Source organism: Pongo pygmaeus, chromosome 9 (assembly GCF_028885625.2).
Source record: "Pongo pygmaeus isolate AG05252 chromosome 9, NHGRI_mPonPyg2-v2.0_pri, whole genome shotgun sequence".
Taxonomy (NCBI): domain Eukaryota; kingdom Metazoa; phylum Chordata; class Mammalia; order Primates; family Hominidae; genus Pongo; species Pongo pygmaeus.
This window is the reverse complement of record NC_072382.2, coordinates 40,300,440-40,444,618: the sequence shown is the minus strand read 5'-3', so window position 1 is coordinate 40,444,618 and position 144,179 is coordinate 40,300,440. Positions and strand designations below refer to the sequence as shown.

At 38.3% G+C, this 144,179-nt stretch overlaps 2 protein-coding genes across 4 annotated transcripts; both read left to right on the top strand.

The window, feature by feature from the left end:
* The first annotated feature begins 2,784 nt into the window (after window positions 1-2,784).
* FIBIN (fin bud initiation factor homolog) lies at window positions 2,785-5,839 on the top strand. Its single transcript, XM_054441331.2, has one exon. The coding sequence runs from the start codon at window positions 3,301-3,303 to the stop codon at window positions 3,934-3,936; it is 636 nt and encodes a 211-aa protein (XP_054297306.1). The 5' UTR covers window positions 2,785-3,300; the 3' UTR covers window positions 3,937-5,839.
* Window positions 5,840-47,174: 41,335 nt separating this feature from the next.
* BBOX1 (gamma-butyrobetaine hydroxylase 1) lies at window positions 47,175-142,921 on the top strand. Of its 3 annotated transcripts, none has more exons than XM_054440335.2 (8): window positions 47,175-47,438; window positions 61,582-61,835; window positions 63,587-63,701; window positions 102,808-103,006; window positions 131,495-131,600; window positions 134,939-135,135; window positions 140,916-141,082; window positions 142,541-142,921. In XM_054440335.2, exons 2-8 carry the CDS (start codon window positions 61,617-61,619, stop codon window positions 142,699-142,701), a joined length of 1,164 nt encoding a protein of 387 aa, XP_054296310.2. In that variant the 5' UTR covers window positions 47,175-47,438; window positions 61,582-61,616; the 3' UTR covers window positions 142,702-142,921. The 3 variants fall into 3 exon arrangements, with proteins under 3 accessions (XP_054296310.2, XP_054296311.2, XP_063527114.1); XM_054440336.2 differs by having other exon boundaries at window positions 61,579-61,835; XM_063671044.1 differs by lacking the exon at window positions 134,939-135,135 and having other exon boundaries at window positions 47,184-47,438; window positions 61,579-61,835; window positions 131,495-131,605.
* Window positions 142,922-144,179: the final 1,258 nt, after the last annotated feature.

The following is a 144,179-nucleotide window of genomic DNA, read 5'->3' as shown; positions in this document are numbered from 1 at the left end:
CCTCCATATACCCAACTGGTCAACACTTATCAGCAAGGGTGGCAGTTTCTCTTGGATGTGGTTAATGAAGATAAAACCATAAGGTAGGGGGATTATTCATGGTTACTTCCCCAGAATGTACTCCCATACTGTTCCTTTCCTTAATAGAACACTAAATCACCCAGCCATGTAGTTTTGCATGATACCTTGCCTTTAGCTGCAGAACGGGGCCCTTATTGTCTTAAGCAAAGTGGTTTAATCCCAAATCTCACTACAGTAAGCCTGGTTTGAAGACATATTCATGATCCAAATCAGGCCAACCATGATGACAGAGGCTAATTTGAGGGAGCTGCATTTGAGCTACCAGGAAATTCAATCTGTCATTCCTGTTACATATGAATAAAGAAGCACATAGCCCTGGAAGACACTGGTAATCATCTTAGCACACAAACGAAAGAGACTGCCCATGCATGAATATAAGCCGAGGACATAGAACCAAGAAATAGTGAGAGAAAAACTAGGTTGGACTAGGCCTTCTCTGAATATCTAATCTTAGGCTTCCTGTAAGTTAATGCCCTTAGTTAGACTGAAGTGGACTTTTAGTTATTTGTACAAAAATGATTCCTTTCTAATACACAATACAGAGTGTGTATCTTTAGATGAAGTCATTGCAGGAAGAAAGTAAACACTCTTCACACTCTTCACCCTTCGTATGATAACTTTATATGGGTATATGTCTGACTCTTCAACCAGGGAGCAAGCTCTTTGTAGGCTGAAACTTCTTATTGCACATCTTTGTGTCTGTAGTTACCTTAATACTGCATCCTGTAAGTGGGGAGCAAGTAGTAAGTGCTTAATGTAGGTTTGCTTAATTGAATTGGTTAGTAAGTCAGAGAGAGATTGTGCAAGAAATGGAATGAATCAGAGTAAATTCCTCTTCACTTCTTTGTCCAAGCAGTCAGTATGAATCCATCTGTTGTCATTTCTGAATGTCCCAGAGAAAAAGGAATGAAGCAATGTAGCTCTTGAGTCCAACAGTCCAGTCTTTCAACTGAAGGAAGTTGTAGTTTTCTTCTGGGATAGAGTGAAAATAGGCCTTGGTCTTCCACTTGGCATAAACAGTAAGAAAACTCCTTTGGTCTATGTTTCCATGATGCTAAGTATCTGGATAAGAAGGAAAATGTGCACTCAACATGCTTCAGAAACTGTATGCATGTGATACCACATCAGCAAAATATCAAGTTACTTAACCAGACTTCTCGTTTTCTCTGCAGGATTCTGGGTTGCTTATATCCATGAAACTGATGACAATGAGTATAACTGTCCCAGAACAATGTGGCACTGTGAGTCTGAATGAAGCCAGTCCCTTATTACTTGGGGAGGGAGATAGGTATGGAACACTGGCAAGTCAACATGAATGTTTCAGTTACATTTCAAGGAAGAAGGAGAAAATACCCATGGAAACAGGAGGGCTGCCTGCTTCTGCTTTCCCATGCTTCCTCTGTTTCCTTTCTTCCACAGCCCTATTGATGTCCAACTTACATCTTATTTATTTACGTATTTTTCTTTTTTTGAGAAAAGGTCTCATTCTGTCACCCAGGCTGGAGTGCAGTGGTGCGATCTAGGCTCACAGCAACCTCCCTCTCCTGGGTTCAAGCAATACTCCTGTCTTAGCCCCCTGAGTAACTGGGATTACAGGCATGCACCACCATGTCCAGCTAATTTTTTTTTTTTGTATTTTCAGTAAAGATGGAGTTTCACCATGTTGGTCAGGCTGGTGTCGAACTTCTGACCTCAAGTGATCCACCCACCTCTGCCTCCCAAAGTGCTGGATTTACAGACGTGAGCCACCACGCCCGACCTATTTTCAAAAATTTAAGTTTTCTATTTCCCAAAATATAAGTGCCAGGAAGGCAAGGATTTGTCTTTATTTTTGTTCACAGCTGTATTCCCACTACCTAAAATAGATTTTGGCACACAGTAAATGCTCAAGAAATATTCTTTAAACAAATGAATGGCCTTTAGGATGGCCATTTGCCAATCAGTTCATAAATTAGAAATTAAAATGGCCAGGTTAAAAAAAAACATGGTATTTTTCCCCCCAAGTTAAATTAAAAGACTTTGTGACAATTAGTTCTGGCTCAACTAAAGTCTAACTGTGTGACTATAATCAATTTGCTTAACATTCTGCTCCTTCATTTCTCCATCTGGAAAATGGGCATAATAGTACCAGAAACATTCTTCAAAAGCTTTCAAAACTCTAAAAAGAGGCAACAACTATAAAAGCATTAGGTTCAAGATTCAATGCAGATGCTTAGCATTGTTTCATAAAATTAAATAAGGATCTCATTGTCCTTTAACTTACTAAGCTGGCAAAATTTCATTTTTCAGCTTCTGTTCTTATACATACTAAAGACTATACATTAAGCAACTTTCTGTATTTTCATTTCATCCAAAGTATTGCTGATATCAATTTTAATTAACCAATCACTTTCAAACAAAACTGTAATTTCTGACACTTTAAATTTGCCTTCAAAGTCACAAAGTTTTAAAGATAAAAATAGATATACTCAAAAAATCCAACCTAACTGATATTTATTGAGACACGTGAAATGGCATTTTTCCAGGGTAATCATTCCTTCTCCCTCCCAATATGTCAATAACAAACCAGGGTTTTTTTGTGGTGGAAATTCCATTTATTCTCTTCTCATTTTCTCTTTCGAGCTAAATTCTATTGTAGAGTCTTCCCTTCCAATCTTTAAAAAGCGACCCTGTACCTTTAATAGCGGAGACCTGGTGAGAGGTTCTTTTCCAAACTTGTTCCCTGGCTTCCAAGTGACGAAACCAGCTGTAATTTGAGAGCAGAGAGATCCTCAGGATATCTTTAGCCAAAGGAAAAACTCCGCATTCCCACCCAGTCCAGAAATTGAAATACTATCAGGGGGCAAGAGCCTTTCTCTCCAGCTACACACTCCATCTCCCGGGAGCAAGGGGAAACTCCGAGAGGAGGGCAACAGAGCCAGCATCTTGCCAGCGCCCCGGAGGAGGGGTTCCCCGCTACGCCTGTGCCGGAGGAGTTCCAGCCACCGAGCGAGGGGCGCAAGGGTGGGTGCATCCTGCGCTGCCGCGGCCGCGTTACCCAGACGCTGGTGTGCAGAGCCACATGAAGCCTGCTGGGGACTGGGGGCCAGGGAGCAGCAAACCGGCTGGGACTGAGGCAGACGCTGTCTCAGGGAGACGCTGACTCGCAAAGACACTCCCTTCCTTGTGCCTGGGTGAAAAGTCTCCTCTGGGGGTCCCTGGCCATCCTGAATATCCAGAATGGTGTTTCTGAAGTTCCTCTGCATGAGTTTCTTCTGCCACCTGTGTCAAGGCTACTTCGATGGCCCCCTCTACCCAGAGATGTCCAATGGGACTCTGCACCACTACTTCGTGCCCGATGGGGACTATGAGGAGAACGATGACCCCGAGAAGTGCCAGCTGCTCTTCAGGGTGAGTGACCACAGGCGCTGCTCCCAGGGGGAGGGGAGCCGGGCCGGCAGCCTGCTGAGCCTCACCCTGCGGGAGGAGTTCACCGTGCTGGGCCGCCAGGTGGAGGATGCTGGGCGCGTGCTGGAGGGCATCAGCAAAAGCATCTCCTACGACTTAGACGGGGAAGAGAGCTATGGCAAGTACCTGCGGCGGGAGTCCCACCAGATCGGGGATGCCTACTCCAACTCGGACAAATCCCTCACTGAGCTGGAGAGCAAGTTCAAGCAGGGCCAGGAACAGGACAGCCGGCAGGAGAGTAGGCTCAACGAGGACTTTCTGGGAATGCTGGTCCACACCAGGTCCCTGCTGAAGGAGACACTGGACATCTCTGTGGGGCTCAGGGACAAATACGAGCTGCTGGCCCTCACCATTAGGAGCCATGGGACCCGACTAGGTCGGCTGAAAAATGATTATCTTAAAGTATAGATGGAAGGATACAAATGCTAAAGAGAGGGAATCAAATCAGCCCGGTTTTGGAGGGTGGGGGACAGAAGATGGGGCTACATTTCCCCCATACCTACTATTTTTTTATATCCCTATTTGCACTTTGAGAATAAATCTGAGGTCATCTTTAAAAAGAGAAAAATTGGACACTTGAGTGATTTTGTTTTCAGTTTTGTTTTTGTACATTATTTATGTGATTGTTATGGAATTGTCACCTGGAAAGAACAATTTTAAGCAATATCATTTCTAGATGGGTTTCTAATTCTGCAGAGATACCTGTTTCAGCCACATCTAAAAGAGCACAGTTTACGTGGTGAGGAATTAAACTTCCCCATCCTGCAGATTATGTGGAAATACCCAAAGATAATAGTGCATAGCTCCTTTCAGCCTCTAGCCTTCACTCCTGGGCTCCAAAAGCTATCTGAGTTGCCTGTTTTTCAAATGAGGTTCAAGGTGCTGCTTTGCATGCCTGCCAACCCATGGAAGTTGTTTCTTACTTCTTCTTTTCTCTCTTATTTATTAACCATGGTCTGAGAGTTGTTTTTGTTTTATGTAACAGTATTGCCACAAAACTATAGGCAAATCGCGTTTGCAGGGAGATTTCTGGTGCCTCTGTGGGTGTGTGTAAGTTAAAGTGGCCACATTTAAGAAGGCCAAGCTTTGTAGTGGTTGCACAGTCACACTGATATGCTGATTTGCTCTTTCTCATTGTATGTCTATGCTTTGTCATCAGTGCTATAGTAAATTACAAAGAAGTAGGTAGATTGTATGAACACACCCACAAATGCCTATGATTTAGGTTACCAATGTATTCTTTCTCATTTGGGGTTTTGCTTCTGTCTGTTTATTGGAAACTTGTACTTCAAGTAGGGGGAATCCTAATTCTAATAACTCCTTAGCTAAGTTTTATTATTCAGGCAATAAACATGTTTTCATGTAATACTGGCATACTTTGTAATTTACATCTGTAACTTTCATATTTCAAAAAGGGGCCAATGCAAAAGGAGAGAGAAGGACTGGATTTAAGCCAGTTTATTTAGAGTATATGATAAAGAAGGCAGAGGAATAGCTACATATTTGGCAATTCTCCTCTCTGTAGTCACCCTAACATCCTCAGAAGAAAACAAATCTAGCCATTGCCAGAACTTTAAATTTGATCTCTGTAGGTCCGCTTAAAGACTCAAATTTTCTCGTTTCTCTCACAAATTCAATTGGAAAAGTTTCTGACAAGGCTCATACCCCGTACCCTTATGCAGAGCAAGCATTCCATCCTAAGTTATAAACTACAATGATGTTTAATTTTGAAGCCAGGTCTACATTATTTAATTAATGGCTTTAAAAGGTGGAGGTGCACTTTATTTAATGTCTTTCCCTAGCTAATTCTTACTCTCACCTTAAATATGCTTTCTTGTTGTATATATGCACAGATATATATACACACACACACGAAAATAAATAAATAAATGTTCATATTCTTCTGTTCAACAGACATTTATTTTCTCCTCTCCCTTGAATAAGAAAATAAGTTTTCCATTCCTATGAACTGTCTAATATCTTTCTATTACAGAAGGGGAAACTGAGGCTGGGAAAGGCTAAATGACTTATCCTCCATCAGTTATAACAGCCCCTGGTCTCTTAAATTTAAATACAGGACTTTCCTGAACTGATTTTTTTAAGGATACTGAAAAATGATAGAGAGTGGTCAAATGCCTGAAATTTTGCTTAACTTACTGTACTTAAAATCACTTATAACTTCTTTTTGTTACTCAGGGCCTTGTGTGTAGAAAGAAGATTAATGATCACATAAAATAGTTTCCTTCTTTATTCTGAAAAAATGAGGAAAAAATAACAACAGTGGCAAATAAAATCATATTTGGTACTAAAATGTTTGTAGTTTGAAGTCACAATCATTCATGCCTCAAAACATTTATATCACTCACTTCATAGTAATCATTTGGTAATTTATAGACTTACAAATGTCATCTCCTTGATTTTCCCAGCTGTAATGGGAGGATATTGGGCATGTGATAGTGATGGAAAACTGTTTTTCCTGTGCATGCTAATTTCAATCTATTGGTAATGCTTCCATACCATATTATGTTATCAAGGATTCAAAAGACACAGAAGTGAAGAGTGTCATCCCTAATTAGAGATATTTTCCATGGGTGCAGGAAGGGGAATGGTAACACATCTGCTACAAATTTGAAAACCCTGAAATAGATTATGTATGAGGTTCCTTCCAGTGCTAACATTCTATGATTCCTACAAAACCAGAACGAAATTATCTGGCATCCAATCACTCCACTCAAGCCTAGATGTACAGCCAGTAATCCCACAGAGTCTTATGTAAATGGCCTCAGAGGGCAAATGGGAATTTCCAGGTGGGGAGAGGAAACAATCCTGAACTGGCAGCCCGGAGAATAACATCACAAGGCTGTTCCAAACCTTCTTAGGGTGGGGAGCCAGACCTACTCACATCTTTCCTCCCCAATTCCTCATGATTCTTATTAGACCTTGTTATTCATGCAGTGACAAATTCTCTTTTCAAGTAGTGGTTCTTTTTATTTCTTAGACCACGGACTATTTTGAGAATCGAAAGAAAACTGGACACTCTCTTCTCTGCAAAATCTACTTACAAATGAATCTATACAAGTTAGGATATTAATTATTTTTATATTTGTTGACTACTTAATTTGTGCCAGGCACTGAGCTGGGTTGTGGGTCATTCTGGGATGTTATAAAGCCTTGGGGCTTCATCTGTAAATCAAGAAATTTAAAAAGCCTCTTACAGTTTTATTTGGAACAGGAGGCATTTATTATTTTTGTTGTTGTTGTTAAGTATAGCAACAATTAAAAAACAGCTAACTTTTCTGAAAAGTCAGTATTATTGGTAAGGCTCTGTGCTAAGAACTTTGTCTGGATCATTTCTCTTAATTCTAACAACAAACTGCATGAGGAAAGCATTTTATAAAATGAAGTAATACATGTCAAGCACTTAGAAGAGTACCTGAGACATAGTGAATCCTCAATAAATGTTAGTTGCTGTTATTACTGTTTTTATTATTATTATTATTTTTATTGCTCAGGCCTAGAAAGCCTAGGTACTATTTTCAAGACTAAAACTGTGTGATATCTTATATACCTTACTATGCTGTCAGTTTTAACTGATGATTCCCTAATGAGATATAAGAGCAAAATAAAAGAAGAATGTGGAGGATAGGGGATTAAAGAGGCCTCCAGTTATCCACTTTAAATGTCCTCTGCAGTTCAGATCCTTGATAATGTCTGGCAGTCAGAAGCTGGTTGGCTTCCCTGTTTATAGAATTACTTATTAATACTTTCTCTGGGAGATGCATTGTTCAGTACCACTAATTCTTCTCTCAACTGGACCACGTGAAAACATCTATATAACTATTTTGAAGTGTTCTACAGGTATCTATCTGGAGGCCGTTGATGAAAGACACCAGGCTACTTTAGCCTCTGCAATCACCAAAGCCAGGCTCCTGGAAGCTGTCAGAAGCTATAAGAAGCCAGCAGGTGTGTTATGCACAGCAGTACCAAGAAGGTGCGTCCAATAGTTCACACAACTTTCATTGCCTTTTAAACTCTCATTTACAACTCTGCTAAGGAAATGGGCTCAAAACTTCCCTGGAGGAGCCTTGAAACTTAGATTATAAACTATTTTAGTGAGTTATAAAAATGTCCATGAAACCCACTAATGATGTGAAATCACACTAAGGGGCAGTGTGGTCAAATTTCTGATGCATTTTTCAGAGGAGGATTATTAAATTATTGTTGATATTGAATGTAATATTAAATTCCATGTAAAATTGGGATGTAACATTTTATATGGAATAATAATATTGGATAGAAAATAGAAATGCTAAATATGGTTTATGAATATGTTAATATAAAAGAGAAAATAATTGGAGATGTAAGAAGATTACGTAAATAGAATACAAAAAACTGCAACAATAACTAACCAGTATAGAAAATGAGATTCTTTCAATCATCTTAGTAATTGTGGAATTAAAATGGTCCTTAGGAATACTATTTCTAAAGTCAGGATCTCGATGGATATGTCATTCATTAAATATTTTAATATGCCACTATATGAGGTACCCAGGATAATAATAGTTTATAAATATGTGAGGAAACTGACACCTAAACAAATAATTCAAGTACAGCAATGTGGGAGATTGGAGTATGTAGAAGGTTCTATGGGAGCTCAGCAAGAATCTAAATTAGAATTGTCTGGAAAATGTAGAGTAGTGTGTCTTAGTCTGATTTGTGCTGCCATAACAGAATGTCTGAGACTGGGTAATTTATAATGAACAGAAATTTATTAGCTAACATTTCTGAAGGCTGGGAAGTCCAAATCAAGGTATCAGCATCTTGTGAGAGCCTTCTTGTTATGTCATAACATGGTGGAAAGAAAGAAGGCTAGAGAGAACAAGAGAGGGCCAAACTCATTCTTTTATACTGTCACCAAACACACCCATGAGCATGGAGCCCTCACGGCCTTATAACCTCATTAAGGTCCTACTTCTTAATGCTGCTACAATGGCAATTAAATTTCAACATGAGTTTTGGAAGTCCCAAACATTCAAACCTTAGCACAGTGCAAATAAAACAAAGATTTGGCATAAACACACATTCAAGACACGCAGGATTTTTATTCTTGGTGCTAGTATTATTGTTGTTTAGCCTTTTCAATAACAATTTTCTGATTACAAAAGTCATTATCAGCCGGGCGTGGTGGCTAAAGCCTGTAATCCCAGCACCCAGGCCGAGGTGGGTGGATCACAAGGTCAGGAGTTCGAGACCAGCCTGGCCAAGATGGTGAAACCTCGCCTCTACTAAAAATACAAAAATTAGCCATGCACAGTGTCAGGCGCCTGTAATCTCAGCTACTTGGGAGGTTGAGGCAGGAGAATCACTTGAACCCAGGAGGCAGAGTTTGCAGGGAGCCGAGATCGTGCCTCTGCACTCTAGCCTGGGCGACAGAGCAAAACTCCGTCTCAAAAAAAAAAAAAAAAAAAAAGTCATTATCCGCTGAATCGCTGAATGTAATAATATAGAAAACACAGTAGCACAAGAAAAACAAAATTATTCATATTCTCAAACTCCTTCTGCCATATACTCACTATTTGCATTTTGGTATACTTCTTTCCATACTTTTCATGCATATTTATGTATATATTTTCTCTTTAGAAAAATTATTGTAATAAATACATTGTTTTGTACCAATGTCTATTTCAGATGTTAAGAATATTTGATTGCATAAATGTTTTTAAAATGCTTAGATCTATCCAAAATGTTTCAGGAGGCAGAAGTTCTAGGTTCTAGATCTTGCCTCACAATATATTGGCTGCGTAACTTTGAATGAGTCCCTGAAATGTTCTGAAATTCAGTCACTTTGTTTGCAAGATGAATATAATTATAGCTACTTTTTATTAAACAGGCACTGCTCAAAGTGTTTTCCACATATTATTTTATATAATCTGGTTAAAATTATATTCCAGGTTGATGTTATATTTTATAAATTTTTCAGATAAAGAAAATAAGACACAAAGAGCTTAAGTGTTTAAAAGTTCCTTCTCGCAGACAGTTAAATAACTACGTTTCCTGAACTAGCTAGACAGGAATGGAGTCAATATTCAAACACAATCTGACCACCTTGCTTTCCTGATAGTCCCTGAATGATGTTTTCCCTTTCTGAAGGCAGTAGACTGGACACATAATTTGCTAACTGTCTTCCTATTCTAGGATCTATGATAAATGGCCTCCAAAATGAATATTTCCCTTATATGATTTTCTTAATTGAAAAAACTCAAAACCACATTTTCTTGAAGAAACTTTTTCTTTCTCTGCTTGAATTTATGTTGGGTAAAATATAAATTCCTGATACCTGCATGTGTCACTCCATGATTCTTTGCCTAAGAGCAACTGGCTTCTTACACATTTTCCAGGCCCTTTCACATGCATTATCACATTGACTATAACAATTTTTTATAGATACTGAACTGGCATAGACAGTTTATGGTATTCACCATTTGGCAGGCTGCAGTCCAGTGTTCACAGCTAGCAAGTTCTTCTGTTATTCTGTTATACTTTACATCTGAATCCAGATATAAAACGATTTCTTAGGCCAGGCACGGTGACTCATGCCTGTAATCCCAGCACTTTGGGAGGCTGAGGTGGGCGGATCACTTGAGGTCAGGAGTTCAAGGTCAGCCTGGCCAACATGGCAAAACCCCGTCTCTACAAAAAATACAAAAATTAGCTGGGTGTGGTGGTGCAAGCCTGTAATCCCAGCTACTTGGGAAAGGTTGAGGCATGAGAATCACTTTAATTCAGAAGGCAGAGGTTGCAGTGAGCTGAGATCGTGCCACTGCACTCCAGCCTGGGCAACAGAGTGAGACTCTGTCTTAAAAAATAAATAAATAAATAAATGATTTCTTGTCCATACAGGTCTCCCAAACTAAAAAATATATACTATTAGGAAGTGCTTTGTACTCTTTTAGATAAGAATGTTTAAAAAGACCCCTCTGAGTAAGTAGGAGATATCTGAATTGAACCTTAAATCTTAGGTAGAAGCCAAGAATGTGAATGTCAGAGGAAAACTGTTCCTGGTAACAGAACAGCAACTACAAAGTCCTTCAAGCAGACACAACTTTATATGAATGAGAAAAAAAGAAGAAAAAAAAAACAGCCGAATTATAGCAGAATAAATCAGAGAAAGAATAAAATAATTTGGGTTGAGAGAACAGCTGGGGTTTGGTAACAGATGAACTGGATGGCCATAATAAGAAATTTGGATATTATCCTGACTTCAATGGAAAGGCACTGGGGTGTCTAAGCAGAGGAGTAGTATTACTTGATCTACACAAAAAGACCACTATGGAAGATTAGTCTACAGGGAGGCAAGAGTGGAAGCAGGAAGGCCACTTGGCCAGGTAGCTCCTAAGATATGCCAATTGTAGATGATGGTCTAAGGTAGTAGTGGTGAAAATGGCAGAAACTGGTGTTTATCTTACACAGATATGTCCTACTATGGCTTTTTCCCAAAAAAATCTGTGACGTTCTTCCCAACCTGCTCCTACACTGATCCAATTTTCCATGTCTAATTCCATTTATCCCCTTTTGGGTTTGATGTTAGCATTGCCTCCCTCTGATTCTTGACCACCTTCCTCTCCTGACTCTCAAAGAAATGTATGAATGGGATTTAGCTTCTCTTCCCAACTATATCAGATAATGTATAGATTCCAGATGACCTCTCTAAGTCCTAACTCTGCCCACCAGCCCAAGCCCTGTTTACCCTATTTATGGACTAGAATCGACAGATCTATAAAGGTGAAGAGTCAAGCACACGCATACCTCACATATTTTGCAATTATATATAAACATTGCATTAGAGTTTAGACATCTTCCCTTTATCAGTGATCTTTTGTCATCACTGCATCTGTACTTATTCTGCATTTTTCTTCACAAGAGCTGTATCTAAATATAAAAAATATAAGCTATATCTAAATATAAAAATGTTCTCTTGAGGATTTCCAATGTCTTCAGTATTCTACATTGCCTTGAATTTAGTAAGGTCATGCAACATTCTATTTTGACTCTAGTAAGCATCTACTTTGATGACTTGTATATTTTACCATTTCCCCCTTTTGCTTTTCCATGAAATACAGAAGATATTTTGTATGTCAACAGCTTGCTGTTTACTGAAAGGACCCTGACAGCTATGGTTAATAAGGTAAAGTCTCCGTGCTCCAGGGTTGGCAGTAATGGCTTGCATTTTCCAGTTGTGAAAAGTTTCCTCCTGCAGGCGGTTAAAGAAATGTGTTTCCTGAATGTCTTCTCTCACTTTGATCTTTTCCCAACTCTCATCCCAAGACCAAGCAAACGGGTATGCTCCACTCAACTGTCAAAATGTAAGCTTTGCTGGCAGTTCCATGAGTTGACCACTAACAATTTCCACCAGATGCTACTATAGATTAAATTATAAAGAGTGGAAAACCTAGTTAGTGAGTTTGCATTGCTCTGAGTTATATTTTTGCCTACCCTTCAAACATCCATTTTCTCCTGCCCCAGTTCCCTTCTCTCCTGTTCTCTCCTCCTTTTTTCTCTTTCCCTCTTTGCCTCCAGACAGTATAGATTTCACTGTTAGAAGCTAAAGAAGTAAAGGCAGAAACTGATTCACATTGTGCCTTTGCAACATATTAGCTGGGGAATCTGGGCAAATTGTACAACCTCTTAGAACCTCGGTTTCCTCCACATACAGTGGGGAATATGACACATGCTTTGCAGGGTTCTTGTAAGGATTTGATAAGCCAAGGCATGGAAGGGGCTTAACATAAGACTGAGAAATAATGTCACTATTCTCACACAATCTGGCAACATATAGTTAATAGAGGATCCTCTTTTAAGAAAGAATACCTTATATGTTCTTTGGTTGAAAAAGTTGTGTTTCAAATACACCTTTGGGATTCTATGTATTTTCTATAAGCCAGTCTTGACCTCCTCTTCCTTGAAGACTCCTCAGAAGCCAAATATGTGTTTGTTTCCATTCATATAAGAAAGGTTTCTATACGTGTGTTTGCACCACAAACACCCCTTCCCTATTTGGGCCAAGAAGATGAATGTTGTAGCAGGAGATAACAGAAAATTTTCTACCCTTTATTTCCAAATGTTAACAGGACCTTTACTTTATGCCTTGTGCATGGGGTTGATGCACACGAAAGTAACTTGGGAATTTCAGGATATAGACAGCAACAGTGAGAGAACTCTCAAAACTTGGCAATAGGCCACCAAGTTAGAGAAAATAACAGTATTAATTTCTAGTATTTATTGAGCCATTAACTATATATTAAATACTGGGTAGCCTGGAAAATTCCAGTTTTTAGGCCTACAAGACTGAAGGCTACACCCCAAGTGATCTCAGTATGGAAAACCTTAGGGTGACAGCACACACTTCCTTCTATAACCCCAGACTCTTAACTGTATGATTTGGTATCCCTAACTGCCAGGTCAGGAGCTTAGCAGAGCTGGTAGACTGGACTGATTCAAGCCCTGTTTAAGGTCTGGTGTACATGAGCTTCACTGAGAGTACCTGCGTACATTTGCATGAAACTTTGATGACTTGCTGAAGTGAAAAGGCAATTTGGCAATTCTCCAGCTTGCCTACTTCTCCCCATTCAACCTCTACCTGGGCTGCAAAGAGTCCTTGGCTCAATTGAACAAGTAGTCAAGATAGGATATGGTGGCCCCTCTCACACATCCCTAGAAGAAGCTTGAATTTGCACCCTTTTCGATACAAGAGGAGACAATTGACCCAGTGAACGTTGCTTATAAACTGTTCTACTATCTATAGAATGTCACCTGATGCCTGTGCCAGCCATCCTTTGTCACTGTCCTTGATCTCCAGCCCTGCCACAAGTCCCTTCTATGGCTGACAGTCTCTCTTGATCTGGCTTACCCTTCTTTATAGTTGAACCATAATTCTAGAAGGACCGCAGCATCTTCAGACTGGGAGTTGCGAATATGTAAAACGAGTTCTTCCTCAGTGATCCCAGATGCTAAATAAAACAAACTTTGGATTAAACTGAGAAAGAAATAAGAGTAAATTAGTAAGAGACGACCTTGACTTCAGGCTCAAGTTTGCCAGGATTGAGCCAGCAAGCCATGGAACAAAACTCAAGATTTCAACATTATGCTAACCTCTGTCAGATTAAAATAGTAAAAAACCATACTTGTAATTATATCTGTAGATATAGTTTTAATCATGAGAACTACACAGTCTAAGAACATTAGAGTGAGAAATAACCTTAACAAATGGAGAAGCCTAAACAGGTGAAGAAACTGATTCCAGGTCCTATAGACTCCTGGTATTAAGGTCAAGAAGTCACAGAATCACAAAGCCAGCTCATCTTATTTACCTGGTCACCAGCTGCCTGAATCCTTATAATAGAACAGCCTTGACAAGTGATTATACAGGCTGTGCTTCAATTCTTCAAATTATGGGTACTCCTTTCTCTCTGGCTGGGGTCAGGTTGGGGGTAGGGAGGTGGGTACATTCATTTGTGGTAGAGTTCTAACTCATAAAAGTTTTTTTACATTTTGAACTAAAACCCTTTTACATTTTGAACTAAAATCTTTCTCCATGTATCTTCTACCATTCAAAAACCCACAGCCCCCAATCATTCATCCCTTTTCCACATCAAATTAATCAAATATCTGGTGTTACCTTTTGCCAGCCTCAATATCCCCAGTTCCTACTACTCTTCCTTATGTAACATAAACAACAACCCAGATCTCCCAGCTCTGGTTTATTGCTAGGAAGAAAACGTGTATAGTAGTTAAAAGCATGGGCTTTGCAGAAAGACAAATCCCTAGGTTGAATTTCATTTCTACATTCATATTAATATCCAAGGACAATTTACTTAATTTATATATCTTGATATATATAAAGATATAATATATCTTTATAAATATATCTATATAAAGATATAATATGTCTTTATATAACATATCTTGGTGTAAGGAATATGGCTGTGCTTTGGTCAGGGATAGGCCGAAGTAGGATGTTTACAAACTGCATGACTCAGTGAGTTCAGAGTGCAGGTGTTTAACTTCACTTGTTATCATAGCCATGTAGCCATAACATGGGAAGGCCACCCCTTGGCCTTAAGCCACTGTTGTCTGTAAAATGTATAATTGCCCTGTGGACACTGTGTAGGCACACTGGTGCCCAGAGAAACAGAGTCAGAGCTGTCCATCTTTGCAGATGGACAGGAGGGAGCCAGGGAACTGCTAGGCTTGCCCATGCCCAAAGACAGAAAGGGTTAAGCTGCTGACTCTGAAGCAAAGGGAGAGCCAACCACGCAGCTGCAGGCATGGGGGCTGCAGGAGCCACAAAGCCAGAGCAGACAGCTGAGATAAAGAGAGAACTAGTGTAAGAAAGCTGTTGATGAGAGCTGCTGCTGAATAAAATCATCTTGCACCTGCCTATGGCCACCTGAGTGTTCTTTCTGCTCATCCAACCACTCCCTTTGGACCTCAATATGACATTTGGTATAGTTGTGAACCCGACACTTCGGTTTCTTTAATTTAAATCAGTAATGATGATACCCACTTTGAATGGTTCTTGGGGTGAGTAAATGAAATAACATATGTAAAATGCCTAGCACCTTACCTAGCATTTTGTAGAAGTTCAACATATATATTTGAATGGATAAATAAATGAACCCCTAGTTGGATGCTTTGTTTAAACTTGGCACTCATAAGTGAGTTTTGTAGAATGAAAAGCAAACCTGGAGAAGACCTTGTGTAGGGGAAAGGAGCAGAGGGAGAATGAAGGAGAAACAGCCTTAATGAGAACCCAAAGCTGCCATGGCTGACGAACTTTATATGTAAGGAAACCTCAGCCCTTTCTGTAACAAGTTCGCCAACCATCTGACAGCAGCGTGCTTCACACTCACCTGTGCTCACGAAGGGGAGAGGAGGGAAGACTCTTAAATTCAAGTCCTTTTCAACTAACTCTGAGCTTTCTCATAAAGGTCTGACCACTTGTGAATTTGAGATCTCAAAAACTAAGTTATTTGGGGAATGGGATAAATGGTACTTTATATCTTTTTTTTTCTTCTTCTTAAAAAATAGCTGAACAGACTTTCCTAACTCTTTCCCAAAAGCTTCATGTTCAGGCTGAGCTCAGCCCTGGAAGGTCTCACACTCAAGAGGAAGGCCTGAGAAAGTCATTAAAGGCAAGTGAAAACCCTGGAATGGAAATACACAGGGAAGATGGAAATTCAATTGGCTTTTCCTCTCAGGTGATCCATCTTTCAATAACAGGAAGATGAAACCAAAGCAAACTGTCTCAAGGATAACATCTCCTAAACCATTATAAACTTAAAACATAGCTTAAAGCAGGGGCTTTGGGGCACAGCTTGTCATATCTTGAATCATGGTTCCCCTCATTATATGGGCTGTTTGTGGCAAATAACTGAAACTCCGTGGGCCTCAGTTTCCTCCTCTGTAAACTGGAGATAATGTGCCTTATTTCATAGGACTTTAAAGAAGAACAAATGAGGGAGTCTAGCTTGCATACTGTCTGGCACATATGTTAAACTATTTCACTAGATGTAAAGTAATGTATATATAGCAAACAATTTTTGTCCTATTAACATGAAGGGATCAAATAATTAAAATGAGTCCACACTTTTTCTTCTCCCCATTGCCTGTTTGGCCTCTCTTTCTCTTCCTAGCTCCCTCCTGGCTCTTGGTAGAAAGGAAAGAAACTGGACAAACACATTATCCACTTCTCTTCCTGACAAAAAGTTTATCCATGAAGAAGAACCACATGCACTAGGAAAAGAGAATGACATGGAAAGGAAAGGGTAGAGGGCTGGGATGGTGCTAAGCATCCTGCGGTGCATATAACAACCCTCCATGACAAAGAGTTATCCAGTCCAAAATGTCAATAGTATCAAGGTGATGAAACACTGGGCTATAATATATAAAACATAAGGGAGTAGTGGGACAAATGAGGTGGCAGTTAGATTGAGGATCTTGGATATCTAAGCTAAAATAGCTAAGATTTCTTTCCCAAAGTAATGGGTATATTACAGGATTCAAGGCATGAAGAAAATAGAATTTTAGAATAATTTGTTTTGCAAAGTTGTGTCTAATGTGGGAACTTAGAGATACCAGAGAGTTCCAGGTAGCCTGATACAAATTCACGTTTTATATTGAATTGTGGTTATGGTGTCCCAACATCTAGTTGAAAAGTGAAAGCATCGACCATCCTGGCCAACACGGTGAAACCCCGTATCTACTAAAAATACAAAAATTAGCTGGGCATGGTGGCATACACCTGTAGTCCCAGCTACTTGGGAGGCTGAGGCAGGAGAATCACTTGAACCCGGGAGGCAGAAGTTGCAGTGAGCCGAGATCGAGCCACTGCACTCCAGCCTGGTGACAGAGCAAGACTCCATCTCAAAAAAAAAAAAAAAAAAAAGAAAGAAAAGTGAAAGCATTAATCAACAGGTTAATTTTATCTCCTTGACTTCAACAAACCAAAAGCCTGGATTTCTGGTTTTCCCATTGATTATGACTTCTGCAATTTGGCAAGACAATTAAAGTGGATGAGTGGAGTTGATTTACTCTAACTAATAGTTTGGCGTGATGTAGACAAAACATCTGGTTGGCTGGTGCTTTCATTTCTCACTTGGTGGTTTTGACATGGAGGAAACATAATCATTGTTGGATGCTAACTAGTTATCATTGTAAGCCCAGCTGTTCATAGGGTAGAACCAACAGTCCTAAAATATTGTAGGTACCTACCTTCAACCTGAAAGATTACGGCTTATAAGAAAAATGAATTCTAGAGGTAGAAATGAATAATTCAAGCATAACCTTCATTTATGTCTACTTGCCATTGTTCATGTTCAAATACCCTCTCAAATATGTCTTATATGCCTGGGAGTTTGTGTGATTCATCAAAGCATTAAGTCACGCCACATTCCCTAGACCAGGGCTGTACCTTCCTGGAGAGAGAAGCTCTTTTTTCTTCACACACAAGTTGTTGTATACTCACAAAATCATGTACCTCAAGAGAATGCATTCACCCAGAAAGTGAGTGATATGTTTTTTTATTTTCTTAAATTTATCTGCAAAGAGGAGACTCCTTGTATAAATTCATCTGAAGGAACAGTAAAAGCCAGTGAAAGCCTGGCTTCGTTTTTTCTGCACTTCTAAATCCTACACACCTTTTTAAGCCTAGTTCTTTCCACCTTCCTAAAGGCTTCCCTGGGGCTACTGCCCATGGTGAGTAACATACATGACAATTTTCGTTGGCAAAGGACTACTTGGATCACTGTGTCAAGCAGATTTTTGAGGTCGTATTAGGATCTCACAGGAAAGAGTTCTGTGATCCATTAGCAATGCCTTTCATGATCATAAGAAAGGGAGGAGGTAATATGAGAACAAAGTATTTGCTTTCTTCATCCTTTCCTAGCATTTGTTGACACTGTCATTCATTTGGTACCAATGCTAGACACTGGTGTAACAATAGTGAGCAATACTAAATATTATTCCGGCTTTCTCAGAGCTTAAAGTCTAGTGGAAAGTGTCATTAAGCAAATACTCATATATCCTCTGATGAATTAAAGATAGCCACAAATTGTGCTTCATTCAACAGAGGGTAGCATTTTCTTCCCTCTCCTTAAATCTGGATGGCCTAGTTATTTGCTTTGACCAACAGAATATGGTAAAAATGACCTGTGACAGTTTGGGACCCAAACTTTAAAAGGCCCAGCAGCTTCCACCTTTCCTACTTAGATGCTAGCCACTAAGGTATAAAGAATGCTGGGCTAGACATCTGAATGAAAGCACCCACATGAAAAGAGGTCCAAAAAAGGCAGACGCCATGTTGAACATGCTGGAGCCAAAAGGCCTCTGAGCTAAATGCAGCCACGCGAGTTAACTCAGTTTTCACAATGTGGAGCAGAAGAACCAACAAGCTAAACCAAGTCAAGTTAAAAAATTTTGAAAATTTTAAATTGTATTGTTTTAGGCCACAAAATATGAGGGTTATTTGTATGTAGCAATAGATAGCTAAAACACATAATTTCTAAAGTAGGCCTCTACCACATCCCGTTTTCATCACATTATCCTGTCTTACTTTTATTGTAATTCTTATTACTACCTAAAATTATTTTATATATTTATCTGTTGTCTGTCTTCCCCAACAAGAGAAAAACCTGGTGAGAGCAGGCACCTTGCTTCATGCTGTAACCCCTACATCCACAACAATGTCTGTCACAAAGCAGAAGCTCAGAAAATATTTACAGACTAAGCGACTAGATGGATAGTTGTAACTATGATATATGCAGCAACTGAGAAGTTAATGTTGCTAATGTTGCTATAACTATAAAAGGATTAGTCCTGGTGAGGGAGGTCAGGAAAAGGAAAAGGCTTTGATAAAATCTTCACATGTTATGTCCTGGATGGGAGTGAGAAAACATTTATTTCTAATTACTTATTAATTTACCATTCTCTTATAAGTGACATTATCACTTTATACTTTCTGTGGTAGCAGGGTGAAACTTTTTTTTCCAAATATCTTTAAAGCAACTTGCTGACAATCCAGTTGCTAACTACTTATTAATTTAGTAGGTAAGGAATCTCCTGAATTATAAGAACATTAATTTTAGAAAAACTGATCAACAAAAGAAGATGTGAAGTCTACTCTATTCCTCTGCTAGAAATCCAGATTAAAGGAAAAATATCTTCTTTCTTACGTACCTACATATTTGTAGCTTAAGTTTCCATCTGTGTTTAAATTTGGTATTTAATTAAAGCTTAGTTTTGGCTCTCTTAATAGAAAGACAGATAAATTGTTGTCATGAAAGAAATGAAAATTCATGGTTATAAAACTCTGAGATGAGTTTTAACACAAAAAAACTACCAGTTGGTATATAGAAAGATAACAAAATTCAGGTCAACAAGTAAGCACAGACTCTGGATTAATTCAGACCTTTGTTTGAATCTTTGATTCAATACTCCAAATATTGGAAAACTTATTTAACAATTTATCTTTAAAGATAGGTTCTTTCTATCCAATTTAAGAAATATTTATGGAACATTCTTTGCTAGGTTCTGAAACTATAGCAAATGGCAAGACAGAGAGCAATTGTTTTCATGGAGTTTAAAATTTAGGGGAAAAGATATCTAGAAAGTAAATTATAAGTCAGCTGAGAGTCCCCTTAAAAGATTTTGATTTAGCAAAGTTCCCTTATAAAGTAGTTGAGATGGTTTTGTGATATAAGGCATGTAAAGTCCCTGGAACTATGCTTGGCGCATCATACCTTCAACAATGTGGAATTCCCCAGCCTCTTGGCATTGAAGCAGACAGAAAGCGGACATCCCAGATGTTCCAGATCTGAAAGATTGATGAGGGAAAAAAAACCATATCTGCCTATTCCCCTTTATAATTCTAATGCTTAGGTTGAGTTAGTGAATGACTGAATTGATCCCTTTTAAAGCTTAAAAACAAGATAAACGATCTAAGCGTGCAGCTTTGTAGCACTGCCTTCTCTTTAAGGCCCAGAAGAGTGCCGCACTCACTTTTCACAGTCCCATGGTGATCAGCACAATGCCTAGTAGGGACATGGATGAAATTGGAAATCATCATTCTCAGTAAACTATTGCAAGAACAAAAAACGAAACACTGCGTATTCTCACTCATAGGTGGGAATTGAACAATGAGAACACATGGACACAGGAAGGGGAATATCACACTCTGGGGACTGTTGTGGGATGGGGGGAGGGGGGAGGGATAGCTTTAGGAGATATACCTAATGCTAAATGACGAGTTAATGGGTGGAGCACACCAGCATGGCACATGTATACATATGTAACTAACCTGCACATTGTGCACATGTACCCTAAAACTTAAAGTATAATAATAATAAAATAAAATAAAAAAATAAAAAAATTTTTTAAAAAAAGAAACTCTAGAAAGTGCAGACCAATGGGAAAACCTTGGACTTGTGGGAGAAAGAGTTCTCTCTCTACCACTTCTCGCCTGTAAATCACATAATCTCTAAGTGCCAGCATTTCCACTTGTCAAGTGGGTTCTGAAATCCTTGCTTCCCTTACAAAATAGCCAAATGAGATAATATAAGTGGAAATGTTCTCAAAACTGTAAGACATAACACAAGTATAAAGGAGTAGTATTATTAAGACACTTTCATACTTTAACCCTCTGTAGTCTGCTTTCATCTGACCGTCTCTTCACTGGGACTCTTTTCTCAAAAGTTGCTTACTGAAGTCATTTGAGACAAAGCAAGCAACAAAGTAGTTTTGTTGCCGGGGAAGGTCAGCTAGCTGGCTGCCAAGAGGCCATTTACTTCTGTGAGCTCAATAAACGCAGGCTGTGACCCTCAGTTTGGCAGCTGCAGAAACAGCCTTAGCAGTTTTACAGAGTTGATTATATTCAGGATGATGACTCATACTGATTTGGGTATATAAACCAGGGTATGTGTTAAAAAAAGGAAATAGAACTGTTAAACCATCTTTTTCTGTTGCGTATTTCCTACAGAAAAGCTACATGGAGAGCCAGTTTATCAGAAGATACCTTGGTAGGCAAAGAATTGGTTCTCTTGTAGTTAACACCGGTGATTGGAATGTTTAATGACATCGGTGTGTCTGCTTCCATGATAAGGATGTGTCTCCCTGAGAAAAATGGTTGTTTACATCATCTTATCAGGGCACTCTCTTCTCTGGCTTGTGTCTCTCTGCTTCTCCTCTGCTGGCCAGCACCTCTTCTGAAGGATACATTCTTTCTTTAGATAAAGTAATGCCTTCAGTCAGGTTCCAGTTCAGTCTTACTGGCCTGGAGGACATTCAGTCTCTTTTATGTATATTTGCCTATTTCTGGCTTACCAAACCCAAAGTGTTCAGTTTACAGTTTAACTCTCACGTGGTCATCTTACTTCCTTATTTCCTGTATTCTTAGGGGGTGCTTCATTATTGCTCCATTTATCACCAACAATAATGAACTTCTAATTCATCTCCAAATTCTATAGCCCCTTCTTGGTCTTCATTCTCCTGCATGTCTGTTCAGCATGACAACATTGATCTTGCCTACAGTAAGCAATGTCTAGAATCCTTTCTATCTTCAATAGTCCCCCTATTTCCTTTTGGAGAATTGCCTTCTCCCATTGTGTTCGACCTTGGTGGAAGGGTAGTTCCTGGCTTGTGAATGCCCATCTCTAAGTTGGGAAGGCTAGGAGACCAGATTCTGGCTCTGCCTGGACAAGCATGTAACTAGATATCAGATTCTTCTGGAACTTTGAGTGGCAGTCATTCTTATGACAGAAGAAGATTAAGTAGCAATAGTGGCAATATTACCAACATACAGAATGTGGACTCCTGCTAGAAATATTTGCTGAATGGTCCCAGTTTCATGCATTTTGGGCCTCCAGCTTGGAGTGTGTGTGTGTAATATAGATACATGGATGATGAAGAGAAGAGAAGAGAAAGAAGAGAAGACAAGAAGAAAGAAAGAAAGAAAGAAAGAAAGAAAGAAAGAAAGAAAGAAAGAAAGAAAGAAAGAAAGAAAGAAAGAAAGAAAGAAAGAAAGAGAAAGAAAGAAAGAAAGAAAGAAAGAAAAGAAAGAGAGAGAAAAAAAGCAGGCAAGCAGACACAGACAGAAAAACAGATAAATTAACAGACAGATGGATTCGTTTTTCATTCCTCTCATTCCTAAAACTCGTCTCTGTACTGCCTTTTGATTCTGTGAGGCCCTGAAATCCTGCCATTAAGTCTGTTTGCTTGAAGTAGTCAGAGGCGTTTTTATTGCTTGCTACCAAGAAGTTTTCTTGTCTCCTCAAGTAGATTGAAAGCAGAGAAAATGGCTTTTCATCATCTCCCCCAGAGCAGTGCCTCATACATAACGGGTGCTCAGTAAAGTATGCATAATTGAACAATTCCGTGTTGTATATTCAGCAACTGTAGCAGAGTTGAGTTTAATTCAAATGAACTGAGCAGAACTTGCTCCAGCCCATAGCAACTATAATACTAGAATATTTCACCACCATTCAGAAAATTGGGCTCACAAGATTAGATTTTGGAATCTTGACAGATAAGATTTCAGCAACTCCTTATTTAAACACTTCTTAGGCAAATTATGTGTTACATTCTGTTACTAGGAGCTCTGGCAAGTATCTGCAAGTGAAATAGTCAAGAGCAACTGCCTATCTTTGTAGGTGATGTGTCATCAAGAAGTGGCTATAACATGCTGCCGTATTAGCTCAAGCCTCTGGTTTAACCACAGACCCTGAATTAATAGCATCATTGGTTTGCAGATTCAGATGGAGGAATGCATGCAGAATAAGAATTGCAGTAATAGTATGAATTGGGTTTTTTCCTTCTGAAGCTACTTGGTTTCTATAATACCTCCTCTATCCAGCATTAGATCAATTCTATTTGGCAGTTGTGCAAAAGTCTGTTGAATAAAAAATGAAAGATTGCAGTTGTCTTTTGGGGAAACTCTTCCTCTGTTCAATAAGATGCATTTTCAAAAGGATACAAATAAACTTTGATTTTTAAAAAATGGTCAGTATTAATAACTCAAAAGCTTACCAAAACAAGACTATACGCTAACTTTGTCAAGTAGTATTTATACTTGTTCCTAAGAATAAACCTATCCCTGGGAAGAAACATCACTGGAAACCACTAGTTACTGCTAGCCACAGCAAATCTGGGTTTCATCAATGAGGCCACAGAACTCACTGAACACCACCTCACACTTCTACTGGGTACACATACGACACCCAGACAATACCATCTCAGCAGCCTTCTTACTCTTGACCTGGTATGTCCTTCCCCAACCTTGCAGGAGACTCAAACCTATCAATTTCTTCAAAGTGATCCTTGCATGTCCTTGATAAAAATGTCTACTGAAGGAGATGAGACATCAAGGCACCCAAGTTTCACCTTCAGTCACTGATTATGATTATGAAAGGAAGCCTTAGGGGCAATGGTATATGACCCCGTCCAAGAAAATCACCCTAAGATAATTTTTTTAAGAGAGGTAACTTAAAGCAAAACAAAACAAAGAGTTTTGACACTAAGAAGAATATAAGAAACAAAGTACAGATGTAATTCATCCTGTTCAGAGGCATAGAGGCATAAATAATTAAGTAAATAAAATAACATTAGTAATGAGAGAAACTTTCTCACCTCAGAGCAATTACCTTAGTTTGTTTGGGCTGTTCTAACAGAATATCATAGAGTAGGTTTCTTATAAGCAAGAGAAATTTATCTCTCATGGTTCTAGAGGCTAGGATGTCCAAAATCAAGGCACCAACAGATGCAGTGTCTGGTGAGGGCCTGCTTCCTGGTTCATAGATGCTATCTTCTTGCTGTGTCCTCATGTGGCAGAAGGGACAGGGGAGGTCTCTGGTATCTTTTTTATTAGGACACTAATCTCATTCATGAGGGCTCCAACCTCATGACCTAATAGCCCCTCAAAGACCCTACCTCCTAAAACCATCACACTGGTGATTAAATTTAAACGTTAATTCTGGGGACACACAAATATTCAGACCAAAGCAGTCATGATATGAAGAGTCTGTCTAAGGAAAGAAGTGATGTGGCTCATGCTATACCATGCATGATTTTAATCTGGGTAAAATGCTAAATTCAAATCTCAGAAATCATGAATGATGAAATAAAAAAGTCCTCACAAGTTAGTTATCTATATAAAAAAATTGGATTTCTTCTTGCCCCACAAAAATAAATTCTAGATTAATTAAAGACCTAAAGGTCAAAAGAAAAAGTGTTAATGGAAAATATAGGTGAATTTCTTTCGGATCTTAAGGTAGAAAAGAATTTCTTAAAGTGCAAAATGTACCAACGAAGAGAAAAATTTGGTGAATCTATGTTAAATTTAAGACCACTTGCTAATCAGAAGGCACATTAAAGGAAGTGAAAATACATGTTATGAACTGGAAGAAGATATTTTCAACACGTATAACTAATAAAAAATTAATAGCAAGAATATGTAAAAAAAATTCTTGGAAATAATAAGGACAAAAACACAATAAAAATTATTAAAATACATGAACAAGCACCTTAAGGTAAAGAAAATACATATGGTTAATACACATACAAGGAAATATTCAGTTTCAACAGATATCTGGAAAATACAAATTACAACATGACACTATTTTACACTTATTTAATTGGCTGCAACGGTATGACAATGTTTAACAATACCAAGTGTTGGAGAGAAGGTAGATGAATGGGATTGAGAGGTAAAGACAAACTTTTCAAGACCAATCCACTGTGGGCTGATCTCTGAAAAAAGGAGCTGGCCTCCTACAAAGCTCCATGAAAACCAGATTGTTTAAAAGACTTAAGACATAGTCTGTGACTATGCGAGATAACTGTGATCTACCCTGTAATAGGGTGAGCAGAGGAGATTTTCAAGCAATATTCTACTTCTTTCATTGGGTGATGGGTCTTCAAATGTTTCTGTATTGTTGAAAATAAATAACTGTAAACATATAGACAACAAAACAAGACTATTCATGAGCCAATGATGAGAGTATGCAACGACTAGAGTCAATGATTAAGCCAATCCTCTACTCCTGAGTCAAAAACAAAAAGAAAAATGTCAAAAAATTGGGATTTGAGATAAGGTATAGGAAGCACCTAAGTTAACGTAAATCCCAATGGTAATTTGTGATGCAGTGTACTGTTTATATACATTTTTAAATTTTCTGTATATTATAATGTTTTGACATCTTAAAAAATTTTTTAACTGGGGAGAGTTTGCCTCTCCTGGGCTAGCCAATTCTTAGATAGCAAAGGGCTCAGCCAGGAGCATGCCTTTTATATGCAAACTAATCAACCCAGAGGCTCTACCTGGCCCATCCTCTATCTGGGCTATACACCCCAGGAGGCAATATTCCCCCGCCTTCATCATCCCAGAGCCAGGGACCAGGCAACTAGGGACCGTCCCTATAGTTCAAAGCCTGCTGAACTGCTTCAAATTAGCCCATCCTAAACTATATACCCTGCCCTGCCTAGCCTTTCCCATGGAAACCCCAGTCAAAGCCATTGCCCTGGCCTCCACCCTGTGCCTGCCCTTCCTGCCTCCTGACCCATGTGGCTCTCTGTGGCATTCCATACCTCCTGTTTCAAGGACCTGTGAGTATTACAAATTTTATTTTCCTGTGACTTCCCTCAGGACACACCTGACTGGCCACCATATAAAAGAACACAGAACATGTAGCTATTATCACATCTATATTTCACGTAAAACAGCAGGTTCAGAGAAGATAAGAGAATCACTCAGCACTAAGTATCTAAGAAGAATTAAACATCCTATTTGGACCTAAATCTGTCTGATTATGTACTATCATTAAGCTGAGTTACAGTAACAAATAAGCCCCAGACATTCTGCGGCTTAACACAATAGATTTTTATTTCTTATTCATCTGAAGGTCCAAAGAGCATTATCTGAGTCAGTGGAGTGGCTCTCCTCTAAGTGATCATGTAAAGACCCAAACTCCTATTTTATGTCTCTACAGCTGTCCAGATTCTCATCATTGTTTGTAGGAAAGAGTATGAAAGAGTACACTGTGGTGACTTCTACAGGCCGGTTTGGAATGATACACATTATTCCTACTCTCTCTCTTTTTTTTTTTTCCACATAGGTTCTTGCTCTGTCACCCAGACTAGAGTGCAGGGACACAATCATGGCTCACTGAAGCCGTGACCTTCTGGGTCCTCCTACCTCAGCCCCCCAATTAGCTGGGGACCACAGGCATGTGCCACTATGCTTGGCTAATTTTTTCATTTTTTTGCAGAGATTGTGGGTCTTACTATATTGCCCAGGCTGGTCCCAAACTCCTGGGCTCAAGTGATCCTCCCACCTCAAGCGATCCTCCTGCCTCAGCTTCCCCAAGTGCTGGAATTACAGGCACGAGCCACTGCACCTGGCTGCTCTCATGTTATTAGAGTGAACTTAGTCACATACACCAGTGCACTTACCTGGGAGGGTGGTTCACAGAAATGCGGGAAGAGTGAATTTGAATGGACAGCTGATACTTCCACCATAGGCTCCAAATATCAAGCTCTTTCCAAACATTACAGTAGCCTTCTTATGAAGATAAATGGCAAAGGTAAAAAATGATATGGAAATATCACATGATATTGGCAAGCCATGGGTAACAAGTTCCGTGTTGCCGGAGTACATGTGCTGTCTGGACTAATGTACTGATTTTGCTAGCCTATAAAAAAACATATCTCAAGCAAAGTTGTGTAAGGTACTTCCTCATTATGCTGAAATCCATGGATGCCCACTAAACAACTGCATTATAAAAAGAACTGGTCATCCTACAATTAGTAAATATGAAGGAGAGAAGGGGATGTATTGATGTAGTGAGTATATGTGTGCTTTGGAATGAATACAGTGAAATAATGAAATATAAAAACAATCATAACATTGAAAATCAGTGTATTTTGGTTGCTGTCCTATATCACCTTTCCTGGGTCACGTTTCATTTTGGCCAGATAGTCACTGTAGTCCAAAATATTCAGGAATAATCAATATGATAGCCACATTCTTCAAAACTAGGATGCGTAAAAACACAGGGTTATTCAAACAAAATCAAAAGTTTCTGCATACAGTATGATTAAGTTTTTAAGGGACTGGCAAATATTCCTTACCCAAGCATATGCCATGCTGACCTAATCAGTTATCTCTTTCAGTTTTTAAAAATAATGATAGTAACTCTTTATAAGTACTTACTGTGTGCTAAGACCTTTATATACATTATATCATTTAACCACAATGATGTTACGAGGAAGCTATGATTCTCAGTATTAGGATAAAGGTATTGAACTTAGAGAGCTTAAACTGCCTAAGGTCACTCAGCTAGAAAGCAGCAGAATCAAGATTACAGTCCAGATATCTCCAACTCCAGCACCCTCATTCATCCCCATCATGATAAGGAGCAAGAACTCTAGCTCAGAGTCAATAATGTTAATTACAATGTGTCCAAAAAGAATTATGTTTCCTTTTTTTGGTTAGAGCATTTCTACCAGGAAGGCTACAGCTGGTACTATAAATGGTGAGTATAAGTGACATTCTTGCATCTCAGGATGGTTCCAATTTCCCACTCAGTTCTGACCCACCAGGGCACACAGTGCCAGACAGCTAGACTAATAATAGAAGAGATTAAGATGTTTTCTTAATTTAGTCCTTGTAGAAACTTGCTTATCCCTACATTCCCATCTGTTTTGGAATTTTAAGAGTATGCATTTTTAAACCAGGATGGGAGCTTTCCAGAACACTCAAATTACATCATGCAGAGATAAGAATTTCTCTAGTGGCATGGCTTCTCTTGACTGGAAACCCCAGACTTCTCTGCACTAAGTAATATGAAACTGAAATAAGACTTTTCCCATCTCCTTAGAATTGACTGTTGCGACCCAATGCTGATGACAAAGAGGTATTAAATACCCCCACATTTTAAAAACAGGAGAAAATAAAGATGGGCCAGGGTCTCCCCAAAGCTTATTTCAAAGCAGTGGAACTGGCTCTTCCAACTCTGATCATGTCTCAGCTCTTAAATCATCTTCCTCTCTCTCCCTCTACAACTTCCAGTCTAAATAAAGAGAAAGTTAGAGAGACAAAAGTGTGTGGAAGGAGGGAGTCATTGGCCTGGAGTTAAGTGCTGTACTCCTTCTCAACCCTTGCTTCCTGTGGAAGAGAGAAAGATGTCACCTAACTTCATCCCAAACCAAGTGAGAAGGGCACTCAGAGAACCACTTGAAGAGCCTGAGGGTGCCTGCACCCGTGTGGAATTGTCGTCTTATTCACTGGTTAAACCTGTGTTTAGGTAGCATGCATGCGAATCTGCCTTTTATGCCTATTTAAGAAGGGGGCAAAGGATTTGGAAAGAGAAGGCAATGTGGAAGCGGGAGCACCAGCGGTGAAGCTTAGCAAAGGTGTGCAAAATGTTCAAAGTGGCCATTGCAATAGATACTTAAACAGGAAACATCTTGCTGATAGCACATCCAAAAGGGCTGGGCACCCAGTGTGATACCAAGAGCATAAAGAGTCCACGGGGTGGACTTCCAGGAGCACAAGATGAAGGGGTTCAAGAAAGTTGAGCCAAGAAGAATCTCGTAGTAGAAAACCAGGAAGTAAGAAAACCTTGAAGGACCCTCTTTTCTGTCACAATAGAGCCAGTATGTACCTGTTTGCTGTACAAGGGCATAAGGAGTCAGTCTTAGGCATAGATTCAGAGACTGCCAAGAGACATGTGCAAGTGCCATGACCTGCTGACTTAGAGGTGCTTGTACTATTCTGTCTTCTTCAATTCTAGAAAGACCAAGTAAATGAAAAGAGAGAGCAGATCTTTCCAGGGGCCCCAGCACTGGGGCCACCCCAAGTTAGATGCAGAAGGCTGAAACATGAGCAGTAAGTTGAATATGACATCAAAGCTTTCAGTTCAACTACACTGGATTGGACTTCTTTGTACCTGAAATTTACTGGAAGCCTGTGAGATTGAAGACGTTTTAGATTACTAAATGTTGGTATTTAGATGTCATTAGATTATTTGCAAGTAGTCATTCCTTTCCTCTTGACCTCCTCCAAAAAGAGGAATTTACTTCCCTGCCCATTTATGCTGGGCTTGGTCATATGTCTCGTTTTGACCTATAGGACATTGGCAGATCCCATATAAGCAAGGACTTAAAAAGCACTGTGTGGATTGGCTGGCTCTCTAGCACTCCTGCCTTTTGCCATGAGAAGAACATGATTCAGGTCATCACTGGTTCAAGGAGAATGGGAGGCATGTGGAGCAGACATAAATCTAACTCACACACTGAAGCCAAGCTCACTTAAGAAGAGCTGGAGCCCAGCCAACTTGTGTACTTGTGAGAAATATATAGATAGATATGTTAGTTTAGCCATTTCACCATATTGATAGGCATTAGGTTGTTTACCTTTTCAAGTTTTTAACTCATAGAGTGCTGTAATAAACATCATTTTGCATATATGATTATGCATATGAAAAATTATTTCTATAAACCAGAAATCCTCACAAATGGTTAATTTTCTGTGTCAACTTACCTAGGCTAAGGGATGTTCAGATGGCTGGTAAAACATTGTTTCTGGGTGTGTCTCCAAGAGTGTTTCTAGAATAAATTAGCATTTTCGAACCTGTAGACTGAATAAAGAAGATTCACCTTCAGGAATGAGAGTGGACATCATCTGGTCCATTGTGGGTTCAAATAGAACAAAAGGGCAGAAGAAAGGCAGATTCTTTCTTTCTCTCCCCCTCTGTCTCTCTCTCCTTACTTGAGTTGGGGCATCCTTCTTCTGCTGTTCTTGGACATCAGAGTTCCTGGTTCTTGGGCCTTCAGACTCAGACTTACACCAACACCACCCCTCACTCCCTGCCACCCCAGTTCTCAGATCTTCAGCCTCAGACTGGGAGGATGTCATTGACTTCTCTGGTTCTTAGACCTTCAAAGTTGGACTGAATTATACCACTAGCTTTCCTGCTTCTCCAGGTTGCAGATTGCATATTATAGACGTCTCAACCTCCATGATTGCGTGAGCCAATTTCCATAATAAATCTCCATATATATATACATTCAGCATATTGATAGGCATTAGGTTGCTTACCTTTTCAAGTTTTTTTAACTCATAGAGTGCTGTAATAAACATCATTTTGCATACACAATTATGCATATGAAAAATTATTTCTATAAACCAGAAAACTAGAAGAGTGACTTCTGGGCCAAAATTTGGTTTTATATATATATATATATATCTGTATATTTTATTGGCTCTGTTTCTTTCAAGAACCCTGACTAATAAACTGTCTAAATCCCTTGGAAAAAATATTATAACTTTTTATGTCAACACTATTTATATTCCCACCTATTGGATATAAGAGCACCTGTTTTGCCATGCCCTTCTAAGTCTGACCTTAACACTGTTTTAAAATTTTACCAAACTGACAAGTGAAAAATAGAATCTCATTGTTTTAATATCAGCAGTTTAAAATGGTTAGGTATTCCTATGTGCACACAGGAAAAGGTTTCCACAATAAAAGCAAAATAACAAGCATAAAACTGTATGTATCATGATCTCATTTCTTATTACACATACAAATTTATACATGGCTCATGTACAAATGTGTGTGTATATGTATGTAGACATACTTTTATGTAAGTCTATATACACATTAAAAATCTGAAAAGATAGTCCCCAAATTGTTACTGTAATTATCCCTGATAAATTAGTTTGGGGACAGAGGATTGAGGAGAAAACTAATTGTGCACTTTATATATTTCTGTATTGTTTAAAATTTTATAATCATGGAGGAGGAGCCAAGATGGCCGAATAGGAACAACTCCGATCTACAGCTCCCAGCATGAGCGACGTAGAAGACGGGTGATTTCTGCATTTCTATCTGAGGTACTGGGTTCATCTCACTAGGGAGTGCCAGACAGTAGGCGCAGGACAGTGGGTGCAGCGCACCGTGCACCAGCCGAAGCAGGGTGAGGCATTGCCTCACTCTGGAACCTCAAGGGGTCAGGGAGTTTCCTTTCCTGGTCAAGGAAAGGGGTGACAGACAGCACCTGGAAAATCGGGCCACTCCCACCCGAATACTGTGCTTTTCCGACGGGCTTAGGAAATGGCGCACCAGGAGATTATATCCCGCACCTGGCTCAGAGGGTCCTACGCCCACGGAGTCTCGCTGATTGTTAGCAGAGCAGTCTGAGATCAAACTGCAAGGCGGCAGCCAGGCTAGGGGAGGGGCGCCCGCCATTGCCCATGCTCGCTTAGGTAAACAAAGCAGCCAGGAAGCTCGAACTGGGTGGAGCCCACCACAGCTCAAGGAGGCCTGCCTGCCTCTGTAGGCTCCACCTCTGGGGGCAGGGCACAGACAAACAAAAAGACAGCAGTAACCTCTGCAGACTTAAATGTCCCTGTCTGACAGCTTTGAGGAGAGCAGTGGTTCTCCCAGCACGCAGCTGGAGATCTGAGAATGGGCAGACTGCCTCCTCAAGTGGGTCCCTGACCCCTGACCCCCAAGCAGCCTAACTGGGAGGCACCACCCAGTAGGGGCAGACTGACACCTCACACGGCCGGGTACTCCTCTGAGACAAAACTTCCAGAGGAATGATCAGACAGCAGCATTTGCGGATCATGAAAATCTGCGGTTCTGCAGACATTGCTGCTGATACCCAGGCAAACAGGGTCTGGAGTGGACCTCTAGCAAACTCCAACAGACCTGCAGCTGAGGAGGGTCCTGTCTGTTAGAAGGAAAACTAACAAACAGAAAGGACATCCACACCAAAAACCCATCTGTACAACACCATCATCAAAGACCAAAAGTAGTTAAAACCACAAAGATGGGGAAAAAACAGAGCAGAAAAACTGGAAACTCTAAAAAGCAGAGTGCCTCTCCTCCTCCAAAGGAACGCAGCTCCTCACCAGCAATGGAACAAAGCTGGACGGAGAATGACTTTGATGAATTGAGAGAAGAAGGCTTCAGACGATCAAACTACTCCGAGCTACAGGAGGAAATTCAAATCAAAGGCAAAGAAGTTGAAACCTTTGAAAAAAATTTAGAAGAATGTATAACTAGAAAAACCAATACAGAGAAGTGCTTAAAGGAGCTGATGGAGCTGAAAGCCAAGGCTCGAGAACTACGTGAAGAATGCAGAAGCCTCAGGAGCCGATGCGACCAACTGGAAGAAAGGGTATCAGTGATGGAAGATGAAATGAATGAAATGAAGTGAGAAGGGAAGTTTAGAGAAAAAAGAATAAAAAGAAACGAACAAAGCCTCCAAGAAATATGAGACAATGTGAAAAGACCAAATCTGCATCTGATTGGTGTACCTGAAAGTGACAGGGAGAATGGAACCAAGTTTGAAAATACTCTGCAGGATATTATCCAGGAGAACTTCCCCAATCTAGCAAGGCAGGCCAACATTCAGATTCAGGAAATACAGAGAACACCACAAAGATACTCCTCGAGAAGAGCAACTCCAAGACACATAATTGTCAGATTCACCAAAGTTGAAATGAAGGAAAAAATGTTAAGGGCAGCCAGAGAGAAAGGTCGGGTTACCCACAAAGGGAAGCCCATCAGACTAATAGCGGATCTCTTGGCAGAAAATCTACAAGCCAGAAGAGAGTGGGGGCCAATATTCAACATTCTTCAAAAAAAGAATTTTCAACCCAGAATTTCATATCCTGCCAAACTAAGCTTCATAAGTGAAGGAGAAATAAAATCCTTTACAGACAAGCAAATACTGAGAGATTTTGTCACCACCAGGCCTGCCCTAAAAGAGCTCCTGAAGGAAGCGCTAAACATGGAAAGGCACAACCGGTACCAGCCACTGCAAAATCATGCCAAAATGTAAAGATCATTGAGGCTAGAAAGAAACTGCATCAACTAACGAGCAAAATAACCAGCTAACATCATAATGAAAGGATCAAATTCACACATAACAATATTAACTTTAAATGTAAATGGACTAAATGCTCCAATGAAAAGACACAGACTGGCAAATTGGATCAAGAGTCAAGACCCATCAGTGTGCTGTATTCAGGAAACCCATTTCGTGTGCGGAGACACACATAGGCTCAAAATAGAAAGACGGAGGAAGATCTACCAAGCAAATGGAAAACACAAAAATGCAGGGGTTGCAATCCTAGTCTCAGATAAAACAGACTTTAAACCAACAAACATCAAAAGAGACAAAGAAGGCCATTACATAATGGTAAAGGGATCAATTCAACAAGAAGAGCTAACTATCCTAAATATATATACACCCAATACAGGAGCACCCAGATTCATAAAGCAAGTCCTGAGTGACGTACAAAGAGACTTAGACTCCCACACAATAATAATGGGAGACTTTAACATCCCACTGTCAACATTAGACAGATCAACGAGACAGAAAGTTAACAAGGATACCCAGGAATTGAACTCAGCTCTGCACCAAGCGGACCTAGTAGACATCTATAGAACTCTCCACCCCAAATCAACAGAATATACATTTTTTTCAGCACCACACCACACCTATTCCAAAATTGACCACATAGTTGGAAGTAAAGCTCTCCTCAGCAAATGTAAAAGAACAGAAATTATAACAAACTGTCTCTCAGACCACAGCGCAATCAAACTAGAACTCACGATTAAGAAACTCACTCAAAACCACTCAACTACATGGAAACTGAACAACCTGCTCCTGAATGACTACTGGATACATAACGAAATGAAGGCAGAAATAAAGACGTTCTTTGAAACCAACGAGAACCAAGACACAACATACCAGAATCTCTGGGACACATTCTAAGCAGTGTGTAGAGGGAAATTTATAGCACTAAATGCCCACAAGAGAAAGGAGGAAAGATCCAAAATTGTCACCCTAACATCGCAATTAAAAGAACTAGAAAAGCAAGAGCAAACACATTCAAAAGCTAGCAGAAGGCAAGAAACAACTAAAATGAGAGCAGAACTGAAGGAAATAGAGACCAAAAAAACCCTTCAAAAAATTAATGAATCCAGGAGCTGGTTTTTTGAAAGGATCAACAAAATTGATAGACCGCTAGAAAGACTAATAAAGAAAAAAAGAGAGAAGAATCAAATACATGCAATAAAAATGATAAAGGGGATATCATCACTGATCCCACAGAAATACAAACTACCATCAGAGAATACTACAAACACCTCTATGCAAATAGACTAGAAAATCTAGAAGAAATGGATAAACTCCTGGACACATACACTCTCCCAAGACTAAACCAGGAAGAAGTTGAATCTCTGAATAGACCAATAACAGGATCTGAAATCGTGGCAATAATCAATAGCTTACCAACCAAAAAGAGTCCAGGACCAGATGGATTCGCAGCCGAATTCTACCAGAGGTACAAGGAGGAACTGATACCATTCCTTCTGGAACTATTCCAATCAATAGAAAAAGAGGGAATCCTCCCTAACTCATTTTATGAGGCCAGCATCATCCTGATACCAAAGCCGGGCAGAGACACAATAAAAAAAGAGAATTTTAGACCAATATCATTGATGAACATTGATGCAAAAATCCTCAATAAAATACTGGCAAACCGAATCCAGCAGCACATCAAAAAGCGTATCCACCATGATCATGTGGGCTTCATCCCTGGGATGCAAGGCTCGTTCAATATATGCAAATCAATAAATGTAATCCAGCATATAAACAGAACCAAAGACAAAAATCACATGATTATCTCAATAGATGCAGAAAAGGCCTTTGACAAAATTCAACAACCCTTCATGCTAAAAACTCTCAATAAGTTAGGTATTGGTGGGACGTATCTCAAAATAATAAGAGCTATCTATGACAAACCCACAGCCAATATCATACTAAATGGGCAAAAACTAGAAGCATTCCCTTTGAAAACTGGCACAAGACAGGGATGCCATCTCTCACCACTCCTATTCAACATAGTGTTGGAAGTTCTGGCCAGGGCAATTAGGCATGAGAAGGAAATAAAGGGTATTCAATTAGGAAAAGAGGAAATCAAATTGTCCCTGTTTGCAGATGACATGATTGTATATCTAGAAAACCCCATTGTCTCAGCCCAAAATCTCCTTAAGCTGATAAGCAACTTCAGCAAAGTCTCAGGATACAAAATCAATGTACAAAAATCACAAGCATTCTTATACACCAATGACAGACAAACAGAGAGCCAAATCATGAGTGAACTCCCATTCACAATTGCTTCAAAGATAATAAAATACTTAGGAATCCAACTTACAAGGGACGTGAAGGACCTCTTCAAGGAGAACTATAAACCACTGCTCAATGAAATAAAAGAGGATACAAACAAATGGAAGAACATTCCATGCTCATGGGTAGGAAGAATCAATATCGTGAAAATGGCCATACTGCCCAAGGTAATTTATAGATTCAATGCCATCCCCATCAAGCTACCAATGACTTTCTTCACAGAATTGGAAAAAACTCCTTTAAAGTTCATATGGAACCAAAAAAGAGCCCACATTGCCAAGTCAATCCTAAGCCAAAAGAACAAAGCTGGAGGCATCACGCTACCTGACTTCAAACTATACTACAAAGCTACAGTAACCAAAACAGCATGGTACTGGTACCAAAACAGATATAGATCAATGGAACAGAACAGAGCCCTCAGAAATAACGCCACATGTCTACAACCATCTGATCTTTGACAAACCTGAGAAAAACAAGCAATGGGGAAAGGATTCCCTATTTAATAAATGGTGCCGGGAAAACTGGCTCACCATATGTAGAAAGCTGAAACTGGATCCCTTCCTTATACAAAAATTATACAAAATTTATACCTTATACAAAATTTATACAAAAATTAATTCAAAAATTAATTATACAAAAATTAATTATACAAAATTATACAAAATTTTGTACCTTATACAAAAATTAATTCAAGATGGATTAAAGACTTAAACGTTAGACCTAAAACTATGAAAACCCTAGAAGAAAACCTAGGCGTTACCATTCAGGACATAGGCATGGGCAAGGACTTCATGTCTAAAACACCAAAAGCAATGGCAACAAAAGCCAAAATTGACAAATGGGATCTAATTAAACTCAAGAGCTTCTGCACAGCAAAAGAAACTACCATCAGAGTGAACAGGCAACCTACAAAATGGGAGAAAATTTTTGCAACCTACTCATCTGACAAAGGGCTAATATCCAGAATCTACAATGAACTCCAACAAATTTACAAGAAAAAAACAAACAACCCCATCAAAAGTGGGCAAAGGATATGAACAGACACTTCTCAGAAGAAGACATTTATGCAGCCAAAAGACACATGAAAAAATGTTCGTCATCACTGGCCATCAGAGAAATGCAAATCAAAACCACAATGAGATACCATCTCATACCAGTTAGAATGGCAAACATTAAAAAGTCAGGAAACAACAGGTGCTGGAGAGGATGTGGAGAAATAGGGACACTTTTACACTGTTGGTGGGATTCTAAACTAGTTCAACCATTGTGGAAGTCAGTGTGGTGATTCCTCAGGGATCTAGAACTAGAAATACCTTTTGACATAGCCATCCCATTACTGGGTATATACCCAAAGGACTATAAATCATGCTGCTATAAAGAGACATGCACACGTATGTTTATTGTGGCACTATTCACAATAGCAAAGACTTGGAACCAACCCAAATGTCCAACAATGATAGACTGGATTAAGAAAATGTGGCACATACACACCATGGAATACTGTGCAGCCATAAAAAATGATGAGTTCATGTCCTTTGTAGGGACATGGATGAAACTGGAAATCATCATTCTCAGTAAACTATCTCAAGGACAAAAAACCAAACACCGCATGTTCTCACTCATAGATGGGAATTGAACAATGAGAACACATGGACAGAGGAAGGGGAACATCACACTCTGGGGACTGTTGTGGGATGGGGGAAGGGGGGAGGGATAGCATTAGGAGATATACCTAATGCTAAATGGCAAGTTAATGGGTGCAGCACACCAGCATGGCACATGTATACATATGTAACTAACCTGCACATTGTGCACATGTACCCTAAAACTTAAAGTATAATAAAAAAAAAATTTATAATCATGTAATACTTTGTAACAAAAGAAAGTGATAGAAATAGAAATACTTCTTTAAGTATAAAACAAAGATCTTCATTATCTGGAATTATGTAGCCATCATCTCCATTTAATAATTTCTCTTATTTCCAACCTTATTGAGATAAATGAATAAATTGCTATATTCACGAGGTGTCACAATTCATGTGTACCTGGCATTTATCAGTAGTGTTATTTAACTTAATAATATCAAATGTAGCAAGTTATAAATTTAAAAGATTATCAACATCATTTACTGATAAGGCAGCTAATAAGAATCATCTTACAAATTAAAGAGAGATGAAATAAAAAGAAAACCTCATGCTGCATGTTACTGTGACTGAGCTCATGGAAGTAACCAAACAATGTTAATGTACTATAAGACAAATGAGTTCCAGATTTCCATTTGTATTTCAGAAGGCATTAAGTCTCAGAGATCTGTGTTTATCATTTTTTAAAGCCGTTAATGGGCCAGCCTTTTAAGTAATTTATTGGGAGAGCAAAACAACTTTTCCTTTGAGATGTTTTCATATCTTCAGCTTATCTATCTAAAAGCATCTCAAAATTTAAAAATCACTTCCACATTTGCAAATCAAGTACACATGTCTGGATGAAGCATTTTTTCGTGGATTTTGATATTCAACATGACATATTTTCAAGTAGGAAAAAATAAATAGTATTTTAAGGAATTGAGATTTGGCTAGCCAAATAATGAACCCACAAATTATTGTTTTTAAAATGCTTTATATAAAGTGTGCTAACTCTCTTCTCCCACTGTTCAAATCACACAGTGAGTAGAGTCAGCAGATGCCGTCTCAGTGCCAACAATGCAATCAGAGCCTGGGCAGTTAATTGAAAAATGATCATGAAAAAAAAAATAAATAATGTTATAGAAGACTTTACAACTAGGAACAAATAAAAAGGATTGCAAATACATCTGGATATGGAAGAAATGTGAGATTCAGAATACAGCTTCAAGTAAGCAAAAGACATTAATATACTCTCCCAAATATACACAAGTTTGCCCACAGAATTGCATGCATTGGACCGTGTTGTTGAAGAGATTTCAATGTAGCATATATTTTCTTCCAGCCACATTCTGAATTCATTTTCTACAGCATATTGTCAAATATTAAATCCATTTGCCCAGTCATATGTTGAAGTCTTTGATTGGGGTATTTAACAAATACCTCACGAGTAGAAAAAAGCCTGGAGAACGCTTCACTTGCTGAACAACAAATCAGCCAACAGAATTATCTGTTACTTTATAGAAGTAACTTGATTGTTTACATGCAGAAAAGATTCATATAGGAGATAGAAGAAGATAGCAAGGAAAGTTCCCTTGGGTCTCACTAGATTTCCTAGAATTGCCTCAAAGAATGAGAGACATGTTTCACCTTCTGGATCACTTGAACCTTTGCTTTGAGACTCAGAAGACACTAATTAATTTCAAGGTGAATCTGTAGGATTCAGACCAATGTTACAGTGTTGATTTGGGCACCATTTGATAATCATAAGAAGACATTAGTTTATGTCATCAAATTCATAGGTAATACTTATTCTGTCCCATTTCCAAAATTTTGAGTTAACCTCAGCCACCATCAGTTTGTTACACATCTTTTTCTTTTTTTCCTTTTCTTTTCTTCTTTTTTTTTTTTTTTTTCAGAGTCTTGCTCTGTCACCCAGGCTGGAGTGCAGTGGCAAGATTTCGTCTCACTGCACTGCAACCTCTGCCTCCCAGGTTCAAGCAATTCTCCTGCCTCAGCCTCCGGAGTAACTGGGATTACAGGCATGCACCACCATGCCTGGCTAAACTTCTTTTGTATTTTTAGTAGAGACAGGATTTCACCATGTTGTCCAGGCTGGTCTTGAATTCCTGGCCTCAAGTGATCTGCCCACCTCAGCCTCCCAAAGTGCTGGGATAATGGGCATAAGCCACCATGCCCAGGCTGTTACACATCTTTCTGAATGTAGACATTCTAAACACTAACTTTTGGAGGTGCTAGAATTGGCTGAGCTCTACTTTACATCATTATTCATTAATAAAGCTATTTGTTACAATACATGTTTGACGTAACTTTAGTCAACACTACAGAAAATCCCCTGCTTTGTGTTCAACAAGTGCTTGAAGGCATACAAGGGTTTGCATATCTAAAACCAAATCTGTATTATACATCACTGGGTATTCTGGAGGGTAAAAGTTACAAATAACTGAGGACAGGGATAGCTCTTGGAAAGAAGTATAAAGAAAAAAAGTTTATGTCTTCTTTTTTGTTTGTTTCTTGTTTTTTTGTTTGTTTGTTTGTTTTTTTATTATTAATAGAGACAGGGTCTCATTCTGTTGCCCAGGCTGGTCTTGAACTGCTGGCCTCAAGCAATCCTCTTGCCTTGGCTTCCCAAAGTGTCAGGATTACAGGCATGTGCCACTGCAAGTCACTGTCTTTTGTGACTCCTCAACTTTCCCTCTTATACATTTTACTCGAATCCAAGAGTAGATGTTGCTCCCCTCTTTTCATGTGCTACTATCCCCTGCATGATTTGATACCTGCCCATCTCTCCAACTTCCTCTCCTCCCATTCGCCCCTTTATCACTATGTGCATTCACAGTGGCCTGCCTGTTCCTCAGATGCACCAAGCTGATCCTCGACCCGAACATTTTTTCATTGCCCTTTTCCCTGCATGGAATGATTTTATTCTCTCTCTAGTCTTGCTGTTCTCTCTACCTGGAATATTTTTACCTACTTCCAAAGGCTGACTTCCACATCATTCAAGTCTCAGCTTGAGCATTTTCTTCATTTTGAAAAAAGCTTTCTCTGATCAACATAACTAATATATTTTTATCAAATTTCTCTCCATCCTATTATACCACTAAAATTAACTTATCAATTAATTTACTCATTGTCTGTATTCCTTAACAGAATAGAAGCTCCTTAAGAAACATCTTGAGGAATTTATACTGGACTAGACATGCTCATTGAACAAGTGAGTAAATGAATATTATAGTCAATTTAGTCTCTTCACTTTTACGTAATAATGAACAGCTCAGGTTTTAAAACCAAAGTTCATTTGAATCCCAGCCTCTTTAATTATTAGCTTAGTAAACTTGGGCAAGTTACCTAACTTCTCTAAGCTTTAGTTTCATCATCTGTAAAGTAGAAATGATAGTATCATTAGGTTTTGTGAATATTAAATAAAGTACAGCATAAAACATTGACTGACATGTCTGCCCTGCAAGAAATATTCAATAAACATTGGGACAAAAGAATCCTTCACTCAAAGGATATTTGCATCTGTAAAGATTTCAGGAAGAGGCTAAATTTTAACCAGGAGATTCTGTGCCTGGCTACCATAGGTGTACTTTGTTTAGGCAGAGAGAACACATGGACACAGGAAGGGGAACATCTCACACCGGGGCCTGTTGTGGGGTGGGGGTAGAGGGGAGGGATAGCATTAGGAGATATACTTAACGCTAAATGACGAGTTAATGGGTGCAGCACACCAACATGGCACATGTATACATATGTAACAAACCTGCACATTGTGCACATGTACCCTAAAACTTAAAGTATAATAAAAAAAAAAAAGAAGAGAACTAGCACTCCTTACGTTACACTTTGAGGATAACATTACTGATGGAGAAGCAAGTAGGAACTATCTGTTGCAGGGTGAGAGATGGTGAGAGAGGTCAGATTTTGCCAAGAAAAGGTCACTTGGCTGGTGAATAGAAGGTCTTAACCAGTAGCATTTCCTGGATGAATTTACCACAATCAAATATTAGCCATGGAGGTCAAGAAAATATCAGTCTCCCAGGGCTGATAACACTTAACTGAGATGCCTCGCAATGTCCAAACTGAAGCATATGAACAAAAGGCCATTTGTTGAATTGTAGTAAAAACCCTAATTTTCCAATGTCAAATATTGATACTAGCCTGAGCAGTCCTTTCCTTTCTTCTAAGAAAAAAAAAAAAAAAAACCATGAAAATCTGATTTTGTTGCAAAAATGGTTTTGGCAAGGGAAATGATTTGTAGGTCTCAAATGTTATTGGATACGTGCTGTAGAGATTAATACTTCCATCCGTACTGGCAAATCCTCGAGCTGGCACCGGAGGGATGCTATCAGCTTTCTTCCCCTAACTCTTGTTTGTCAATGTTTCTTCACATTTCAACTAATCCATTCCCTAGATATCTTAATATCATTTATCTTCCAGTGGCTTGAGTCTTACTAACTCAGCCAGGTGATAGCATGTTCTCTAGGATGGAAGAAACTTTTCAGCTAATCAGTTACGTGATAATTTTCTAGATAACTTTCTACATTTTCCACAATTGCATTTTCAAAACATCCTATTTTTTTCCTTTTTTTTTTTTTGATGGAGTCTCACTCTGTCGCCCAGGCTGGAGTGCAGTGGCGCGATCTCGGCTCACTGCAACCTCTGCCTCCCGAGTTCAAATGATTCTCCTGCCTCAGCCTCCCGAGTAGCTGGGAATACAGGCGCTCGCCACTACGCCCAGCTAATTTTTTATATTTTTAGTAGAGACGGGGTTTCACCATGTTGGCCAGGCTGGTCTCGAACTCCTGACCTCATGATTCACCCACCTCGTTTTTAAGATCTTATTATGCCTTAGTATATTCCATGTTTACTATCTAAGTTTATGTGTTAACACATTTGAAAATTGTCAACGACTGTAAGTATAATAAGGATTTGCAAGTATTTTGACTGTTCAAAAATCTTCCAGTTTTCTTCCTCCCAAGAGCACAGAAGGATTGCAGTCCCTACCTCCTTGAAGGGATGCATGGCCATTGACTTGCTAGACTAATGAAATGAGTGGAAATGATATGTGGCACTTGCAGGTGGCAGTCTTTAAATTCCAGGCATGATTGGCCTTGCTTGCTTTCTCTCTGCCACAGCACTGGGTGATGGTCCAGGCAGTAGAGGTGACATAGGTTGGATGTTTGTCCCCTCCAAATCTCATGTTAAAATGTGATCCCCAAATGTTGTAGGTGAGCTCTAGTGGGAAGTGCTTGGGTCATGGGAGCAGATCCTCCATGAGGGTGTTGGTACCATCCCTGCAGCAATGAATGAGTTCTCGATCTATCGGTTCACATGAGAGCTGCTTATTTTTAAAAGCCTGGCATTTCCCTTTCTTCCTCTACCACCATGTGACAAACCCACTCCCCCTTCACCTTCTGCCATGAGTAAAAGCTTGCTGAGGTCTTCACCAAAAGCAGGTGCTGGCACTGTTCTTCTTGTACAGTCTGTAGAACCATGAGCCAAAATAGACCTCTTTTCTTTATAAATTACCCAGCCTCGGGTATTCCTCTATAGCAACACAAAAGGGACTAAAACAAAAGGCTTCATCAATTTTAATCCCCAAGCTCATGGAGTAGATCCCCCTGGCGACTCATGATGAGCATGTCATGTATTTGAGAAATACCTTCCCTTTGTCTTAAGCCACTAAGATTTTGCAGTTATTTATTTACATACCATGACTTAACTCACTACAGCTAATATAAAGATGAAAACTTCTAGACCATCCTCTGATGATATCCATTTTTATTTTAGTTTAGAATTATCTCATGTTCATCATCTATAAAATAAGATTAGTGTGTAAGAAAGTGTGTAAGGGCTTCCAAGTTGCAAATTACTATATACTTCTAAATTTACTGATTATTTCCCTAGGCTCTGACTTTAAGTTGATGTCCATATTGACAAATCTATGTTTTCACTCAGCAGCCTGTTCTGATGCATTTTCAATATATTTGTGATCTGATCATAGGACTCTCCTTTTGGGTGATCTTTTTGAGAAAGGACTTTTTTTCGTTGGTACAAAGGAAAACTGTAGACAAGAGCTTTGCTAATTTTCCTAGGGATTTGAGCTTATAGAAACAAGAGTCAGCAAAAATGACTTTTTCTTAGTAATTGGTAGGTTTAAAAAAAAGCTATTTGTAGCACTATAAAGTAAAAAATTTAAAAAAAAAAAGAAAGTCCAGCTGCTGAAAAAATATTGAGGAGGGAGAAAATGGCTCATTTAGGGCATGTAACAACACTGAACTACTTTAGGAAAAAGAAAAAGTCCTCGCCAGAGTTAAAACATCTGCTATTAGAAATTACTGAGAAAAGAGCAATGCTTATACCGTGTATAAATTACCAACCAATGGAATATGTTCACGGGTGACAACTGTTTCAAATATAAATTATCACTCATCATTAAGCTTTATTCAATTAGCCAAGCAAACGAGAGAGAGAATGCCACTGAATCTTGTACATGTCTTTATTTCTCATGTGTTCATCTTGAAAACTCAAGACATTCTTCACTGAGGGCAACATATGGAATGACTAAATCTCAAGTATTAATTCAAAGCCATTTTTCTCTCCACTATCCCAGGATACAAAACGCAGCTGAGAACAAAGTCAGAGTATAAAACACAGACTTTCTTCCCCTAGGCTCAGATAACAGACATGCAGCCAAATGGAATTTTACCAAACTTTCTAAAATGAGTAACACTGTGTGAGCCCTGTTCCTTTGGGAACTTTATGAAAATGAGATATCTATCACAAAGGATTCTCCAAGAAAAAAAATTCCTTCAAAAATGGGCATTTGTCATGACCTAGAAAGAACTGCAGAAAATTACAAACACCTAAGAATAGTTTAAACTAAAAAAAACTTGAATTTTCGCTAAATATGATAATAAAAAAAGAACTTAAAATTTATTGAATGTCTAGTACTCATTCTTTCAACAACATTTATTTGTTGTATATAAGATGCCAAGAACCATGCTAGATGCCTTCACATGAACTGTCTCATTTTGTCAAGAACTCTGTAAAGTACATATTAATTTATAGATGAATGGCTTGCCCAAAGTCACACAACAAACAGAGTCTTTTACATGAGAAGAATTTAAGGGACTCTACTACATGCTGGCACTTTTCTTTTTCTTTTTTTTTTTTTTTTTTTCAAGATGGAGTTTCACTCTTGTTGCCCAGGCTGGAATGCAATGGCACCATCTCGGCTCACTACAACCTCTGCCTCCCAGGTTCAAGCAATTCTCCTGCCTCAGCCTCCCGAATAGCTGGGATTACAGGCATGCACCACCATGCCTGGCTGATTTGGTATTTTTAGTAGAAACAGGGTTTCTCCATGTTGGTCAGGCTGGTCTCAAACTCCCAACTTCAGGTGATCCGCCCACCTCAGCCTCCCAAAGTGCTGGGATTACAGGCGTGAGCCACCATGCCTATTCCCATGCTGGTACTTTCCTGTGCCCTAGAGCCCATCACTAATATTTGGGGGACCCAGGATGAGCATACAAATTGAGGTCCCTATACCAGTGTCTAAATACTTAAAATTATAAACACTGGTGTGCTGGAGCCAGGTATTACAGGCCATAGGCCTCTCTTCCCAAATTCAGATTTATTAATGTTGATTCCCTTTATTGATTATTGTGAACAATGTTGTAATGACATTGGTCTAGGCAATGGTTTTTTGTATATGACCCCAAACACAGGCAACAAAAGCACAAATAAATGAGGTGGCATCAAAACAAAAAGCTTTTGCACAACCAAAGCAACAGTCAACAGGGTGAAAAGATAATCTATGGAATGGGAAAAAATATTTGTAAACTATCCATCTGACAAGGAGTATCCAAAATATATAAGAAACACTCAACAGCAAACAGCTCAATAGAAAAAAAAAATCTGATAAAAAAATAGACAAAGGATCTGAATAGACATTTCTTAAAAGAAGACATACAAATGTCCAACAGATATATGAAAAAAATGCTCAAATCACTAATCATCATGGAAATGTAAATTAAAACTCCAACTACAATGAGAAACTACCTTACACTGTTGGAATGGCTTTCATCAAAAAGACAACAGATGAATATTGAAGAGAATGTAGAGAAAAAGGAATTTTTGTACACTAATATGGTTTGGCTCTGTGTCCCCACTCAAATCTCATCTCGAATTATAATCCCCATAATCCCCACATGTCAAGGGAAGGATCTGGTGGTGGGTGATTGGATCATGGGAGTGGTTTCCCCCATACTGTTCTTGTCATAGTAAGTGAGTTCTCATGAGATGTGATGGTTTTATAAGGGGCTCTTCTCCCTTCATTCATTTGCTCTCTCTTGCCTGCCACCATGTAAGACATGCCTTTGCTTCTTTCTTGCCTTCTGCCATGATTGTAAGTTTCCTGAGGCCTCCCCAGACATGCAGAACGATGAGTCAGTAAACTTGATAAATTAGTCAGGTATGTCTTTACAGCAGTGTGAGAATAGAATAATACATACACTGTTGCTGGAAATGTAAATTGGTACAACCGTTATGGAAAACAGTATGGTTGTTCCTCAGAAAATTGAAAATAGAACTCTCATATGATCCTGCAATCCTACCTCTGGATACATATCCAGAGGATATAAAATAAGTATGTCAAAGAGATAGCTGCACTCCCGTGTTCATTTAAGAAGCTTCTTACAGTGGAGAGCAGTTTTGATTATTTGCCTGTTTCTGAGAATCGATTCTTTATGTGCAAGTCTTTAAACTTTATTAACAGATTTACTTGTTGGTTTATTCGTTGTTTGTTCTATTTAATCATTACATTAAAACTATGTATATCTGGCACATTCTTGTCAGCAACTTTCTTAAAGCTGAAACAGAATTTACCTAATTTATTCCAGTAATTGTTACTAAAGTACAAAGTGTAAAGGAAAAATTAATTGTGTGTATTTCTGTGATGTCATGAATTATTAAAATATAATCATCTGATTGCTTTTGGTGTACTTATAACTTCAGTTACCGTGGGTTTAAGATGCTGGTCACATTTATGACGGCACCCACATATACACACCCTCCTCTCATACATGGAAAACAAAACCTGCTGTTGTTTTCACTGGCCAGTGGGTGTCAGTAATTTGACCTGGAGACTTGGGAGAAGAAAGGAGGAAAGTGGAAAAGAGGTTCCTTTCTTCAGATGCAGGGAAACAGTTTAAATTTTATTGTTAAAGGATCTGACAAAGCATCGTTTAGGGAGGGGATGCTGACATTCTGAAAGGGGAGATTTCCCATAAAGGAGGCCACCAGACAGTTGGGCTGCATTTTCTCTCTCTGTGGCTACCTCTTGTTCTTTTTTGACTGAGTCTCACTCACAGCCCTGTGAATCCTTCAGGCAAGAAGCAACAGGTTGCAGGCTGCTTCTGCATCTGCCTAGGAAGGGGGTGTTAGGTGGGAGGAGGGCAGAGGACTCATGCATCTCTCTCCTGGACCTTAGTTTCCACCTGCAGACTTTCTTTTAATGTAATCTAGACTCTGTTAGGACCTAGGACCTGAGACCAGTCCAACAAGATCTCCCCCTGCACTGGGCACTCTCCAAGCGTATGCCTGGCAGTCAGGCTCTGAATCCTGGCATGCTGCCTATTCTGGCCTTTCCCTTTTGTTGCCTTAAGGGCTGTGTGTTGTGAATCAAATCACTGGGCAACCAAGTACCTTCAAAAAAAGCCCCAAGCTCTCTGGAAACTACTTCGTATTCCAGCCAAAATTGCAGAGAAAGGAGGGCATCAAGCTTAGGGGACCAATCCCTGTCTTTCTACAAGTCCCTGATAACTACTCAAGCTCCCTTTAAAGAGGCTCATATTGGAATACTCTGTTGACAAGTAGATACCACTTCACCTCTGCTAGGGTGAGCGCTGGTAGCTCCTCCCTGTTAAATGCACATCTCAATGCCTCTGCCCTAAGTGAGTTGTGCAATAAATGAGCTGTCACTCTGAACAGGTGGGAAAGAAGTGAACTGCTTGTTCACTTGCTGCTGTTGCCACTGCTGGTACAGAAATAGAAGGTAAGACAGGTGAGAACTGCTTTTCCTTCTATCAAGAAAGATTCCAAACTGAGGCAATGCTTTGCATTGAGTCCTGGGGTTTTGTGGTTTTGGGAACCAACAGTAGTCAAAGTATTTTCTCTTGCTAACTGCTTCCCCTCTAGGCCATAAAAGCTCTTTTCTTTCTTTTTTTTTTTTTTTTTTAAAAAAAGCACAAAAAAACAAAGACAAGAAAACCTCCAAGTTCCCTTCAGTAGTTGCTACACCTTCAGATTGAGACATCCTTCCTCATTTACAAACCTCAGCCGTGTCTGGGGGCAGGGCCACAGTGAAACTGCCAGGAGCAAAAAGGCTTCCAAGAAAAAGTACCACATCAGATTGGAAACTGGGGACAGATCATTCCTGGGATGTGACAGGCACCAGAAGGCTCCTTCTCCAAAGGATCTAAGGACCAAAGCTGACAGTTTCTTTACTTGGTAAGTTTTGGGTGGTTTGCTGTGTAAAGCATATCTGAGAACAGGTATGATTGAGCTCAACTTCCTTTTCTCCTTATTGCAAGGGTTTGTGAATTCAAGTCTGTGGACTGAGGTGGTGGGGAGCATCCAATTAGAACTCCATTCACACGTAGCTCACAGTCATGTGGGCTGTGCTGGGGATGGTCCATCAAGCATTTAGAATAGGCTTGGTTTTGGAATGCAGTGGATCTGATTGCTTCTTGGCAGCTTCTCTTTCCCAATTATGTTTGGCTTAGTCTGATAGTCAAATTACTTTACAATCTAAGCTGATCCAGAAAGTATACAGAGGAGACAGAGAACGCTGTCTAAAAAGAGACTGGGGATGGGGCAAGGAGGATTCTGGTTGGATTTTCAAAATGTTCCCTGAATAATCCACAACCCATCCCAAAGAATGGTGACTGCATATGATACCCTGGCTCTTTGTTAAGCTCAAAAAGCTGACTATAACATGCCTCTTTAAAATGCCGGCCAATTAAAGCCACTGTGCACATCTTCAATTGTTTTGTTCCCTTAATGAAGCTCAAGAAGGTATATTACAGGTACGGATTTGATTAAAAACATAAGGTTTCTCATAATGAATATATGTTCTGGTTCAAATAATTTAGAAATTTTCCTAAAATCTAAACCCAGTCCTTTGCATTACATCAGAAAACAAAGCCTTGATAATTTGAGTTCCAATCTGAAAATGGTGATTCCACTAAAGTGAAGCTAAAGTTTTCCTTTGTATAATTTACAAATGAAGTGTTTGCATGAAATTTAATGCCTTAAGCAAGACAGGCAGAATTGTGAACCTCTTTTAGAGAATGGACTGGTTTTTCTAATGGCATTATTTTTGTTGTTATTGTTGCTGAGATAGGGTCTTGCTCTGTCATCCAGGCTGGAATGCAGTGATGCAATCACAGCTCAGTGTAACCTCAAACTCTTGGGTTCAAGCGATCCTCCTGTCTTAACCTCCCAAGTAACTCAGAGTACGTGTATGCACCACCATGCCTGCCTAATTTTCTTTTGTAGATGTGGGGGTCTCACTATGTTGTCCAGGCTGGTCTCAAATTTCTGGCCTCCAACAATCCTTCTGCTCCGGCCTCCAAAAGTACTGGGATTACAGGCCACTGTACCTGGCTTCTAATTGCTTTATAGAATTCATTATTCACATGAGAATATATTTACAAATTGTTAAGTATCTCAGCCACTTATTAAACCAAGTTAAAAAATAGTAATAATAACCATTTTACAATTTTAAAAAGATTTCAAGTTGAAGAACCTTAGGTAGCAGATATCTTGAGTAGAGTATGTATGTATTCAAATGATGTCAAAGTGCAGGCACTACAAATATTGTCTGGTCAACCTCCACCTTACCAAGTAAAAATTAATTGATTTTATTATTTAAAAGTTAAAATATAAAATAATAACAATGTTGTTAAGCCTTCATGGTGTAATGTCTAGAAAACTTCTTGCCCTTTCTCTCCAAAGCTGAAATGTCAGATGATGAGGTTAATTAACACACAACAATCTTGAGATTTAGCTACTAATTTTTTTTCTTTTTTTTTTTGAGACGGAGTCTTGCTCTGTCACCCAGGCTGGAGTGCAGTGGCACGATCTCGGCTCACTGCAAGCTCCGTCTCCCGGGTTCACGCCATTCTCCTGCCTCAGCCTCCTGAGTAGCTGGGACTACAGGCGCCCGCCACCACGCCCGGCTAATTTTTTGTATTTTTAGTAGAGACGAGGTTTCACCGTGTTAGCCAAGGTGGTCTTGATCTCCTGACCTCATGATCCGCCCACGTCAGCCTCCCAAAGTGCTGGGATTACAGGCATGAGCCACCGCGCCCTGTCCTAATTTTTTTTAAGTTATACTTTAAGTGCTGGGGTACATGTGCAGAATGTGCAGGTTTAGGGTACACGTGCAGAATGTGCAGGTATACACGTGCCATGGTGGTTTGCTGCACCTATCAACCCGTCATCTACATTGAATACCCCTTATTTCTTTCTCTTGACTAATTACCCTAGCATTTCTCCTAATGCTATCCCTCCCCTAGCCCCCTACCCCCCGACAGGCCCTGGTGTGTGATGTTCCCCTCCCTGTGTCCATGTGTTCTCATTGTTCAAGTCCCACTTATGAGTGAGAACATGCGGTATTTGGTCTTCTGTTCTTGTGATAGTTTGCTGAGAATGATGGTTTCCAGCTTCATCCGTGTCCCTGCAAAGGACATGAACTCATCCTTTTTTATGGCTGCATAGTATTCCACGGTGTATATGTGCCACATTTTCCTTATCCAGTCTATCATTGATGAGCATTTGGGTTGGTTCCAAGTCTTTGCTATTGTGAACAGTGCTGTAATAAACATACATGTACATGTGCATGTGTCTTTATAGTAGAATGATTTATAATCCTTTGGGTGTATACCCAGTAATGGGATTGCTGGGTCAAATGGTATTCCTGGTTCTAGATCCTTGAGGAATTGCCACACTGTCTTCCACAATGTTTGAACTACTTTACATTCCCACCAACAGTGTAAAAGTGTTCCTATTTCTCCACATCCTCTCTAGCATCTGTTGTTTCCTGACTTTTTAATGATCACCATTCTACTGACATGAGATGGTATCTCATTGTGGTTTTGATTTGCATTTGTCTAATGACTAGAGTGATGATGAGCTTTTTTTCATGTTTGTTGGCTACATAAATGTCTTCTTTTGAGAAGTGTCTGTTCATATCTTTTGCCCATTTTTTGATGGGGTTGTTTTTTTTTTCTTGTAAATTTGTTGAAGTTCTTTGTAGATTCTGGATATTAGAACTTTGTCAGATGGATAGATTGCAAAAATTTTCTCCCATTCTGTAGATTGCCTATTCACTCTGATGATAGTTCTGCTGTGCAGAAGCTCCTTAGTTTAATTAGAGCCAGTTTGTCAATTTGGGCTTTTGTTGCCCTTGCTTTTGGTGTTTTAGTCATGAAGTCTTTGCCCATGCTTATGTCCTGAATGATATTGCCTAGGTTTTCTTCTAGGGTTTTGATGGTTTTAGGTCTTGTGTTTAAGTCTTTAATCCATCTTTAGTTAATTTTTGGATAAGGTGTAAGGAATGGATCCACTTTCAGCTTTCTACATATGGCTAGCCAGTTTTCCCAACACCATTTATTAAAAGGAAATCCTTTCCCCATTGCTTGCTTTTGTCAGGTTTATCAAAGATCAGATGGTTGTAGACGTATGGCATTATTTCTGAGGTCTCTGTTCTGTTCCATTGGTCTATCTGTTTTTGCACCAGTACCATGCTGTTTTGGTTACTGTAGCCTTGTAGTATAGTCTGAAGTCAGGTAACATGATGCCTCCAGCTTTGTCTTTTTGCTTAGGATTGTCTTGGCTATCTGGGCTCTTTTTTGGTTCCATATGAACTTTAAAGTAATTTTTTCCAACTCTGTGAAGAAAGTCAATGATAGCTTGGTGGGGATAGCATTGAATCTATAAATTACCTTGGGCAGTATGGCCATTTTCATGATATTGATTCTTCCTATCTATGAGCATGGAATGTTTTTCCGTTGTTTGTGTCCTCTCTTATTTCCTTGAGCAGTGGTTTGTAGTTCTCCTTGAAAAGGTCCTTCACATCCCTTCTAACTTGGATTCCTAGATATTTTATTCTCTTTGTAGCAATTGTGAATGGGAGTTCACTCATGATTTGGCTCTCTGTTTGTCTGTTATTGGTGTATAGGGATGCTTGTGATTTTTGCACATTGATTTTGTATCCCAAGACTTTGCTGAAGTTGCTTATCAGCTTAAGGAGATTTTGGGCTGAGACAATGGGGTTTTCTAAATGTACAATCATGTCATCTGCAAACAAAGACAATTTGACTTCTTTTCCTAATTGAATACCCTTTATTTCTTTCTCTTGACTGATCACCCTGGCCAGAACTTCCAATACTATGTTGAATAGTAGTTGTGTCAGAGGGCATCCTTGCCTTGTGCCAGTTTCCAAAGAGAATGCTTCCAGTTTTTGCCCATTCAGTATGATATTGGCTGTGGGTTTGTCATAAGTAGCTCTTATTATTTTGATATATATTCCCTCAATACCTAGTTTATTGAGAGTTTTTAGCATGAAGGGCTATTGAATTTTATCGAAGCATCATACTTCTTCTCCTGAGGAAGAGATGAAAATTAACAGATACTGACGTTTGCTAACATAGCTCTATGCTGGTCTTGTTTTCCATTTACTAAAAACACTCAAGAAATAACAGACTTTTATTCTGAGGGATAAGTAATTTAGTAGATAAATCAGCCTTCTCAGTACATATTAATCTACTACAATTTTAATTTTATGTATAATAACTATAAAGTTTCTGCATCTGCTTCCTGTGAATTCCCTCCAAAGCCTATGATTGAAATTAGTTGTAATTAATGTTTGAAGCACTTTTGCAATTTCTTCTATGAGAACTTGAAGAGTATCACTTAATACATATAAACTTAGCTGGCAAATCCAGGTTTGGGGCAACCTTTCTCACTAACCAGCAGTGTGAGCTGGGACAAATCACACCGAACATTTCTGAGCTTCCATTTTCCCTGCATGTCTGATGAAGGCCCTGTGACCCAACAATAGCACAGGCTGTTTCTTTCTGGCTCTAAAAGCTCTAGCTCTAAGTTACTTTTATTTCCAAGATCAATGCATAAAATAAATTTCAGAGCTACTTTCTTGATTTTCCAAACAGTGCTGAAGAATCAGGAGACAAATTTGAATTTGTAATATTAAGAAAAAGAAAAAAAAAGGAGAAAACCCAAACCCATCACTGAAGTAGAGTAATTTCAAAAACAAGCAATTTAGTTGTGCCCAACAGAAGTCCCAGACAAACTTCTATTACTTTGAAGAGAAAAATTATGGTAGGTGAATAAATTAGGAGGGAAACACACCACACACACACACACACACACACTACACACATGTATTAATATGAAGTAAAAGAAACCTATCCCATCAGATAAGAATATGCCAAAAATCCAAGGGCTGTTTTTCAGAACAGGTGAAACTACTGCTTCCCACCGAAACCAATCTGATATTTCATAAACTAAATTACAATTGTAAGAAGAAAAATAAGTGTAAAATAAGAATTTTTGTTTTACAGGTGTTCTTTAATTTGTCAAAGAAATCCCACTGATAAAAATTCATCCTATATAGCTAGGAGCATCTACATTTTTCTTTTCTTCAGAGAAACAGCGTAGCTTATCATCTAACTAAATTGTTATGGTGATTCAACTGAGCTCAATTCTAACAAGTCAAGTTGGTTAAATTACAAAAACAGATTTCAACAAATCATGTTAACTAACATACAAGCTATAATTTCCAGAAAGCATTTGCTTTTAAACACTGATGATCTGCGATGTTTTTTATTTTTTTTTAATTTTCATCACATTTGCCCCAGTAGACCTTTAAATAATCCAGAAAAAGTTAACGTGGGAACTTATTTTCCCATTTTGCCCTGCTTTTGTTTTGATTACCTTTCACGTTTATCATAAATTTAAGAAAGGGATTGTGAAGAGAAGGAATGACCCACCAAGTTTCTACAGAGATACATAAGTAATTTAACATCAGCAACACCCAAGTCTTTCCAGTTCTTCCACATTCTCCCATGTGCCTTGGGCACCCTCCAATCAGACACTATCCTGACATCACCTCTCTTGGAACACCTTCCTCAGGACATCCATTTGGCAAAATGGGTTGGAGAGAATAGTCTCAGGTTCCCCCAATGATTGGAAATGTGCTTCTCCCACTCTCATTCAAACCTAGGTAGAAGAAGAAAAAGAAAAAAACAGATGGAAAGCTCAAAACAGCAGTCTGAAATGTAATTAATGTTTCTTGACACAGATGTCTATAGAAGTGATCACTTCAATAGTTGGTGTGACATGGGCACACCACCATCTTTAAGCAGAGGAACCATGTTCCTCATGGTAGAAAATGCACCCCTGGACTGGGTATTCATTAAGTATTGTTTCACATTTCAAGTTATATAAAAATACTTTCAGCCAAAAAATTTTCAAACACATGAATGAATATATTTTTTAAAATGTATTGAGTTTAATATATATATCAGCACACAAAGAACTTCATAAAAATAAATAAGAATAATTCTTTAAATGGTCTTATTCCTACAAGAACCTAAGATAAATCATCTGTATGCTAGTATTTCCTAGCCTCTTTCTACTTCTGTTTTTTGGGGTAATTACAGTAGATTTTTTCTTTGGCTTGAAATGAGGATTCAATGAGTTATTATATATAAACAACTTCAAACAGTGAGTGGCATAAAGAAAGCATTCAATAAATGTAAACTATTATTACTTTTACTACTACTGCTACTTCTACTACTATTACTACTATTGTAATCTTACTGTCCATACAATTAAAACTAATAATCTTTTTTCACTTTATGTTGTTATTTTTCCTGTTTTATTGAGGTAAATTGACAAATAAAAGTTGTAAACATAATGGTCAATGTGATGATTATCTATACATTGTGAAATAATTACCACAATCAAACTAATTAATATATCCATAACTTTCCATAGTTATCATTGTATGTTGGGGGGGGGTGAGAACACTTGAGATCTACTCTTTCAGCAAATTTCGAATACATAAGACAGTATTATTAACTATAGTCACTACGTTGTACATTAGATCTCCAGAATTTATTTATCCTGAATAAGTAGTATGCTTTGACCAACATATCCCCATTTCTCCCAACTCTCAGGCCCTGGCACCCACTGTTCTACTCATGACTTCTATGAGTTTGGCATTTTTAGATTCCATGTATAAGTGAGATCATATTGCATTTGTCTTTCTGTGCCTGACTTATTTCACTTAGCATAATGCCCTTCAGGTTGATCTGTGTTATCAAAAATGACAGAATTTTCCTTCTTTTTTAAGGCTGAATAATATTCAGGTGTGTGTGTGTAGACAGATGATATAGATAGATGATAGATAGATAGATAGATAGATAGATAGATAGATAGATAGATAGATAATAGATAGATATCGGTTTGATATATACCACATTTTTAATCCACTCATTTATCAATGGACAATTAGTTGATTCCATATTTTGGCTGTTCTGAATAATGCTGCTATGAACATGAGAATGCAAATATCTCATTGACATACTGATTTCATTTCCTTAGCCTAGGTGGCCAGTAATGATACTGCTGGAATGGTAGTTCTATATGTTATTTGGGGGGGGAGCTTCTGTACTGTTTTCTATAATGACTAAAATAATTTACATTCCCACTAACGGCATACAAGGGTTTTCTTTTCTCCATATTCTCACCAAGACGTATCTTTTGTCTTTTTGACAACAGTCATTCTAACAGGTGTGAGATGATATCTCATGAGGTGGTTTTGGTTTATATTTACCTGATGATAATTGATAGCATTTTTATATACCTGCTGGCCATTTATATGTCTTCTTTAGAGAAATGTCTATTCTATTTCCTTGCCTATTTTTTAAATTTTTAATTTTTTTATTGTTTTAGAGGTAGGGTCTTTCTATGTTGGCCAGGTTGGCCTCAAACTCCTGAGTTCAAGCAATCCTCCTACCTCAGCCCCTCGAATAACTGGGATTACAGGCATGTGCCACTGCACCCAGCTGCCCATTTTTTAATTGAGTAGTTTGTTTTATTTCTATTGAGTTGTTTGAATTCCTTACATATTTTGGAGATTAACTCCTTATCAGATGTATGGGCCTTGCTGTGGCTTACAGAAGAGTCAGCATGGCTCCATTTGAAAGTGATTTTAGCATACAGAATGATATAGGATGATTGCTTCACTTACTTGATTAAAATAAGTAAAAACATAGATGGTCCTCAGATATATGGTTTACAAATATTTTCTCTCATTTTTTAGCCTGTCTCCTCACTCTCTTTATTATTTCCTTTGCTGTGCAGGGATTTAATTCAATACCATCTCATTTGTTTATTTTTGCTTTTGTTGCCTGTTCATTTGGGTTCATATCCAAAAAAATCCATGCCCAGACAAATGTCATGGAGTTTTCCCATATGTTTTCTTCTAGTAGTTTTAGAGTTTCAGATTTTATGTTTAAGTCTGTAATCCATTTTGAGTTGATTTTTATGTATGATGTGAGATGAGGGTCCAATTTTATACTTCTTCATCTGGATATTTAGTAACACTCCACCATTTGTTGAAGAGACTTTCTTTTCCCCATTTAGTGTTCTTGGGATCTTTGTCAAAGATTAATTGACCTTAAATGCACAAATTTATTTGTAGGCTGACTATCACTTTCTATTGATTTATATGTATTTTTATTCCAATACCATGCTGTTTTGATTATTATAGTTTTGTATGATATTTTGGGATCCGATAATGTGATAGTTCCAACTCTGTTTTTCCTTCTCAAGACTGCTTTGGCCACTCAGATTTGTTGTGGCTTCATACATATTTTAGAGTGTCTTTTAAAATTTATTTGATAAATGTCATTGGAGTTTTGATAGTAATTGCACTGAATCTGTAGATGACTTTGGTAGTATGGACATTTTACCAATATTAATCATTCAAATCCAAGAACACAGAGTATTGTTCCATTTATTTGTGTCTCATTTAATTTTTTTTGTCATCGTCTTATAGCTTTCAGTGTATAGATCTTTTACTCCTTGGTTAAATGTAATCCTAAGTATTTTCAGTGATCCTGGAAATTGAATTGTTTTATTGATATCTTTTTCAGAATGTTAGTTGTTATTATACATAAATGCTACGAATATTTGTATGTTGATTTTGCATTCTGCAACTTTACTAAATTTATTAGTTCTAAAAGTTTTTTCTGCAGTCTTTAGGGTTTTCTGTGTATAAGATCATGTCATCAGAAAACAAGGACAATTTTAGTTCTTCCTTTCAGATTTGGACGCCTTTCATTTCATCTTCTTGCCTAATTGTTCGGGCTAGGACTTCCAGTACTATGTTATTAGAAGTGGTTAGAGTGGGCATTCTTGTCTTGTTCCCAATCTTAGAGGAAAAGGTTTCAACTTTTCATCAGTGAATATGATGTTAGCTGTGGGCTTGGCACAGATGGCATTTATTATGTTGAGATACATTCCCTCTATACATATTTGTTGATAATTATTATCATAAAAGGATGTTGAATTTTATCAAATGCCACTTCTGCATCTATTGAAATGACCATCTAATTTTTATCCTGAATTCTGCTAATGTGTTGTCGTATTTACTGATTTGTGTGTGTCAAACCATCTTTGCATCCCAGAGATAAATCTCACTTGATCATACTATATGATCCTTTTAATGTGCTATTGAATTCATTTTGCTAGTATTTTGTTAAAGATTTTGCATCTATGTTTACCAGGAATATTGGTCTGTAATATTCTATTATTTCAGTATTCTAGTCTGCCTTTGGTTTGAGGGTAGTGCTGGCCTCATAAAATGAGTTTGGAAGTATTCCCTCTCTGTCCATTTTTGGGGAAAATTTGAGTAGAATTTGTGTTAATTCTTCTTTAATATTTGGTGGAATTCACTGGTGAAGCCATCAGGTCCTGGAGTTTCCATGGTTGGAAGGTTTTTGATTACCGACTTAATCTTCATACTTATTATTCTGTTCAGATTTTCTATTCATGATTCAGTCCTGGTGGGTTGTACATTTCTAGGAATGAATTCATTTCTTCTAGATTATTCAATTATTGGCATATAACTGTTCATAGTAGTCTCTTATGAGCTTTTGTATTTCTGTGGTATCAGCTGTAATTTAGTCTCCTCTTTCATTTCTGATTTTGAGTCTTCTCTCTTTGTTTCTTAGGTTAGCTAATGGTTTGTCAATTCTACCTTTCAAAAAAGTTTCAGTTTAATTTTTTTCTTGTCTCTATTTCATTTATTTCTGCTCTAATCTTTATTATTTCCTTCCTTCTGATAACTTAGGGATTACTGTGTTCTTCTTTTTCCTAGTTCCTTGAAGTGTAAAGCTAGATTGTTTATTTAAGATTTTTTTTTATTTTTTATGAAGGCATTTATCACTATTAACTTCCTTCTTCAAACTACTTTTACTGCATCTCAAAAGTTTGTTATGATGTGTGCTATTTTTATTTGTCTCAAGATATTTTTAATTTCTCTTTTTATTTTTTTCCTTGACCCATTAGTTGTTCAGGAGTTTGTTGTTTAATTTTCACATATTTGTGAAAACTGAAAATTCACAGAAGTTTTTCAGTTTTTCCCCTGGTATTGATTTGATGACAAAGTCATTATCTTTCATAAAATGATATTTCATACAATAGCAAAGAGAATAATAAAACTTTTTGTGAGAACATAAACTGCAGGCAATTTAAAGAAAATCTTTGGAACATTGCTTACATATGTCCTCCCATATATGCTTTTACTCCCACAGTTCTCATTTCTTCTAGACTACATTTTTACAACTGCTCCATACAATGTATCTGATTCTAACCCTTTAACCTTCTTTCAATATACCATACACACTGTCATCACCTTCATTGTCAAATCTGCTACCTGAAAAAATATTTAAAAAGTCCCATTCATAACAGAATGAAACCCAAACTCCTTATCTTGCTATGCATGGTGCTTCATGATCTGGTATCAACATGCCTTTTAATCTCTCTCAACCACCATTTCCCCTCATAGCCTTTTGCTCCAGCCAAACAACATGTTTTCTACTGCTCAAACACTGTACTTTCATATCTTTGTAGTTGGCTCAGCCTGCACCCTAAATGTGGAATGACCTTTCACAAATCTTCTTAAATCCAACTTATCTGTACCCAGATGAGCTAGCAAATAAAGGTTTAAATAAGTAAAGAATTTAGTTTTTATCATGTAAAAAAGAGGTCCAGACATGACCATCTATTGCTGGTAAAGTGTTTTCACAGAACCCTGGGGAACTCTGACTTCTTTTAGATTTTATACTTCCGCTTCTTGCCTCGTGGTTGCCAAATTACTGCTTCACCCCCAATACTACACTCACATTCCAGAAAGGAAGTGGAAAAAAATAGGGAAAACAGCATATGGCAGCCAAGTCTTATCACCTTTTTTAAAATTTCCCTACACAGCAACTTCCAAATATATTTCATTGGGCATATTATATCATAACTAATCTTAGCTATAAAGAAAGCTGACAAAATATTTACTAGTCAAAAAATGTTGTACTAGTAAGGAAGGAAAACAAGGTGAAACCGACATGCATTCAGCAATGTTGGCCTTAATATTTGTTTATTTTCATAATTATCTTCTCCTGGTCGTCTGGAACTTCAAAGTCATCTTTGTACCTTCTAGTGCAGCATGCACAAAGAAGATACTTATTATATATTTGAGTAAGTTTAACTTTATAAATGACAAGGGAAAGAGAACCATTTTTTGCATTTAAGTATGATTGTATTCCATCGTAATGAAAGCATAAACTTAGACAACTTGATCAAGAGTAAGAAAACTACTGCCTGGGGGCAAAATGTGGCCTACATTGTTTTTGTGCACACCATGAACTAAGAATAGTTGATACATTCTTATAGGGTTTTAAAAAATAAAAACAGGAATATGTAGCAGGGACTGTATATAAACTGCAAAGCCTAAAAGATATGCCACTTGGCATTTTACAGAACATATTTGCCATCCCTTGACACAGGTTAAAATGTACTACATTTCTTTTTTTTAGTGTTATTTGAGGATCTAGTTGTATTATTCCAGGGTCATTGGAGCCATCTTTGTCTTTTGAAACAAGGTATGTGAGAAAACTTGCCAGCCAACCCTTTGTCTTGTCAGGAAATTCAAATGCCCTACCCATTCCACAGAGAAATTGATGTTAGGACTTCCATAATGCTCCTCACTCAGACTTATGAGCTAAATTTCCAGGTTTGAAAGTACACTATAATTTTTGATTATTTTTAAGTAATAGTGTTCTCCTATCACTATACAAGTTTAAAGAATCACTATACAAGTTTAAAGAAAAAAAAAAAAAAGTTCCAAAGCAGAAATAAGCATGAGAGCCAATTAATTGCATTTCACCCATGCAATTATTGGATAACTCTATATGTGAGGCTAAAGGGACAAAGCAATATTTTTCCTATTGACTCTGCTCCATAACTCGACTAAATTATCCAAGCCAATGATTTGAGGAAGCATATGTGAAACCACCTAGAAGTATTTTACTTCCATGTTGTGTAAGGTATATTTTAAGTTATCTTAATGTTGCATAAAGTCTTCCCATAATCTCAAGAAGGACAGGGAGCAATTTTATCTTACTTGTCACTAAATCTCCCACTGCCTATTGCAGTGCCTGGAAGGGATTTTATAAGCTGTGTGTGTGTCTGTGTGTGTGCGCGCGCACATGTGTGCACGCATTCCTACTTCCCCTTCATCTCAAGGCAATGAAGTCTTGTTTCCATTGTCATATGTCACCTTCTGTTAATGATGAGCAGATCATTACATGGACGAAGTTAAGGAGCTCTACTTCTCGCATATAAATTCTACTTTTCCTATGTAAGTTCTACTTCATCCATGTAAGTTTAGAGTGCTGGAGAATAACATATGAAGAAAGTAAAATGTAGAACATTGGCATGGTTTCTGAAGGCCAAATATATAGTCACTAATGGAATCAGGATCAACACAGGTGCTCAAGCATAATACCGTGGTGTCTCTGTTTCACTAAATTTCCTCTCCTGTAAATAGTCCATGTCCTTAAATTTGCTGGATTTTTTAATAAAAAGTAAGTCATGTAATTCCAAGTAATGTGAAGGTATACACAAGTACTCCAAAAAGGTTCAGAATAAAGTAACTAAAGTAACAAGGCACACTCTACTGATATGTATTAAAACAAAAAATCTCAACAAACCAAGCAAGTTTCTTGAAGAACCTAAGGACTTCTATATTTCATTAAGAAAATGTATTGTAAAGGTAAAAAAGCAAATGATAGAACAGAAACAGCGCAATATTCTGAATTGCAGAAACGTGCAATATTCTGAATTACAGTGGTCTTTAACTAAATAATAAGCATTAATATTCTCTTCATAAAAACAAGTTTACTAGTTCAACCCTTGTGGAAGTCAGTGTGGCGATTCCTCAGGGATCTAGAACTAGAAATTCCATTCGACCCAGCCATCCCATTACTGGGTATATACCCAAAGGACTATAAATCATGCTGCTATAAAGACACATGCACACGTATGTTTATTGCCGCATTATTCACAATAGCAAAGACTTGGAACCAACCCAAATGTCCAACAATGATAGACTGGATTAAGAAAATGTGGCACATATACACCATGGAATACTATGCAGCCATAAAAAATGATGAGTTCACGTCCTTTGTAGGGACATGGATGAAACTGGAAATCATCATTCTCAGTAAACTATCGCAAGAACAAAAAACCAAACACCGCATATTCTCACTCATAGGTGGGAATTGAACAATGAGAACACATGGACACAGGAAGGGGAACATCACACTTCGGGGACTGTTGTGGGGTGGGGGGAGGGGGGAGGGATAGCATTGGGAGATATACCTAATGCTAGATGACAAGTTGGTGGGTGCAGCGCACCAGCATGGCACATGTATACATATGTAACTTACCTGCACATTGCGCACATGTACCATAAAACCTAAAGTATAATAATGATAATAATAATAATAATAATAAAAGAAAAAAAAAAAAAAACAAGTTTACTAATTTAGTATCATAAAAACATTTTTTTTCAAAAGCCATGTCCAAATGGGCACCAGTTAAAATAGGACAGGGATGATTGTTACACTTTCAATTTGTGGAACATTTTTCTTCCTTAAACATTCCAGAGCTTTTATGCAAACATAATTATTAAAGTGCATACGTCATTGGTTCTGAACTTAATATCTGAATTTTCTGTGAGAAAAACAAGGAATTCTTTTCATTTGGATCCTGACTCAGCACTTATATCCCATTTACTTTTAGTCACTGTGTTTCTGCTTACAGTATGTGAAATACTCTCACCAGAACAAAGGTCCCAGCGTCAATAAGTCAAACCACAGCCTCTGACAGCTGAGTGAATAGCAGAGGCCAGAGTCCACTTGAAGTGTTCACACTCTCAGAGGCCAAGTTTAGATCTTATCTGCCTGAGATTCCTTTTAACACTGATTTGTCATAGCAGGTAGTTGACAGCATCTACTCCTGAAGACCGGAAACATGGCTTGTACCATCCAAAAGGCAGAAGCACTTGACGGGGCTCGTTTGATGCAGATCCTCTGGTATGATGAGGAAGAGTCTCTCTACCCAGCTGTATGGTTGAGAGACAACTGCCCGTGCTCTGATTGCTACCTGGATTCTGCAAAAGCACGGAAACTTCTAGTGGAAGCTCTTGATGTGAACATTGGAATTAAAGGCTTGACATTTGACAGAAAAAAGGTACTTATCTCTAAATTATGTCTCCCTTCTTTCTCAAGTTCAATAATGGGGCTAGTCAACAATAATTTAGATAACTTTTTTATTTGGTCACACACATATAACCGCATATAGACCCACGTTTGTATAGTACTTGGTGCAAATTAAGTATACTCAGTAAATGGAAGCTTCAGCTATTATTATTACTATTATCATTACTACTACTATTTTTAATAAAATTTGCAGTGTTACTTGTCACTCTTTCAATGAGTGGCAGCCTTAAAAACACAAACTGTCTACAATAAAAGCAATGCTTCTGAGCCTCAGTTTATTCCTTTGTAAAATACGAATACTAAAAGAACTTGCTCATAGAAATGTGAGGATTCACTGGGATAATATGGATAAAAATGCTTAACAGTGCCTGGCATACAGTGAACACTAAAAAAAAATGGCATTGACTAATGTCTTTTAGTCAAATTAGTATGTAGAGATACAAGTCTTGTTCTGGGATTCCCAAAAGCACAGCTCTCAAAACTACAAACCAGAGGCAACCACCATTCCATGTTTCTCTCTTTCAAATTTACTAGGATTCTTATACGCTCTTGTCCACATCCCAACTTGAGGACTTTACTCATAGATTTCACTGCTTGCTAGCTAGATAGAAATATTGTTTACTCTTACATTTCTCACCTGAAAAAAATGAGAATAATAGTAGTACCTTCCCCCAGAGTTGTAAAGATTAAATGTGTTATGTCTATAGTACTTGTTATAAATACTCAAAATAGTATTATTTTTATTATTGCTGTTGTCCTCCTTATCATCACTACTATTACTTTCTTTTATTTATTTATTTTTTTTGAGATGGAATCTTGCTCTGTTGCCCAGGCTGGAATGCAGTGGGGCGATCTCAGCGCACTGCAACCTCCGCCTCCCGGGTTCAAGCAATTCTCCTGCCTCAGCCTCCCAAGTAGCTGGGATTACAGGTATTGGTCACCATGCCCGGCTAATTTTTGTATTTTTAGTAAAGATGGGGTTTCACTATGTTAACCAGGCTGGTGTCAAACTCCTGACCTTGTGATCTGCCCGCCTTGGCCTCCCAAAGTGCTGGGATTACAGGCATGAGCCACCACACCCAGCCGCATCATTACTATTTCTAATACTCTTGGCAGGAATCTTAATCGATAACTAGCTTCAGTTATCACAGAAAGTTTGGGGATCCCAGGTTTAGAGGATGTAGGTCAAGAACTGTAGATCTATCCATGCTCTATTTCTTGAGTGCTATTTAAGGGCCTCAGACCTCAGATGTATTACTTTGGCTTCCTTGTTTTCCAAAAGCATACGCTTAATCTCTATCTTAAAAATTAAGCTGGCCAGGCATGGTGGCTCGCGCCTGTAATCCCAGCACTTTGGGAGGCCAAGGCGGGCGGATCACAAGGTCAGGAGATCGAGACTGTCTTAGCCAACATGGTGAAACCCTGTCTCTACTAAGACACAAAAAATTAGCCAGGCGTGGTGTCGCATGCCTGTAATCCCAGCTACTTGGGAGGCTGAGGCAGGGGAATCGCTTGAACCTGGGAGGCAGAGGTTGCAGTGAGCTGAGATTGCACCACTGCACTCCAGCCTGGCAACAGAGGAAGACTCCGTCTAAAAAAAAAAAAAATTAAGCAAAGCATAATTGGATTCCCCGATTATCTTAAACAGCTTTCAAAAACAGAGCAATAGTGGAGAAGGGAAATAAAATCCACATAGGTGAAATTTGCTTTTTGTGTTATAAGGTGTACATCACATGGCCCGATGAGCATTACAGTGAATTCCAGGCTGACTGGCTGAAGAAAAGATGCTTTTCCAAGCAGGCCAGAGCAAAGCTCCAAAGAGAATTGTTTTTTCCAGGTAACTTTGCCAAAGTCTTCAATGCCTTTTTAAACCTTTACAGTAAAGGATTTTTATTAAGAAATTTGCTCACAGAAAATTCAAACTTTTGTGCTTTGATTAAAATATGTGACATGTAAATTATGCGGCGTGTTTAAAGTTTTACCAACAAAGATCATTTGGGTAGAGATGAAAAGGAGTATAGAGTAATTCTAGACATTCTATAAAGAAACAAAATAAGTCCAGCAAACTTGTGTCTTTGTCATCTAAAGCAAAACCTGGCACAGCATACTGCAAACACTCCGTAAGTGTTCACTACAAAGAACCAGGATGAACTAGAGGCAGACTGGCCCTTTATAACAATTTTTTCTAAGGCCAGAACAACACAAATCAACAAAGCAAGAATTCCTAACCTGGTATTCATAGATGGAATTATGGGATTGATGAACCCATGAAACGGTATGCATAGCACTGCATATGCCTGTGAGTGTGGGACAATTTGTCTGTGTGTGTGCATGTACCCACACATGCATGCAAAGCCACGTTTGTCTAGGAAGAATTTGTATAGGTTTCAAGGGGATCCATGAACAGCAATGTTCAGAAAAACTGCAAGGGTGGATTCAGTGGATAAAGAGGACTTTATTGCTGAGCAAAGAAGCAAAATAAATACTTAAAACAGGTAGAAATATTTTTAAATATAAATTTTAGGAGATACACAGTAATAGAACTCAAGCAGAGGAACTGGTAAGGAGTAACGGCTGTTTACAATTCATTCCCTGACTATTTTGAAGATTTATTACATGAAACTATGTGAATCAAAGACAGTCTGAAAAACAGTTCTTGCAAGATCTGGTCATTTAAAAGTGTGTAGCACTCCCCTCTCTTTTGCTCCTGCTTTCCTCATGTGACCTGCCTGCTCCCCCTTCACCTTCCATCATGACTGTGAGTTCCTGAAGCCTCTCCAGAAGTTGAGCAGATGTCAATGCCATGCTTCCTGTATAGCCTGCAAAACCATGAGCCAATTTAACTTCTTTTCTTTATAAATTACCCAGTCTCAGGTATTTCCTTATAGTGATGCAAGAACAAACTAATACAGAAAATTGGTCCTGAGAAGTGGGTCATTGCTATAAAGATACCTAAAATTTAGAAGTAGCTTTGGAACTGGGTAACATGCAAATGTTGGAAGAGTTTGGAGAGCTCAGAAGAAGACAGGGTAAGTTTGGAACTTTGTAGAGACTAGTTAGATGGCTGTGACCAAAATGCTGATGGTGATATGGACAGTGAATGCCTGGTTGACGAGGTATCAGATGGAAATGAGGATCTTATTGGGAACTGAAGCAAAGGTCACATATGCTATGCCTTAGCAAAAGAGCTTGGCTGGATTGTGTCCATGCCCTAGGGATATGTGGAAGTTTGAAATTGAGAGTGATGACCTGGGGTATCTGGTGAAATAAATTTCTAAGCAGCAAAGTAAATGTTTAAGAAGTAACATGACTGCTTCTAACAGCCTATGATCAGATACGGGAGCAAACAAATAAGTTGGAACTTTAATATTTAAAAGGAAAGCAGAGTGTAAAATTTGAAAATTTTTAACCTATTCATGTCTAGGCAGAGAAAGAGAAAGCTTTTTTGGGAGAGGAAGTCAAGCAGACGGTAGATCAACCATTTATTAGAGATATTTGTATATAAGAAGAAGCCAGTGCTAATAGCCAAGACAACAAGAAAAAGCCTTCGAAGGCATTTCATAGACCTGCACAGCAGCCTCTCCCATCACAGACCCAGAGGCCTAGGAAGGAAGAATGCTTTCCTGGGCCAAGGACTCCACTGCCCTGTGTGTAGCCTCGGGAGGCAGCTCCCACATCCCAGCTGCTCTGGCTCCAGCCTCGGCTCCAAGGGGCCCAGGTACAAGTTGGGCCATAGTTCCAGAGGGCATAAGCTACTGTAAGCCTTGGTGGCTTCCATGTGGCTTTAAGCCTGTGGCCGCACAGAGTGCAAGAATGAATGAGGCTTGATGTTCTCTGTCTAGATTTCACAGGATGTATTATGTTGGTGCAAAAGTAATTGCAGTTTTTGCCATTAAAAGTAATAGTAAATATAAGAAAGCCTGGGTGCCCAAGCAGAAGCCTGCTGCAGGGGCAGAGCCCTCACAAAGAACCCTAGGACAATGCAGAGGGAAAATGGGTTGGAGGCCCCACTTAGAGTCCCCACTGGGGCACTGCCTAATGGAGCTGTGGGAAGAAGGCCACTGTCCTGCAGACTCCATAATGGTAGATCCACCGCCAGCATGCATACTCAGCATGGAAAAGCCACAGGCACTCAACAACCTGTGACAGCAGCCTCTGGAGCTGAACTTTGCAAAGCCATAGGGGCAGAGCTGCCCAAGGCATTGGGAACCCATCCCTTTTACCATTGTGTCCTGGAGGCAAGACCCAGTGGAGTCAAAGGAGATAATTTTGGAGCCTTAAGATTTAATGATTGCCCTTCTGGGTTTTGGACTTGCATGGGCCCTGTACTCCCCTTTCTTTTGGTCGATTTCTCCCTTTTGTAATGAGAATGATTACCCAATGCTTATAACCCCATTATATCTTGGAAATACATAAACTGTCTTTAATTTTACAGGCTTATGGGTGGCAGAGACTTACCCTGTCTTAGATGAAACTTTGGACTTCGGACTTTTGAGTTAATGCTAGAATAAGTTAAGACTTTCAGGGACTACTGGTAAGGCATGATTGTATTTTGCAATGTGAGAAGTACATGAGATTTGGGGGCCCAGGGGCAAAATGATATGGTTTGCATGTTCCGCCCAAATCTCATGTTGAACTGTAATCTCCAGTGTTGGAGGTGGGGCCTGGAGGGAGGTGATTGGATCACAAGCGATGATTTCTCATGAATGGTTTAGCACCATCCTGTTGGTACTATCCTCACAATAGCAAATGAGTTCTTTGAAGATCTGGTTGTTTTAAGGTGTGTAGCAATACCTCCCTCTATCTGTTTCTCCTGCTTTTGCCATGTGATCTGCCTGCTCCCCCTTTCAGCTTCCATCATGATTTTAAGTCTCCTGAAGCCTCCCCAAAAGCCAAGCAGATGTCAGCACCATGCTTCCTATAAAGCCTGTAGAACAGTGATCCAATTAAATCCTTTTTCTTTACTAATTACACAGTCTCAGGTATTTATTTATAGCAATGCAAGAACAGACTAATATACCAGCCTTGTTGAGTTTTGTAACACCTCTCCTGGAAATTCTTAGCCACATACCAAGAGAAAGATTTTACCTTAACTCCTTTCAAATCTGAAATTCTTAAACATGTGTGGTAACTCTCCATGGCTTTAAATGAGACGACATTTTACTAGGTATGAAGATGTTACTAATCAACTCGAACCAAATAGGTTCACCATTTCTTCTGGTTATCAATAATAGAGTATGATACTGTTCCCTTCCTCTTTAAGCAAAGACCAGCCATGTCAAGAATTTGGTTCCTCCATTTCCTTAGTCTCACCATTCTGATGGCTGACAAGGTTTTGTCCTAGTGCTTTCTCTCTAAACTACCAGTTCATTTTTCCCTTTATCTAGCTGGTTAAATCCAGATGGGTATTCAGGGAAAGATGTTTTTATTGCCTTCCTCCAATGAGTGCATTGCTAGATTCTTCAAGGAGTCTCCAATTACATAATTTAGTGCCAATTTTCTGGGTCACATCGCAGTGTCACAAATGTATTTTTTTTTATTTATTTTAGATTTCTTCTGGTACTCAAAATATTTTTCCTTAACTCTGTTCTAATTTTGTAATCCTATTGGATTTTACTTTCATTTCCTTCAAGTTCTTCTTTTGATTTTTTCAGGAAATACATGCCAACTTTTTATTATTACAGCTTAAGCTTTTAAGCATTGTAAAAGGATATGGACATCCTCCTCCATTAATATTTCTTGATGAGTGCAGTTTTATAGCTTACATTTTTCAGTACTATCGGGCAGTAGCAACATGGAAATGATACCACACTCAATTAAGTAGTGGAAAAAACTGGTCACAATGACAGGCTGCAATCATGAATAATATAAGAACTGGCTGCTATTTAGACACTGGAAAATATTTTAATAGTTTAAAACAAGATCAGATTTTTAAAATACATTCTCAAGCTGTACAGTTGGTGGGTAAAAAAAGAAATTAATGAGCCATTTTTGGAATATTGGTTCTATGGCTTTTTGCCTGTAGAATTTGATACCTTATTTCATTGCCATTGCAGATTTTCAAACATTTATATTCCAGAGCATGCAAACAAACTCAGTTACATTTGTGAAAGGATTTTGTTTTTTAGTCCCAGTAGTAATGTTTTCTCTTCTGCAAGCACAACCCTTGGAGTGAGGGTTACAGAGCTTTTAAAATCTGGAATCAAGATGCAGGCAATTTTTCCTTGATCTTCTCCCTGGCACTTGCTGTTGAACTCAAAAATGACAAGACAAATGATCATCATCCAAAAAACTTTTGTCATGGGACACAGTCATAGCTGAAAGAAGACATGGATAATTATCACTCCCTCATAAATTTCTATTCAGTTGCACATATATTGGGTATCTATTTTGTGCCAGGACCTCTGTAAGGAAATATCAAGATTTTTTTAAAAGACATAGATTCTCTCCTTGAGGACTTATCAAGTCTGAAAGGGAACAATAGCCATGAGAAAATAAGTATAAGACATTACTTGAAGTACATTAAAACCACACATAGAAAGTTAATGATGACACAGAAGAAGGAACTTGAAGGGATGAAGGAATGATCCTCAGAAATAAGGTAATACTTGAGCTGCACTTTGGAGAATCAATCAGTTTGTCAGGCAAAGATAGAAAGTAAGGAAATTCTCAACAAAGAAAAAGGCAGGTAGAAAATCATCAAAGGATAAAATAGTAGGATAGGTTTAGAAAACTGCAATTAGTTTAATATTGGTGAAGTTAAAATTGTTAGGCACAGAGAAGAAGGAAGGGGCCAAACCATGAAGTGGCTTATATGCCCTGCTTGGTCTTAAACCTGTAGGCAATTAAGAGTTTTCCCAACAAGGGCTCAGATATGCCATCCCATTAGCTTCTCCATACTGATGCTCTTCTTTTAAAGCCAGAGAAATGAGTTTAAGATCTTTATAAGTTTAAGAAGATGATTGCTTTCATTTTTTCATCTGTATTTTACATTTTCCGAGTTGTGTCTTTCTGATTTTAATCAAATGAACATAATTTCTCAAATGCCTACAAGTTTGTACATGTCTCCTAGGCTTTCTTTTTTTTTTTGAGATGGAGTCTTCCTCTGTCACCAGGCTGGAGTGCAGTGGTGTGATCTCGGCTCACTGCAACCTCTGCCCCCAGGTTCAAGTGATTCTTCTGCCTCAGCCTCCTGAGTAGCTACAGGCGCTACAAGGACTACAGGCACCACACCCAGCTAATTTTTGTATTTTTAGTAGAGATGGGGTTTCACCATGTTGGCCAGGATGGTCTTGATCTCTTGACCTCATGATCCGCCCACCTTGGCCTCCCAAAGTGCTGGGATTGCAGGCGTGAGCCACCATGCCCGGCGGGCTTTCTTTTTTTATTCTTGCATTCTCCCCTCCTCCACAGTGCACCTGCTTGGCTCTTGGATTATATTTACCCCACAAAAGCGAGTGAAGTAATCAGATCTGTGTTGTAGAAGGGACTTGATCGTGGCTCTGCGTTTGGATGGACCAGCATAGGGAGTGACCGGGGTCAGGGTAACGATAGCATGACCTAGAAATAGTCCTGTAAAAGACAAATTTTGAGAGGCAGGGAGGATGGAGGAGGGTGTAGAATCTGTATTCAAAAGGAACATATATGACCTGTAGGACAGAAAGTTGCTGGCCATATTCTCTAGTCTCTATCAACTGAAATCCTAACACTTGAAGCCTAGCAGTACATGTTTCCAAACATATGGATGAAAATGAAAGACTTTAAATCATATTAGAGACAAGATTTTTATGTACTAATTATAATTTAGCTCTCATGTGAAATTTTGGCATAATTATACGCTCATTTTTGTCATTAACTTTGAGATGCAACATTCCCAACATATAACTGGCAGGACCAAAATGGAAAAAAAAAATCACTATATAGTATGATATATATATGAAGCTAAATATTTGTTCTTTTTATTAATCCTCAATATCAGAATGATAAATGCTTGAATTTATCATTTGAATTGGTACTGAATTGGTATCATTTATGGTACTGAATTGGTACTGAATTGATATCATTTATCTCTTTGAATTGGTACTGAAGTATTTTTGTATTAATCTCTAACTTTAATAATATTTTTTATAGAATATTGAGATTTAAAAAGCTATAACTTGAAGAAAATATTTTATTTCCGTGGAGACAGGCTGTTCAGTTTTCTCAGTAATCCGGGGATGGAGTACACTGCACAGTCAAAAAAAAAAGAATATTTCCCCACAATTCTTTATGCCTCTCTCATGGCAGTCTTTACCACCTACTTAATCAGATTACAGCCCTTCAGTCTATAGCTATAATGTACTTCTTTGTTTCAAAAGGAGCATTCCAAAAGTGGAAGTGAAAACTCACAAATAACTGTTAGGACCCTCTAAAATCTATTCGTCTTGTATATGGCAAGAAAAAGTAGAGAGTTCTTCCTTTCCTGCAGAGAACCATATATTTACTTGAAGATGGAGATTTTATGATAGTGCAAAAATCAGATTTGGTTTGGTGCAGAGGCCATTTTTACAAAGCCTTGTCATAAGGCAAAAATCTTGTGTGTTTTTCTTAATTCAAGTAATATAAAAAATAAATATGCCTCACCCATGTGATATTTTGCTCCCATCTCTAAGCCTTGCTACATCCATTCTTGAATCCTCAGAGGTGGGAGCCTGCAATGCAAATCAGGGATGGGGTGAGTGTATTGTTTCACTATTGTTTGGTAATTATAAAAAGAACTAGCAAGACTTGGTGGGTTGTTGTTTGTTTTCAAGCTGCGTTAGGATGTCCCAACAGTATCAGGGCTGCCAGGTCAGAATGGCTTCCAAACAGCCCTGTCAAAACAGCTGCCTTAGAGCAATTAAGCCACCACATCATCTTCCGAAATGCATTCCATTCCCAAGAGAGACTAGTAAACGTTCCTTCCCTAAGGTCACCCAAACTCATAACTCAGATACACAGGTGGGAAAATAGCTCACAGGATTTATATGTTTAAGAAGCATGTCTTTGTTCTGTTTTGCCTGTCATATGCAAAATGGACCTACTGACTTGCAGAGAAATATCTCTAGGGTTTCTGTGAAATGAATATAGCTATCTCAAATGCATGTGACTTTATTATAACTGCCTGAGGGGTTCTTCCTGCCTGCTGCTCAAAGAAAGACCATGGTTTTACAGTAAAAAAGGAGTTTAATAGACATGAGGCCAGCCATGCCATGGAGGAGATGGAGTTAGTACTCAAATCAATCTATCCAACGCTCATAGGTTAGGAGTTTTTCAAAGGCATTTTGGGAAAGGAGTGGCAGCGGCTAGGCTTGCTGCTGATTGGTTGGGGCAGAGATGAAATCACAGGGGGTCAAAGCCGTCCTCCTGTGGGCTAAATCATTTCTGGGTGGGGCCACAGGGGCAGGATTGGTGGGTCCAGGTAGACCCATGGGGTCCAGTGGAGCCCTAGGTGTCAGACATGAAAAAAAAAAAACACATCTCAAAGGCCCATATACAATAGTGGTGTTACCTGCAGGAAGGGCTGACAATCTGTTTCTATGCCTTAGCAGAATCAGGCTCCTCTCTGTCCCCTAACCTGATGGTCTTTCATTAGTTTTGCAAAGGCCATTGAGTTCTCGGGGAAGGCCTATTCCCATTTAAAACTATAAATTAAATATCTCTCAAAGACAGCTTAGCCTAAGCCCAGGAATGATTAAGGGAAAGGCAAGATGGAGGAGGTGGGTTAGATCAGATCTCTTTCATTGCCATAATTTTCTCACTGGTATAATTCTTGCAAAGGGACCTATTGACTTTCAGAGAGACATCTTTGGGGTTTTGATTAAGTGAATACAGCTATCTCAAATGCATGTCAATTTATGAATGTGTATCTTGCTTCTTTTTTCCTCTGTGCCATATTGATGTCTTTCAATGTGTCCTATTCTTTTCTGAATTATATGTAATCTATTATCCTCAGTTTCTGCACTGCACTTGGTAAAATCAGGCATAACATCTAAAGAGTCTAATGTACCTATGCAAGATGGGCCTGCCCTTGTTCTGACTGTAAACCTACCAGGGGAGACTCAGAACCTGGGAAGCACACTGCGGTGCCCTGTGCTTTTCGCAGGTGCCACTAATCTGCAGGTTGGTCCTGCAAAATCTGCCTAGTTTTGGGCTTCATTTGTAAGCTCCAGATAAACTTATCTTCCTCTTTCTTTTTCTAGACTCCATCCACACTTCCAGCTAGAAAACACATACCACATGTTCAGATATAAATATTAAAAATAAGTCTATTTTACTAGATGTATTGATGTATTAAATAAAATTTTTTAAAAGCCTGTATACTACTACATCTATTACTTTTTTAAATGCTTGAGTAAGAGATATATTAATTATATTCTTCTTCAAAAATTATTTTCTCATTACTTAACAACTTCATAAGACAATGTTAGTGCTAGACAGGACCTTGAAAAGCTGGTATCTTAAAATATTTAAAAAGCCTTGGCAAAGTTTGAGGATATTTTTGAGAATCTAAAGCAAATATATTTCCAGAAATAATTATTACAGTCCATTCCCTTTTTATACCTTTTTAATTTAGTTGCCACATTGAGAATTAAGGAAAATATTCTAACTTCTTTGCTCTTGGAAAAATAATTTTTTGTAGTTATACTAAAGTAAAGTTATTACTTTTTAAACAAGGAAAACAAAATAGAATGGGCTTTCCTTAGTGAATGACGAGTTCCATTTCTACAAGCTAGGCTTTTTTGTGTTTTTGTGTGTGTGGTTTTTTGGTTTTTGTTTTGTTTTGTTTTGTTTTGTTGCAGCCCAGGAATAAGTTTTATAACATTGGCAGTTGAGCTACAAGTTTAGAATTTATACATTTAGAAAATTCCAAAGTGTTTCAATTTCCAAAAGTAAAGTTGGAGTACTTTCTACACTGGCTTCACATTTACCAAATGTACACATAAGGGATAAATTTAGCCTGCCAATTTTGCTAGTGACTATATATCAGCAGATTCACCAGACAATAAAAAGAGGACAATTGATTCAAATACCATTACCTCTCACTTCTGGTTCCACTTTGCTTCAAGATGGCAGAACATAGAACTACCATGTTAGGTAGTGTTAGGTTTGGAGTTGCAGTTATCTTCAGCACTCTTAAATTTCTTCTTTTAGATTTTAGAACCAAACTTCCAAATGTGCCCATCCATGGAATAGCTGTGGGCTCTGTAGGGAAAAAAAAAAACATTTTAAGAATTTGTTGATGTTTATGTTCATACATACTATTGATTTGCCAATTTTAAGAATTTGTTGGTGTTTACATTCATACATACTATTGATTTGCCTAATTTCTGGCTTAGCAAATTAAATAAAAATGTTTAAGTTCTACTGTATCCAATAAATCATCTCATTTTTCTTTGTTTTTTCTTAAAATTTTATATTTTTCTCAATCAGTAACTTTGTTATTAATCAATAAGAAAGTAGGGCACTGAAATTAAGAGTGTTTTTGGCCCTAGGCCTTGCTAAGTCTGTGATTTTGAGCAACTTACTTAACCTCTCTATGCTTCAATATCCTTATCTGCACAACAGTTATAATAATAGTATATACTTAACTTCTCAAGCAGTGCAATGTTGGGCGAAGGGTGGTGTTGCACAATACATATCAACTCATTATTTTTTTCAAAAGATTTCCTTGAAAGTGGTTGTAAGTAACTATAGACAGCAACTCTGAGAGTTTTCTTTTTTGTTTGTTTTAAAATAGGTTTATTTCTTTTTTAAATTTTATTTCAATAGCTTTTGGAGAGTGTTTTTTTATTACGTAAATGAAGAGCATAGTGGTGGAGTCTGAGGTTTTAGTGCACCCGTCACCGAAGTAGTGTACGTTGTAACAAATATGTCATTTTTTAATTTCTTACCTCTTCTCACGCTCCCACTTCTGAATCTCCAAAGCCCATTGTACCACCACTCTACTTGCTTTTGCATACCCATAGTTGAGCTCCGGGCCAGGCGCGGTGGCTCACATCTGTAATCCCAGGATTTTGGGAGGCCGAGGCAGGTGGATCACCTGAGGTCAGGAGTTTGAGCCTGACCAATATGGTGAAACTCCATCTCTACTAAAAATACAGAAATTAGCCAGGCATGGTGGCATGCGACTGTAGTGCCAGGTACTCTGGAGGCTGAGACAGGAGAATTGCTTGAACCCCAAGGCTGAGACAGGAGAATTACTTGAACCCAGGAAGCGGAAGTTGCAGTGAGCCGAGATCGCGCCACTGCACTCCAGCCTGGACGACAGAGCGAGACTCCGTCTCAAAAATAAAATAAAATAAATATTTTTTAAAAACATAGTTGAGCTCCTGCTTGCAAGTGAGGACATACAGTATTCGGTTTTCCATTTCTGAGTTACTTCATTTAGAATAAAGGCCTCCAGCTTCATTCAAGTTGCTGCAAAAGACGTCATTTTATTCTTTTTATGGTTGAGTAGTATTCCATGGTGTGTATATACCACATTTTCTTTATCCATTTGTTAGTCGATGGGCACTTAGATTGGTCCCATAACTTTGCAATTGCGAATTGTGCTGTAATAAGCACACATTTTCAGGTGTCTTTTTTACATAATGACTTTTTTCCTTTGGGGTAGATACCCAGTAGTGGGATTCCTGGATTGAATAGTAGTTCTACTTTTAGTTCTTTAAGAAATCTCCATACTGTTTTCCATAAAGGTTGTCCTAATTTACATTCCTACCCACAGTGAACGCTTCCCTTTTCACCACATCCATGCCAATATCTGTTGTTTTTTGACTTTTTAATAATAGCCATTCTGGTGAGGGTAAAATGGCATCTCATTGTGGTTTTAATTTCCATTTCTCTGATGACTAGTGATACTGAGCATTTTTTCATGTTTGTTGGCCATTTGTACATCTTGTTTTGAGAAATGTCCATTCATGTTATCTGCCCACGTTTTGATGGGGTTGTTTTTTTCTTGCTGATTTGTTTGAGTTCCTTGTAGATTCTGGATATTAGTCCTTTGTTGGGATGGATAGTTTGCAAATATTTTCTCCCATTCTGTGGGTTGTTTACTCTGGTAATTTTTTTTTTTTTTTGCTATACAGAGCTTTTTAGTTCAATAAGGCCCCATTTATTTATGTATTTTTGTTTGTTACATTTGCTTTTGGGGTGTTAGTCATAAATTCTTTGCATAGGCCAGTGTCCAGAAGAGTTTTTCGTAGGTTATCCTCTAGAATTTTTATTATTTCAGGTTTTCAATTTAAGTCTTTAATCCATCTTGAGTTGATTTTTTATAAGGTATGAGATAGGGACCCAGTTTCATTCTTCTATATGTCGCTATTCAGTTTTTCCAGCACCATTTATTAAATAAGGTATCTTTTCCCCAATTTATAGTGTTGTATGTTTTGTCAAAGATCCATTGGTTGCAGATATTTAGCTTTATTTCTGTGTTCTCTATTCTGTTCCATTGTTCTATGTGTTTACTTTTATACAGTACTATGCTGTTTTGGTAACTATAGCATTATGGTAAAATTTGAAATCAGTTCAGATGATGCATTCAGATTTTTTCTTTTTGTTTAGGATTGCTTTGGCTATTTGGGCTTTTTTTTATTTTTTTGGTTCCATATGAATTTTGGGATTTTTTTTCTAATTCTGGGAAGAATAATGTTGATATTTTGATAGGAATTGCCTTGAATCTGTAGATTGCTTTGGGCAATGTGGTCATTCTTAAAATATTGAGTCTTCTAATTCATGAGCATGGGATGTGTTTCCATTTGTTTGTGTCATGTATGATTTCTTTCAGCAGTGTTTTGTAGTTCTCCTTATAGAGATCTTTCATCTCCCTGGTTAAGAATATTTCTAGATTTTTTTTGCAGCTATTGTAAAAAGGACTGAGTTCATGGTTTGATTTTCAGTTTGGTTATTGTCGGTGTATAGTAGTGCTACTGATTTGTGTACATTAATTTTGTAACCTGAGACTTCACTGAATCTGCTTATGAAATCTAGAAGTCTTTTGGAGGAATCTTTAGGCTTTTCTAGGTGTACAATTTTATTATCGGTGAACAGTGATAATTTGACTTCCTCTTTTCCAATTTGGTTGCCCTTTTTTTTCTTTTCTCTTGTCTAATTACCCAAGCTAGGACTTCTAGTACTATGTTGAATAGAACTGGTGAAAGTGGGCATCCTTATCTTGTTCCAGTTCTCAGGAACTGGAACTTTTAATTTTTAACCTTTTAACTTTTAATTTTTGCTTTTAACTTTTAACTTATGCTTTTAACTTTTCTCCATTCAGTATGATGTTGGCTGATGGTTTGTTATATATGGCCTTTATTCACCTCCTAGCATTTTGAGGTATGTTCCTTCAATGCCTAGTTCGTTAGTGGGGGTTACCTAAAGGGATGCTGAATTTTATCAAATGCTTTTTCTGCATATATTGAACTGATTATATGGCTTTTGTTTTTAAATCTGTTTATGTGATGTATAGTAGTCAACATCTGTATCACAGAGGTTTTCATAACTTGTGTCAATATTATCATTCATTTAAAGAATTTTTAAATTTCCATCTTGATTTCATTATTAACCCCAAAATCATTTAGGAGAAGATTGTTTAATTTCCATGTGTTTGTATTGTTTTCAGGGTTCTTTCTGGAGTTAATTTCCAGTTTTATTCCACTGTGTTATGAGAGGGTACTTGATATAGTTTTGATTTTCTTAAATTTATTGAGATATGTTTTGTGAACTATTATATGGTCTATCTTGAAAAACTTTCCATGTCTTAATAAGAACGTGTGTTCTGCAGTTATTGGGTAGAATGTTCTATAAATATCAGGTCCATTTGTTTTTTTTTTTTTTTTAATTATTATACTTTAAGTTTTAGGGTACATGTGCACAATGTGCAGGTTTGTTACATATGTATACATGTGCCATGCTGGTGTGCTGCACCCATCAACTCGTCATTTAGCATTAGGTATATCTCCCAATGCTATCCCTCGCCTCTACCCCCACCCCACAACAGTCCCCAGAGTGTGATGTTCCCCTTCCTGCGTCCATGTGTTCTCATTGTTCAATTCCCACCTATGAGTGAGAACATGTGGTGTTTGGTTTTTTGTCCTTGCGATAGTTTACTGAGAATGATGATTTCCAATTTCATCCACGTCCCTACAAAGGACATGAACTCATCCTTTTTTATGGCTGCATAGTATTCCGTGGTGTATATGTGCCACATTTTCTTAATCCAGTCTATCATTGTTGGACATTTAGATTGGTTCCAAGTCTTTGCTATTGTGAATAGTGCCGCAATAAACATACTTGTGCATGTGTCTTTATAGCAGCATGATTTATAGTCCTTTGGGTATATACCCAGTAATGGGATGGCTGGGTCAAATGGTATTTCTAGAGTGTAGTTTAAGTCCATTGTTGCTTTGTTGACTTTCTGTCTCAGTGATCTGTTTAGTGCTGTCAGTGGGGTATTGAAGTCCCCCACTATTATTATGTTGCTGTCTGTCTTACTTCTTATGTCTAATAGTAATTGTTTTATAAATTTGGGAGCTCCAGAGTTAGAGGCGTATATACTTAGGATTGTAATATCTTCTTGTTGGATTGATTCTTTCATCATTGTATAATGACCTTCTTTCTTTTTTGTTTTTAATATTGTTGCTTTAAAGTCTGTTTAATCTGATATAAAAATAGCTACTTCTGCTTGCTTTTGGTTTCTATTTGCATGGAGTGTCTTTTCCCACTCCTTTACCTTGAATTTGTATGAATCCTTATGTGTTAGGTGAGTCTCTTGAAGACAGAAGGTATTTGGTTTGTGATTTTTTTTTTTTTTTTTGTCCATTCTGCCAATCTGTATCTTAAGTGGAGCATTTAGGCCGTTTACATTCAATGTTCATGTTGAGATGTGAGATACTTTCTCAGTCATCATGCTGATTGTTACCTACTTTATTTTCCTCATTGTATTATTGTTTTATAGGCCTGTGAGTTTTATGCTTTCAAGGGGTTCTATTCTGGTGCATATCAACCTTTTGTTTCAAGATTTAGAACTCCTAGCATTCTTGTAGGGCTTGTCTAGTAGTAACAAATTGCCTCAGCATTTGCTTGCCTGAAAATTACTTTATTTCTCCTTCATTTATGGAACTTAGTTTTGCAGGATAAAAAATTCTTGCCTGACAATTATTCTCTTTAAAGATACTAAAGAGGCCAGGTGCGGTGGCTCATGCCTGTAATCCCAGCACTTTGGGAGGTGAAGGAGGGCAGATCACAAGGTCAAGAAATCAAGACCATCCTGGCTAACACAGTGAAACCCCATCTCTACTAAAACAAAAAATACAAAAAATTAGCCAGGCATGGTGGCGGGCACCTGTAGTCCCAGCTACTAGGGAGGCTGAGGCAGGAGAATGGCATGAACCTGGGAGGCGGAGCTTGCAGTGAGCTGAGATTGCACCACTGCACTCTAGCCTGGGCAACAGAGCGAGACTCCATCTAGAAAAAAAAAAAAAAAAAAAAGGCTAAAGATAGGATCCCAATCCCTTTGGGCTTGTAAGGTGATATGGTTTGGCTCTGTGTCCTCACCCAAATCTCATGTCAAATTGTAATCCACACATGTGAGAGGAGAGGCCTGGTGGGAGGTGATTGAATCATGGGGGCTGACTTCCCCCTTGCTGTTCCCATGATAGTGAATGAGTTCTCATAAGATCTATGGTTTAAAAATGTGTGGCACCAACAAAAAAAGAGAATTTTAGACCAATATCCCTGATGAACATCAATGCAAAAATCCTCAATAAAATACTAGCAAACAAAATCCAGCAACACATCAAAAAGCTTATCCACCATGATCAAGTGGGCTTCATCCCTGGAATGCAAGGCTGGTTCAACATACACAAATCAATAAGCATAATCCAGCATATAAACAGAACCAAAGACAAAAACCACATGATTATCTCAATAGATGCAGAAAAGGCCTTTGACAAAATTCAACAGCCCTTCATTCTAAAAACTCTCAATAAATTAGATATTGATGGGACATATCTCAAAATAATAAGAGCTATTTATGACAAACCCACAGCCAATATCATAATGAATGGGCAAAATCTGGAAGCATTCCCTTTGAAAACTGGCACAAGACAAGGATGCCCTTTCTCACCACTTCTATTCAACATAGTGTTGGAAGTTCTGGCCAGGGCAATTGGTCAAGAGAAAGAAATAAAGGGTTTTCAATTAGGAAAAGAGGAAGTCAAATTGTCCCTGTTTGCAGATGACATGATTGTATATTTAGAAAACCCCATCATCTCAGCCCAAAATCTCCTTCAGCTGGTAGGCAACTTCAGCAAAATCTCAGGATACAAAATCAATGTGCAAAAATCATAAGCATTCTTATACACTAATAACAGACAAAGAGAGAGCCAAATCATAAGTGAACTCCCATTCACAATTGCTTCAAAGAGAATAAAATACCTAGGAATCCAACTTAGAAGGGATGTGAAGGACCTCTTCAAGGAGAACTACAAACCACTGCTCAATGAAATAAAAGAGGACACAAACAAATGGAAGAACATTCCATGTTCATGGATAGGAAGAATCAATATTGTGAAAATGGCCATACTGCCCAAGGTAATTTATAGATTCAATGCCATCCCCATCCAGCTACCAATGACTCTCTTCACAGAATTGGAAAAAACTACTTTAAAGTTTATATGGAACCAAAAAAGAGCCTGCATTGCCAAGTCAATCCTAAGCCAAAAGAACAAAGCTGCAGGCATCAAGCTACCTGATTTCAAACTATACTGCAAGGCTACAGTAACCAAAACAGCATGATACCAGTACCAAAACAGAGAAATAGACCAATGGAACAGAACAGAGCACTCAGAAATAATACTACACATCTAAAACCACCTGATCTTTGACAAACCTGACAAAAACAAGAAATGGGGAAAAGATTCCCAATTCAATAAATGGTGCTGGGAAAACTGGCTAGCCATATGCTGAAACTGGATCTCTTCCTTACACTTTATACAAAAATTAATTCAAGATGAATTAAAGACTTAAATGTTAGACCTAAAACCATAAAAACCCTAGAAGAAAACCTAGGCAATACCATTCAGGACATAGGCATGGGCAAGGACTTCAAGTCTAAAACACCAAAAGCAATGGCAACAAAAGCCAAAATTGACAAATGGGATCTAATTAAACTCAAGAGCTTCTGCACAGCAAAAGAAACTACCATCAGAGTCAACAGGAAACCTACAGAATGGGAGAAAATTTTTGCAATCTACTTATCTGACAAAGGGCTAATATCCAGAATCTACAATGAACTCCAACAAATTTACAAGAAAAAAACAAACAACCCCATCAAAAAGTGGGCGAAGGATATGAACAGACACTTCTCAAAAGAAGACATTTATGCGGCCAAAAGACACATGAAAAAATGCTCATCATCACTGGCCATCAGAGAAATGCAAATCAAAACCACAATGAGATACCATCTCACACTGGTTAGAATGGTGATCATTAAAAAGTCAGGAAACAACAGGTGCTGGAGAGGATATGGAGAAACAGGAACACTTTTACTGTTGGTGGGACTGTAAACTAGTTCAACCATTGTGGAAGTCAGTGTGGCGATTCCTCAAGGATCTAGAACTAGAAATACCATTTGATCCAGCCATCCCATTACTGGGTATATACCCAAAGGGTTATAAATCATGCTGCTATAAAGACACATGCACACGTATATTTATTGCGGCACTATTCACAATAGCAAAGACTTGGAACCAACCCAAATGTCCATCAATGATAGACTGGATTAAGAAAATGTGGCACATATACACCATGGAATACTATGCAGCCATAAAAAATGATGATTTCATGTCATTTGTAGGGACATGGATGCAGCTGGAAACCATCATTCTCAGCAAACTATCGCAAAGACAAAAAACCAAACACCGCATGTTCTCACTCATAGATGGGAATTGAACAATGAGAACACTTGGACACAGGAAGGGGAACATCACACACTGGGGCCTATTGTGAGGTGGGGGAAGGGGGGAGGGATAGCATTAGGAGACATACCTAATGTAAATGACGAGTTCATGGGTGCAGCACACCAGCATGGCACATATATACATATGTAACAAACCTGCACGTTGTGCACATGTACCCTAGAACTTAAAGTATTATATAAAAAAAAGTGTGTGGCACTTCCCCCATTGCTCTTTCTCTCCTGACACCATGTGAAAAGATGCTTGCTTCCCCTTCACCTTCCACCATGACTGTAACTTTCCCGAGGCCTCCCAGTCATGCTTCCTATAAGCCTGTGGAACTGTGAATCAATTAAACCTCTTTCCTCCATAAATCACTCAGTCTCAGGTAGTTCTTTATAGCAGTGTGAGAATGGACCAATACAGAAAATTGGTACTGGGGGTGGGGCAATGTTATAAAGAAACCTAAAAATGTGGAAATGACTTTGGAAATGAGCAGAAGTTGGAACAGTCTGGAGGGCTCAGAAGAAGACAGGAAGATGTGGGAAAGTTTGGAACTTCCTAGAGGCTTGTTGAATGGTTTTAACCAAAATGCTGATAGTGATATGGACAATGAAGTCCAGGCTGAGGTAGTCTCAGATGGAGATGAGAAATTTATTAGGAACTGGAGTAAAGGTCACTCTTTAGCAAGAAGAAAGGCAGCATTTTGCCCCTGCCCTAGAGATCTGTGGAACTTTGAAATTGAGAAAGATGATTTAGGGTATCTGGCAGAAGAAATTTCTAAGCAGCAAAGCATTCAAGATGTGACCTGGCTGTTTATAAAAGTCTATATTCATATGTGTGAACAAAGAGATTAGCTAAAACTGATAGTTATATTTAAAAGGGAAGAAGAGCACAAAAGTTTGAAAACTTTGCAGTCATGAAATCTTAGCATTTTAAAATGATCTCCTTTGACTCCATATCTCACATTCAGGCCACAAGAGGTGGACTCCCAAGGTCCTGGGCAGCTCTGCCTCTGTGGGTCTGCAGGGTATATCCCCTGTGGCTGCTTTCACAGGCTGGCATTGAGTGTCTGTGGCTTTTCTAGGTACATGGTGCAAGCTGTCAGTGGATCTACCATTCTGGGGTCTGGAGGACTGTGGCTAATGTGGTACCTTAGGGATGTTATAGAACCCTGTTTTTTCATACTTGCCAGAATTATTTTTCAGTTTCCTTCTCATTTGGATAGACTATTTCTTTTAATTATTGTTGACTTCTTTTTATTTGACTGTTTTATTTCTTTTTTCCCCTGAAGGATGTGACTTTAATGTTTATAGTTTATTGCAGCCTTATTCAGCTCTTGGTGCTTTCAGGGGTGAAGACTGTAAGAGTTTCTTGTTATAGTCTTTGTATGATGACTTTCTCAAATGCTGGCTGTAGTAATGATGTGCTTGGTGTATGACTAAGTTCACTGTCTCTTATGAGGTTGGAATAGCAGAGGTCTCTCTAAGCTTATCTCATTCCCCAGTGGTGTGCACATTTTTGTTTATTTTTCCTCAGTAGGAGAGGTGTCCCTGCATAGAAACCAGTTGTGGCCGAAGCAGGTGGGTAAATGCAACACCCTATCATCGGCAGAGGTCCCAGTCTTGACAGAGGTGGCTGGGGAAGCTCTCAGTGAAATGCACTGAGATCTTACCAGGGGGAAGGATGGCCTCTCCCTTGCCAGGCCAGCAGGAAAGAAATCCACCTCCCAGTCACACTCCTGACCCAGTGCTACAGCTATTCAAATCAGACAGGCATCTCTTTTCATCTGCAGGAATGAAATTCCAAGTAGAGTTGAATATTTGATATTCCAAGTAGAGACGAATTGTGACTCTACCCCTCATGCAAGCCTGAACCCAGAGGGCACTCCTCTTGTGGGGATCCAGTCACCCTGAAGTGTTCCAGAAAGGCTGCCTATAGGTGCACTCATGCTGAATTCCTATGGGAGAAGCCCTAGCTGTGTCTGCAGTGATTGACAGGAGGGAAAAGAATTCCTCTTCTCCAGGGCCCTTTGTGAGCACAAGGGCTGCCTGACAGTTGGGGCAGAGCTGCAGACTTTCCCCACTGAGCCCAGCACTGTATCTGTGCCTCTGCTGAAAGACACTTCGCACCAGCAGAAAGTTCTGGGACTCAAGGCCTGCCATCCAGACTTGTTTATCTCCCAAGGTGTTCTCTTAATCTGGTACATTCACTCTCTGCCTAGGAGTAGGATTTTCTGAGAACCAGACTACTGTGAATGCTGCTGCTCCTCTGGGTCTAACCACCTAGTGGGGCTGCCACACTCCAGGTTGGTGCTGGGAAATGTCTGCAAGGGATCCAGTGATGTGATCTGTCCTCTAGTCTCCTAGCAGCAGATACCAGCACCAGCTCTGGTGGAGATGGCAGGGGAGTGACGTAGACCCTATTAAGTTCCTTGGTTATAAATAACCTTAGTGTGTTGGCTTTCTCAAATGCTGGCTGAAGAAGTAATGAACAGGTCACTTGGGCAGACTCAGGACCTCCTGGTTAGCCATGGTGCTGCAGGCAAAGGTGATAGCTGAGGTAACACACACATTTTCTCCTTCCTGAGCACTGTGTTATTCTACCTGCAGATGCTATAATGGATTGTGTCAGTTGGCCTCCAGCCAGGAGGTGGTACTTGCAAAAGAGCACCAGCTGTGTTAGTAGCAGTGGGATTTGTGCTTGCTTTGTCACCTAGGGGAGGTATTCTGTATTCTCAGATAATGAGTGGGGCCATAAAGCTCCCAAAACTTTCTGTCCATTGTGTTAAGTTACCAGAGTGGGTGGAAGGACAAAGCCAGGTAGGGGCTGGGTCAGACAGGGCCGCACTCTGGCTCTCCACATGCAGGGCAAGCAGCAGTTTTTATGAAATTGGAGGGCAGTTCTCTTGCCACTAGGGTAATGTTCCAGAGAGAAGCACAGCTGTCCCTGCTGCACAGAAGAGTTTGTGCAGAAAGTGGGGAGTAGCAGGTGGCAATAAGCCCGACTCAGCTCCCATTCACTTGGTAAGGCAGGTCTCAGACTTGCAGTGCTCTCCACTAGCAGCAGCTAGCTAAGTCCTAAGCAGTCTATGTTCAGAACTCCCCAGAAGACAGCTGCCATGATTTTCAGATCTCACCCCTTCCAGTCCACCCACAAAGCCAGAACACCCAGCTCCTGCACCTGTGGCAGCAGCACATTTCCCACCTACCCTTAAGTTCCGACCAAGGGTGTTTGTCTGCACTTGAGATTATATCCCGAATTTCAGTTAGGAGCCTCTCTCAACCTGTGACTGCCACCTGCGTTAGCTGACAGACTTCTATGAGGTCCCCTGTGAAGTAGGACCAAAAATGGCTTCCCTCCATCCATGCTGGAGACTGGGAATGCACAAAAGTCTTCCCGCTGCTGCTCCTACTTTTATATTCCCTACCACTCCCTAAATCAGCTCCAGTGCCGGGTAGGATTAAGGCCTTTCCCCATCAGCTGCATTGCCAGGTTCCCCAGTGGGAGGGTATATCCCAGAAGCAGTTTATCTGCCCTCGCACTCTGGGGACTTACAGTTTTCCACCTGGCTTACAGTGAAGACTACAGCCTGCCACTTCTTTCAAAGGGCCTGTGGTTTCTTTCAGTTTTCCTATTAAGTTCCTGTGTTGCTTCTTGGAAAAAAGTTCACAGTGTGAATCTCTACACACTATTTCTTCTTTCCAAAAGGGAGAGGCATACTAACAACGTCTCTAATCCACCATCTAAAAAAAAAAAAAAAAAAAAAAAAAAAAAAAACCAAAAAAACACTTTTCTTGACCCTCTTGAACAGAATATTTGTTTCTGAAAAATGTAGAATATTATTATTAAAATTGCAAATTGCTTTCTCGTTGTCTCCCATTGGCTTTTGATTTTATTGCATATTTGCTGTTTGTACAGAGATGACTTATATTTAAGTCAGGCTTATGGAGGGAAAGATTATGTAGATTGTCTCTCTTGCCAACAGCTTAGTTGGAGCCTTTTATCATCCCATGTCTGTATTACTGACATAACATGGCCTCTCTGTTCATACCCAGCTTGCACAATTCTAAGGGCAATCCCCCTGAGGCTCACAATCATCTCTCGTCCCCCTTGCTCAGGGGTCTCATTGCCTACAGAATAAAATTCTTCACTGGGGCTTTCTAATCCTCCCACAATCTGGTAGACCCTCCACGAGCATGTGGGCTCCTTCTGTTGTCCAAGTTCTGCTTGCCTCCTGCATGACTTATTCTTCTCTTTCTGACTGGTCAAACTTTACCTACCCATTCTACAAGGCTTACTCACATCCTAATGAAGACCTTCATCAATTATTCCACCCTACATTTATGTTTATCCCTAAACCAAGCCACAGATATCAATAGGAAAGAAAGTAAGCTTAGGAAATAGGCATTACTTCACTGGTAACATTGAAACAGCAAGGCTTTCATATACAAATGAAAACATACACATTTTTCTTTTCTTTTTTTAATTATACTTTAAGTTCTGAGGTGCATGTGCACAATGTGCAGTTTTGTTACAATGTATACACTTACCATAGTGGTTTGCTGCACCCATCAACCCATCACCTACATTAGGTATTTCTCCTAATGCTATCCTTCCCCTATTCCCCCACCATGGAATACTATGCAGCCATAAAAAAGGACGAGTTCATGTCCTTTGCAGGGACATGGATGAAGCTGGAAACCATCATTCTCAGCAAACTATCACAAGAACGGAAAATCAAACACAGCATGTTCTCAATCATAAGTGAGAGTTGAACAAGAAGAACACATGGACACAACGAGGGGAACATCGCACACATACACTTTTTTCAAAAAGAATTTTGTTAGAATTTGTTAGAAGAGAAGGTAAAAGAGTGCACTATATCAAGAAAGTGCTTCACTTATGAAATAACATGGTGTTAACAGAAAGAGCATACACTTTGGAGTCAGAAGAGCTGGTTTTGACCTTTTTCTGTGAACTTGACTTAGTTTCATAAATGACCTGAGCCTCACTTTTTCCATATTTAAAAGAGGCAATGCCTATTAGCCTTGGGAGATGAAGAATAAGTGATAAACTGTAAGTACTTAGCACAGTGTCTGGCACACTGTGGATGCTCAAAACCTGCTAGATCCTTTCTGTCTCCCCTTTTCCTTCTAGTAAAAGTGCCATAAACATGGCACATTAAAGAACATTTGGGAAAAAGACAGGAGAGAAGAAGAGTGCCTTATAATATCTTATGTTTGAGCTCCCCTTACATGAAGAACAATCATGTTCTATTCCTGATTAAACACATGAGAATATCTCAAAGGTGGACAATTGCCATGAAAAAAACTTTAGTCACACATTGGTTTGATTTCTAGCAAAAATTTACCTACCTGGTAGATAGTTTCACTTAAATAGAATTAAAGAAGGCAGTGAAAAGACTGGTCAATTATGAACCTAATTCCAATCAAGAATATAGAAATGTTTGGTGAAGCTGGAATGACCATCAAACTTGGAAGAAAGTGATCCTGCGTTATCCATTAGTTAGTTAAGAATAGCTACAGACGAAAATACCAGCAATCATCAGCTACATTATATGTCACATATGTGCTAGATACTTGAAAAAGAAAAATTCCAAACTGAAAATTGGTACAATCTCATCACCATAGAAGAGCAGATCTCAATAGGGAATATAAAGGAAAAATATCTAAAGAAAACAATGTGCCCATGTAATGAGGAACCACAGTCTTTAAGCTCAAACTTCAGTAAGACATAATAGGAGATTCTAGCCCAGAATAAATTGATGAATCAAGATATATGATGGGCAACGATAGAGGGGATTATTGAAGTTATTTACTTGAAACAATAAGGAAAAAAAAATGAGGAAAACCAAAGGAAAAATTAACCGCTGCTGGGAGCGGATGTTCTAAGATTAATTCTGCTCCACATACAGCATTTTCCATCTCAACTGATGATGGCAACTCCATCTCTCTAGTAGCAGGCTTACCCTTGACTACTGTTTATCTCTCATGATACTCATCCAACTTATTAGAAAGTTCTATTAGCTCTATCGTCAAAATAATTCAGAATCCAACCATATCTTGCTGCTTCTACTGTTAACCCTCTGTCCGCACTATCAACATATGCCCTTCTTCTTCCTCCTATAGCTTATTTCCTATTCCCATCCTGCTCTTTCTTTTTAAAAAACGCTTTAAAATCATTTTCCATATGCCAGCCACTGAGCTCAGCACTTAATATTTATTGCCCTGTTTAATCCTAACAATAACTCCCAGGCAGCATTATTATTGTAACCATTTTATACACAAGAAAAATTAGGCTGATAGAAATAAATAACTAGTTTGTAATCAAAGAGACATGAAGTATCAGAGCCAAGGTTTGATTTAAGGGTATCTGAACTATTAAATGCCTCCTATTTTCCTCCTCTTCTATGTGCTCACAGCAATTTGTATGGGTCCTCTCTCTTGTCACTACAATTACTATACCAAATGGTCATTTTCTATAGCATTTGACTCTCTTTCAGACTAGACAGTTACAATCTAGAGAAAGAACTAATATTAGTAACATATGTCATTATTGGGCACTTTCCATGGATTGTGCATTTATTCATTCATCATACTTAATGAGTATCTGCTATGTACTAGGCACTATTCTAGGTACTGGGGAACCAATGGTGAAAAAAATAAGAGAAAAATCCTGCCCCTTAGCAGTTTACATTTTGGTAGAGAAAGAGACAAATAAATGTACAAATTACCTACAATACATCAAGTAATGATAAGGACACAAACTCAGGCAGGTTGTTGGATGTGGTGGTAGCAGTGTATGGAAATTCTCTTCTGAGTCCTTCTGTCTGTTCACTGAAGTAAGAATCAAAGTCACCAGAAGAGCATAAATATGAGGACGAAGTGTGGAAGATTTGAGGATAGAAAACATAAGAAACAGTCAGATAGGAACGTGTAAGTTATAGTTAACTAGAGATTACAATAAAATCATTCATCCTCATGTGTTTTCCTCCAGCCACATTCAGCTGCTTTGATTCAAGTGAAGATTTAACCAGACAGCAGGCACACGATGTTAAATGCTTGATAGATATTATCTCATTCAAATTTTATAGCTCTGTAGGTTGTTCTCATCCTGTGTTTTCCAGATAAGGAAACTGAACTTAGAGAATTTCTCGCTTTCCAAAGGTCATGCAGATAGGAAATGTTGGAACTAGGATTTGAATCCAGATTTTTCACCTTCAAACCTTGAGTTGTTAAATTTGACAAAGGACCATATCAGATGTAGCCTTTATTCTCATCTCTATATGTGCTTAGTAAGTTCTTTCTCAATGAACTAGCTTCAGAAATAAACTACATGAATCCAGGAGACAAATACTTGGCTAACAGGCAATTCTTACATGTTCTGGTAGGCTGAAAAGTTACTATGAGTCATCAGAGTTGGGACTGCCAAAAAAGACTAATTAGATATGGGCAGCATTAGTAAAAATGTAGGAATGAACCCATCCTGCAGGCATAGATCAGACCATACCTGTAGTATTATGTCCGATTCGAGATGCCAGTGCTATCAGGGGGCATCAGCAAATTTAAACATGTCATCTGAAGAAAAGCAAAGAAGGTAGTAGAGTGCATGGTACCCAGAAAGCATGAAGAAATACTGGGGAGGAAAGAGACCACTTAGCCTTACAAAGAAATACTTAATGCAGTAGTTGTCTTTATGCACATCTTCAAGACTGCCTGTGTTAGGTGGTTCTTGCGTTGCTATAAAGAAATACCTGAGACTGGGTAATTTATTTAAAAAAGAGGTTTAACTGTCTCAAGATTCTGTAGGCTTTACAGGAAGCATGATGCTGGCATCTGCTCGGCTTCAAGGGAGGCCTCAGGAAGTTTACAATCATGGCAGAAAGTGAAGGGGGAACAGATACATCACAGGTACAAGCAGGAGCAAGAGAAAGAGAGAGGTGCCACAGACTTTTTTTTATTATTATTATACTTTAAGTTCTGGGGTACATGTGCAGAACATGCCGTTTTGTTTCATAGGTATACATGTGGCACGATGGTTTGCTGCACCCATCAAACTGTCACCTACATTAGGTATTTCTCCCAATGTTATCCCTCCCCTAGCTCTCCCGCCTGACAGGCCCCAGTGTGTGATGTTCCCCTCCCTATGTCCATGTGTTCTTATTGTTCAACTCTCACTTATGAGTGACAACATGCAGTGTTTGGTTTTCTGTTCTTGTGATAGTTTGCTGAGAATGGTGGTTTCCAGCTTTATCCATGTCCCTGCAATGGACATGAACTCATCCTTTTTTATGGCTGCATAGTATTCTATAGTGCATATGTGCCATATTTTCTTTATCCAGTCTATTATTGATGGACATTTGGGTTGGTTCCAAGTCTTTGCTATTGTGAATAGTGCCACAATATACATACGTGTGCATGTGTCTTTATAGTAGAATGATTTATAATCCTTTGGGTATATATACAGTAATGGGATTGCTGGGTCTAATGGTATTTCTAGTTCTAGATCCTTGAGGAATCGCCACACTGTCTTCCACAATGGTTGAACTAATTTACACTCCCACCAACTGTGTAAAAGCATTCTCATTTCTCCACATCCTCTCTAGCATCTGTTGTTTCCTGACTTTTTAATGATCACCATTCTAGCTGGCGTGAGATAGTATTTCATTGTGGTTTTGATTTGCATTTCACTAATGACCAGTGATGATGAGCATTTTTTCATATGTCTGTTGGCTGCATAAATGTCTTCTTTTGAAAAGTGTCTGTTCATATCCTTTGCCCACTTTTTGACGGGATTGTTTTTTTCTTGTAAGTTTGTTGAAGTTCTTTGTAGATTCTGGATATTAGCCCTTTGTCAGATGGATAGATTGCAAAAATTTTCTCCCACTCTGTAGGTTGCCTGTTCACTCTGATGATAGTTTCTTTCGCTGGGTGCCACAGACTTTTAAATGGCCAGATTTCTTGAGAACTCACTCACTATTGTGAGGACAGCACCAAGTGGCTGGTGCTAAACCATTTATGAGAAATTCACCCCCATGATCCAATCACCTCCCAGCAGGCCCCACCTCCAATACTGAGAATTACAATTCAACATGAGATTTGGGTAGGGGCAAATATCCAAACTATATCTCTATTCTGCAATTCTGGAGCACACAGAATTAGGGTTTAAAAGGTCTATTGTGCCTCAGCAGCAGAAAGAAGCTGTGACAATTGGAGCTGTTTGAAACCCACTGTTCCACAGGGAGGTGTGTGGCATGTCATTGAAAGGGATGAAGAGGGCCTTCTGTGATCTTTTTATGGATGTCATAGAGGAGAGTCACAAGGACAGAGAGTAAAACAATTATCTATCTTCCCTGCCAACTCCAAGGAAGTCTGGAATAATAGTCTTTCTTTCTGACATCCTTTGGTGTGTGTTTTCCTTCACCATACAACTCTTTTCCCATTGTCTTCAGTCAAATTGTGTGGGAATCCCAAATCTGACACATATTGTCTGATGCTGGACAAATTATCTAAGCTCCTTGTGCCTGTCTCCTCATCAATAAAATGAGAACAATGATAGAGTATCTCTTATGGGATTGTTGTGAGATTTATATAAATTAATCCATATAAAGTCCTTAGAAGGGTGCTTGAAATCATAAGTGCTCAATAAACATTAGGGTTCATTGTTTTTTAAATTATTTTTCATACACTGCCATTTATGGTTTCTTTATTATTTTATGTGTAATTCTTGTTTTCTTCAGCTAGATGGTCATTCTGGTCATAGGCATGAGTATACAGAATATGTCAGTATTAGTGTTTCTTCGTTATTTTGTGTTATTTTTGCTTTCTCCAGCTAGATGGTCATTCTGGTCATAGGACTGAGCATACAGAATATGTCAGGAGCATACATAACAGTCCAACATGAAAATGTGTGTCTCTCCTTTCAAGCAGGTTAGAATTGTTTAGAAGCCCCACTTGTACATTCTCAGCAATACTTTCAGAGTTTTGTGGGGTTACCACCTAAAGATTTTATGGATTTCTTCATCTTTTAAAATATAAAAGTGCACTCAGACACAATCTCATTTTTCAGGGATTGCTTCGAGCCTCTAGTCATCATTAGGAAATAAGCAAAGATGTGTCTTGGATATAGACCATAACAGTTTTCTGAAAACCTTCAGTGTTGGACTACACAAATTGGGGAGGAAGGAAAGGAGCAATATTGGTGAAAAAATAAAGATAAGTGACATGATCCTCATAGGTCATGAGGAACTTACAATCTAGCGGAAGAGACAGAGCCTTGCCTGAGCCAGCCCTTACCCACTTTTCCACCTTATCTGGTACATGCCCTCTTGCCCCAGTTCTATCCTTGGTGACTGAGATTTTCAAGCAAGACAATTCCCATCTTCCCACTGTCCCTCCTACCTGACACTCTTCCCCCTACTCTTTGCATAACTGTCTTCTCTCATCCTTCAGGATTTGGCATAAATAGCTTCTCTTTTGCTTGGTATTTCTTAATCACCATGTCTAAATCAATTCCCTATCCCAATCCCAAGATTCATTTATTATTGTTATATACCCCATTTGTTACCCTCATAACACTTGCCAAAATTTTTATTTTTATGTACTAATATTTATGTGTTTGCTTCCTTGCTTTTGCATCCTTTTTCTCCAACAAGAGAAGTGATCATATCTATCTTTATTCACAAATGTGATCTCTTTTCCATAGCAAGGATTTCAACAAATGTGTTGTATGAGTGAAAGATTTCAACATAACATAATGAGGACTGGGACTGAGGTGCTGGAAGGCCAAAGAAATCAGGCATCCAGAGCATCCTTAGCAGTTGCAGGAGATTTCCAGAAGGGCATTGCAGAGGGTTCCAGTGCCCTGCTATAGCCCCTTAGCACCTGTCACATACATGTCAGCAGCTTCTTGTTGCAAGACTGCTAATCTCCCCTCTCTGCCTGAGACAGCATGCTTGGCCAGCGCACAAGAAAGGACAAAAAGACGCAGGAGTGGATGCCCAGAGGAGCAGCTCTCAACCATGGGTAGCCTGAGCACCTCAGTGTCCTTTCCCTTAGTAGGAAACCTCCAAGGTATACCCTACAGTGTCCCTATGAAGTCTAGTGATGCTGAACCCCTGTTGCCAAAGCAGTAACCTGTACATTACAACACGTTCCAGAGGTTTTCTTTCCTGTCTTTTTTATTATTATTATTATACTTTAAGTTTTAGGGTACATGTGCACAATGTGCAGGTTTGTTACATATGTATACATGTGACATGCTGGTGTGCTGCACCCATTAACTCGTCATTTAGCATTAGGTATATCTCCTAATGCTATCCCTCCCCCCTCCCCCTACCCCACAACAGTCCCCAGAGTGTGATGTTCCCCTTCCTGTGTCCACGTGTTCTCATTGTTCAATTCCCATCTATGAGTGAGAACATGCGGTGTTTGGTTTTTCGTCCTTGCGATAGTTTACTGAGAATGATGATTTCCAATTTCATCCATGTCCCTACAAAGGACATGAACCCATCCTTTTTTTATGGCTGCATAGTATTCCATGGTGTATATGTGCCACATTTTCTGAATCCAGTCTATCATTGTTGGACATTTGGGTTGGTTCCAAGTCTTTGCTATTGTGAATAGTGCTGCAATAAACATATGTGTGCATGTCTCTTTATAGCAGCATGATTTATAGTCCTTTGGGTATATACCCAGTAATGGGATGGCTGGGTCAAATGGTATTTCTAGTTCTAGATCCCTGAGGAATCGCCACACTGACTTCTACAATGGTTGAACTAGTTTACAGTCCCATCAACAGTGTAAAAGTGTTCCTATTTCTCCACATCCTCTCCAGCACCTGTTGTTTCCTGACTTTTTAATGATTGCCATTCTAACCGGTGTGAGATGGTATCTCATTGTGGTTTTGATTTGCATTTCTCTGATGGCCAGTGATGATGAGCATTTTTTCATGTGTCTTTTGGCTGCATAAATGATTGTATATCTAGAAAACCCCATTGTCTCAGCCCAAAATCTCCTTAAGCTGATAAGCAACTTCAGCAAAGTCTCAGGATACAAAATCAATGTACAAAAATCACAAGCATTCTTATACACCAATAACAGACAAACAGAGAGCCAAATCATGAGTGAACTCCCATTCACAATTGCTTCAAAGATAATAAAATACTTAGGAATCCAATTTACAAGGGATGTGAAGGACCTCTTCAAGGAGAACTACAAACCACTGCTCACTGAAATGAAAGAGGATACAAACAAATGGAAGAACATTCCATGCTCATGGGTAGGAAGAATCAATATCATGAAAATGGCCATACTTCCCAAGGTAATGTATAGATTCAAGGCCATCCCCATCAAGCTACCAATGACTTTCTTCACAGAACTGGAAAAAACCACTTTAAAGTTCACACGGAACCAAAAAAGAGCCCGCATCGCCAAGTCAATCCTAAGCCAAAAGAACAAAGCTGGAGGCATCACACTACCTGACTTCAAACTATACTACAAGGCTACAGTAACCAAAACAGCATGGTACTGGTACCAAAACAGAGATATAGATCAATGGAACAGAACAGAGCCCTCAGAAATAACACCACATATCTACAACTATCTGATCTTTGACAAACCTGAGAAAAACAAGCAATGGGGAAAGGATTCCCTATTCAATAAATGGTGCTGGGAAAACTGGCTAGCCATATGTAGAAAGCTGAAACTGGATCCCTTCCTTACACCTTATACAAAAATTGATTCAAGATGGATTAAAGACTTAAATGTTAGACCTAAAACCATAAAAACCCTAGAAGAAAACCTAGGCATTACCATTCAGGACATAGGCATGGCAAGGACTTCATGTCTAAAACACCAAAAGCAATGGCAACAAAAGCCAAAATTGACAAATGGGATCTAATTAAACTAAAGAGCTTCTGCACAGCAAAAGAAACTACCATCAGAGTGAACAGGCAACCTACAAAATGGGAGAAAATTTTCGCAACCTACTCATCTGACAAAGGGCTAATATCCAGAATCTACAATGAACTCAAACAAATTTACAAGAAAAAAACAAACAACCCCATCAAAAAGTGGGCAAAGGATATGAACAGACACTTCTTTCCTGTCTTAATTCCCCATCTTCTATGAGTGTTTCCGGATAGACTGCCTCAACAAATTTCTTGCATTTAAATCTTCATCACAGGGTCAGCTTCAGGAAAATCTCAACATAAAAGAAGTGGTCAGAATCTTGAAAGACATGTAGAATTCACTGGTTAAGAAGTTAAAAAAAAAAAATCTGAAGAGGGCAGGATCTCCATAATGCACGAGAAGAAAATCAAAGCTCTGTTTTCCACTCAGCTGCCTTTCCTCTAGGACAGGTCAGACTTTGTTTTTGTCAGGGCCCCTAGAAGGTATTTACAGGAAGAGGCAGTAAGAGATTGGCTGATCCCCTGCATATTCGATAAGCTATTTCAGAGCCAACAGCTCAGTTCAGTGCAGGTGGACAGAAGGTCCTAAACTCTTGAAATAACACATTGCAACCCAGCATGCTGTGCTCATGAATCTTTAACTAAAGAGCTTCTTTGTGTCTTTTCCTTTTTTGAAATACAGCTCAGGATCCAGTAATGTGATGCTTAACCCTGAAAAGGAAACCTTGTACAAATGGTTCCTTGAAAACCAGCATGTAGCCTGTTCATAAATTTTATGATGTGTGAAGCACATGTTCAAGGAAGTATTTATTAGTAAGACCATAAGTTAAATTAGGAAGGGTGGTTCATACCTTAAATATTCCATCATTTTCCGTACTGTTTATGTACCCAGACCCAAGTGTGAAACTTAAATTTGTTTTTAATGTATTCCCCTGATAAATGATTTACTCTAGTCGAATGTATTTTCTTTTAGTTCCCTGGATAGTTATGTTTTACAGCTGGGGGAAGATAAGAAAATCCTTTTAAATTACTCTTTCAACACACAAAAAGTTAAAATTTCTGTGCAGACATCATAGAATAATTTTCCTGCTGGATTTAATAAAATGTAGTATGATTTCAGATATATTAGTACAGGCATACTTTGTTTTATTACACTTCACTTTACTGAGCTTCACAGATACTGCATTTTTTACAAACTGAAGGCTTGTAGCAACATGCAAGCAAGTCTATCAGCACATTTTTCCAACAGCATGTACTCAATTTTTGCCTCTGTGTCACATTTTGGCAATTATCTTAGTATCTCAAACAGTTTAATTATTTTCATACCTGTCATAGTGATCTGTGATCAGTGATCTTTGAGCTTACTACTGTAATTTTTCTGGGGTACCATAACCAGTACTCATATATGACAGATAATTTAATAAATGTATGTGTTCTAACCACTTTACTGTCCAGCCATTCCCCCATCTCTCTCTCTCTCTCTCTTTGGGCCTCCCTGTTCCCTGAGAGACAATAATATTTAAGTTAGGCAAATTAATAACCCCACAATGACCTCTAAGTGTTTTAGTGAAAGGAAGAGTTGCATGTCTCTCACTTTAAATCAAGAGCTAGAAATTATTACATTTAGTGAGAAAGGCATGAAAGCTGAGGGAGGCCAAAAGCTAGGCCTCTTGCACCAGACTGTCAGCCAAGTTGTGAAGAATGCAAAGGAAAATTACAGAAGGAAATTGAAAGTGCTACTCCAGTAAACACACAAATGATAAGAAAGCAAAACAGCCTTACTGCTGATGTGGAGAAAGTTTGAGGGGTCTGAATAGAAGATCAAAGCAGCCACATTTCCTTAAGCCAAAGCCTAATTCAGAGAAAGGCCCTAACTCTGTTTAATTCTGTGAAGGCTGAGAGAGGTAAAGAAGCTACAGAAGAAAAGTCTGGCAGTAGCAGAGGTTGGTTCATGAGGTTTAAGGAAAGAAGTTTTCCCTATAACATAAAAGTACAAGGTGAAGTAGCAAGTGTGATGTAGAAGCTGCAGCAAGTGATCTGGAAGATCTAGCTAAGATCATTGATGAAGGTGGATATGCTAAGTAGCAGATTTTCCATGTAGATAAAATGCCTAATATTGGAAAAGATGCCATCTAGGATTTTCATAGCTAAAAAAGAGAGGTCAACGACTAGCTTCAACACTCCAAAAAACAGACTGACCCTTTTGTTAGGGACCAATACAGCTATTGACTTTAAGTTGAAACCAGTGATCATTTACTATTCTGAAAATTCTAGGACCATTAAGAATTATACTGAATCTGTTCTGCCTGTGCTCTATCAATGGAAAAACAAAACCTGGATGACCATACGTCTATTTACAGCATGGCTTACTGAATATTTGTTCAATATCTGTTGAGACTCACGGCTCAGAAAGAGAAGATGCTTTTCAAAATACTACTTTTCACTGACAATGTAACTAGTCATTCAAAAGCTCTTATTAAGATGTACAAGGAGATTGATGCTGTTTTTATGCCTGCTAACACAACATTCATTCTGCATCCCAGGGAGCAAGGAGTCATTTTGACTTTCCGGTCTTATCATTTAAGAAACACAGGTTTTATAAGGTTATGGCTGCCACAGATAGTGTTTCCTCTGGCGGCTGTGGGCAAAATAAATTGGAAACCTTCTGGAAAGGATTCACCATTCTAGATGCTATTATGAACGTTCTTGATTCATGGGAGGAGGTAAAAATATCAACATTAACAGGAGTTTGGAGGAAGTTGATTTCAGCCCTCATGGATGGCTTTGAGGGGTTCAAGACTTCAGCAGAGGAAGTAACTGCAGATGTGGTGGAAATAGCAAGAGAACTAGAATTAGAAGTAGAGCCTGAAGATGTAACTAAATTGCTACAATCTCATAATAAAACTTGAATGAATGAGGAGTTGATTCTTCTGAATGGGCAAAGAAAGTGATTTCTTGAGATGGAATCTACTCCTGGTGAAGATGATGTAGACATTGTTGAAATGAAAACAAAGGATTTAGAATACTACATAAATGCTGTTTATAAAGTAGTGGCAGAGTCTGAGAAGATTTACCCAAATTTTGAAAGAAGTTCCACTGTGGAAAAAATGCTATCAAACAGCATCACATACTACAAAGAAATACTTTGCGAAAGAAAGAATTAATAATGGAGCAGACTTCACTGTTGTCTTATTTTAAGAAACTGCCACAGCCACGCCAGCCCTCACCAACTTCCACTCTGATCAGTCAGCAACCATCAACGTTGAGGCAAGACCCTCCACCAGCAAAAAGATTATGACTCACAGAAGACTAAGATGATCATTAGCAATTTTTAGCAATGAATTATTTTTTAATTAAGGTATACATATTTTTCAGATGTAGTGCTATTCCATACTTCAGACTACAGTATAATGTAAACATAAATTTTGTATGCATTGGGAAACCAAGAAGTCTGCATGACTCACTTTATTTAGCTATTTGATTTGTTGTGGCAGTCTGGAACCCAACCCGCAGTAACTCCAAGGGTATGTCTGTATCCCTGAAAATTGGAGTATTTTGCATTCAGGCCACTATGATGAATTTGAAAACTGGTTAGTCACAGCAGCGTCTGTGAAAGTCACATTTAGCATAATCAAATTTAGGAGAGGCTCATATTGGTCCACAGCAAAACTCCTAACTAGAGCACTCCAAAATGAGAGCTATGGTTGAAAAAGTATAAACTTTGAAGAACTGAAAAACCACTGTAACCACACTGAGATGGTAAAGTCCTGTAAAATTGGAATTATTTATACTACAGAATATCCTGCCTATTGTACTGACAGCTGTGCATTATCCTAGAGTGTCTTTGTGTGAATATGGTTAACTTTACACATCTAAAGGATGATATAATTTTTTAAAGAATATAAATCTTTCTGTATTTTTAAAACAAAGAATATTATGGGTGAGTGTGTGTGGGTGCTATTTTATAATGGAAATAAAAGCTCATATAGAAACAAAAATTCACTGAAACATGCTATGGAAGTATGTAGTGTGTGCCCTAATCAGACGCTTCTTGAATCAACAATGTAGTCAAAATATAAACTCAACGTTTAAAGAAAATTCATCTTGTGAAAATGATTTTTCAATCACTGTGTATTATATTTCCCTGCCACATGGTCACTGAAACTCTCTGGAAAGTGATAATGACCTTAAGTAAAACCAAAAAGGCATGGATCACTGAAATATAGTGGCATATACTAAAGAAGAGAAGCTAGCTGATTTTTCAGTGTGCAAAGCCTTGGTTCATTTCACCAAAGGTGAACAGCAATGTTGTTTCAGTGTTGTGCAATGAAACCTGCTCATAGTGTTTTTCCTGCATTTAAAATTCTGACTAGGAGCCAAGGTTTATCTTTAAACACCCATGCTTGAACAAGTTCAGACAAAATGTTCCTAATTGTAACGTGCTCTGCTTTCATTTTCATCTAGTAGATTTCCCTTATGAGGGACAGACTAAGCTATGGACATTCAGACACAGGACATAAAAATACCCATGATGATAGTATTTCAAGGCATCAAGTGTTTATTTTATATGCAGTTGTTAAAATTATAGATTTTTGAATCAGTCACCTGGATTTCACTAAGTAGTCTTGTAAATCATTAGCTGCATGACTTGGAACTCTGTTCCCTTCTCTATAACACAGCAACACTGAAAGCATCTGTTACAGATATTTGCTGTAGAGATTAAAAGAAATAAGGTACTAGCACTGTGCCTGACCTATTCAGCAAATATTAGCTATTATTATTGATACTATGGATCTTCTATGTGCCATGTACTGTACCAAACTCCTTTCATAATATTATTACATGGTCATAAACGATCTGCAGAGTAAGTATAACTGTCTCTATTTTATAAAAGAGTGAGACACAGAGAAGAAGCCAAGAAATGATAGCATCTGGTAAGAGGCTGGACAGTGATTCAAACCCAAGCCTCTTGCCTCCATGCTCTTTTCTTCATGCACGACCTATCTAATGCAGTACCAGTCACATATGGCTATTTATTTAAATTAATTAAAATTAAATAAAGTAAAAACTTTAGTGCCTCTGTTTCACCAGCCAGATGTCAAATCTCAATAACCATGTGTTTCTAGTAGCTATGATATTGGACAGCACAGTTATGGAATATTTCCATTACTGCAGAAATTCCTATTGGACAGTACTATAGTCTGTACCACTATCATCTCTCTAGGCTGGTTTACTCTCAATAGGAAACAATACATTTTTCTTAAAATCTTAATAAATGCTCATCAATAAATTACTTAAACAGCTGTAGTAAAGGCAACACATTTACTATAGATAATCATGTAGACAATACCTAATTCCATACAACAGTCTACATAGGAATAGAAAATACATTTTTGGACCAATTACCACAGTGCCAGAAAACCAGAATTTTCAGCTGCAATTTAGGCAAACGTTTTGTTCAGTGATAAGAACAAATGGTGATGGGAAATCGAAAAATCAATATGAAAATGCCAAGTGAGTCTTTAACATCGCATCCACTTCTAATACTCCATGAGCCCCTGATTTCTAACAAGCTTAAAGCTGTTTTCAATAAATCTTTTAATGTTCCGGACATGGTCCACTTAGGTGTGAGCTTTGGAAAGAGGAAATGGTGGTTTGTTATTTACGCCCTTAACACTGATGTTTTGGCCAGTAAATTTTTCTTCTCACTAAAACCCAAATGACCTTCCTAGTTAGGCAGTCAGTATGTAATTTGTATAACATTTATCATCCTCTTCCTTCAAACCTTTTTAATTGGTATCAGATATTACAATCAGAGGACTGTAAACACAATGAGCAAATGGGAGTGGCAAAGCAAACAATCACATAATCCAAAATTCAAAACAAAGCCACATCTTATTGCCTCTCTGAGAAGAGGCTCTTACCATATGAAATCAATCCCATTTTCTTTTGGAAATAGTTTAAGTATGAGGGACTGCCCTGGGGAACTTCATGAACGTGAAAGAGTAGCTGGGCATCAAGAAAGAACATTAGACAAGGGATCAGAAAATTTAATACCTATTAGGGGAAACTGCCCCCAATATTTCAATGTAGGTTCTTTCTATTTTCCATAAGTGTCGGCTGGCTGAGAAATAAAGAGAGACAGTACAAAGAGAAGAATTTTACAGCTGGGCCGCTGGGGGTGACATCGCATATCAGTAGGACTGTGGTGCTGGCCTGAGTCTCAGACCAGCAAGTTTTTATTAAGGGTTTCAAAAAGGGTGGGGGTGTAAGAACAGGGAGTAGGTACAAAGATCACATGCTTCAAAGGGCAAAAAGCAAAACTACTAGTAAGGGTCTAACAAAGATCATATGCTTCTGAGGGAATAGGACAAAGGGCAAAAGCAGAACTACTGGTAAGGGTTTAAGAAAGATCACAAGGCAAAGGGCAAAAGCAGAACTACTGATAAGGGTCTATGTTCAGCGGTGCACGTATTGTCTTGATAAACATCTTAAACAGCAGAAAACAGGGTTTGAGAGCAGAGAGCTGGTCTGACCACAAATTTACCAGGGCGGAGTTTTTTTCCCCACCCTAGTAAGCCTGAGGGTACTGCAGGAGACCAGGGCATATCTCAGTCCTTATCTCAACCACATAAAACAGACATTCCCAGAGCGGCCGTTTATAGACCTCTCCCCAGGAATGCATTCCTTTCCCAGGGTATTAATATTAATATTCCTTGCTTGCTAGGAAAAGAATTTAGTGATATCTTCTCTACTTGCACATCCATTTATAGGCTCTCTGCAAGAAGAAAAACATGGCTCTTTTTGCCCGACCCCTCAGGCAGTCAGACCTTATGGTTGTCTTTCATTGTACAATCAATTTATACAGTTAACACAATTATCACAGTGGTCCTGAGGTGATGTATATCCTTAGCTTAGGAAGATAGCAGGATTAAGAGATTAAAGTAAAGACAGGCATAAGAAATTATAAAAGTATTATTTGGGAACTGATAAATGTCCATGAAATCTTTACAATTTATGTTCCTCTGCCATGGCTCCAGCCAGTCCCTCCATTCAGGGTCCCTGACTTCCCGCAACAGATACCTTCTTGGTATCCTGAACATATCTCAACTATAGCAATGATTATATTTTGTTTTAATTGCCACCTTCTATGTTAAATTCTCCTATAAGACTGTGAACACTTCAAAACCTACTGCCTATCACCACGCCTTGTGACATGATAAAATATTAGCCTTATTGAAAAGATAAACCAACAAATGACTATTGATTAGGTAGCTCATATAACCAAGAAATACCAAGAAACTGTATCAAACCATCCTTCCTCTCTCCCCCAAAATGTATAATAATCCTGAAACCTTCATGCCTCGTTGTCTGTTATTGATTTAACCAACTTGTTCTGGTCTAATAAAACATGGCCCATGTGCTGACCTGTTTCTCTTTGCCAAAGTGACTTGGCTAATATTAAATTCTAAGGTTTTCTCAAATATCAGAAGCACTTGAAAAGCAATGCTTAAGGAGCTGGAAAGACTGTAGTTCTTTCAGTTCTGGTTACTCCTCACAGAGAGAAAAGAGTTAAAATTAGGAATTCAGAACCAGTGGCTGGATATCAGCTCAACTTTCAGAGACAATACAGTAAGTCACTGAGGCCTGTGGAATGTGTTCAGTACTAACGAATATTAGCATAGTAAAAAATAATTAATGCAGCTCTAGGGAGGCCTAATTTACAGTTTGCAATTTTGGTCCTGGAAATTCTGGCTCATCATGCAAACTGCTATGCTTAATAACCCAGAAACTTTGACAATATATGCATTTATAGCCTAATTAGGCTTTCATACATACACACACCTACTAACCTCTGCCAATGTCCTTATGCAACTAGCTGGTGGAAGAGCAAGAAGTGGCTCTGTGCACCTGCATGTATCTTTTTACTACTAAAGCCACTATCTGACGCCTACATAAATTCCTATTTCTGCAGAAACAGCTATGCTGACATCAAAGAAGCAATGGTTTCCAGTCCACATCTACTACAAGAGGCACCATTCTTCATTCTTAAACAGGGGGCTTTATTTTGTTTCTATAAAATGACACATTCCCCAGCTAGAAAAGTAAAGCATTGCTCACAATGATATTGACATCACAAATTCTCATTCTGTCACTTTTTAGGAAGGCTTACCTTCCTAGGGCAATTTTCTTACCAAGGAAGGAAGAAATCAAATGGATTAGCTAGAGTCAGGCTTTTCCTGAATTCAGTTGGTAATATCTGTTTTATTTTCCTTGGCAAATTTGCATTTCCTCTGTGTTCCACTTCCTTTGGGAGAGCCCGGTTTGCAAGCCAATTATTTTTTACATTTTTCTTTCTGTTTTCTCAATTAAGCATTTTTATGAGCATTTAATCATGAAGAATGAGAGAGCTAATGGAAAGCATTTGACTTTATCTGTGTGGCGCTCCCACTAAAAGGTCTATGCATTCCAGGAATATACCTTCATCTTTTCTTGCTGACCCCAAAGGATCACTTAATCCCAGAGGTTGCTTCTTAACAGGTGAAATAAGAGGAAAGAAGAGCTGTACCTACCATGTCAAAGCTCTCCTCAACCCCCAGCTCCCAAGAATAGACATATGCTGTTGTAATCTACCATTTTGATTTTATCATCTATTTGGAGTTGAGCAATATAACTTGGCTGTTAACACATACAGTATCTCAGAGTTATTTCTAAGCAGTGTCCATGCAGAGAAGCCCTAAGAACATACAGATCAAGAGTCATTCATCAGCTAAACAATATTCCCTTAACAAATGGGGCATATTGAATACCTGCTATGGGCCAGACACAGTTATAAGCAGGAGGCATATAACAGACTGGTGTGGCGCCAAGGAAGAAAGGCCTAGTGACTTGGGCATTTCTAATATGAATAACATTTAATAAACTCCATTATAAATCAACAATCAACTTTAATGAACTAGCCCCTTCTCTGAGGTTATCATCTTATGTAAAAAGAATGTAATCCCATCTGAATTCTTCATTTTATCAATTCACAGAATGCCAATACTGGGGCTCAGAGCTCCAGCTACCCACTTTGGATTTTGAAGATGTTTTAAGATATGATGAACATGCATACAAGTGGCTCTCCACCCTCAAGAAAGTAGGCATAGTACGACTCACTGGAGCATCTGACAAACCAGGAGAAGTTTCAAAACTTGGGAAAAGGATGGGTTTCCTCTATCTCACATTTTATGGGTGAGTCACCAAACGGTTTGTATTCTGCCATCACGGATAAAGTTTGAAATAGTTCCCACCTGAGGACGACCGCCTTGATTGAAGATACAGAAATTTTCATAATGTCTTGAGCAGGAAGTCAGATAAAAAGAAGAGTCTAAAAGTAGTATTTTGCTGAGAATGATCATTTTTTAAGGGACCAAAAGCCCAAAGACACCAGGCACCAAAGACAACAGGCTAGCTATAGGTGGTGTATATAGTCTGCTTGGGCTGCCATAATAAAATATCACAGATCAGATCACTTAAACAGCAGAAATTTTTTTTTTTTTTTTTTTTTTTTTACAGTTCTGGAAACTGGAAGTCTAAGATCAAGGTTCTGGCAGGGTTGGTTTCTGGTGAGGCTTATGTTTTCTGGCGTGCAGATGACTGCCTTCTCACTGTGTCCTCGCATGGCTTTTCTTCTGTGCATAGCACACTCCTGCTGTCTCTTCTTCTAATATGGACACCGGTCCTATCAGCTTAGGGCCCAAGGCTCCATCTCCAAGCATTGGGGGTTAGGGCTTCAACATATGAATTTGGGGGGACATAATTTATTCCATAACAGGTGTGATGAAAGACTGTGTTTCTCCAAGACTTTACAACATATTAAACTTTATGTTAAAGTTCATCAAACTTTTACCTCCCAAGAGTTGGCCGAAAATAAAGTTGGGCCCTGAGAAATTAAAATCAGTCACAGACATGTTTAAAAGATAAAACTAACATTCATAAAATTAGGCCTATGTGCTTTAGTAAGTAACAGGGAGATATAATTGATTTTAACTTTGGAACAAGAGGCTGTTTGCATAAGAATTTCCTGGGAGGTAACATTAATTATGGATAGTTAAACACTAACAACAGGAAACACTTATGTAGACATGAGAGTATAACTGTATTTCTTTAGAGTGAGCCCCTCATGTGGGATTAATGCAATTATTCTTGGGCTTATAGAGTAGAGAGCATTGAAAGTGAAAGGGACCTTCCAACTCCAAAGGTTACAACTGGAAGCACACGAGCTGTATTCAGATGTTTGGTTTGGCCCATATGATGTTGAAAGAAAACGGAATTAGTTGTCAACACTTGAAAACTGTGAGATTTTACATTACATGTGGACCTGACTTTTCTTGAAAAATCATATCTAGCAACAACAGAGCCTAAATCCTTGCATGCCAACAATCTGCTGGATACAAGTAGAGGCTGCTCTTGAAGAGAGTGTAGACTCACTCTCCAGTTTGCCAAAATCCTCCACCCTCTCCAGACCTGCAAGGTCCCTGCTACTCTTTAGGTTTGCCACCCCTAAACTAGAGTAAGACTTGGTCTGTAGATAAACAGGAGACCAAAAATACTCAGTCACTGAAAGACTCTGCCATCTCTGCCACGTTTAGACTTAGACAACACAGCACCTACTCTGACTCCGAAACTTACATTTACCATTAGTGGATTTGTGTTGTATAAAATTTGTATCTCCCTTACACCTGCAAGAATTTGAGCTGCCCTAGAGATTACAGCAACAACAACAGACAAAGGAAAGAGGAGGGAAATCTCAAAATTATTAAGAGCCTTAACTGTATTATGTATTGTTCATTAAATTCTCACAACAACTTTCTGGAATAAATATTATCCTTCAGTTCACTGATAAGGAAACTGAAGCCCAGAGAATTAATTTGTAACCCAAGTGCCCACAGATAGTAATAAATGAACCAGAGTCTGTCCTATCTATGGACTTTCCGCTCTACCTTGCTGTCAATAATACAAAGAAAGCACATGGAAAAGAAGAGCTTTTAGCCACTGGTGTTAAACAGGACACTTTGAAACAAATCTCTTCTAAGTCGTTTTACTTAGTTTTTATTTGCTGACAACAAACTTTTTGTATCTATTCCAAGACATTTCACAATTTCATAAGAGTGGCCAAATTTGGGGCTCTGTGTTGGAGTTCTCTAAACTACCCCCCAAACCCACCACACTAGGGGTCAGAATCTAAGCTTGATTTATTATGTGTGTTTTGTTTTGTTTTTGCAGGTCCTATAAAAGGGCTTCATAATTTGGCCACTGATCTAATATTGTGAAATTATTGGAATAAATACTAAAGGTCTGTTGTCAAAACAAATCAGACCTCCTACTACCATTCCATGTCTTTATGGACCTTGCCACCTAACCAGAAAAGTTGACCTACCCCATCTCACTTTCCTTAGATGATCACATTTCTTACCTGAATCTCTCAAATTATGCGCATGCCAGAAAATGCCTTTCTTTCCAGCTTACCCCTTACTTCTACCACTGGTTATCAAGATCTCTCCACATATTTTTTGACAATTTTTAATTCTCTACCTCAAGAACTGACAGAACAGTTTTGTTGTTTTTGTTATTTCTGTTTTATTTGCTTTTTTGTTTTTGCTGATGTTCAGAGAATAAGAAAAATAAATATTTTCTCTAACATTGTCCCCTTTTTCCATTTCTCTGCATAGTAATGTGCAAAAAGTGATACTGAAGTCTGGGTAACATAGATTTAAAAGAAGAAAGAATACTTAGAACAGTGGTTTTCAACCTAAGCTGCTTATTGGAATAGCCGATTTAAAAAATACTGACATCTGCATTCCATCTCCAGAGCTTGTTTTTCTTTTTTTCTTTTTTTTTTTTTTAACAGTATTGGTATTTGGCCTGAGTATCAGGACTCTTCAAAACTCTGCAGGTGATTCTCATGTGCAGCCAAGGTTGAGAACCTCTGGGTGAAAGGAAGGGGGACTTCAATAGAAGGCAGGTCTCTGTTGGGATAGAACTTGGTTGCTTTACATCATCTGAACTCTCACAATGATGTGCACTAAATGGCATTTACGTTATTCTTTCTACTTTGTTTGTGCCTGGATATGACATCTTCAGAACAGACTCAGTAGCTGCCTTAAACAATGTCCCTCCCTTTCATATCTTTGTTTCTCCACTGGAAAAGTATCTTACTCTTGTTTCAAAAATAATTAGTTGGTGAGTGAGTGAATGGAATGAATAAATGCACACAATAAATAATGGAGAAAAGAGATTAAACAATAGGATACGGATAGAGAAAGGAAAGTGGGAACAGATTAAAAGTAAACTTTGCTCTCCATGCAGATTTTTCAAGGAAGCTTATGACTGCTTTTGGTTAGATGCCTAAAACAATAATAGCTTGCTGATGGTGCCACGTGACATGCCTTCCTTGGGAAACTAATACCCACCTCGCACTTTTCCATTCAAGTAGGGTTATTAGTTTCAAAAATGTTAAATGCATGAGTCTAAAATGAGAATGAGAATAGCTATTTTTGGTTCTTGGCTGTCATCTCAATTGTTAAGTGGCTGGTTGGATGAACATAAAAACAGTAGATTCCAGCATCTCATGTAGTCTTCATATACAGAAGGCAAGGAATAAATGTTTAATGAATAAATCATGCCTAAATCTTTGTAAAGGACTATAAGCCAGCAGGTGAATGCAATAATTATTAGAATCTTTCACCATTATAAACTTATGTTCAACTAAATCAAAATGGCAATAACTTTCAGGACAAAAGTGCATGTCATTTTCCACATCTGTATTTTCTCAGATGCTTGTCATTATTCTGTCAGCACATCATCATCTAGACAATATTTTTTATGCAACCATGTGAAATGCTCAGTAACTTTACTCCCTTGATAATGATGAATACTTTCCTGGGACAAAAGAATAAGAGTAGGTAAAGAAACTCTCATTGTCAATTTTGTCAAATACATGTAAACGTGGAGCAGTATCTAAAAAAACGTGGAGCAGACCAACGCCAAAATGCTTCATCTCATGTCCTTTCTCCCCCAACAAAAAAAAAGAAAATCAATGAAAATAATTTTCTGGAGCCCTTTTAGGAAAGGTGATATTATTGAAGAAATGAATTTTATGACATGACTTAATCCATTGGGAAGCAGTTATTGTAAACCACATTCTATCATACACTGTCATTTTCAATGATTATACCAAGTTAGGATGTTTTTTCAGAATGTATCCTACAAAGTAAATCCCAAAGAAAGTACAATTTCTGTCAATCAAACAGAGTATCTTTCTTGAATACTAATACATGCATGGCACTGTACGAGGCATTTTGTTGGGTTTAGACTTGGGTTTCTACTTTATGAAAAAGTATCTTTTGTAATTACTGTATGTGGGTAAATGTAAATACTTGAATTGGCTTCCTTTAAGTAATCTAGGCCAATAAAAATTCCATAAAGCGAAGGAACAGACTGAAAAGTAACCCCGGACTTTTGGCATTCCAATTAAGGGAACATGACAGTCAATATATGCCAACAGCAGTTCAAAGATGGTGGATAACTGGAAGGTGATCCCCAGGATGATGCAAAGCATGGTCAACATGGGGAAATACTCATCTACCAATATTATCTTCAGACAAAATGAATCCACTCCTCAAAATTTACACAGGCTACTGTTGTGTGAATAGGTGTGGCAAAATAATATAAATTTAATTAAGATTATGCAATGCCATGCAGCCCTTCCTCCCCATCCTCAAGCTAATCCAACTCAGACACATGCCATTTATATAACATGCCATTCTTCCCCATTCCCGGCCATCCCCTAAATCAGTCCCTTTCTCACTTGTTTGTTCAGGACTGCTTCTTTCTCTTCCTGCTTAACCTTTTGTTTGCTGCATGATCTCTCGCTTTTATATCTCCTGGACCTTTATTCTGACTACAGACAACCTGTGCCAAGTCTTCATGTCTTTTTGGCTGCTTTTTGGCCTTTCATGCCCTTTTCACTTGACTTACTAACATTTTTCCTCTTCCCTTCCAACCACCACACCTGCTACATCCTCCCATTGATCTGGCATCCTCCGCGCGCTACAGTAGAAATTCTCTCTCAGCCTCTGTTCTGTGAAACCACTACCAGTACCTCATCCCCAATCCCTGGCGTTATAATAAAACAAAATAATTATATGCTCCTCACTCAAATGAACCAGTTTTGCACTCTTGATGGTCCATCAGAAAAGAGTAGTGGAAATTCTCTCCCACAAATTCGTAACATAAAGTAAGGCAATTTCTACTTTTTGTTGCAGATTCTATTTTTAGTAGTAATACATGCATTATATTAATAAAAGAAAACGAACAACACTCTTGTAAGATGTCACTACTGTTTTTTATGCTGGACTGTAGCAATGCATGGTCTTTTCACACTATAATTCTGGTAAGATAATATTGAAAAATTCAGACAATCTTCTCTAAAATGCCAAAACTCAAACCCTGAAAATTCCTTTTTTTAATGAGTTGGACAACTAAATAAACTGGAGAGGCCAGGGAATTATTATTTACATAAGCTCATCTGTGAGTATGTTTGTGTGCATGACACAGAGAAAGGGAGAGAAAGAAAGACTTGGTGGGAAGGGTAGAGTGTCATTTTAAAAAATATTTGTCAACTATATTTTATATTATTAATTAACTATCCTGCTTGTAACTCTACAAGTCAAACTAACCTTTGAAAACTAAGAAGGCGGAGTGGTCTCGGGGGGAGGAGCCAAGATGGCCGAATAGGAACAGCTCCGGTCTACAGCTCCCAGCGCGAGCGACGCAGAAGACGGGGGATTTTTGCATTTCCATCTGAGGTACCGTGTTCATCTCACTAGGGAGTGCCAGACAGTGGGCGCAGGTCAGTGGGTGAGTGCACCGTGCGCCAGCCGAAGCAGGGGCGAGGCATTGCCTCACTCGGGAAGCGCAAGGGGTCAGGGAGTTCCCCTTCCAGGGGTGACAGACGGCACCTGGAAAATCGGGCCACTCCCACCCGAATACTGTGCTTTTCCGATGGGCTTAGGAAACGGTGCCCCAGGAAAGTATAGCCCGCACCTGGCTCAGAGGGTCCTACACCCACGGAGTCTGGCTGATTGCTAGCACAGCAGTCTGAGATCAAACAGCAAGTCGGCAGCGAGGCTGGGGGAGGGGCGCCCGCCATTGCCCATGCTCGCTTAGGTAAACAAAGCAGCCTGGAAGCTTGAACTGGGTGGAGCCCACCACAGCTCAAGGAGGGCTGCCTGCCTCTGTAGGCTCCAACTCTGGGGGCAGGGCACAGACAAACAAAAAGACAGCAGTAACCTCTGCAGACTTAAATGTCCCTGTCTGACAGCTGTGAGGAGAGCAGTGGTTCTCCCAGCACGCAGCTGGAGATCTGAGAACGGGCTGACTGCCTCCTCAAGTGGGTCCCTGACCCCTGACCCCCGAGCAGCCTAACTGGGAGGCACCCCCCAGCAGGGGCAGACTGACACCTCACACGGCCGGCCAGGTACTCCAACAGACCTGCAGCTGAGGGTTCTGTCTGTTAGAAGGAAAACAAACAGAAAGGACATCCACACCAAAAACCCATCTGTACATCACCATCATCAAAGACCAAAAGTAGATAAAACCACAAAGATGGGGAAAAAACAGAGCAGAAAAACTGGAAACTCTAAAAACCAGAGTACCTCTCCTCCTCCAAAGGAACGCAGTTCCTCACCAGTAACGGAACAAAGCTGGACGGAGAATGACTTTGACGAGCTGAGAGAAGAAGGCTTCAGACGATCAAATTACTCTGAGCTACGGGAGGATATTCAAACCAAAGGCAAAGAAGTTGAAAACTTTGAAAAAAATTTAGAAGAATGTATAACTAGAATAATCAATACAGAGAAGTGCTTAAAGGAGCTGATGGAGCTGAAAACCAAGGCTCAAGAACTACATAAAGAATGCAGAAGCCTCAGGAGCCGATGCGATCAAATGGAAGAAAGGGTATCAGCCCTGGAAGATGAAATGAATGAAATGAAGCGAGAAGGGAAGTTTAGAGAAAAAAGAATAAAAAGAAACGAGCAAAGCCTCCAAGAAATGTGGGACTATGTGAAAAGACCAAATCTACGTCTGATTGGTGTACCTGAAAGTGACGGGGAGAATGGAACCAAGTTGGAAAACACTCTGCAGGATATTATCCAGGAGAACTTCCCCAATCTAGCAAGGCAGGCCAATATTCAGATTCAGGAAATACAGAGAACGCCACAAAGATACTCCTCGAGAAGAGCAACTCCAAGACACATAATTGTCAGATTCACCAAAGTTGAAATGAAGGAAAAAATGTTAAGGGCAGCCAGAGAGAAAGGTCGGGTTACCATCAAAGGGAAGCCCATCAGACTAACAGCGGATCTCTCGGCAGAAACCCTACAAGCCAGAAGAGAGTGGGGGCCAATATTCAACATTCTTAAAGAAAAGAATTTTCAACCCAGAATTTCATATCCTGCCAAACTAAGCTTCATAAGTGAAGGAGAAATAAAATACTTTACAGACAAGCAAATGCTGAGAGATTTTGTCACCACCAGGCCTGCCCTAAAAGAGCTCCTGAAGGAAGCGCTAAACATGGAAAGGCACAACCGGTACCAGCCACTGCAAAATCATACCGAAATGTAAAGAACATCGAGACTAGGAAGAGACTGCATCAACTAACGAGCAAAATATCCAGCTAACATCATAATGACAGGATCAAATTCACACATAACAATATTAACTTTAAATGTAAATGGACTAAATGCTCCAATTAAAAGACACAGACTGGCAAACTGGATAAAGACTCAAGACCCATCAGTGTGCTGTATTCAGGAAACCCATCTCACGTGCAGAGACACACATAGGCTCAAAATAAAAGGATGGAGGAAGATCTACCAAGCAAATGGAAAACAAAAAAAGGCAGGGGTTGCAATCCTAGTCTCTGATAAAACAGACTTTAAACCAACAAAGATCAAAAGAGACAAAGAAGGCCATTACATAATGGTAAAGGGATTAATTCAACAAGAAGAGCTAACTATCCTAAATATATATGCACCCAATACAGGAGCACCCAGATTCATAAAGCAAGTCCTGAGTGACCTACAAAGAGACTTAGACTCCCACACATTAATAATGGGAGACTTTAACACCCCACTATCAACATTAGACAGATCAACGAGACAGAAAGTCAACAAGGATACCCAGGAATTGAACTCAGCTCTGCACCAAGCGGACCTAATAGACATCTACAGAACTCTCCACCCCAAATCAACAGAATATACATTTTTTTCAGCACCACACCACACCTATTCCAAAATTGACCATATACTTGGAAGTAAAGCTCTCCTCAATAAATGTAAAAGAACAGAAATTGTAACAAACTGTCTCTCAGATCACAGTGCAATCAAGCTAGAACTCAGGATTAAGAATCTCACTCAAAACCGCTCAACTACGTGGAAACTGAACAACCTCCTCCTGAATGACTACTGGGTACATAACGAAATGAAGGCAGAAATAAAGATGTTCTTTGAAACCAACGAGAACCAAGACACAACATACCAGAATCTCTGGGATGCATTCAAAGCAGTGTGTAGAGGGAAATTTATAGCACTAAAGGCCCACAAGAGAAAGCAGGAAAGATCCAAAATTGACACCCTAACATCACAATTAAAAGAACTAGAAAAGCAAGAGCAAACACATTCAAAAGCTAGCAGAAGGGAAGAAATAACTAAAATCAGAGCAGAACTGAAGGAAATAGAGACACAAAAAACCCTTCAAAAAATAAATGAATCCAGGAGCTGGTTTTTTGAAAGGATCAACAAAATTGATAGACCGCTAGCAAGATTAATAAAGAAAAAAAGAGAGAAGAATCAAATAGATGCAATAAAAAATGATAAAGGGGATATCACCACCGATCCCACAGAAATACAAACTACCATCAGAGAATATTACAAACACCTCTATGCAAATAAACTAGAAAATCTAGAAGAAATGGATAAATTCCTCAACACATACACCCTCCCAAGACTAAACCAGGAAGAAGTTGAATCTCTGAATAGACCAATAACAGGAGCTGAAATTGTGGCAATAATCAATAGCTTACCAACCAAAAAAAGTCCAGGTCCAGATGGATTCACAGCCGAATTCTACCAGAGGTACAAGGAGGAGCTGGTACCATTCCTTCTGAAACTATTCCAATCAATAGAAAAAGAGGGAATCCTCCCTAACTCATTTTATGAGGCCAGCATCATCCTGATACCAAAGCCTGGCAGAGACACAACAAAAAAAGAGAATTTTAGACCAATATCCTTGATGAACATTGATGCAAAAATCCTCAATAAAATACTGGTAAACAGAATCCAGCAGCACATCAAAAAGCTTATCCACCATGATCAAGTGGGCTTCATCCCTGGGATGCAAGGCTGGTTCAATATACGCAAATCAATAAATGTAATCCAGCATATAAACAGAATCAAAGACAAAAACCACATGATTATCTCAATAGATGCAGAAAAGGCCTTTGACAAAATTCAACAACCCTTCATGCTAAAAACTCTCAATAAATTAGGAATTGATGGGACGTATCTCAAAATAATAAGAGCTATTTATGACAAACCCACAGCCAATATCATACTGAATGGGCAAAAACTGGAAGCATTCCCTTTGAAAACTGGCACAAGACAGGGATGCCCTCTCTCACCACTTCTATTCAACATAGTGTTGGAAGTTCTGGCCAGGGCAATTAGGCAGGAGAAGGAAATAAAGGGTATTCAATTAGGAAAAGAGGAAGTCAAATTGTCCCTGTTTGCAGATGACATGATAGTATATCTAGAAAACCCCATTGTCTCAGCCCAAAATCTCCTTAAGCTGATAAGCAACTTCAGCAAAGTCTCAGGATACAAAATCAATGTGCAAAAATCACAAGCATTCTTATACACCAATAACAGACAAACAGAGAGCCAAATCATCAGTGAACTCCCATTCACAATTGCTTCAAAGAGAATAAAATACCTAGGAATCCAACTTACAAGGGATGTGAAAGACCTCTTCAAGGAGAACTACAAACCACTGCTCAAGGAAATAAAAGAGGATACAAACAAATGGAAGAACATTCCATGCTCATGGGTAGGAAGAATCAATATCATGAAAATGGCCATCCTTCCCAAGGTAATTTACAGATTCAATGCCATCCCCATCAAGCTACCAATGACTTTCTTCACAGAATTGGAAAAAACTACTTTAAAGTTCATATGGAACCAAAAAAGAGCCCGCATCACCAAGTCAATCCTAAGCCAAAAGAACAAAGCTGGAGGCATCACACTACCTGACTTCAAACTATACTACAAGGCTACAGTAACCAAAACAGCATGGTACTGGTACCAAAACAGAGATATAGATCAATGGAACAGAACAGAGCCGTCAGAAATAATGCCACATATCTACAAGTATTTGATCTTTGACAAACCTGACAAAAACAAGAAATGGGGAAAGGATTCCCTATTTAATAAATGGTGCTGGGAAAACTGGCTAGCCATATGTAGAAAGCTGAAACTGGATCCCTTCCTTACACCTTATACAAAAATCAATTCAAGATGGATTAAAGACTTAAATGTTAGACCTAAAACCATAAAAACCCTAGAAGAAAACCTAGGCATTACCATTCAGGACATAGGCACGGGCAAGGACTTCATGTCTAAAACACCAAAAGCAATGGCAACAAAAGCCAAAATTGACAAATGGGATCTAATTAAACTAAAGAGCTTCTGCACAGCAAAAGAAACTACCATCAGAGTGAACAGGCAACCTACAAAATGGGAGAAAATTTTCGCAACCTACTCATCTGACAAAGGGCTAATATCCAGAATCTACAATGAACTCCAACAAATTTACAAGAAAAAAACAAACAACCCCATCAAAAAGTGGGCGAAGGACATGAACAGACACTTCTCAAAAGAAGACATTTATGCAGCCAAAAAACACATGAAAAAATGCTCACCATCACTGGCCATCAGAGAAATGCAAATCAAAACCACAATGAGATACCATCTCACACCAGTTAGAATGGCAATCATTAAAAAGTCAGGAAACAACAGGTGCTGGAGAGGATGTGGAGAAATAGGAACACTTTTACACTGTTGGTGGGACTGTAAACTAATTCAACCCTTGTGGAAGTCAGTGTGGCGATTCCTCAGGGATCTAGAACTAGAAATTCCATTCGACCCAGCCATCCCATTACTGGGTATATACCCAAAGGACTATGAATCATGCTGCTATAAAGACACATGCACACGTATGTTTATTGCGGCATTATTCACAATAGCAAAGACTTGGAACCAACCCAAATGTCCAACAATGATAGACTGGATTAAGAAAATGTGGCACATATACACCATGGAATACTATGCAGCCATAAAAAATGATGAGTTCACGTCCTTTGTAGGGACATGGATGAAATTGGAAATCATCATTCTCAGTAAACTATCGCAAGAACAAAAAACCAAACACCGCATATTCTCACTCATAGGTGGGAATTGAACAATGAGAACACATGGACACAGGAAGGGGAACATCACACTCTGGGGACTGTTGTGGGGTGGGGGGAGGGGGGAGGGATAGCACTGGGAGATATACCTAATGCTAGATGACGAGTTGGTGGGTGCAGCGCACCAGCATGGCACATGTATACATATGTAACTTACCTGCACATTGCGCACATGTACCATAAAACCTAAAGTTTAATAATAATAAATAATAATAAAAGAAGAAAAAAAAAAAAAAAAAAGAAAATGTGGCACATATACACCATGGAATACTATGCAGCCATAAAAAATGATGAGTTCATGTCCTTTGTAGGGACATGGATGAAATTGGAAATCATCATTCTCAGTAAACTATCGCAAGAACAAAAAACCAAACACCGCATATTCTCACTCATAGGTGGGAATTGAACAATGAGAACACATGGACACAGGAAGGGGAACATCACACTTCGGGGACTGTTGTGGGGTTGGGGGAGTGGGGAGGGATAGCATTGGGAGATATACCTAATGCTAGATGACAAGTTGGTGGGTGCAGCGCACCAGCAGGGCACATGCATACATATGTAACTTACCTGCACATTGTGCACATGTACCAGAAAACCTAAAGTATAATAATAATAATAATAATAATAATAATAATAAAGAAAAAAGAAAAAAAAAAGAAAACTAAGAAGGCATATATCATTGCCATTGCCACTGTCATGTTGAGCTTCTTATAGGCATAAATGGTGGCATAATCAGGGTTGTATCTTTACTTTTAACTCAGCACCTGACATACAATTACCTCTCAGGAAATTTTAATGAAAGGGAATATGTGCTAAGTAAGATATTGTAGACTCCCATCTGAACAAGACAACGAAAACTCTTTGACAACGTTGTCAAAATTTATCAGTCCATAATTTAAAAATTAACCTCATGGGCAACTCAGAGTGACTCTTCTTCCCCAAAAAGTCAAGCAGAAGAGAATAAAACTTCTAACCTTAGCTAGCGAGACATCCTTCTTTTCAGAACTGAGCCCAGAAGTTCAGATTTTTTTTTTTCTAAGAATGTTTTATTTGCTGGCACCAGCAAGTTGCATTAATACATGTAACGAGGGTTACACTGGTAAGAATAATGGGGTAAAATTGGAAACAAAAATCTGAAATATGAACTTCAACTTCAAGGAATGAAATAAAGAAGGCAAGAGGCAATAGGAAAAGGAGATAAAATAAATGTGGATCTTGGTGGTAGTCAAGTTTTATCTTGTATAGTACTGCATGGAAGCTATATAACTGCTGAATAAAACTTATAAGGCCACAAGTTTATAGTAGAAAATATAAATAAATACTCTGGAAACTTTACGCCCAAAAAGTTTAGGAAGAATTGGGGACCCAGTGCCCCAGAGCATCTGTACTGGATTACGTCCTCGAGAGCTGCTCATAGGATCAACAGGGAAGCAGTCTAATCATGGCTTCACCATGGGCTATTTGTAAGTGAGAAGTCGATTTGAGCTTTTCATGTAATTTCCCAGATCTCTCTGATCCTCCTCTACTGAGGACTTGCCTCACGCTTTCTGCAGGGGTGTTTTAATACCTGCTGTGTACTTTGAGGTCCTTGGGTGAAAGTTTGCTTGAAAAATGTAGAATGCTACTACTACTGCCCAGTGTTATATCTTCATGAGTTCCTTGCATGCAGGCTTCATTGGATAAATAAAATAAGGTCAAATAGAAATGTGTCTAGTGAGTTGTTGATCTAATCCAGCAGCCAGACCAGTTAAGGATTCACAATATTGAAATGGCCTCTGGGAAGTACAACTATAATATATAGCTTTCCAGTATCCACTAGACTCCTGTTTGCATTTCTGAAAGATGTCTTGTAAGCCAGCTCAGCAGCATTTCATACATTAGATTGTATTCAAGGATGTACAAGTGAAAAATATTACTATTTCTTGGCATCTCACCCCTAAGAAATTGCTCCTACCATGAAAACAGCCTCCAAATCTGACTTTGAAACAGCTACTTGTTTGAAATACTTGTTACCAGAAAACAGTTGTGAAGTGTGGGGATTAGAGAAAGAAAAAACAAATTTACTCATTTGTTGATGTTTCTAATTAGGAAATTGCTTGAGAAAACCACACAGCCCTTCTTGAATAAAAATGTCTTCTGGGTTATGGAAAATCAACCTAAAAATAATTCAAACGTGAAAAGAAGACAAAGAAAAATTGCCTGAGTTCTAAATTTAATTGTAATCCCATTCTACTTTTTAAAAATTTATATTGGGACTCCTTAATAACTTAATGTGCTAATTATAATGCCTGGGTAGAAGGACAAAAAAACTCTTTAAAATATGTATTCTAGTAGGTATTAGGGTTTCTTAAGCAGAGTAACAAGCTATGTTCTTTGAGCCATTGTGAACCTCAGCTTATGTTATCAGCCAAGAGCCAGTCTCCAGGGTTCCCTTTGTAATATTAAGTTTCATAGTAATTAATACTGCTGCCAAAATAACCACTTGAGTATGAAGTCATCTCATGAATGAAAGGAAAAATAATTTCTGTGTCTCATGCTCTTTTAGAAATCACTTGAGGAAATGTATGAGATAACCAATTAAGGCAATTGCTTTTCAACAGGTCCTCTGACACCCCACCCCACCCCCAGCACACACACATACAACCTTCCTTCCTTGCTTGTACTCTGTGCAGCCAGAACAGGTGGCTGTTATTGGGATGGTAGAAATAATTTTTTATTAAACCCCTTTTATGTACTAAGTATTGAGCTCAGCAGTTTACACTCATTATTTTGAATCTTCACAATTCTGAGAAGAATCATTAACCCATTATCCCCCCAAAAAAATGAGGCAGAAGAATCAGGCTACAAACCCAGGTTTGCTTGACTCAACAGCCTGCAGTCTTTCCTTTATACCCTGCTACTATGGTGGTTCATTGTTATCTAACATTTGCCTCCTGATTTCCAATGCCATAATAACTGTTAATTGCTCCGACGCAAGGAGATAATTAGACAGCATTATATAGAAATTTATCAAATTAAGTAGAATGACAGCACCAGAATATTCATTGCTTTCTCCTAAGTTAAAATTATCGCCAACCATTTACATAAACGGAAAATGGCAATTAATACAGAATCAGAAAACATTTTATTCAATCTTTCACATTAAAGAATCTAAACTAATAACCAATTCTTGTTCTAATAAAATGCATTAAGCAAAATTTGACTGCCTCCAACTCAAAAAGAACCCTACTAAATATATTTAATGTGGAATTCTCATTAATTATTTCACTTTTTTGCATTGTACTACATTATTTGTTTTTTATAATGAAGCGTTTGGGGCTTCCTTTGGAGCAAATTGCTGTAACTTTTTCTTTATGTTTTTACAGGTAGTTGTCATCCTTCTATCACTATCTGACTTCATTTTTATTAATGGCAGTATTATTAACCTTTAAAAATAAATGTACAACAAAGATTTCTTTTTTATTTTATTTTTAAATTATTTTTGCAGCTTTATTGAGGTACAAGAGACAAAAATTGTCTATACAGTGTACAACATGACATTTTGATTGCCACAATCAAGCTGATTAACATATCCATTCTTTCACATAGTTATCTTTATATTTTGTGGCATAAAGACCTGACATCTACTTTGTTAGGAAATTTCAAGTATACGATACATTATTATCAACTATTGTCACCATGCTGTTCTTTAGGTCTCCAGGACTTATTCATATAATAACCAAATGTTTCTACTATTTTGACAAGTATCTCCCCTTTTCTCCTACTCCCATCCCTTGTAACCACTGTTCTATTCTCTGTTACTAAGAATGGACTTCAGACAACCAAAATGAATAGATACGTTGACATAAGCTTGGTGCTGAGCAGTAAATTTATGTTTATGTGAATTAAATTGTAGGGGAGGAAAAAAAGGATTTTGAACATCTAAAAAATAGAAAAAGCAAACTACAGTGCTAAGGATGCATGTGGTTGATAATACTCTAAACCAGGAAAGAAAGGAAGTGAACACCATAAAATTTAGGAAATCCGTTACATTTGGGGAGAAAACTGAGGTTTGTGTTTGGTAAAATAGGTTTCTTGTGGTAAAATATAATACAGATACAGAAAGTCGCATAAAATAAATGTATAGCTTAATGAACTATCATAAGGCAAACACCCTTAAACACCAGCCAGGTCAAAAAATGGAACGTTGCCAGCCACCCCAAAACCCATTGACATATCCCAACCAAGCATAAACCTTGCGTTTTTCCTCAAGTGTAATGGCTTTCCTAAGTTTTATGGTGTTCATTTCCTTTCTTTCTTGGTTTAGAGTATTATCATCAACATGCATCCTTATCACTGCAGTTTTGTTCTTCTACTTTTTAGTTTTTCCATATATTTTCTCCTCCCCTACAATTTAACTCACGTAAACATAAATTTACTGTTCAGCACCAAACTTACGTCAATGTATCTATTTATTTTGGTTTTCTGAAGTCCATTCTCTTGTAAATTCCTAAGGAAGGCCTCATAGGAACAGTATTCTCTGAATTCTTGCATGTTGACAGCAGTTTTAAGGCCTTTATACTTGAAAATTGGCTTGGCTAAATATAAATTATTGGCTCACAGCATCTTTAATATGTCACTTATGGTTTTACTGGTAATATGATTTTCTTTTCCTTAAAAGTAATTTGATGGCCAGGCATGGTGGCTCACGCCTGTAATCCCAGCACTTTGGGAGGCTGAGGCGGGTGGATCACGAGGTCAGGAGTTTGAGACTAGCCTGGCCAACATAGTGAAAACCTGTCTCTACTAAAAATACAAAAAAATAGCTGAGCCTGATGGTGGGTGCCTGTAATTCCAGCTACTTGGGAGGCTGAGGCAGGAGAATCGCTTGAACCCAGGAGGCAGAGGTTGCAGTGATCATGCCACTGCATTCCAGCCCGGGCAACAGTGTGAGACTCCATCTCAACAAAAAAAAGTAATTTGATGTTTTTACCTGGATTTTGAATTTGTGTTGTTGTTGTTTAAAGTCTAGTAATTTTATAGACTATGTCTTGATATTGATTGTTCTGGGACAGATTTTTCTGGGAGGATATGATTTGTTTTAGGGAATGGCTTTAAATTTTTTTTTCAGAAAATGTTTCTGGAATCATATTTTTTAGTATCTGCTCTGTTCCTTTGCTTTGGGCTTCTTCTTTTGAGGACTCCTATTATGCATATCTTAAGTCTTCTTTGCTGGTCCTCTTGTTACTTTCTCTCAAATAGTTTCTATTGATTTCTTTTAAATTCTTCTCCCTCTTATCTCCTAGTTACGCTTATTTGATCTTGCATTCCTTCTAATTTATTCTTTGTCTAAGGACTTTTTAAATTTTTTTCTTTTCTTAATACATCAGTCCATTTTTGAGTTTCTAATTCTGATGTAGGTTATCTTTTACATATTGGACCATTTTGATGAAGACTTTTGGATTCATTAGAAGTGGTTATAAAAAAAAAAACTGAAGGTAGAAAAATAATATTTTATCTTTTTTATTGGGGGTGGCCTGTCTTTCTGACCTGTACTGCCTGTCTGTAGGTATGCTATTTTGCTACTTATCCTGGGTCTTTCTCTTAAAATAATTTTGAGTTTAAACCTTGATTTTGTTGTTGTTGTTGTTGTTGTTGCTAATTTTACATTAAACTTGTTTTCCTTAACTATTAAAAGGAGACATGATTCAGAAACCTTTTTAAATTAATGGTTTTAAGCTATATTTCAAAACTGGCTGACAACTTTCTAAGACCTTCTAGTTCCTCTCCTTCACTTTTATCAGGACCTTGTTTTTTTCTTTGTCTATATTGTTCCTGTACTACTCAATACGCACTCTTCTCAGAAGGAAGGTCACGGAAGGGAGATTTACCTGGTTAGTTTCTAGAATTCATGAATTCCAGACTATTCAGATCCCTTATCATGGACCTTATGTACTCAGCTATACTGGAATGTAGAAATCCCCTCCGAAGTTTAACTGCCATTCTCACATTGCCCCACTGCACTGTCCAGTAAATACCTGTTAGTGATTTGGGAATGTTTTAGATCCATCATGTACCCAGTTGCCTCTCTGCTTTCTCATACACAGTTGCCAATATCATATAGGTATTCTGGCTTTGAAAGGTTTGTCTCTATCCCCTCCTACTTCCCAGTTCATGGGAATATCTTATCACTTAATTTTTGTTTAGATGTTGTCATTGAATTCTTGAATTTTCACTCTAGATGTCGTATAGGGAGAATTCAGAGAGATTCTTTTGAATTATGTCACCACTATCATTTAAACCTCTCTCTTTACTTTATATCTTTAGGTCTTGTGGAGATTTTCGCATTAGTTTAATGGATTGAGTAAGAGCTATTCTAGATATCAGAAAGGTTATCTTCGTTTCTCTAGTTTGTGTTTGGGTTACTAATTTTCACCTTAAAAAAGTGGCATGAGAACAAAAGGCAGCAGAAACTTCTGCAGACTTAAATGTCCCTGTCTGACAGCTTTGAAGAGAGTAGTGGTTCTCCCAGCATGGAGTTTGAGATCTGAGAACGGACAGACTGCCTCCTCAAGTGGGTCCCTGACTCCTGAGTAGCCTAACTGGGAGACACCCCCCATTAGGGGCAGACTGACACCTCACACGGCCGGGTACCCCTCTGAGACAAAGCTTCCAGAGGAAGGATCAGGCAGCAACATTTGCTGTTCAGCAATATTCACTGTTCTGCAGCCTCTGCTGCTGATACCCAGGAAAACAGGGTCTGGAGTGGACCTCCAGCAAACTCCAACAGAACTGCAGCTGAGGGTCCTGACTGTTAGAAGGAAAACCAACAAACAGAAAAGACATCCACACCAAAACCCCATCTGTACGTCACCATCATCAAAGACCAAAGGTAGGTCAAACCACAAAGATGAGGAGAAAACAGAGCAGAAAAGCTGAAAATTCTAAAAATCAGAGCACCTCTCCCCCTCCAAAGGAACTCAGCTCCTCGCCAGCAACGGAACAAAGCTGGATGGAGAATGACTGATGAATTGAGAGAAGATGGCTTCAGACGATCAAACTTCTCCGAGCTAAAGGAGGAAGTTCGAACCCATTACAAAGAAGCTAAAAACCTTGAAAAAAGATTAGACAAATGGCTAACTAGAATAACCAGTGTAGGGAAGTCCTTAAATGACCTGATGGAGCTGAAAACCATGACACAAGAACTACGTAACGAATGCAAAAGCTTCAGTAGCCAATTCGATCAACTGGAAGAAAGGGTGTCAGTGATTGAAGATCAAATGAATGAAATGAAGCGAGAAGAGAAGTTTAGAGAAAAAAGAGTAAAAAGAAACGATCAAAGCCTCCAAGAAATACGGGACTATGTGAAAAGACCAAATCTACTTCTGATTGGTGTACCTGAAAGTGACGGGGAGAATGGAACCAAGTTGGAAAACACTCTGCAGGATATTATCCAGGAGAACTTCCCCAATCTAGCAAGGCAGGCCAACATTCAAATTCAGGAAATACAGAGAATGCCACAAAGATACTCCTCAAGAAGAGCAACTCCAAGACACATAATTGTCAGATTCACCAAAGTTGAAATGAAGGAATAAATGTTAAGGGCAGCCAGAGAGAAAGGTCAGGTTACCCACAAAGGGAAGCCCATCAGACTAAGAGTGGATCTATCAGCAGAAACTCTACAAGCCAGAAGAGAGTGGGGGCCAATATTCAACATTTTTAAGAAAAGAATTTTCAACTCAGAATTTCATATCCAGCCAAACTAAGCTTCATAAGTGAGGGAGAAATAAAATCCTTTACAGACAAGCAAATGCTAAGAGATTTTGTCACCACCAGGCCTGCCCTAAAAGAGCTCCTGAAGGAAGCACTAAACACGGAAAGGAACAACCGGTACCAGCCACTGCAAAAACATGCCCAATTGTAAAGATCATCGATGCTAGGAAGAAACTGCATCAACTAACGAGCAAAATAACCAGCTAACATCATAATGACAGGATCAAATTCACACATAACAATACTAACCTTAAATGTAAATGGGCTAAATGCTCCAATTAAAAGACACAGACTGACAAATTGGATAAAGAGTCAAGATCCATCAGCGTGCTGTATTCAGGAGACCCATCTCATGTGCAGAGACACAAATAGGCTCAAAATAAAAGGTTGGAGGAAGATCTACCAAGAAAATGGAAAACACAAAAAGGTAGGGGTTGTAATCCTAGTCTCAGATAAAACAGACTTTAAACCAACAAAGATCAAAAGAGACAAAGAAGGCCATTACATAATGGTAAAGGGATCAATTCAACAAGAACTAACTATCCTAAATATATATGCACCCAATACAGGAGCACTCAGATTCATAAAGCAAGTCCTTAGAGAACTACAGAGAGACTTAGTCTCCCACACAATAATAATGGGAGAATATAACACACCACTGTCAACATTAGACCAATCTATGAGACAGAAAGTAAACAAGAATATCCAGGAATTGAACTCAGCTCTGCACCAAGCGGACCTAATAGACATCTACAGAACTCTCCACCCCAAATCAACAGAATATACATTCTTCTCAGCACCACATCACACTTACTCCAAAATTGACCACATGGTTGGAAGTAAAGCACCCCTCAGCAAATATAAAAGAACAGAAATTATAACAAACTGTCTCTCAGACCACAGTGCAATCAAACTAGAACTCAGGATTAAGAAACTCACTCAAAACCACTCAACTACATGGAAACTGAACAACCTACTCCTGAATGACTACTGGGTACATAGTGAAATGAAGGCAGAAATAAAGATGTTCTTTGAAACCAATGAGAACAAAGACACAACATACCAGAATCTCTGGGACACATTTAAAGCAGTGTATAGACGGAAATTTATAGCACTAAATGCCCACAAGAGAAAGCAGGAAAGATCTAAAATTGACACCTTAACATCACAATTAAAAGAACTAGAGAAGCAAGAACAAACACATTCAAAAGCTAGCAGAAGGCAAGAAGTAACTAAGATCAGAGCAGAACTGAAAGAGATACAGACACAAAAAACCCCTTCAAAAAATCAATGAATCCAGGAGCTGGTTTTTTTAAAAGATTAACAAAATTGATAGACTGCTAGCAAGACTAATAAAGAAGAAATGTTGAGAATGACACAAATGGCTCAGTGGAAATACTTAGATTTGTTTAAAACAGCATCTTTGATAAAAGCAGGATAATTTGCAGAGTTTCAGTCACTCACCCCAGCACAACAGTGAACAAGTCTATATCATTGGATTAAGATATTATGTTGAGCTTGCCTCTTCAGTTTTAAAAGAATCTTGTCTCATACCTCTACTTCAGTCACGGCCATTCTCAGTAATCTGCTTGAGTTGTTGCCTTACTTGGAATAGCAATAGAATCTGTCTCTAATGAGGAGTGCATGTAAATACACCTTCATCTCAACAAGGCCTCACCACTAGGCTTTTAAAAAAGTTCCTTCATGACCAATGAATCACATTTGCACCTGTTTCTCCCATCCAAGTACTAACCAGGCCTAATCCTGCTTAGCTGCAAGATCAGGCAAGTCCAGGATTATATGACTGCAAATATGTTTGCATTTTATTTCTGCTGTGTTTTCTTGGAGAGTTGGATTTGGGATGCATAAGTAAGAACTTAGTGTCCTCAACAATAAGTAGCAGCTTTCTTGGCATGATTCATTTCTATGACAAGGTAGAAAGGTAAAGCAGATGACATTTCTAAGATTTTTCCAGACTTGTGCTATGACCATTAGGAGAATGTTTTATGATTGGAATTGGTGAGCTCCTTTCATGGGATTTATCATAATATGTGAGCATAGACTTTTAGGCTACACATCCCATACTGTGCCTAAGGCACTCTAGGGCTAATAAATGTTTTATTATTCCCTGCCAGTTAGCTCAGAGGGCCAGAGAACTGCTCTGATGAAGCCAAGTCACAGACCCCCATCCCTGTAGAGGCCAGTGAATGTCAAAGAAAAGATCTGTTCTCTGGCTAATGCTTACACCTTGCATCTCAACCAGGTTTTGGTTAGAGTAAAATTCTGTCAGTTTACCCTTGATCATAGAAGGAACCAGGAAAAAGAATGTAGGTGAATCAATGCAAAACCATCACCACTCTTGAAAAAGAATTCAAATAGTCATTTCCTATTGATCGTGCAAACAGCAACATTTTCTTAGTCAGAAGATATTATGCATTCTGTACCTTGATGAAATTACTTTTTTGATCTCCTTAAATCTCTTCTCATATGTTGATTATTTTTCAAATGCCAGTGTTGACAATCGTCTGGATCCGTATTTTGTATAGTCTAGGGAGTGACATAAACTTCATAGAGAACACGTATTTCTTGGCGACTCTCACTGCAATATAATGGATTATCTGACGCATATTTGAAATGAGTGGCAGCAGACTATAACGCTCCATCTTTTTTCACTCAGCCTGTTTCCACTTCACGGCCACATATGGATGGCTGCTTGACCCTTAGTGAAATATACATCAAGAGTTCCACCCTAATTTTAAATGAGAAAAATAGAGCAAAATAGCCAATTTTATCCTCAATCCCAGGGAACAAGTGAGAAACTCTTTTTCTCATTAAGAAAAATATCCTCACATGTGAGAAGAGATTATAGATTGTATTCCCGCTCTCCTCCTGCCACTACCACCCTACTAATACCCTTTACTGTATACTATATGAAAATGAAAGCTCATAAAAGTCACCCCTTCCCTGCTTACACTCATTCAGTCAAAATTTATTGGTTCCTTGCTTTAGAATTGGCACTGGTTTAGTCAATGGTAGGAGATCAAAAGTATTTGTTGTACACTAAGAGAGTTTACAGTCCAGAAGAGGAAGCAAAATTATGTATTTGTGTATTTAAATGAGCTTAGACTTACAATAGCTCTTTAAAAATTATAACTATCTTCATAAAACACCTAACATATTCAGATCTAATAAATGAGATGAATACAACATGCTTATGAGAGTTCTGAGTGTAGGAGTAAATATTGGGTAATCAGGAGAATGAGAGGAAGGAAAAGTCCTATGGGGCATCTCCTGTGTGTCAGACATAGACCTTTCTTATTTGTTACAAGTTTTTGAAATACATTATTGTTCTATTTTCCAAATATATAAATTGAGGCTTAGAAATAATAGATGGATTGTCCAAGATTATACAGTTATGAATTAGAAACCAAGGCTTTGAAGCCAGTACCGTTTGAACCTAAAGACCAAGACTTTTTCTAGAATTGAGATTATGAAATAGTTGGAACCTGAGCTAGATTTTCATTAACGGGTACAGAGATGGGGAAAAGAACAGAAAAAACTGGCAGAAAAAAGAAACCAGAAAAAAAGGCAGGAAAGTGTGTAGTGCTAAAATCAACATGATTAGAACAGATGACTCAAATATGGCAACAGTTGGCAAGGTTAGAAAATTGCATTGGGTCTTTGAATTCTAGATCAGCAGCGCTGAATTCTATCCTTCTGGGACTGAAGAATCAGTAAGAGCTTCTGACAGAGAAATGGCAAAATGAACATGAAGCACTAGGGAGGTTTGCCTGGTTGTGGTACGTAGTGTATGGGGGAATACCAGGGGCAGGGGAGAATACCAGCCTAGAGTGACTTTATGGGAAGCTAAAATATCCAGACCAAGGGTCTTATTTTGTGTGCTCATTTGTCCATATGTGAATGGAGTTTTTTTTAAAAGCACTTATTTAAAAGTTTTTTAAATTAGGTGAAGCAAACTTCTTCCTCCACCAGATAATACATTTTTATATAGTGAATCTCAATAAATAAGACCTCCCCAACCTGGTTTCTCAACCTGAAAACCTTGGCATCATTCTGGACTCCATTTCTCTCATATCCTGCATCCGATTTCTCAGAGAATCCTGATAACTCTACCTTTCAAGTTCAAATCCAATCATTCTCTCCTATGCATGTAGCCATAGTTAGGAGAAAACCATCATGATTCTCATGTTTAGGAGAGAATTGGTTACCATCATCTCTCTCTCCTCCCACCTTTTTCCCAGTACCACCTACCCGTTACTGGCTACAGCAATTCTTTGAAACTACAATTCCAGTGAATAATTTACGTAATGGAAAACTTCAGTGGCTTCCCATCACATGTAAAGCAAAATCTCAAATCCTCATCCTAGTCCCCAAAGCCCTTCAGAAACTGGCTTCTCTCTGTGCATCTGTTGCATTTCCCACTCTTGATCCCCTGGTGGCTCTGTCCCAACCATGCCGCCCTTGTTCTGCCCTTGTTCTTCCACAAATACGCTAGACATACTCCGAACTCAAAACCTTTTCACTTTGGGTTCTGCCTAAAATACGTCTCCCAGAAATTCACATTTCTCCTTCCCTTATTTTGTTTGGGTTTCTGTGGGAAAAATGCCACCTATTCATAGAGCACTTCCCACAGCATCATATCTGTAATAATACTTCTCTGACCCCATTCCTTATCTCTTTACCTTGCCTCATTTTCTTTGTAGAACCTATCTCTATTAAACTTAATAATTACTATTTTGTCTTTTTGTTCCCTGCTGTATCTCTGATGCTAAATCAATGACTGAAATAGGATAGGTGTTCAGTGTTTATTTATTCAAAGATAATTTGATGTATATGAATATATATTAATAGACATTATAACAGCAATCAAATGGCATGTATATATAGTGAACATTTTTCAAGCCATATTTGGTTTATTTTTAAACATGGCCTCCTTTCAATTACCCATTGTCTGGATCTTCCAAGGGTAATAGCTTACAAAGTCTGAATAATGGTTTATTTTCTTGCTACAGAGTTGCAAGTAACCTTAGTTCTTTTTTTAATTCACTTTTTTTTAACTTTTAAGCTAAGTTATTTTTAATTTAGGTAAAATTTACATAACAATAAAATTAATCATTTTATGGTACATAGACACCATGGAATACTACACAGCCATATAAAAGAACAAAATCACAGCCTTTGCAGCAACATGGATGCAGCTGGAGGCCATTATTGTAAGCAAATTAATACCTGAACAGAAAACCAAATACTACATGTTCTCACTTACAAGTGGGAGCTAAACATTGGGTACTCGTGGACATAAAGATGGCAAAAATAGACACTAGGAACTACTAGAGTGGGGAAGGAGGGAACGGGAAAGGGCTGAAAAATTACCCATTGGGTACTATGCTCAGTATCTGCGGATGGGATCAATCTTACCCCAAACCTCAGGATCATGCAATATACCCCCATCTAACAAGTCTGCACATGTACCCCCTGAAATTAAAAGCTGAAATTATTTTTATTACCATTTTAAAGTGTAATTAGTTTTATTTAGTGTATTCTGTTGTGTGTCATTTAGTACATTCACAATTTTGTGCAAATACCACCTCTATCTAGTTTAATACTTTTTCATAAATAATATTTTCTAAACTATTCAATTTGGAATGATAGGAAACAAATTTGTTACATTACAAATGGTAAATAAAGAGAAAGAATCAAATGTTTATTTCATCATCCCTCTGTAAGCTGTTATACTGAGTAATCAAATAGCGGATGAGGAAAAGTGGCTCCCTTTAAAAGTATTCTGAGTGATAAATCTTTTTAAAAAGAGTATCAGTTTGGTATTTCATTGTTTGAAACCCTTGACAAATTAATGGATATAGCCATTGAACATGAACATGTACAAACATCAAAAAAGAAAGACAGCCAGACGTTATGTATCTTGCAATACAAGAACGTAATGCCATCTGTGGCTTTGCCAAAGAGAAAGAACAGACACTGTCTAAGCCTCTGCATTTCGCTGCCAGTTTCCCAGAAACTGCACCATGAGTATTTACTCAATGAAGTCCAGACTGTGGAAAACTCTGTAGGTCAAATTCCCTAGTTCTTCAACAATTGTAAGGAGCACAACTTGAAGGAAAAACTTGAAGATTAATAGACTTAAAGCATATAACAATTGTTATTAATGAGCAAGTTTAAACATAGTGTCCTTGGATGAACATTTGGTTGATAAAATTGTAAAGAAAAGCAAGGAAATGATAGCTATAGAAGTTACAGTCATAGTTACTTTGGAGAAGACAGAAGTGTCTGTGACTGTGACAGGGCACACATAGGTGCCTAAAGTTTTATTAATTGACCTGAGCAATAGTTTCGAGAGTGTAATTTAAAAATTGAGTTTCTCAGATAAATACACAAATGGAACAGAATAGGGACCCCAGAAATAATGCCACACACCTACAACCCTCTGATTTTCAACAAAGTGGACAAAAACAAGAAATGGGGAAAGGACTCCTTATTCAATAAATGGTGCTGGGATAACTGGATAGCCATAAACAGAAGATTGAAATGGGATACCTTCCTTAAACCACATACAAAATTCAACTCAAGATGAATTAAAGACTTAAATGTAAAACCTAAAACTATAAAAACTTTGGAAGATAACCTAGGAAATACCATTCTAGACATACGACCTGGCAATGATTTCATGATGAATATAACAAAAACAATTGCAACAAAAACAAAAATTGACAAATAGGAGCTAATTCAATTCAAGAGCTTCTACACAGCAAAAGAAACTAACAACAAAGTGAACAGACAACATATAGAATGGAATAAAATATTTGCAAAGTATGTATCTGACAAAAGTCTAATATCCAGAATCTATAAGGAACTTAAACAAATTTACAAGCAAAAAATAAACAACCCCATTAATAAGTGGGCAAAAAACATGAACAGACACTTTTCAAAAGAAGACGTACACACAGCCAACAAGCATATGAAAAAGTGCTTAACACCGCTAATCATTAGAGAAATGCAAGTCAAAGCCACAGTGAAATACTATCTCATACCAGTCAGAATGGCTATTATAAAAAGTTAAAAAATAACAGATGCTGGTGAGGTTGTGGAGACAAGAGAGCACTTATACACTGCTGGTGGGAATGTAAATCAGTCCAGCCATTGTGGAAGCAGTTTGGCAATTTCTCAAAGACCTTAAAAACATTACCATTTGACCCAGCAATCCCACTATTGAGTGTATACCCAAAGGAATATAAATTGTTCTACTATAAAGAACACGTATGCACGCATATGTTCATCACAACACTATTCTCAATAGCAAAGACATAGAATCAACCTAAATGTCCATCAGTGATATAATGAATAAAGAAAATATGGTACATATACACCATGGACTACTATACAGCTATATGAAAGAACAAGATTATGTCCTTTGTACCACCATGGATGGAGCCAGAGGCCATTATCCTAAGCAAACTAACACAGGAACAGAAAACCCAATACAGCATGTTTTCACTTATGAGTGAGAGCTAAACATTGAATACACATGGGCACAAAGAAGGGAACACTAGACACCTGGGCCTTTGTGAGGGTGGAGGTTGGGAAGATGGTGAGGATCAAGAAAACCACCTACTGGCTACTATATATATTACCTGAGTGACAAAAATAATCTGTACATAAACCCCTGTGACATGCAATTTATCTATATAACAAACTTGCACATGTACCCCTGAACCTAAAAGTAAAAAAAAAAAAATCAAGTTTCTCCCTAAGAGCAGAAACAAGACAAAAATTCTAGCTTTCACCATTGAGATTCAACATCACACCAATATTTCCAGCCAGAGCGATTAAACAATAGAAACAAAGGCATCCAAATGAGAAATAAAAAAGTAAATCTATCTCTATTCACAGATGGTATGATCTTACATATAATAAATCCCATAAAATCCACCCAAAAAAAACTACTAAAGCTAATGAATGAATTTTGCAAGTTGCAGGGTACAAGATCAAAACACAAAAATCGGTTGTCTTTATAAACAGTAGCAATGAACAATCTGAAAAGGAAATCAACAGATCCATTTACAACAGCATCCAGAAGAATAAAATACTTAGGAATAAATTTAATCACAGGGGTAAAAGACTTGTACAATTAATACTATAAAACATTGCTGACAGAAATTAAAGAAAACCTAAAGAAATGGAATAGCATCCTGTATTCGTGGATTGGAAGGCATAAAATTGTTGAGATGTCAATACTCCCCAAAGCAGTCTACAATCTCTACCAAAATTTCAGTATCATTTTCTTGTTTTAGAAATGGGAAAGCCAGTATCAAATTTATATGAAATTGTGAGGGCCTCCAAGTGGGCAAAACAATATTTAAAAAGAAGACTGAAATTAAAAGACTCACACTTCCTGATTTTGAAACTTAACTACGAATCTACAGTAATCTAAGTAGTGTGATATTGGCATAAGGATAGACAAATAGATCAATGGAATAGAATTTTGAGAGTCCAGAAATAAACCCACACATCTATGGCCAATCAATTTTCAACAAGCATGCCAATATCATTCAGTAGAGAAAGAACAATCTCTTTAACAAATTGTTCTGAGGCAACTGAATACCCCCATGCAAAGAATTAAATTGGACCCACAGCTCATATCATATGCAAAAATTAATTCAAAATGAACAAATTATCTAAATATAAGAGTTAAAGCCATAAAACTCTTAGAAGAAAATATAGAGGTAAATCTTCATGGCTTTGGATTGGGCAGTGGATTCTTAGATATAACATTAAAAGCATGAGCTTACTATATAATTCCATTTATGGTAAATATTTAAAATAGGTAAATCCACAGAGACAGAAAGCAAATTAGTGATTGCCAAGGTCTTGGGGAAGGGTAGAATGGAAAGAAACTGCTTAATAAAATAAGAGGTTTTGATCTGGAGTAATATAAACTTTTTGAAACTAGATATGTAGAGGTGGTGGTTGCCAACAGTGTGAATTTACTAAATGCCACTGAATTATTCACTTTAAAGTGATTCATTTTCTGTTATGTGAACTTCACCTCAATAAATCACTTTTTAAAATGCATTAAGCCAGTAAAAAGATAACCTACAATTCCATATATACTTCTTTATAAACTGTAAGATAGACTGATGTACTCTTTTGTTGAGAGGAGAGGAAAAATGAGGAGATGTTAATTCTGAAATAGTGACTTTAGGCAGAGAAAGGTCAGATTCCTTTTCTCACTCATAGTCATTATGGTAATTATTTCAAAAAATGAAAAGTTTCCATTTCTCCCCACATATCAAATTCATTCTAATGCATTTCCTCTGGCTTAGTGACAACCTGTTTAAACATGTGTTTCTTGCATTTTACAGACATACTTGGCAAGTGCAAGACAAAATTGATGCAAACAATGTGGCTTACACAACTGGGAAGCTAAGCTTTCACACTGATTATCCAGCCCTCCATCATCCACCTGGGGTAAGGTGAGCTTCAACATATTTTCCACAAAGCAGGCCAATGACCAATATCTTTTCGTATTTTGAGTCTAGAAGATTACATATTTCACCAGGTGGTTTGTCTTATATAAATTTTCTTTCTCCAAACACAATCCAAGCTCACAAAATCTCTGTACCTAAATCCTAAATATCTTCACATTCCTAAAGGAGAGGATAATTTCATTCATTTAAAACAACAACAACAACAAAAAAAATATTTCTTTGTTCTTCCTAGAAATTACTATCAGCATTTTTTGCTTTGCCAAGACAGATTTTAAGGTAGTAGTAAATCTTGAGGTCTTTTTGCACATATATTTCTAAGGAAGTTAAGAGAGAAAATGGAATCAGTAAACAAAATGTAGGGTTTCTCTCAAAGTCACATGGGCATCATTCATACTCGTTAACTACTGCTGCATTAAAACTCATTCTACTAAGACACATGCACATGTGTGTTTATTGCAGCACTGTTCACAATAGCAAAGATTTGGAACCAATCCAAATGCCCATCAATGATAGACTGGATAAAGAAAACGTGGCACATATACACCATAGAATACTATGCAGCCATAAGAAAGGATGAGTTCATGTCTTTTGCAGGGACATGGATGAAGATGGAAACCATCATTCTCAGAAAACTAACACAGGAACAGAAAATCAAACACCGCATGTTCTCGCTCATAAGTGGGAGTTGAACAATGAGAACACATGGACACAGGGAGGGGAACATCACACACTGGGGCCTGTTGGGGGGGTTGGGAGGATAGAGGAGGGATAGCATTAGAAGAAATACCTGATGTAGATCACGGGTTGATAGATGTAGCAAACCACCATGGCACATGTATATCTATGTAACAAACCTGCACATTCTGCACATGTATCCCAGAACTTAAAGTATAACAAAAAAAATAATAATAATAACTCACTCCCTGACTTGATGGCTTAAGAAAACAGCCATTTACTTAGCCCTTGTTTTTTCAATTTGGGCTGTATTCAGCTAGGCAGCTCCTGTCTTCAGTCATATACCTGCAATCTGTTGCTAAGTTGGCTTGAGACGGATTGACTTTCACTGAGATGGCTGGTTTCTGCTCCACTAGGTCTATTGACCACCAGTAGGCTAGCCCAAGTTTAATGCATATGGCAACTGGAAGAATTTTCAGACAGCTACACAACTTCTCAAGGCCTAGGCTAGTCACCTCTGCAATGTTATATTGGTCTAAGGAAGTAATAAATCTAGCCCACATTCGGGAGGTGAGGAAATAGACCGCTTATGGAGGAAGCTGCGAAAATGCATTATAAACTGTGTGACTACAAGGAACATAATAACAGTGGCTATTTTTGGAAACCATCCAACATCCCATCTATCAGATTCCTTGTCAAGGAGGGAAATGCTCAGTGTGAAGCCACAAATCCCCAGGAGAATCTCTGGGTGGACATTCTTTCTCTACATTTTTACAAAAGTTTCATTTTACTAAATGAGCTACATTTTTACAACATTATCATTTTATTACACCAAAAATAAGTGGTTAGGAAACTACCTTTTAAAAGATATGCCATCCCTATTTTTACAGCTAAATTAGACTATGTGAAATAACGACATAGAAATCTGTATCTTCAAAGGCAAATGAAAATTTGGGCAATTCTTAAGTTAACAAAGGAGAAATGGGCCAAAATCACAATTAGCCCATTTTTTTTCATTATCTTCACTGAACATGTTTTCTCTGTGCCCTTGTTTTTACCCATTCTTCTCGCCAGTATTAGCTATGCTAGTCTAGTATTTAACTTTACATGTTTTAAAGTATTTTGTTGATTGTAAAACACCACATGATTTCTTTGAACTAAGTGGCAGTAAAATGACCCCTGTAGACACATTTTTGGGTAAGGGTTGGGGGCAGGACACACAATGTGATTTTATTCTAAATGTGGCTCAGATTTTTCTAAAACCCTAGGGTTAAGAGCCAAATTAATCAGCTCAGCTCATCTTCCAAAGATAGCTTGAGGGAGTTGGATGGAATAAGGCTTAAAGAATGAGACTAGAAAACTAAAAGTTTTGTTTGAATTTTTAAGTTATCTTCTGTCTTTTAAGAATTTAAGTTTTGTTTCTGGGTTAAAATTTGAAGCCTTAGGAAAAGTGACCAAATGACTTCATAAATGTTCCTGAAGTATAATAGAATGCTTGACTTTTTCAAAGCACATTATACTATTTCAAAGCAGTTTTACTTTCATTATTTTATCTGATTCTTCTTGACATGCCTTTAAGGTAGACAAGATTGATCATGTCTTTTTATGTCAGATGAGAAAATGAAACACGATTCAATATTTTTATAGGGTGACATTTGATTAAGGAGGAACTTGGACTTGAACCCAGGCCTCCATCTAGTTTTCTGTCACACCACACTGATCCTGAGCTGGAATTTCTAATTATTATAATTTATGTAGTAAAATAGAGTATTTATAGATTTTATCATACTTTACAAACTTCTTAAAGACAAGAATTGACTCTTGGGAAGAAAAAATTCTTTGTATTTCAATACTTTGTATCTCAATATTTACACGCACATTGCATGTAATAGAGACATCATAGATATGCTATAAAGAGGCAAAGAAGTGAAACAAACCTGTACCTGTCTCCAGCAAATGAAACATCCAAACTAAGTGACTTAATAGGAGATTTTAAAATAGCAGATGATTCCGAAAATGTCTAGATTCTACTAGAATAATAAAATGTAGGCAACCTGTTTGTACTGTTGTTCAAACTTCCATTTTGAATTATTCCAGGGGAGTTGTGCCAAGGTTTGAGATTTTCTATAACAAACAGAACAAACGAATATATTTTTCTGTACAGATGAAATAATCTGAAAAATGAGTTACCTGTTGAGAGTTCAGTTTGATCGATTTGGATTATGTGGGGCAGAGATAAGGCACCACATCTTTAATGAAACAGAGATGTTGCTTCACTCACTGTCTTTGCAGAAGTCACATGCTGCATAAAGTAACATTCAGAAGCTCTTACAGGCTGTGCTTTTTGTTTGCTAATGAGCATTATCATGCCTGCATCTATGTCTTCAACTGTAACATGTTTGAACTATACAGTATTGATTATAAGCAACTTTTTTCTTCCGAACTCTTTTCTGATGACATAAGAAAGAAAAAAACAAAGTTTGTTGGCTTTGGTTCATTCATAGCTTTTTGAATCCTTAACATAGTACCAAAAAATGGTGCACATATATTATTTTATTTTATTATTTATTTTATTGAAGATTAATTCTAATAATTAAAATGTAATTTAATATTTATTTAATAATGCATATTTTCTTTTTATAGGTTCAGCTTCTTCACTGCATAAAGCAAACAGTCACAGGGGGTGATTCAGAAATTGTAGATGGGTTTAATGTGTGCCAAAAACTAAAGAAAAATAATCCTCAGGCATTCCAGATTTTGTCCTCTACCTTTGTGGATTTTACAGACATTGGAGTGGATTACTGTGATTTTTCTGTACAATCAAAACATAAAATTATAGAGTAAGTACTATTTATAAATTTCCCATAGCAATAAAATAATTGACAGCAAAAGATCCACTAATCTAAAGTTTAAACAGCACAAAACTTGAACGAACTTCAGAGCTTTATTTTTATTAACATTTCACCCAATTTTAGAGTGACAGTATTTTCACCATAAGAGTTTTTATTAAATTACATAAAATTTATTCCTAATCGGTATTAGAGGAAAAGTAACTAAGATTTCACGTATACTTCATTTTTAGAATATAAGTTCTACATAGCTAAAATCAATGGGATTATACTAGTTAGAAGGCTTTTGGCCAGAAGTGAAAGAATATAACTCAAAATAGGTTGATCCCAAGAGTTAAACAATGTCATCTGATATTGGTCTCTTTTTTCTTCTTAGCTTTGCCATCTTCTATGTTAGCTTTATTTTCAAAGATGATCAGCAGAAGCTCCAAGATTTCATTTTCCTTAGAGCTAGTAATCACACCACAAACAACGCTTTAATTTCCCAATAGCTACAATAAAGCTAGATGACTCAATCCCTAATTTCTGTCCAAGTCTATCCCTGAATCAATCATCATGGTCAGTGGGTTAGAGAATTCTGATTGTCCATGCCTGGATCACATGTTCAACTCTGGAGCAGGGTCAGCCTCATCTGAACCACACTCACTGAGAATGAAACAGGGAGGCTCCCCAAAGAGATACTAAGCCAACAAAGATCATATATTACCTACACAGAACATTTTTTATTCTCCCTTTCTTTTTATTTAATATTATTTTATCATAATTTTTCCAAGTACCTACAAAGGCCACAAATTCATCTTTTTGTTTGCAAATTAACTTACATTTTGTTTCTACAACAGTTTATTTAATTATACCTCGATTAATTTTGGTAGGGAGGTATAATTTTAAAATTGAGTTTAAATTTTTCTATTAAGAGAAATAGCCAAATGGTATGAAAATAAACTCATTTAGAAAATAATTAAATCCCCAGTACATTCATTTATTCATTCAACAAATATTTATTGAGGCCAGCCACTTTTCTTGGTACTTGGAATACATCAGTGGACAAAACAAAGATCTCTCCCCTCATATAGCTTATACTCTAATGGGGGAGGGGAAATTTTAAAGATTTTTAAACAAATGAGCAAATTATAATAAATATTAAAAATTATTAAGTGCTTAAGAAAAAAAGGAAAAGCATAGCAAGATAAGGGGAATCTGTGGGGCTTAGCAAGGACAGAACTTCCATTATTAAACAGTGTGGTGAGGGAAAGCTTTACTGAGATTTGAGCAAACACTTAAAGGAGTGACAGAGTTTTCAGAAGAGAAGCAGTTTCCCAAAACTGCTAGACCGAAAGTTCTAAAACGGTCCTAAGAACGTGTCTGGGGTGTTCAAGGAACAGCAAGGAGACCAGTGTGACTGGAACAGAGTGAAGGAGGCAAGTATTAGGGGAGGAAGTCAGGTGGGGACAAGTTCCTGTAGAGTCATGTTAGCAAATTATAACAGTAACATTTACTCTGAGTGAAGTAAGAAGTTGCTGCAAGATCCTGATCAAAGGAAAGACTTTGATATTTATGTAAATTTAGTTATATTTTAAATGGGTCACCCTGACTGCTAGAAAGAGCAACGATTGTAGCAGGAAGACCAGCTAAGAAGCTACTGCATGACTCCAGGCTAGCAACGGTGGTGCCTTGAACATGAGTGGCTAGAGTGACTGCAGTGGTGGTGTGGAGAAGGATCAGTTTTTGGTTACATTTTGCATGTATAAACAGATTGTTTTCCTGAAAGATTGGAGGAAGTGTCTGAGAAAAAGATAGACATCAAGAATGAAATTCTAGTTCAGAATAAACCTGAGACGTTTTCTAAGAATTCACTCATCAAGGTGAAAAGGAAATAACTTGAGACCCTTAGTTATAACATGACAGTTTTAACTAGTCAAATATTACCTTGAAAATTCATGACAAATCAAAATTTTAAGACACAATACGATTACAGATTCTGCAAGGCTAGTGAACAGAGGCAAGAAACATAGCTATAGATTAGATTAACTGAATGTCCACCATGTGGCTCATGACTTGGCTTTGATATTTTCTGTAGTAAAATTTCAAAATTTGGCCATCTGTGAGGTCTCAGGAATAGCCCCTAGAGAATAAATATCAAGTGGTTAATATTAATTCACTTAAAAGTATATTTTCAACAACAGGAAATGAAACAGAGCATTCTCAGTTAACAGAGGGCCTCCATCTCCTAAGTGTTTGGGTTAATTTAATTTTCTTTGTGGTTAAATTTTTAAATTTTTACGTCCTAGTACAAAAATGTCTTTTATGCTGCTGACTGAATTAGTTATAATTCAGTAAAAAGAAAAATAAATCAATAAAGAAATGAGCAAAAATAATGACCGTGAGACTCAGCTGTCCTATCAACTACACATTCAATCACGTAAATTGAATCAAGTAAATTCAAGTCTTTTACTTGCCAGCTGGGTAATCTCTCATGTGATTATTTACCCTTGATGATCCACAGTATATTTTCCAGTTAAAAAAACAAAAACAAAAAATACTGCCACACATGATCAAAGTAGGAATTGCAGAGTTAATATATGGAAGCCCCTACTATTATGCCTAGTTTAGAAAATGCAGAATACATTTTAGCTAGTTATAATATGCATGAAGTCCAACACACTTACTGGGGAGAGATTTCTATTTCAGGTCTGAGTTTCTAGAAACGAAAGCAAACAGAGAATATAATCAGTTATAAGACAAGATGCTTTCGACGTCTGAAATTAATTTTTCCTGCAGATCCTCATAAATTATCACATGGTAGACAACACTGTAGTGGTATTCCCACAACAAATACAACAAGTTCCATAAAACATTGTATCTAACGATGAGACATAATGCTGTCACTAATGAGGAGTATTCACAACACAAACTGTAGAAGATCATTTTAAAAGTCCTTCCTTTGTTTTTTTTTTGTTGTTGTTGGCATCATTGATAATGTTTTGCTTTTGCTGGTTCACTGCCACTACGTTGTTGGTTTAAGTTTAATTAATTTGTCCTTTATGTATAGTGAATGTATAGCCAGTTACTCCCATCTTTTGTGACTTTTTACCTTTCCTCAGCATGCAAACTTACATTAGACCCTGTTGTTCTGTTATAAGGCATCAAATTTCTTGCTAACATTCAATTTTGCATTTTAGGTTGGTCTTCAAGGTACCAGCTACCCATCTCCTCTAACATTCTTCAATCCTCCGAATAATGTCCCCTCTATATCTTATAACAAAATTTGCTTTCCATTCCGCTATTATTGCTGAGAATGCTAAATAATAAATTTGTGTCTTGTTTTCTCAGGTAAACAGTAGGTAAAAGAAAGCAGGGACTGTGTTACACTATAACACACAAAAACAGTTGATTACTTTTCTATATAGGTGAACTTTAAAAATGAAAGCCTAATCTAGTATACCATGAGGCATCCAATTCTGATTTTCATTACATTTATTAATCACAAAGTTCCTTTCACTGATACATGAGGATATACCCAAGGACTCTAGAATAGTTAGCTCATAATTAGCATAACCATTCAAATCAAGGAGCTATGGTAATAGTGGAAGAAAAGTAAAGCAGATCTTGAGGGTGACTGAAACAGACGACCCCCCAGAAGTTCCAGAGTCATGACATCCTTTGGCGGATGACACAGAGGATAATGTTATATGTACAGAACACATAACAAGAAAAGAAAAGAGGAAAGTGGGTCAGAAGCAGTAGGGCTAGAATCTTGAAGGTAATATCAAAAGGCAAATGGCCTCAGACACTGTGACAGAGGTCTGAAACCAGCAGCATGAACTCTAAGGGGGTAATTGAAAGGTCGTGTACTCTCTGTACCACTAAATCCTAGAGGTACACAGTCTTTTCTACTGATTTACCTTCTATCTGATTCTTTGTACATAAAGCTGTATCCAAAAGGCTCAGAATTCTTGATTTATGTGAAAGCATGTGGAAGCGGGTGGGGTACTCCATTACCTAGTGAGTCACATTTGTATTGTTATTAATACATGCAAATCTATGTTTTAAGAGTCTAAGAGCCTTTTTGAAAGCCTGTTCCTTCCTTTTACTTCTTTCCCAGTGTGGGTTCAATAGGTAGTTTTAAGGCCTTACCCAATAAGCAAAGAATTGGTGCTAATCACCAACTGTTGAGTTTACCATTACAATTGCCATTTGGCCCAGAGCCACCATGCACAAGGGGCCCTGATAGTCACAATTCGTACTTTACTGTCAATGGCATCTTTCCCCATTTGTTGATAATATTCACTAAATGTAACCCAGACCCCAAACCTGGGTCACCAAACCCAGGTATATGTGATGATGTGTTTGGTCTGACCGACAAAGCCTTGGCCCTGGTCAGTTGTTGGCTCTCATTAGCACTTCCTGCACTTGTCCTTCTAGGATGCTGCTCCTGGGAGTAATCCTAGGCACTTTGCCACCATCCTTGATCACCTTCAGTTTGCATGCATTCATCCTGTTTCTACCTAAAGAAAAGATAAAGTTGATTGACACTTTAAGACTATCTGAAGGTCCACCTTCCCAATAAGCTACAAAAGAGTTTCCTCTTTTTACCTCTGTATCTGGGTGATGTTCATGTCTTGCTAATTATAACCACCAAAGCTCAAATCTAATTTTTTTGAGACACAGTCATACTCTGTTTTCCAGGCTGGAGTGTGGTGGTGTGATCTCAGCTCACTGCAACTTCTGCCACCTAGGTTCAAGCAGGTGCCTGCCACCACACCCAAGTAGCTGGGATTACAAGCATGGGCCACCATGCCCAACCTTTTATTTTTTTTGTATTTTTAATAGAGACAGGGTTTTGCCATGTTGGCGAAGCTGTCCTCGAGCTCCTGACCGCAACTGCCTCGCCCACCTTGGCCTCCCAAGGGAGGCAGGGATTACAGGTGTGAGCCACCGTGCCCGGCCTTCTTTCCTTAAATTAAATGCTGTATTATCTTACATTGGCATGGTCATAATCCATATTTTAAGAAAGAGAATAGAGAGCACAACATTAAGAGCTCTCAAATTACTAAAAAAAACTTAGTGCTCTCCCAAGGTACTAAAAAATATAGAGAGTGATATGTGCAACAAACATTTATTAACTGTCTGTTATGTCCAGGCTCTATGTTGAGTGCTAGGAATACAACATTAAATAAGATACAGCACCGTCTTCTGGAAGCCTCAATACTAAGATAGGTAGGATGAGTAAATAGATAGAAAGAATGTACCTCAGTCTAGTCCCTTCTTTTCTCATGCTTTGGTTTTCCCACCTGTAAACTAAGGATTGAATTAGAATCATGCATTTCAAACTATTTAAAAAATATAATTTTCTTCCCATCATACCCCCCAAATAAAACCATCATAGTTAGAACCTTAATAAACGAAACACATAGAACAATTGACCTATAAATTTGTAACATTAAATGATTTTAATACCTGTTTCAAATAACAAAGAATGAATGACTTTAACTAAGCATAACAATATTTTTAACTTGAATCTCTCAGTAATACTTATTTTAATTTAAGTTGAATTCTCCTGGTACTGAGGTAGTAAGATTTAGAAAAAAATCTAAATGAACGAATGAAAAAAAAAAATACATTGTACCACAGGTAGCCTTAATATCTTCTGTACATGTATTTGGATTTTTTAATATGGTGTTTCAAAAATATATTTGAAGAGGAATTGACCCTTATCAATGTAAATAGATATTTCACGAATTATATATTAACTTTTTCTTTTAATAAAACAGGTTAGATGATAAAGGCCAAGTGGTTCGCATCAACTTCAATAACGCAACTAGGGACACAATATTTGATGTGCCTGTTGAAAGAGTTCAGCCTTTTTATGCTGCTCTGAAGGAGTTTGTTGACCTCATGAACAGCAAAGAATCCAAGTTTACCTTCAAGATGAATCCAGGTCAGTGAATACATTTTCTCAAACAACCAAAAGCACGGATTTTCTTCAACCTTAACCACCTAGAATTATATCCAGAGCAGTTTTTCTCAGGTATGGCACGTAGAACACCAACAACAGAATCTTGGTGAGCAACTGACTTGCTTACGTAGTGGACTCATGGCCCTCATTGAGGCTTATGCTTAATTATTCTATCCTGATAAACAAATAGAAATATCCTCATGATTCTTACTCTAACACACACAAGTAATGCTTACTCATTAGGCTTTACTAGTGGAGACAGTACTACCTGAAATAAAGTAGTACCTAAAGTATTCCAGTTACTTGAAATGAAAAAAGCAGGAAGCATTATATTTTTTCTGGACCATCTCTACTCAGTAAAGTGCCATCAAACCTGAGGCTTTTGGCATCTACGGTAAAAGGTATAATTTCTCTCTGCTGTTGATTTGGCCAGATAGAAGGTTCTTTTCCTTTGTATATATTTTTAATTGATCTTTGGTATAATAAGTTAATAGGAATCTCCATAAATCCACTGCCATGCAGTCACAGCAGGTTAATTTTAAAAATGGCAACATGTAAAATGAAAACATTATAGGGGGAAAAATACAAAAAATACAAGTTAGAATCCAAGCTTCGACTATTTAATGGCAGTGTAGTTTTGGGTAAATTCCTCAATTTTTTAAAGCTTTGGTTTCTTCATGTGTGAAAAGATGAGAGAATACTTTCTTTTCAGGATTCTTATGAGGCTTAGAAATAATGTGACATAAAATACTAGGCACACAGAAGACAAACTAAGAATGTCACTATCCTTTTTATTTTCTGAAGCTGTTAAACTGAGAAGAAACATTTCCTTTTTTTTTTGAGACGGAGTCTCGCTCTGTCGCCCAGGCTGGAGTACAGTGGCGTGATCTCGGCTCACTGCAAGTTCCGCCTCCCAGGTTCACGCCATTCTCCTGCCTCAGCCTCCTGAGTATCTGGGACTACAGGCACCTGCCACCACGCCCGGCTAATTTTTTGTATTTTTAGTAGAGACAGGGTTTCACCATGTTAGCCAGGATGGTCTCGATCTGCTGACCTCGTGATCCGCCCACCTCGGCCTCCCAAAGTGCCGGGATTACAGGCGTGAGCCACCGCGCCCGGCAGAAGAAACATTTCTAATTAGGTACCGATCAGTCAAAACGATATAGATGTTTTACACAGAGATAATATTTTAAATAAGAATGATTAAAGTACCTTCAGGAGACTACCAGGCTAGGTAGTTTAATTGTCATAAGGTCTAAAGCAGTTTGCATCCAGTGGCCTGATTTGTGTGGAAAAGTAAATGTGCAGTTTCATGTAAAGAAATAAGCGATGATTCTTGATGTGAACCAAGTAGCAGCTGTGTTTTGCATGTTACATTTTCTAGCTCTGTAAGTCATTTAAACACACAATTATTCATATTGAAAAAAATCTTTTCTTTAGGTGATGTGATTACTTTTGATAACTGGCGCTTACTTCATGGCCGACGTAGCTATGAAGCAGGAACTGAGATATCCCGCCATCTAGAAGGAGCTTATGCTGACTGGGATGTGGTCATGTCAAGGCTTCGTATCTTAAGGCAGAGGGTCGAGAATGGAAACTGAAGTCTCCTGTAGATAGTTTTAATAAGATTCCAATGACTATATTTTGTGAGATATGGCACTTTGTTCACAGACCATGATCTTTGTCATTTACATATAATTTCCTTAACAATGAACATGTAACTTCTCTCACAAGAGTACTCTTCACTTTGTAATCATATACAATGTCAACTTTTTAGATGTTTCACCACTCTTTTGCAAATAAAGCATCCTTTCTGCTCTATTGCATGCCTGCTCTAATTTCTTTTGCCCATATATAAGTATCTCCAGAATGTCTACAAATAGTTTTTGTAGCAAATGAAACATTTCTTCAAATAAGCCTTTTGTTTCAAATAAAACTTGTCTCAAAACATGCTTCTACCCTGTTGCCTATAGGATCTCATTTTCCAAGACTGCACATGACCGTCTTTAGCATGCTTGGAAAAGGTTTTATATTTCCAAAGATCTGTTTTACGCACTTTTATTATAGAATTCTATTATCCAAATTTCCAGACCTCGCCAAGTTAGTGATTCCAACATTTTCTTTTACTACCTAAATTATGACATCTAAACAAAGCATGATTAATAAAGAGAAAATCTAGTTTCACTATTTTTTTTTTTTTTTTAGGCAGAGTTTCACTCTTGTTGCCCAGGCTGGAGTGCAATGGCACGATCTCAGCTCACTGCAACCTCCACCTCCCGGGTTGAAGCAATTCTCCTGCCTAAGCCTCCCAAGTAGCTGGGATTACAGGTGCATGCCACCACACCCAGCTAATTTTTTGTGTTTTTAGTAGAGACAGGATTTCACCATGTTGGCCAGGCTGATCTCAAACTCTTGACCTCAGGTGATCCACTGGCTTCAACCTCCCAAAGTGCCGGGCTTACAGGCGTGAGCCACTGCACTCAGCCTAGTCTAATTTTATCTTGTCCCAAATAAATACTCCCAACCACTGTCAGCATTGCTTCCACGTGTCTATGAATCAGATCTCCTCATTTCTTGTTTTTGACTAACAACTGGAAAAGGTAAAACCAAGAGACAGGTACTACTTATGAATAACACGATGTCTGCAAATCTCTGGACAGCTTTCCCTGTTGGTCCCAGCTTCCTCCATAGTCACTGCCTTGCCCTAGTGATGGAACACAGGTGTCACTGCCAGCAATGGAAGTCCTACTCATATTGAATCCAGTCTCTCTCTACCCCTGCCAAGAAGACTTAGCTTTACCATTTGCTGAAATCCTGGTAGTTCATAGATTTTTGGACCTAATCAAGCTTCCTGTTAAAAAAGTCTTAATTATTGCCACCACTGCAGAGCTCTCTACCTGTTGCCTCAAGACCAAGTAGAAAACATTACTTTCATTGTTGTTTTGGCTTTTGCTGCACATCCACTTCAATTTCCACAAAGTGTGCCCATGGCACAGGGATACTAGATGAAGACCACCTTTAGCCTATGTGGGCACACCAGTCGGACACTTTTGAATTCTGGTATGAAGTCCACATCTCC

Excerpts from the sequence above, each read along its gene's own strand:
- BBOX1 (XM_054440335.2), top strand. The coding sequence starts at position 61,617 with ATGGCTTGTACCATCCAAAAGGCAGAAGCACTTGACGGGGCTCGTTTG. Across the intron at positions 63,702-102,807 it reads AAGAGAATTGTTTTTTCCAG|AATGCCAATACTGGGGCTCA; the intron begins GTAACTTTGCCA and ends ATCAATTCACAG. Across the intron at positions 135,136-140,915 it reads TCAAAACATAAAATTATAGA|GTTAGATGATAAAGGCCAAG; the intron begins GTAAGTACTATT and ends TTAATAAAACAG.
- FIBIN (XM_054441331.2), top strand. The coding sequence starts at position 3,301 with ATGGTGTTTCTGAAGTTCCTCTGCATGAGTTTCTTCTGCCACCTGTGT.